Source organism: Oncorhynchus keta, chromosome 18, assembly GCF_023373465.1.
Source record: "Oncorhynchus keta strain PuntledgeMale-10-30-2019 chromosome 18, Oket_V2, whole genome shotgun sequence".
NCBI lineage: Eukaryota > Metazoa > Chordata > Actinopteri > Salmoniformes > Salmonidae > Oncorhynchus > Oncorhynchus keta.
The window spans coordinates 29,952,567-30,095,268 of NC_068438.1; the positions used below are offsets into that span (position 1 = coordinate 29,952,567).

The 142,702-nt window shown below is 45.2% G+C and overlaps 4 protein-coding genes, 1 long non-coding RNA gene and 1 pseudogene across 10 annotated transcripts; 3 read left to right on the forward strand and 3 right to left on the reverse strand.

The window, feature by feature from the left end:
* Positions 1-7,047: 7,047 nt before the first annotated feature.
* LOC118397547 (uncharacterized) lies at positions 7,048-12,664 on the reverse strand. The gene is made up of 5 exons (XR_008068183.1): positions 12,323-12,664; positions 11,923-11,993; positions 10,343-10,417; positions 9,454-9,570; positions 7,048-8,987 (listed from the first exon to the last, which is right to left on the reverse strand). It is a non-coding gene; the product is annotated as an uncharacterized LOC118397547 (long non-coding RNA).
* Positions 12,665-12,905: 241 nt separating this feature from the next.
* Positions 12,906-26,829, forward strand: LOC118397548 (V-set and transmembrane domain-containing protein 5). Its single transcript, XM_035792433.2, has 4 exons — positions 12,906-13,312; positions 25,646-25,972; positions 26,253-26,396; positions 26,515-26,829. Exons 1-4 carry the CDS (start codon positions 13,246-13,248, stop codon positions 26,544-26,546), a joined length of 570 nt encoding a protein of 189 aa, XP_035648326.1. The 5' UTR covers positions 12,906-13,245; the 3' UTR covers positions 26,547-26,829.
* On the reverse strand, positions 26,722-31,568 carry LOC118396989 (mediator of RNA polymerase II transcription subunit 17-like; annotated as a pseudogene).
* A 1,135-nt stretch (positions 31,569-32,703) lies between these two features.
* On the forward strand, positions 32,704-46,867 carry cep295 (centrosomal protein 295). Of its 2 annotated transcripts, none has more exons than XM_052467878.1 (28): positions 32,704-33,134; positions 33,230-33,430; positions 33,614-33,738; positions 33,854-33,947; positions 34,192-34,305; positions 34,398-34,538; positions 34,743-34,926; positions 35,205-35,351; positions 35,520-35,774; positions 35,896-35,996; positions 36,168-36,374; positions 37,328-37,407; positions 37,699-38,515; positions 38,751-39,057; positions 39,182-39,394; positions 39,564-39,643; positions 41,222-41,582; positions 41,686-41,901; positions 42,012-42,157; positions 42,279-42,660; positions 42,798-42,989; positions 43,191-43,738; positions 43,904-44,011; positions 44,170-44,242; positions 44,382-44,723; positions 44,898-44,985; positions 45,101-45,200; positions 46,489-46,867. In XM_052467878.1, exons 1-28 carry the CDS (start codon positions 33,036-33,038, stop codon positions 46,528-46,530), a joined length of 5,763 nt encoding a protein of 1,920 aa, XP_052323838.1. In that variant the 5' UTR covers positions 32,704-33,035; the 3' UTR covers positions 46,531-46,867. The 2 variants fall into 2 exon arrangements, with proteins under 2 accessions (XP_052323838.1, XP_052323839.1); XM_052467879.1 differs by having other exon boundaries at positions 32,705-33,134; positions 41,294-41,582.
* Positions 46,868-47,040: 173 nt separating this feature from the next.
* ccdc150 (coiled-coil domain containing 150) lies at positions 47,041-69,224 on the forward strand. Of its 3 annotated transcripts, none has more exons than XM_035792436.1 (26): positions 47,041-47,182; positions 47,595-47,957; positions 48,124-48,302; positions 48,443-48,511; positions 48,662-48,778; positions 48,852-48,981; positions 49,115-49,158; positions 49,265-49,357; positions 51,713-51,820; positions 51,940-52,064; positions 52,197-52,374; positions 53,141-53,209; positions 53,367-53,459; positions 60,606-60,689; positions 61,403-61,510; positions 61,600-61,791; positions 61,909-62,078; positions 62,155-62,248; positions 62,351-62,499; positions 62,623-62,749; positions 62,879-63,070; positions 63,422-63,490; positions 63,576-63,707; positions 63,873-63,959; positions 64,182-64,358; positions 68,786-69,224. In XM_035792436.1, exons 2-26 carry the CDS (start codon positions 47,597-47,599, stop codon positions 68,936-68,938), a joined length of 3,300 nt encoding a protein of 1,099 aa, XP_035648329.1. In that variant the 5' UTR covers positions 47,041-47,182; positions 47,595-47,596; the 3' UTR covers positions 68,939-69,224. The 3 variants fall into 3 exon arrangements, with proteins under 3 accessions (XP_035648329.1, XP_035648330.1, XP_035648331.1); XM_035792437.1 differs by having other exon boundaries at positions 62,879-62,989; XM_035792438.1 differs by lacking the exon at positions 49,265-49,357.
* Positions 68,957-110,010, reverse strand: LOC118396881 (endothelin-converting enzyme-like 1). 3 transcript variants are annotated; one of them, XM_052467881.1, is made up of 18 exons: positions 109,809-110,010; positions 102,696-103,900; positions 102,473-102,541; positions 102,174-102,284; positions 101,858-101,950; positions 99,341-99,465; positions 76,004-76,226; positions 74,763-74,861; positions 74,349-74,423; positions 74,160-74,263; positions 73,433-73,491; positions 72,997-73,048; positions 72,035-72,102; positions 71,570-71,694; positions 71,408-71,473; positions 70,993-71,088; positions 70,820-70,896; positions 68,957-70,711 (listed from the first exon to the last, which is right to left on the reverse strand). In XM_052467881.1, exons 2-18 carry the CDS (start codon positions 103,554-103,556, stop codon positions 70,612-70,614), a joined length of 2,403 nt encoding a protein of 800 aa, XP_052323841.1. In that variant the 5' UTR covers positions 103,557-103,900; positions 109,809-110,010; the 3' UTR covers positions 68,957-70,611. The 3 variants fall into 3 exon arrangements, with proteins under 3 accessions (XP_052323841.1, XP_052323840.1, XP_052323842.1); XM_052467880.1 differs by having other exon boundaries at positions 102,696-103,904; XM_052467882.1 differs by lacking the exon at positions 109,809-110,010 and having other exon boundaries at positions 102,696-104,921.
* Between the last annotated feature and the right edge of the window lie 32,692 nt (positions 110,011-142,702).

The window sequence follows — 142,702 nt, forward strand, 5'->3', positions numbered from 1 at the left end:
TACCTCCACATCACCCGCGGAACAGAGGAGGAGTAGTATGAGGGTGCGGCTAAAGGCTATCAAAACTGGTCCCCTAGAGCGTTGGGGACCAAGAATAAAAGGAGCAGATTTCTGGGCATGGTAGAATATATTCAGGGCATAATGCGCAGACAGGGGTATGGTGGGGTGCGGGTACAGTGGAGGTAAGCCCAGGCACTGGGTGATGACAAGAGAGGTTGTATCTCTGGACATGCTGGTTGTAATGGGTGAGGTCACCGCATGTGTGGGAGGTGGGACAAAGGAGGTATCAGAGGTATGAAGAGTGGAACTAGGGGCTCCATTGTAAAATAAAACAATGATAACTAACCTGAACAACAGACAAGGCATGCTGACATTTGAAAGAGACATACAGCGAGGCATACAGTAATCACAGGTGTTGATTGGGAGAGCAAGCTAAAACAGCAGGTGAGACAACAACAGCTAATCAGATAGCACAACAACAGCAGGTAAAATGGCGTTGACTAGGCAGAGAGGGTTGGATAACTACACACAGAGCCTGAGTGCGGCTGGGGCCGACAGATAAAAACATAAACAAACAGAATGGAGTACCGTGATTAATGGACAGTCCAGCAGGCATCAGCTATGTAGCCAAGTGATCACAGTGTCCAGCAGGCATCAGCTATGTAGCCAAGTGATCACAGTGTCCAGGGGGCAGCAGTAGATGGGACAGGGAAGCTGCCACTACGCTAGCGACACAGCGTTTAAAGTTAGTAGCCCAGGGGGTGGTAGGGGGGGTTGGCAGGGAGATGTGCCTGCTGGCAGGGAGATGTGCCTGGCTCACAGCAAACTGGTGCTAGCTTCGTGGCAGTGGCGTTAGCCAAGGTCCAGAGTTTACAGCAAGGATCCGGTGGAGTATTGGGCTCTAGCCGTGTCTGAGTGTGGTTCGGGTGAACAGCTGATTAGGCCGGGAAGTGGGCCTCAGGGAGAGCTTCGGTACTGCGTGCAAGCTGGATGTGAAGATCAGAAGTAGTGGTCCAGGGATTACAGCAGGAAACCGGCGTTGTTGTGGAGAGACAGTTTGATACTGGTAGACTGGCGAGTATTATCCAGGCAAAAAAACCCTGGCTGGCTGTGCAGAAGGTAAAAGCCGCTAACAATGACTAAATAGCTTGTAGCTAGTTAGTTGGTTAGCTTCTGGAGGTTCTTGAATGTGTTCTAAAAATAAAAAATAATAGCGATTCCGTATCACATTAGGTCAGGCAGGTTACCGGAAGGTATAATAGAAATAAAAATCGAAAAGAGATTGAAAATAAATATGGGTCCAGTGAGTGGTTGGACTGGCTGGGGACACGGCGATTCAGACAGTTAGCAGGCCTGTGCTAACAAGCTAACAGTTAGTAGGCCGGGGCTAAACAAGCTAGCAGTTAGCAGACTGGGGCTAAACAAGCTAGCAGTTAGTAGACTGGGGCAGGCTAGCAGTTAGCAGGCCGAATTAGCAAGCAAGCAGATAGCAAGGGCTAGAAAGTTAGCCTTTGGGGGACGTCGCGATGGGTTAATTCTGTTTATGCCTCTTCATGCGGTGACATCGATATACTGGTCGTGGGTCCGGATATTGTAGCCCAGGAATATGCTTCGGTGGTTGCACAGGAGCTCTGGCCGGGCTAGCTTCAAGCTAAGTGGATGGAAACGCTAGCCAGGAGTAGTCATCCGGGGTTGCGGTTAGCTAGTTGTGAAGATCCAGATGAAAATGTTCCGTTTGCGGTGGGAACCCGGGGATAAAAATAATAGGTCCGTTATGCTCTGGTTAGAGTCGCGTTGTTCAAACTGGTGAGAGCTTTCCGAGCTAAAGGTTAGCTGATGACCGCTAGCAATGGTTTGCTGACTGATAGCTGGTAGTTAGCTGGCAAGCTTCAGTTGCGGGTTTCCAGATCCGAAGTAAATAGAAATACTTTAGGAAAAAAAGCAGATCCACGCTACATTGGGTGAGGCGGGTTGCAGGAGAGTATTTAGATGTTGAGGTTTAGCAAAATATTTTAAAAGATATGCAAAGAAAAATATGTAAAAAATGATATTTACAAGGGACACGACAGGACAAGACGTCTGACTGCTACGCCATCTTGGATTCGATGAGAGGGGTCAGAGGCGGCAGCACTGAACTAGCCTGCAACGTCACTTCCTGAATGAGTTCAAACTGCGCATGTTGTCTCCATGAGACACCATCGTTAACACTAGTTGTGGATAGGCGGGACGCAAATGTCTCAACTGGCCAATTGCCAGGGAGCGCCAGATTCAAATAAAATACTATAAAATTCAAACTTTCATTAAATCACACATGTAAGATACTCAATTAAAGCTACACTCGTTGTGAATCCAGCCAACATGTCAGATTTTTTAAATGATTTTCGGCGAAAGCATAAGAAGCTATTATCTGATGATAGCACCAGCAGTAAACAAAGGGGTTAGCATATTTCAACCCTGCGGGCGCTACACAAAACGCTGAAATGAAATATAAAACATGCATTACCGTTGACGAGCTTCTTTTGTTGGCACTCCAATATGTCCCATAAACATCACAATTTGTCCTTTTGTTCGATTAATTCCGTCCATATATATCCAAAATGTCCATTTATAAAGCGCGTTTGATCCAGAAAAAAATAGCTTACAAAAAACGCAACATCACTACAAAATATTTCAAAAGTTGCCTATAAACGTTGCCAAAATATTTCAAACTACTTTTGTAATACAACTTTAGGTATTTTTAAACGTTAATAATAGATCAAATTGTAGACGAGGCAATCTGTGCTCAATACAGGAATGAAAACAAACCAGCGCCACTATTCGTGTCTTGCGCAACTCTCAACAGTGTACCCAGTTCCTAGTTGGCCTACTTCTTCATTGCACAAAGGAATAACCTCAACCAAATTCCAAAGACTGGTGACATCCAGTGGAAGCGGTAGGAACTGAAAACAGGTTCCGAAGAAATAGCCCTTGGCAATGACACGTCAGGGAACAGAGAGAGGCAAAAAATAATAATAATTCTGAACAGTTAGTCCTCGGGGTTTTGCCTGCGACATAAGTTCTGTTATACTCACAGACATGATTCAAGCAGTTTTAGAAACTTCAGAGTGTTTTCTATCCAAATCTATGAATAATATGCCAATCTTATATTCTTGGCATGAGTAGCAGGAAGTTGAAATTGGGCACGCTATTTATCCAAAAGTGAAAATTCTGCCCCCCAGCCCCAAGCGGTTTTAATAATTATTTTAACCGACATAGATTCAAAGCGCTATAGAGAGAAATATTAATGCCGTCTTTTTGTAGGCACCATCTGCCATGGTTTGTTGGACAAAGCTTATGAGGAAATTAATGGCATTTTAAGGGGGGATAAAAACTGAAAATAAGGTACAGTGGGACGAAAATGTGTTTAGTCAGCCACCAATTGTGCAAGTTCTCCCACTTAAAAAGCTGAGTGAGTCCTGTAATTTTCATCATAGGTACACTTCAACTATGACAAACAAAATGAGAAGAAAAATTTCAGAAAATCACATTGTAAGATTTGGTTTCCAAATTATGGTAGAAAATAAGTATTTGGTAATCTACAATCAAGCAAGATTTCTGACTCTCACAGACCTGTAACTTCTTCTTTAAATGGCTCCTCTGTCCTCCACTCGTTACCTGTATTAATGGTACCTGTTTGAACTTGTTATCAGTATAAAAGACACCTGTCCACAACCTCAGCAGTCACACTCCAAACTCTACTATGTCCAAGACCAAAGAGCTGTCAAAGGACACCAGAAACAAAATTGTAGAACTGCACCAGGCTGGGAAGACTGAATCTGCATTAGGTAAGCAGCTTGGTTTGAAGAAATCAACTGTGGGAGCAATTATTAGGAAATGGAAGACATACAAGACCACTGATAATCTCCCTCGATATGGGGCTCCACGCAAGATCTCACCCCGTGGGGTCAAAATTATCACAAGAACGGTGAGCAAAAATCCCAGAACCACACGTGGGGACCTCGTGAATGACCTGCAGAGAGCTGGGACCAAAGTAACAAAGCCTACCATCAGTAACACACTACGCCACCAGGGAATCAAATCCTGCAGTGCCAGACGTGTCCCCCTGCTTAAGGCAGTACATGTCCAGGCCCGTCTGAAGTTTGCTAGAGAGCATTTGGATGATCCAGAAGAAGATTGGGAGAATGTCATATGGTCAGATGAAACCAAAATATAAGTTTTTGGTAAAAACTCAGCTCGTCGTGTTTGGAGGACAAAGAATGCTGAGTTGCATCCAAAGAACACCATACCTACTGTGAAGCATGGGGGTGGAAACATCATGCTTTGGGGCTGTTTTTCTGCAAAGGGACCAGGACGACTGATCCGTGTAAAGTAAATAATGAATGGGGCCATGTATCGTGAGATTTTGAGTGAAAACCTCCTTCCATCAGCAAGGGCATTGAAGGTGAAACGTGGCTGGGTCTTTCAGCATGACAATGATCCCAAACACACTGCCCGGGCAACGAAGGAGTGGCTTCGTAAGAAGCATTTCAAGGTCCTGGAGTGGCCTAGCAAGGCTCCAGATCTCAACTCCATAGAAAATCATTGGAGGGAGTTGAAAGTCTGTGTTGCCCAGCAACAGCCCCAAAACATCACTGCTCTAGAGGAGATCTGCATGGAGGAATAAGCCAAAATACCAGCAACAGTGTGAAAACCTTGTGAAGACTCACAGAAAATGTTTGACCTCTGTCAATGCCAACAAAGGGTATATAACAAAGTATTGAGATAAACTTTGTTATTGACCAAATACTTATTTTCCACCATAATTTGCAAATAAATTCATTAAAAATCCTACAATGTGATTTTCAGGATTTGTTTTCTAATTTTGTCTGTCATAGTTGAGGTGTACCTATGATGGAATTTACAGTCCTCTCTCATCTTTCTAAGTGGGAGAACTTGCACAATTGGTGGCTGACTAAATACCTTTTTGCCCCACTGTATGTGGTAAACATAGGCTTTGAATATCTTATAGGTTTTGTTCTATGAGATAATCTTAATCAGCTAATGTTACTTTTTGTGAATTTTGAAAGATTTATGTCATTTAAAAAAGCACATAAGGGCTTCATAATTCATAAGTATCATATTATCTCAGAGCAAAATGTATAAGATCTCCTAAGCCTGTGTTTATCACATACCTTTTCAATGGTTATCTCGAAACCCTATTATTTCCCCATAGGATGGTTGAACGAATAAGAGGTAACTCCTTTCTGGGTTTTAGGACTACAAACTGGCGATCTCTATTAAATCTTCACATAGGAACAAATGGTGGCTTTGATGGCTTTGTCCATTCATATACAGCCATTGGTCCTCACCCCAAAAGTAGTCTACAGTTATAGGATCTTAATTTGACCAGTTTCACACAGCAAGAAAATAATCCTGCAGCAACAAGAAATGGGAATTATTGTGTGGTTTATAATTAATTAAAATATGTGTTACTATATTTTTTGTTAGGGTAAATCAAGTATGACATTTTAATGTGGAAATTATGAACTTAAGAAGCCTTTTTAAACTTTGAATACACTTCAAGTTTGCATGCAACAACAGGGTGGTCAAATTAAGATCCTACTTCTGTACTTTGATTGGGAGTGGTTGAATAAGTGACAAAAACACGACTCATTTAATCCAATTCATACATAATATAGTGTTACACCAAAACCCTTTAGATAGGATAAAGGCTGACTGCAGACTGAAACAGAAGGATCACAGTTCTTACATTTATCCTTGACTAAACAAAACACATTTAGGGGAAAGAAATTACTTTGTTTTCTTCCACTTTAGTTTTAGAAGTGGGGGAGGGGGAATAACCTGGCGGGGGGGTCTCTGGATCCTCCCCCAGAATTCTTTTAGGCATCTAAAGCTCATTTCTTGCATTTTTACACGATCCAATATGCCGTCTTTATTTAGAACAAAAATAAAGCAAAAATGCCCACAATCATCAAGGTACGTAAGATATCTTTATTACATTTGTTTGTGATTAATAAATAAGACTGAACTATATCCTAGGAAATTCAATAATACATATTGTGTTAACCAATAGACTTTGATTGTCTTTATTAAGACATCCTCTATATCAAATTTCAGCCAGACCAACCAGCCAGACCAACCAGCCAGACCAACCAGCCAGACCAACCAGCCAGACCAACCAGCCAGACCAACCAGCCAGACCAACCAGCCAGACCAACCAGCCAGACCAACCAGCCAGACCGACCAGCCAGACCAACCAGCCAGACCAACCAGCCAGACCAACCAGCCAGACCGACCAGCCAGACCAACCAGCCAGACCAACCAGCCAGACCAACCAGCCAGACCGACCAGCCAGCCTAAGCCTCCTGCACTGCCGACCCACACCAGTCTAGTCTATAAGTCTGCTCACTCCCAACACAATTTCCTTCCCAGTTCACACCTAATTTGTTTAATTACCAAGGGAAAGGTTTGGAAACAAATAAATCCAACAACAAAAAACACAAACACCACAAATATACATTAACACACAGAAACAGCAAATCCTAGGCCAATGTCAGAGTGACAACACACAGGATGGACCATGACTGAGTAGCCCAGTAGCTAGGGATTTCCTAAATAAGTATCTCCCCTGATGTGGACATGTTTTCAATACAGACTCCTTTAGTTGTACTGTATTCCATATAAGGCATCCAGAACTTATGAAGGTTGCCCAGTATACCCTTAATCTGATAATAAATCAAATCTAGAGATGCATAACTTGCCATTGGCAATTGTAGGATAAACCAACCTTTCAATTAATGGCAATGCATTTCTTAGTGGCTATAAATGCTTGGTTACACAGTTTCTCCTGATAACAGTCTCCAGTTTCAACATTTCCAAGCAAACAAAAACAGGGAGAAGGGAGAATTTGTAGACATGCTGAGATAAAGAACATATAGAACATTACATTTCTGAGTGCATGTACAGTGCCTTCGGAAAGTATTCAGACCCCTTGACTTTTTCCACATTTCGTTATGTTACAGCCTTATTCTAAAATTGATTAAATATTATTTTTTTTATCTCAGCAATCTACACACAATACCCATAATGGCAAAGCAAAAACATGTTTTTAGAACAAATAAATAACAGAAATACCTTATTTACATAAGTATTCAGACCCTTTGCTATGAGACTCGAAATTAAACTCAGGTGCATCCTGTTTCCATTGATCATCCTTGAGATGTTTCTACAACTTGATTGAGGTCCAACTGTGGTAATTGATTGGACATGATTTGGAAAGGCACACTCCTGTCCATATAAGGTCCCACAGTTGGCAGTGCATGTCAGAGCAAAAACCAAGCCATGAGATTGTATGAATTGTCCGTTGAGCCATGAGACAGGATTGTGTCGAGGCACAGATTTGGGGAAGGGTACCAAAACATTTCTGCACCGTTGAAGGTCCCCAAGAACACTGTGGCCATCCATGAATCTGAAATGGAAGAAGTTTGACCACCAAGACTCTTTCTAGAGCAGGCCTCCTGGCCAATCTGAGCAATCAGTGGGAGAAGGCCTTGGTCAGGGAGGTGACCAAGAACCCGATGGTCACTCTGACAGAGCTCCAGAGTTCCTCTGTGGAGATGGGAGAACCTTCCAGAAGGACAACCATCTCTGCAGTACTCCACCAATCAGGACTTTATGGTAGAGTGGCCAGACTGAAGCCACTCCTCAGTAAAAGGCACATGACAGCCCGGTTGGAGTTCGCCAGGAGGCACCTAAAGACTCTCAGTCCATGAGAAACCAGATTCTCTGGTTTGATGAAACCAAGACTGACCTCTTTGGCCTGAATGTCAAGCGTCATGTATGGAGTAAACCTGGCACCATCCCTACCGTGAAGCATGAAGGTGGCAGCATCATGCCGTGGGGATGTTTTTCAGCGGCAGGGACTGGGAGACCAGTCAGGATCGAGGCAAAATGAACGAAGCAAAGTACAGAAAGATCCCTAATGAAAACCAGCTCTAAAGCTCTCAGGATCTCAGACTGGGGCGACGCTTCACTTTCCAACATTCTTTGTCATGTCTCATTTTAGGAGGATTAGATGGTGACTTACCAACATGACAACGACCCTAAGCACACAGCCAAGACAATGCAGGAGTGGCTTCAGTACAAGTCTCTGAATGTCCTTGAGTGGCCCGGCCATAGCCTGGGCTTGAACCCAATTTAGCATCTCTGGAGAGACCTGAAAATAGCTGTGCAGCAACGCTGGCCTGACAGAGCTTGAGAGGATCTGCAGAGAAGAATGGGAGAAACTCCCGAAAATATAGGTGTGCCAAGCTTGTAGAAGAATACTTGATTCTGTAATCGCTGCCAAAGATGCTTCAACAAATTACTGAGTAGAGGGTCTGAATATTTATGTCAATGTCATATTTCATTTATTTACTTTTTTCAAATTTTCAAAAAAGTCTACAAACCTGTTTTTGCTTTCTCATTATGTGTGTAGATTGATGAGGGGGAAAAAAAGATTGAATCCATTTTAGAATAATGCTGTAACGTAACAAAATGTGGAAAACGTCAAGGGGTCTGAATACTTTCCGAAGGCGCTGTAATTCAGTTTCACTGGCATGTAGTATGTTCTATGGATGGTCTTAGAGCGTAATTTAAAAAGTAATTTATGTCTGAGATTATATGAACATGATGGAGCATTCAAACCTCTGACTCCATTCATCATCATCAATAGCTTCTACCATTTTTGTGTCATAAGGAAAAGCCTCTATCAACCATTGATACAGTTTGTAAATCGACTTTGGAGGTTTGTCATACTGTCTTAAAATAGCATCTGGCTTGTTCAGTGTTTGCTGCTAAGAAAGAATAAAGTGTTGTATCTTCAAAAATTCACCTCACCTCTGTCATAGACTGGTCTTCCCTGTTTCACATCTGGTCCTGCAACGCCCTCTACTGTTCATCCTGTGTCTCCTTGACCTGCTGCCGCTCCTCCAGTACTCTCTCTCTCTCTGTGAGCATGATTGTGTGGGTGGGGACAGATGTGCTGAAGTCAGAGCAGATCCCCACCAGCTGCAACCTGTTCCATAATCAAGACCTCTACAAACACTCAGCCCTGCCACTTTCCCGCTGCCAGATCATAATCTCTGCTCAGTCAGTCTACGTTTCTAGCCGTTTGTTAGTATTCAGATCCTGTTATCCTGTTGTGCCTGTTTTCCTTGCCTGACGCTGTTTTCCCCTCCGCTACAGTTCTGCCCACTCTGACTCTGGTCCTGTCTCCAGTCCCACGTCTTGTCATCCTGCTATTCTTTCCTGGATTCCCCACTCTACTACTGCTCCCTTTGATTCCCCTCCGGACCTGCTTACCCTGTCTCAACCCCTCTCGCTCCAGCCTCAGCCTCCGCACCTGGTTTCCAGCAACCCGCCCGAGCTTCCCCTGACCTGCACTCTATCTCCCCCCTGTGTTTCAATAAATACCTTGGTTTCTTCATCCCAGTCTCCTTGTCTGAGTCTGCTCTTGAGTTCCCCTGTTCCACTCCGCGTAACACCCTGGCTGCCTGAACCTGCTGAGACCCCTATCACCATCTGATCCTCCTAAAATGAGGCATGACAAAGAATGACCTTTATGTACATTTATACATTATATTATCCAAGAATATAATATATGGTTCAATAATTGAAATGACCATTATTCCCAGATCCCAGACTGTAGATTTAAGCTGCTGTCCTGTAGCTACTGTAGGTCTACCCATCATTTCAAAATGGAGCTTTGTATCAGTGTTAGAGGAATTCTACATTTCTATATGTTTTGTAGCCAAAACCAAACTCTTATCTATTTCATAATAAGTTGTAAGTTTATCATTTTGCATGAAATAGCAAGAGACCAGTCTTAAAAACAAGTTCAGCATTTATTCTTGATGAGTACTGACCCAAAATACAAAGAACATTACATTTTAAAGAGAGAACATAAAATGACATCATCAGTTTCTCACACCCTCTCCGATCCACACAATAGCGCAGTGTCTTCAGGTCTGGAAATTGTCTTCTACTCCCCTCATAAAACAAACATTCCAATCTGTCTAAAAGATATACTTTTCTCCACTAATGGAACATCAAACAAACGTTTTTATCTGTCTGAAAAGATATATGCCCTCCTTTCTCCCTTAAACCCGCAAGATACAGACAATTAATTTGTTTTACCTACATTTTCGGTCCGAGTTTAACCAAGAACCCATACATTTCATACCATAACATAATAGTATTAAAATAAATGGTTCTAATTTAAATGTATACATAATTAATCATTTCAACCATAATCTCCTCCAACAATCAGTCACTGATATTGTTAATATACTGCAAAATTCACCTGAGCTCCGTAGACTGGTCTTCCCTGGCTGTCTGACCCTGCAGGGACATCATCTGATCCTGTCACCATCTAATCCTAAAACATGATGAGCATAGTGTTATGTACTGAATGCACTAAAGGGCTGCGGGTCCCGACAGAGATCATTGCAGCGAGGTAGTCCTTTTTCATGCTGTGGGCGGGTGCTGTCGGTCAGACAGAAGACTTTGGGATGATTTTTTGTTACCCTATAGGTTATTTGGAGACAGTCCTCTTTCTGCTTTGTATGCATTAGCCTACCTATTGTATTAAAAGCACAGATTTTTCACATTATTCACACACTCAGAATTCACTGCTTCATCTTCAGTACCTCTCCTAGTTTGGCGGCGACTTCAAGTGCGCCTAGTATGTGTGGTCCCATTGAAATAGAGTAGGCTGCCTACATGGGTGGTGAATCACGTGGCAGTTAACTTGAATATGAAATTAACTTAAATATGATTAGACTGTAGTTTACTACAGTGTCTGTAAATAAATATTGACAATGGAAAGAAGTGGAGGGCATCCAACCAAAGCGAATCGAAGTCAAAATATGTAATCATCAATAAAAAAGAAAATGGCACAATGCGCACATAGCTTAGGCTACTAACATTTTCAATAAGTATTGATTCATCTCTGCCTGCAAATCGTCCTCCTAAAAGGTAGGCTATATCCTATAGGCCTATGCAAAACGTAGCAAGTGTTGCGGTCAACATTCTTGCTGCTTCCAGTTCAGCAGCCATACCTGCCAGATCAGGTGCACATGTGGTCTCAATTAAATAGAGTAGACTATAGCCTATGCACAGGAGGTTGGTGGCATCTTAATTGGGGAGGACAGGCTTGTGGTAATGACTGAAGCAAAATAAGTGGAATGGTATCAAATACATTAAAACACATGGTTTCTATTTGTTTTGATGGTTTCTATTTGCTCTAATTGCATCGTTCCAGCCATTATTATGAGCAATCCTCCCTTCAGCATACTCCACTGAGCCTATGCATGGGCGGAGAAGCACGTGGCCATTATCTTTCCAAGGAAATGTACTTCCTAAATAGGCCTATGATTAGGCTATAGTTTACTACATTGCCTAGAAACAGGCCTAAATATTGATCACCCATATTTCTCCGTCTGAAAATCTTCCCACTCCTAAATGGTAGGCTATAAGAAGTCTCTCCAGCTCTGCTCTCTTCAAACTACATCTAGAATATTGGCTGATATAGCCCAGTAATACAATGTAAGGGCCATGTGAGAATCTCTGGTAAGCTAACCTATTTCTTAAGTTATTTTTGCACATTTGATGTTGCCTATTTGCTGGCACCATGGCTGGCAAATGAGTTGCGTCACATACACCTAAAACAACTGCAGTTGGGTTTGGGAACCGTTCTTGCGGTAGCTTGCGGGTGGGAGAGGGATGAAGAAATTGGTATACAGAAGTCTACTGTGCACCATGACAGTGAAGCTTGTAATGTTAGAGCTGTTTATTACTGTGTCAGTGTGAAAAGTAAGAAATTAGCTAGGGAAACTAACAGGTCAATAACCTTACATAACCATACTGACTAATACAACTCACATTTCACTGAAGAATCATCAGAATATCAATCTTCAATCATTTGGCCAATGGTTTCATCATCTGATTCAGATCTAGTGTGATTGAGGCAAAAATAATAGCTAACGTTAGTCAACATTTGGCCAGGTCTCTCTCGAATGATAAATCAACTGGCGAAAGCTAGCCAAGTTGATTTACTTCTGAAACAGGACAAAACAAAGGCTACAAAACATGTCCATACAAACAACATAGTAATAATAGCCAGCTCACTAGAGGCTAGAGCTGACCTGGCTGTGGTAGCTACTAGCTAGAGTAGCTTATTCATTCACCTCAGTCAAGAGGGGATGAAACATTAACTAACGTTACATGTCAGTAAAAATAATAGCTCAGCACTGCAAATAAAGTTAAGTTAAACAGCAGTTACCTTGCCAACGACATCAGTCAACTAAATAGTATCCACTTTCTGCTTGGTTTGGTTTTACAACTCTGTAAAAGAGCGCAACACATACACACTGAACTATGCTCAACTCTCCCGTGCAGGTCCAGCCAGCCTAGTCCTAAAGCACACCGTTGTCGCTTTCTGTATCACATTACAATGATGAAACTGGGGGGGACAAAAATGCAATTTCAGAATGTGGGTGGGACATGACACCCCTGTCCCCAGGGAAAGTCGCGCCCCTGATTATCTGCCTCAAAAATAAGCTATTGCAACAGTGACCAGGCAGCAAATAGACAAAGTGGATCTGCGATATACTATATTGTAACTTCTGTTAATGTGGCCATTGTAAAGAAGTGCAGTCATCTCAGAATAGACACTCCTCCCTGTCTGACCTGCTCAGCAAGGTTTGGCCAATACCACTTATTCATCCCACGTGGTGCATTTGTGGGAGGCAGTACAGGGAGGCCATACAGGCGTGTCTCTCTGTGTGTTTCTGCATGAGTATTTACTATGTTATTGGCTCCCTCTCTCTCTCTCTCTCTCTCTCTCTCTCTCTCTCTCTCTCTCTCTCTCTCTCTCTCTCTCTCTCTCTCTCTCTCAGTGCTTGTTTCTTAGTATGAATGTTTGCACAGTAATCTCCTGCTGATCCTGTCTGATGGGTGAGGTGCCGTTGCACAGGCAGAGCAGCTTAGGTAGCCAGAGAACACAGAGCTGAGAAGGACAGAAGAGAACATCACCAACAAGAGATATACTCTTTTCCACCAGATTAAGACATTAACAATAATAAAAAGGAAGGAGGAACACAGGAAATAATGGATTTTGAGAGAAGAGCAAAGCGAATGCTCCAGAATGTGGAATGACCCAGTAGACACTTCGTACTGGTGAGAATAGATGGACCTGGGGTTCTAATGTGGCTCTGGGACACACAGGAAGTCGCTCTTTTCTTCAGCATCACATTGTATGTGTGCCACCTAGGTATGTATCCCATCCATACATGGAAACACTTCTGTGAGCATGTATCCATATATGGACATACTGATTTGTATGTATTTAAATGTGAGTGCTTGTGTGTTTAAGGGCATGCCTATGTTTGCCTCAGAAGGTATGGTGTATGTCAAGCAATTTCAGATGAAACTTTCTTCTAGTATCGGTTGACTAACTTTGAGTATTTCCCAACTTTTGCTCTGATGTGGTTTGTACCGGTGAAACAGAATGATAGTCCACTTAGACAGACAGTGATTTGTTAATTCCCCAAAACCTGGATAGGGCGTGATGGTTTCAAGGCATACCTCTGGCAGCCATAATGTTTCCCTGTCATTCTTTGCATGCTTTAACAAAATTCTTTGTGCATGCTTCATCTTGTGTGCACACACCTTTAGTTGGACTGGTGTGTCTGAGTCAGTAATTCACATTGATTGAAACACATCTTACATGAGAAAACAACTGTAAGCAGGTGGCTATGAGGGCAATTCAAAACCAATCAATCAATCAAATGTATTTATAAATCCTTTTTTATATCAGCACATGTCACAAAGTGCTTATAGTGAAACCCAGCCTAAAACCCCAAAGAGTAAACAATGCAGATTTAGAAGCACGGTGGCAAGGAAAAACTATAAAGGCAGTTACCTAGGAAGAAACCTAGAAAGGAACCAGGCTCTGAGGGGTGGCCTGTCCTCTTCTGGTTGTGCCCGGTGGAGATTATAAGAGTACATAGCCATTTAGGCCAGATCATTCTTCAAGATTTTCAAACGTTCATAGATGACCAGAAGGGTCAAATAACAATCACAGTGGTTATAGAGGGTGCAACAGATCAGCACCTCAGGAGTCAATATCATTTAGCTTTTTATAGCCGAGCATTCAAAGTTCGAGACAGCAGATCGGGGGGGGGGGCAGAGAGAGAACGAGAGAGACAGCAAGTCCGGGACAAGGTAGCACATCAGGTAAACAGGTCTTGGGACCGACGAATTGCCACAATCATACCCTGGATCTAGTTTTGTGTAATAAATATTGTGGATCTAAATGTTTTTCCTGATAATTCTGGACTATCGGACCACCATTTTATTACATTTGCCCACATTTGCAATCGCAACAAATAATTTGCTAAGACCCCAACCAAGGATTATCAAAACACGTGCTATAAATTCTCGGACAACCCAAAGATTCCTAGATGCCCTTCCAGACTGCCCACACCTACCTAAGGACTCCGGAGTACAACATTCAAAATGCACCTAACCAAGGATCTAAACATAACCTTGCGTAATACCCCAGATGCAGTCGCACCGTTAAAAACAAAAACATTTGTCACAAGAAACTAGCTCCCTGGTTTACAGAAAATACCCAAGCCCTGAAGCAAGCTTCCAGAAAATTGGAACGGAAATGGCGCTCCACCAAATTGGAAGTTTTCCGACGAGCTACACGGACAAGTTCCTGCCTGGTTTAGATCTTATCTGTAGGAAAGATATCAGTTTGTCTCTGTGGATGGTTTTAGGACCACTATTCTTTTCACAGTGTGTAAAACATTAGGAACACCTTCCTAATATTGAGTTTTACCTGAAAGAACAGCTTAAATTCTTCGGTGCCTGAACTCTAAAAGATGTCAAAAGCGTTCCACAGTGATGCTGGCCCATGTTGACACCAATGCTTCCCACAGTTGTGTCAAGTTGGATGGATGTCCTTTGGGTGATGGACCATTCTTGCGTTGCAGTTCTTGACACAAACTGGTGCGCCTGGCACCTACTACCATACCCTGTTCAAAGGCAATTAAATATTTTGTCTTGCCCATTCCTCCTCTGAATGGCGCACATACATAATGCCTCAATTGTCTCAAGGCTTAAAAGTCCTTCTTTAATCTCCTCCCCTTCATCTACGCTGATTGAAGTGGATTTAACAAGTGACAACAGTAAGGGATCATAGCCTTCACCTGGATTCACCTGGTAAGTTTATGTCATGGAAAGAGCAGGTGTTGCTAATGTTTTGTACACTCAATGTATACTCTACCTCTTGGGTATGTCATTCGGAAACTCAATGTAAACTTTCACTGCTATGCAGACGAAACACAGCTGTACATTTCGATGAAACTTGGTGAAGCCCCAAAATTGCCTAGCCTCGAAGCCTGTGTTTCAGACATAAGGAAGTGGATGGCAGCAAATGTTTTACTTTTAAACTTGGACAAAACAAAATGCTAGTTCAAGGAAACAAAGAAATCTTCTGTTTGATCTGACAATGTATCTTGATGGCTATACAATCGCCTCAAATAAAACTTTGAAGGACCTCAACGTTACTCTGGACCTTATATTTAAAGAGCAGCTTTTTTCCTGGAGTGATGAACCACCCTTGCTGTGTCTGCCTGGCTGGCTCCCCTCTCTCCACTGGGATTATCTGCCTCTGACCATATTACGGGGGCTTAGTCACTGGCTTGATTAATGCTCTCCCATGCCGTCCCGAAGAGGGGTGAATCATTTTTTCTCTCTCGATAAACTCGACTTGAATGGGTTGAGTCACTGGCATGATCTTCCTGTCCGGCTTTACACCCCCTTCGGGCCTGTGATGGGTGTGATCAGAAATGCCTTATTTACATAAGTATTCAGACCCTTTGCTATGAGACTCGAAATTGAGCTCAGGTGCATCCTGTTTCCATTGATCATCCTTGAGATGTTTCTACAACTTGATTGGAGTCCACCTATGAAAAATTAAATTGATTGGACATTATTTGGAAAGGCACACACCTGTCCATATAAGGTCCCACAGTTGACAGTGCATGTCAGAGCAAAAACCAAGCCATGAGGTTGAAGGAATTGTTCGTAGAGTTCTGGGGAAGGGTACCAAAAATGTCTGCACCATTGAAGGTCCCCAAGAACACATTCATCATTCCTAAACGGAAGAAGTTTGGAATCACCCGGCCAAACTGAGCAATCGGGGAGAAGGATCTTGGTCAGGGAGGTGACGAAGAACCCAATGGTCACTCTGACAGAGCTCCAGAGTTCCTCTGTGGAGATGGGAGAAACTTCCAGAAGGACAACCATCTCTGCAGCACTTCACCAATCAGACCATTACTGTAGAGTGACAATACGGAAGCCACACCTCAGTAAAAGGCACATGATAGCCCACTTAGAGTTTGCCAAAAGGCACCTAAAGACTCTCAGACCATGAGAAACAAGATTCTATGGTCTGATGAAACCAAGATTGAACTCTTTGGTCTGAATGCCAAGCGTCACGTCTGGAGGAAACCTGGCACCATCCCTACAGTGAAGCATGGTGGTGGCAGCATCATGCTCTGGGGATGTTTTTCAGTGCGAGGGACTGGTAGGCTAGTCAGGATCGAGGTAAAGATGAACGGAGCAAAGTACAGAGAGATCCTTGACGAAAACCTGCTCCAGAGTACTCAGGACCTCAGAATGTGCTAAGGTTCACTTTCCAACAGGACAACAACCCTAAGCACAGTGGCTTAGGGACAAGTCTCTAAATGTCCTTGAGTGGGCCAACCAGTGCCCGGACTTGAACCCGATCGAACATCTCTGAAGAGACCTGAAAATAGCTGTGCAGCAATGCTCCCCATCCAACCAGACCGAGCTTGAGAGGATCTGCAGATAAGAATGGGATAAACTTCCCAAATACAGGTGTGCCAAGCTTGTGGTGTCATACCCATGAACACTCGAGGCTGCATTCAAATAAAATAAAATAAAATTGTATTTGTCACATGTGCCGAATACAACAGATGTAGACCTTACAGTTAAATGCTTACTTACAAGCCCCTAACCAACAATGCAGTTTAAAAAAAATATGGATAAGAATAAGAGATAAAAGTAAAAAGTAATTAAAGAGCAGCTTTAAAATAACAATAGTGAGACTATATACACGGGGTACCGATACAGAGCCAATGTGTGGGGGCACCGGTTAGTTCAGGTAGTATGTACATGAAGGTAGAGTTATTAGTGACTATGCATATATGACAACAGAGAGTAGCAGTGGTGGAAAGAGGGACAGAGGGAGGGGGGAGGCACTGCAAATAGTCTGGGTAGCCATTTGACTAGATGTTCAGGAGTCTTATGGCTTTGGGGTAGAAGTTGTTTAGAAGCCTCTTGGACATAGACTTGGTACTCCGGTACCGCTTGCCATAAGGTAGCTGCCCAATGTGCTTTAACAAAGTACTGAGTAAATGAAGGGTCTGAATACTTATGTAAATCTGATATTTCAGTTTTTTATTTGGAGTAAATTTGGCAAAACGTATAAAAACCTGTTTTTGCATTGTGTGTAGATTGATGAGGGAAAAAACAATTTGATGAGTTTTAGAATAAGGCTGTAACCTAATAAAATGTGGAACAAGTCAAGGGGTCTGAATAGTCTCCAAAGGCACTGTTTACTGTCCGTACCACCTATACACACCCTGTATATATATATATACAGGGTGTGTGACTTGTCCCTAAGCCACATTCAGACCCCTTGACTTGTTTCCACACATATATACTGTGTATATATATATATATATATATATATATATACAGTTATATAGTACCAGTCAGCTGTATATATACAGTTGAAGTCGGAAGTTTACATACACTTAGGTTGGAGTCATTGAAACTCGTTTTTCAACCACTCCACAAATTTCTTGTTAACTTTGGGATAGGGGGCAGCATTTTCACTTTTGGATAAATAACATGCCCAATTTCAACTTCCTGCTACTCATGCCAAGAATATAAGATAAGCATATTATTAGTATATTTGGAGAGAAAACACTCTGATGTTTCTAAAACGGTTTGAATCATGTCTGTGAGTATAACAGAACTTATGTAGCAGGCAAAACCCTGAGGACTAACCATTCAGAATTATTTATTTTTGAGGTCGCTGTATGTTCAATGGGTACTCATGGGGAAATTATATTTCTTAAGCACTTGTTTGCAGTTCCTACCGCTTCCACTGGATGTCACCAGACTTTGGAATTTGGTTGAGGTTATTCCTTTGTGCAATGAAGCAGTACGGCCATCCTGGAAAAGGGTAACACTGTTGAGAGTTGGCCAAGACTTGAAAAGTAGCGTTAGTTTCCTCTCGTCCTCTATTGAAAACAGATAGACTTCAATTTGATCGATTATTAACATTTAAAAATACCTAAAGTTGTATTACAAAAGTATTTTGAAATGTTTTGGCAAAGTTTACAGGTAACTTTTGAGATATTTTGTAGTGACTTTGCGCAAATTGGAAGCTGTTTTTTTTCTGGATCAAACGCGCCAACTAAATGTACATTTTGGATATATATTGATGGAATTAATCGAACAAAAGGACCATTTGTGATGTTTATGGGACATATTGGAGTGCCAACAAAAGAAGCTCGTCAAAGGTAAGGCATGTTTTATATTTTATTTCTGAGTTTTGTGTGGCGCCTGCAGGGTTGAAATATGCTACTCTCTTTGTTTACTGCTGTGCTATCATCAGATAATAGCTTTTTGAAATCTGACATGTTGGCTGGATTCACAATGAGTGTATGTCACGCCTTGGTCATTGTATTTTGTGTTTTCGTTATATTATTTGGTCAGGCCAGGGTGTGACATGGGTTTATGTTATTGTATTTTCGTATTGGGGTTTGTAGTATTTGGGATTGCGGCTGATTAGGGGTGTTGTATAGGCTTGGCTGCCTGAGGCGGTTCTCAATCAGAGTCAGGTGATTTTCGTTGTCTCTGATTGGGAACCGTATTTAGGTAGCCTGAGTTTCGCTTTGTATTTCGTGGGTGATTGTTCCGGTCTCTGTGTAGTTTCACCAGATAGGCTGTAATTAGGTTTCACGTTCCGTTTGTTGTTTTTGTATTTGTATAGTTATTTCATGTGTCACTTTTTTCATTAAAGTCATGAGTAACCACCACGCTGCATTTCGGTCCGACTCTCTTTCTACAAACGAAGAACGACGTTACAGTGTAGCTTTAATTTGCTGTCTTGCATGTGTGATTTAATGAAAGTTTGAATTTTAGAGTATTTTATTTTAATCTGGCGCTCTGCATTTTCCCTGGCAATTGGCCAAGTGGGACATTTGCGTCCCCCTATCCAAGAGAGGTTAACAAACTGTATTTTTGGCAAGTCGGCTAGGACATCTACTTTGTGCATGACACAAGTAATTTTTCTAACAATTGTTTACAGACAGATTATTTCACTTTTTTCAGTTGTATCACAATTCCAGTGGGTCAGAAGTTTACATATACTAAAATGATGTCATGGCTTTAGATGCTTCTGATGGGCTAATTTACATAATTTGAGTCAATTGGAGGTGTACCTGTGGATGTATTTCAAGGCCTACCTTCACCCAATTCACCCAATTTATTGTGGGAAGCTTGTGGAAGGCTACTCGAAATGTTTGACCCAAGTTAAACAATTTAAAAGCAATGCTACCAAATACTAATTGAGTATATGTAAACTTCTGACCCACTGGGAATGTGATGAAAGAAATAAAAGCTGAAATAAATCATTCTCTCTACTATTATTCTTACATTTCACATTCTTAAAATACAGTGGTGATCCTCACTGACCTGAAACAGGGAATTTTTACTAGGATTAAATGTCAGGAATTGTGAAAAATTGAGATTAAATGTATTTGGCTAAGATGTATGTAAACTTCCGATATATATATATATATTCTGGACTCTGACATTAATCGTTCTGATATTTCTTAATTTATTTCTTTTGTAATGCTCCGCGTGTCGTGGGTGTGAAGTCAAATGCAGGAGACAGAGTTCAATGCTGTGCGTCTTTTAATAGCACCAACGCACCACAGGGTGCTCACAAAAGTTACTTTCCCAAAACACAGGGAATCAAAAAATACAATGGAAAAATACACGACCAGGCACTAACACGTACCTTTACAACAGAGCCGAAGGTTACAATGAAATAATCCCGCACAACAACCAGGCGGGCCGGCTGACTAATAAAGACAAACTAATTAACATAAACAGGTGCTACCACTAAACATACAAGGAGGGGGAGGAAAAACAATCAGTGGCAGCTAATAGGCCGGTCCGGGAAGGGGAAACACCCTCGGTCGAACTCGTGACAGTACCCCCCCCCCCTGACGCGCGGCTCCCGCAGCGCGCCGACACCGGCCTCGAGGTCGCCCCGGAGGACGAGGCGCAGGGCGATCCGGATGGAGGCGATGGAAATCCCTCAACATGGATGGATCCAAGATGTCCCTCACCGGTACCCAGCACCTCTCCTCCGGACCGTACCCCTCCCAGTCCACGAGGTACTGCAGGCCCCTCACGCGGCGTCTCGAGTCCAGAATGGCCCGGATCGTGTACGCCGGGGACCCCTCGATGACCAGAGGGGGGGGACCTCCGGCACCTCACTGTCCTGCAGGGGACCAGCTACCACCGGCCTGAGGAGAGACACATGAAACGAGGGGTTAATACGATAATAGGAAGGGAGTTGTAATCGATAACACACCTCGTTTATTCTCCTCAGGACTTTAAAGGGCCCTACACACTGCGGACCCAGCTTCCGGCAGGGCAAGCGGAGAGGTAGGTTTCGGGTCGAGAGCCAGACCCTGTCCCCCGGTACAAACACGGGGGCCTCACTGCGGTGGAGGTCAGCACTCCTCTTCTGCCGTCCACTCGCTTGTCGTAGAGAATCCTGGACGGCCCTCCAGGTCTCCTTGGAGCGCTGTACCCATTCCTCCACCGCAGGAGCCTCGGTCTGGCTCGGATGCCATGGTGCCAGGACCGGCTGGTACCCCAACACACACTGAAAAGGGGACACGTTAGTAGAGGAGTGGCGTAATGAGTTCTGAGCCATCTCAGCCCAGGGAATGTATCGTGCCCACTCCCCTGGCCGATCCTGGCAATACGACCCCAGAAACCTACCCACCTCCTGGTTCATTCTCTCCACCTGCCCATTACTCTCGGGGTGATAACCGGAGGTCAGGCTGACAGAGACCCCCAAACGTTCCATAAACGCTCTCCATACCCGAGACGTGAATTGGGGGCCCCGATCAGAAACGATGTCCTCCGGCACCCCGTAGTGCCGAAAGGCATGGGTGAATAATGCCTCCGCAGTCTGTAGGGCTGTAGGGATACCGGGCAAAGGGAGGAGATGGCAGGACTTAGAGAACCGATCCACAATCACTAGCACCGTGGTGTTCCCCTGAGACGGCGGAAGATCGGTCAGGAAATCTATGGACAGATGTGACCATGGCCGCTGTGGAACGGGGAGGGGTTGTAGCTTCCCTCTAGGAAGGTGCCTAGGAGCCTTACTCTGAGCGCACACTGAACAGGAGGAGACATAACCCTTAACGTCCTTAGCCAACGTACGCCACCAATACCTCCCCTGAAGGCTCCCCACTGTCCTCGTCAGCCCAGGGTGACCCGAGGAGGGTAGGACATGAGCCCACCGAATCAGTTTGTCCCGAACACCAAGCGGCACGTACCTTCGCCCCGCTGGACACTGGGGAGGCGCGGGTTCAGACCGTGACGCCCGCTCGATGTCCGAGTCCACCTCCCATACCACTGGGGCTACCAGCTTTGAGGCGGGAAGGATGGGAGTAGGTTCGGTGGACCCATCCTCCGTTTCGTAAAGGCGGGACAGTGCGTCAGCCTTCACGTTCTGGGAGCCCGGTCTATAAGACAAAGTAAACCGGAAACGGGTGAAGAACATGGCCCACATTGCCTGACGTGGGTTAAGTCTCCTAGCTGCCCGAATATACTCCAGATTCTGGTGGTCAGTCCAGATGAGAAAAGGGTGCTTAGCCCCCTCAAGCCAGTGTCTCCACACCTTGAGAGCTCTAACCACCGCTAGCAACTCCGGGTCCCCCACATCATAGTTACGCTCCGCTGGGCTGAGCTTCCTTGAGAAGAAAGCGCAGGGGCGGAGTTTTGGTGGCGTACCCGAGCGCTGTGATAGCACGGCATCCACCCCAGCCTCGGACGCGTCCACCTCCACTATGAATGCTAGAGAGGGGTCCGGATGCGCCAACACGGGCGCATCAGTGGACAGCACCCTCAACTTGTTGAATGCTCCGTCCGCCTAGGCTGACCACTGCAACCGCACCAACACCCCTTCAGCAGTGAGGTAATGGGAGCCGCTATCTGGCCAAAACCCCGGATAAACCTCCGGTAGTAGTTGGCAAAACCCCAAAACCGCTGCACCTCCTTTACCGTGGTCGGAGTCGGCCAATTACGCACGGCCCTAATGCGGTCACCCTCCATCACTACCCCCGAGGTGGAAATGCGATATCCCAGAAAAGAGATGGCTCGTTTAGAGAACACGCATTTCTCAGCCTTGACGTATAGGTCATGCTCCAGCAGTCTACCAAGCACCTTGCGCACCAAAGACACATGTGCGGTGTAAGTGGCCGAGTAGATCAGAATGTCATCGATATAAACAACCAATCCCTGCCCGCACATGTCCCTGAGAATCTCGTCTACAAAAGATTGAAAAACGGCTGGAGCATTTTTTTAACCCATACGGCATGACGAGGTACTCATAGTGGCCGGATGTAGTACTAAATGCGGTTTTCCACTCGTCTCCCTTCCGAATACGCACCAGACTATACGCGCTCCTGAGATCCAGTTTTGTGAAGAACTGCGCTCCGTGGAACGATTCCACCGCCGTAGCGATGAGAGGTAGAGGGTAACTATACCCCACTGTGATGGCGTTTAGACCTCTATAATCGATACACGGACGCAAACCTCCCTCCTTTTTCCTCACAAAAAAGAAACTCGAGGAGACGCGTGAATTGGAGGGCCGAATGTACCCCTGTCCCAGCGACTCCGTGACATATGTCTCCATTGCCAACGTCTCCTCCTGGGACAGCGGGTACACGTGACTCTTGGGAAGCGCAGCGTCTACCTGGAGATCTATCTTACAATCCCTTCCCGGTCGATAAGGTGGTAATTTAGACACTTTCACTTTACTGAAAGCGATTGCCAAATCGGCATACTCGGGGGGAATGCACACCGTGGAACCCTGGTCTGGACTCTCCACCGACGTTGCACCGATGGAAACTCCCAAACACCTTCCAGAACACTCCTCTGACCACCCCTGGAGAACCCCCTGTTTCCACAAACTTTTAGGATTGTGCCGGGCCAGCCAGGGAGTCCCCAGCACCACTGGAAACGCAGGCGAATCAATAATAAAGAAACTGATACGCTCCCTATGATTCCCCTGCGTCACCATGTCCAGTGGGACCGTGGTCTCCCTGACCATCCCTGACCCTAATGGCCGGCTATCTAGGGAGTGCACGGGGAAAGGAGAATCTATCGGCACCAGCGGAACCCCTAACTTAAGGGCGAGTCCGCGATCCATAAAGTTCCCAGCTGCGCCTGAATCGACTAGCGCCCTATGCTGGGAAGAGGGGAAAAAGTGAAGGAAAAAGGTTAAGACAAACATGTGGCCAACAAGGGGTTCTGGGTGAGTTTGATGCTGACTCACCTGGGGTGACCGAGAAGCGTTCCGCCTGCCATCTCTACTCCCAGACGGATCCCCCCAGCACCGATCAGACGTGTGTCCTCTCCGACCACAGTTGGTGCAGGGAAGGCCTCCTCCTCCGGTACCCCTCGGCGCAGCCCCTCCCAACTCCATTGGAATGGGAGCGGAGGGGCTGGGTGGTGGAACGCACAGAACCCTCTCTGAACGCCCGCGGGCAGCCAGCAGATTATCCAGTCGAATGGACATGTCAATCAGTTGATCCAGTGACAGAGTGGTGCCCCGACACGCTAGCTCCCGGCGGATGTCCTCTCGGAGACTACACCTGTAATGGTCCATAAGGGCCCTGTCGTTCCACCCAGATCCGGCTGCCAAGGTCCGGAACTCCAGCGAGTAATCCTGGGCGCTCCTCTTCTCCTGCCTGAGATGAAATAGTCGTTCTCCCACCGCTCGGCCGTCTAGAGGGTGATCAAACACGGCACAGAAGCGGCAGGAAAACTCTGTGTAGTGCTCCCGCGCTGTGTCTGGGCCATTCCAGACTGCGTTCGCTCACTCCAGAGCACGACCCGTGAGGCAGGAGATGAGGACACTCACCCTCTCTGCTCCTGAGGGAGTGGGTCTAATGGTGGCCAGGTATAGCTCCAGCTGAAGCAAAAACCCCTGGCAACCCGCCGCCGCTCCATCATAAGCCCTCGGTAGCGTCAAACGGAGGGTGCTGGAGTCGGGAGATGGGGAGTCCGGAACCGTGGGTGCCGAAGGTGGAGAGAGGAGACCCTTCCTCTCCCATCTGTCCATTCTCTCCATCACTTGATCCATCGCGGATCTGATCCGATGGAGGACGGTGGTGTGGTGGAGAACCCGTTCCTCCATCGATGGGAGAGGGTTGGCTGCTGCTCCTGCTGACTCCATTCGATTTTTTGGTGCGGGATTCTGTAATGCTCCGGGTGTTGTGGGTGTGAAGTCAAATGCAGGAGACAGAGTTCAATGCTGTGCGTCTTTTAATAACACCAACGCACCACAGGGTGCTCACAAAAGTTACTTTCCCAAAACACAGGGAATCAAAAAATACAATGGAAAAATACACGACCAGGCACTAACACGTACCTTTACAACAGAGCCGAAGGTTACAATGAAATAATCCCACACAACAACCAGGCTGACTAATAAAGACAAACTAATTAACATAAACAGGTGCTACCACTAAACATACAAGGAGGGGGAGGAAAAACAATCAGTGGCAGCTAATAGGCCGGTGACGACGACCGCCGAGCTCCACCCGCCCGTGAAGGGAAACACCCTCGGTCAAACTCGTGACAATGTTTTGGATTATGTATGTATTGTTTTGTATTGCTAGATATTACTGCACTGCTGGAGCTTGAAACACAAGCATTTCGCTGCACCTGCAATAACATCTTCAAATCTATGTACGTGACCAATAACCTTTGATTTGAGATGAAGCAACGTGGTAGAATCACATGCCAATGTGTCATCTCAAAGTCATTTGATGGGAGCAAACCCATCATACAGTATAACAATATGTTATGTAATGTCTGTGGACTGAAAACATTGTCTTTTGTGGAGAGGTTGAATATTAACTGGTGGTTATGTAAGGGAGTAGGGTAAAGGGGGGTATTTCTTCTGTCAGAACTGAGTGGCCAATTGGGCTCTAAAAAATAAAAAACTGAAGGTAGTTGATCCATTGCTCATAAAAAAAGGCAAGTGGGAAGTCAGAAAATTACTATGGTGATAACATGTCAATAACACATCAGTGTGTGGGTAATAATATGTTGACTTACTGTATCTGATTCTAAAATACAAATCAGATATATCAACTTCTCTTTATCTGTCATACATTAAAAAACACTGTTCCTCTTTCTTTCCCTTCCTCCCTCCACTATGTACGTCCTTCGGCAGCCGGAGCCATCTCAATACGGTCTCCTCAGCAGAGTCTGACCAGGCCTGTCCAACAGGATGTATTGTTCTCTGTGGACATCTCCTGTGTTGGGATTCCCACAGTACAGTGGACCTTTATGTCTGGCAGGGTGAGCAGAGACATTGGGGTGTGGCAACCTGGGGGGTTTACCAATGTATCAGAGGACTACATGGACAGAATCCTCACGTACACTAATGGATCTATGGGACTGTCGGACCTACGTATTCAGGACACTGGCTTCTACGTGATCACTGTGACTGAACTGTCCGGGAGCAGCAAAGATGCAGGATTTGTCTTGAATGTGGAAGGTGAGTGAATGGTGGGTGAAGGCCTATATCACAATGTGGCATTTTGCTTTAAGTTACAGTGTTAGTGTTTAATCATAGTTGACATTTACAAGAACCCCTTTATGGAACTGTTTTCCTCTCAGTCCTGGAGACGGTTTCTGTAGCGGCCTTATGGTGTTATTGAACAATATCTTTACGAGTAGTTCAGTACAAGTGACCTTCATTGAACTCTACCATTATGAGTAAGCTAGTTAGTGGAAGTGAGAATGAACATGGTGTGTTCTCCCTCCCTGTGTTGTAGAGGTTCTGTATGAAGACCTCCAGTACCTGGCAGTGTTTGCTGTAGTGCTGGCCTCCCTGGCTGGCTTTCTCATGGTCTCCATGTGGCTCATGGACAAAGCCTACAGACAGATCAATGCATGGAGACAGAGGAGGCAGATGCCAGGTAAATACCTTTAGAATGATTTTGATCATTTCAATAATTAGTAATTCAATGACTCAAGTTTGATTGTTCTTGTGTGTACGTGGTTAATTTAATTTATCATTTTTTGTATTATCTCCAGAGAATGATGTAACTGAGCTGCAACCTCTCTGATATGAAGAACTGAGAAAGCCAGATGGGACTGCCCAACAACCAATATGAGCTAAAATGAAAGACTCATTTTATAAATCAATGAAAGCATCCACAGGGTGTAAATGTCACCAAGTTACTGATTCCAGGAACAGATGAAGGATTATCAACCTACGTGCCTCAAGACGAGCTGCATGTATTATTTTACTGTACATGAAAACTGTATACACAACTGATATTAGTCCACCAGATTTTATGTAAGGAAACACACTGACAAGTGGAAACAAAATATATTTTTATTTTCACAGCTATTTTCAGTTTCTTTTACTGTAACATTTAAAATATACAATGGAGGTCGGAAGTTTACATACACTTAGGTTGGAGTCATTAAACCTTGTTTTTCAACCACTCCACAAATTTCTTGTTAACAAACTATAGTTTTGGCAAGTCGGTTAGGACATCTACCTTGTGCATGACACAATTTTTCAAAAAATTGTTTACAGACAAATTATTTCACTGTATCGCAATTCCAGTGGGTCAGAAGTTTACATACACTAAGTTGACTGTGCCTTTAAACAGCTTGGAAAATTCCAGAAAATTATGTCATGGCTTTAGAAGCTTCTGATAAATGAAGTAAATTGGAGGTGTCCCTGTGGATGTATTTCAAGGTCTACCTTCAAACTCAGCGACTCTTTGCTTGACATCATGGGAAAATCAAATGAAATCAGCGAAGAACTCAGAAAAAAATTGTAGACCTCTACAAGTCTAGTATATATTAATATGAATAATAATACATTGGCACAGGTAAGTCAAATGTCCAAGCAAATCAACAGACATCAATGCATGATTTCCACAAAAGTGGGTCAAGTTAGGATTCAGCCCATAGAACAAAATCAGAGATAGCGAGAGAGTGTGATAGTGGCCGGACCTAAGGACAGGGAGTGAGGGCTGCCATCAGAAGCTCCATCTTGTAAACAAAGTTGCTTCCCTCCATCTAGCTCCAGCGGACCTCTTTGTAGGGCCCTCGCAGGTGGTTCCACTTCCCATCCTGGATGACGTCAGACTTGGGCAGCTCCTTGTTCTGGCTGCGTGGGAAACTGGACAAGGAGCTTACAGCCACTCTCTGGACCACTACGCACTGGAAAAGATACAACACATTAATTTGGACAAATATTAGCATTATCTTAAGTTTCAGTCATTCAGATCATCACATTAGTTTTCAGACTAAATGAGCTGTTTAAGGTGCATGACGGCCAATATGCCAGTGATTGATTGAAGGACGGTACCTGAGATTGCATATTCCCTGTTGGAGGAGGCAATGGTGATGTCCCAGGCGCTTTCGATGCTCTCCACAGAGCCGAGGAATAAATGGTTACTGAAGCTCAGAACATGCCAACTCATCACTTTAGCCAGCTGCTGTACCACATGGACCTGCTGCTGAGACATCTGCAGTACAAGGGGACAGGGAGGCACTGTTACTCACTAGTTCAGACAGGAAGCTACAAAAAGGCTACATCAATACTTTGAAATAGATTTGAATAAAAGTTTCCCTGGAGCATTAGGCCGTGAAGAACTACAGCAGGTCTAGCAACACACACAGAAGGTCATGGTACATTCTTTCTCCATGGTCAAAGTTTTATCTAGACAAGACCTTTACCGAACATTGACAAAGCAGAATAATTGCAGAATTAAATTGTTGGTAATTCATTAAGGTGAAACCTCTTCTTCTATTGTTCGAACATGGAACCAACCTTTTTCCTTTTAATTAATTCTCTACTCTCACCAAATGTTCTAATCTAGAGGATATGTCACCAATTCCTGGCCAGTCCTCCTGGCTTTAACAGTACTCTGCCTCTGTTACTCTGGCTTAGCCAGTCCTCCTGGCTCCTGCTCCACTTACTTGCAGATCTGCTCGTAACCCTGTGAGGTGATGAGGACTTTGACACTGGACTCGTACACGTCGTTGATGTTGGACCAGTGGGCCTGGATCTGGGGGTCTTCTATACAGCTGGCCAGGTTGTCGATGGTCCGCTCCGTCCTGAAACAGACATGAGGGGTAGACTTTCAGTCAATGTTGAGTTGCTGTCCTTTAAAATTCTAATTCAGTATCAAACGGTTTCATTGTGCCAACATTTTCCTGATTTGTGATTTTTCAACAAAGATAGGAGGTGCTTTGACTGAAACAACAAGCCTGACAGGAGAAAATACTTTTGAATAAAAAAAATAAAAAAAAACAGTATAACAGTATTAGTTTGTCATTGATGTGTGATGTGGTGTGTGTTTGTGCCTACCTGCTGCGTAAGAAGATGTGTTTGGCCTGTTTGATGATCTTCTCCAGTAGGCCCTCATTCTGCTGCAGGTTGGAGATCTCAGCCTTGTCGTAGGCCATGGGCCCTGCGATACGCTGCCTCTTGTGGCCAAAGGGGGCGCTAGCTGGATGGGGCATCACTATCGAACTCAGGGTCTGGTTGTGGAACTGTGGGTGGGAAGGAGGGGCATTTATATTGATCAATATGTATCACAGTTCACACAATCAGCAATGAACCACATGCATATGTATAAGATATATATATTTTTTAACACAGGGACTTCGTTTGGTCAGTATCTGTCTGAGTAAGTCTTTGGTCAACAATATAATTACTAGATGGTCAGGTTCAATTTAGTTCCATGCAGATAGACAGGCAGACCCAAATCTATCATGAGCTTGTGCAGGTTGTGTTCTAAAACGTAGAGGTGGTCGTCAGGTTTGGGTTTCTCTGGAGACGCCCTCTGGTTCTTCTTCTCTCCAATGGAGTGACACTGAGAAACAAACAACTGGAGACCTGCAGGGAGGATAGACAACCTTAACGGTGGTGTAATACAGAAATCTCCAAGAGTAGGACTCTGCACACCTGACGAGGGGTGAATAACAGCAAAAGCTTCTCCGGACACTTAGAACATACTACTCAAGGTAACACAGACAAAAAAAACATTTAAATGCATTACTTTTGCATGGTTTCATGGAGTATGAATTTTCCATAGGCTACAATAACCCTCCTAAAAGCATTGTAAAGAGTCCTCACCTGGAAAGGGTTGGGAGATGATCTGGTTCTTGACTACGATGTGGGACTTGATCTGAACCGCCTCCTGGGACAGCAGAGTGAAGATCTCCTTACAGAGCAGCACGTTCTGAGCAGCTTCCAGCTTCACATGCCACGGCTGAGTGCCTGCTTTAGCTTTAGGCTGCCTGAACAGGCTCACAGTGCCTAGGTCACCTATGTCAGGGGCTTGTTTCTGGATTGAAACCTTGAAGACAGCGCACAACAATATTTAAGAGGCCAGGCCGAACATTGACATCACAAGGACGTATGTTCTCTGAGCTGAGAAAAGTTCAAGAGGGCCAGCAGTCTTTATTCACTTTGATGTAAGCTGATCCCTCCAGATCACTGGGGATCTGGACGTTCAGTGGACAGTAATCCTCCAGGAGCTTCTTGTCAAGGTCGAAGTCCATGTTCTTTATCACCTTAAAGGTGCCGGTAAGAGGAAAAAAGGATCCTGCAGAGAAAGACATGGCATTAGAAATGAGCTATAATGAAATTAACTATAATGTCAGAAAACACTGAATGTGCAGAAGGTTGTAAATACTGCAATGACACGAAATGAGACATTTGAGCAGAGTTAAAGCATCCATACCTGCGCTCCTGTAGCTGAGGTCTCCCGGGATCTTGTCTCCTACTTTGCGTAGTTTCCACTCCGAGCGGAGCCGCTCTGAGTTGAAGTCCCTCTGTCTTCTGTTCTCCTGGTTCTCTGCCACTGACTTGGTTAGTTTCTCTGCCCCCTTCAGGAGCAGCTGAGCTGCTGTGGAAATCTTCTTACAGATGAGCTGGAACACCAGGGGTGTCTATAGTAGGGTATGAGGTAGGGATTGGGGAGGTCAGGGGAGAAAGATTGAGGTCATAGGTACATGTCAAATAGTCCAAAGTGGCCTCCTCTCCTTCATCTGCAGTGACCTCAAAACACAGGATAGGTCAAAATAAGCAATATGTTGGATGTATATTGTGTACCAGGAATTTGCTTTCATTGCCATTCTAGTTCTTCCATATCAGTGCAAATGAAGAATGAACCACTTGAGACTACAGAGATCCATTGAAAAGATTGAAGTCATGAGTAAAGCCACTTATCGAGGCCAACCTTTCTGCCTGAGGGGTCCTGGGACACTGGGTCAAGGGCCATGTACTTCTTCTCCTTGACTACGCTGAGGACGTAGTATAGCACACACATCTCTGTCAGGGAGATGCACAGGTTGTTACGCACCACAAGGATGGCTGGAACTTCATTGTGGCTGGAAGGAGGAGGAGCAAGTATCAATCAACCATTCTGCTCAGACCAACTCCCTACAGAGCGCTTAATAGAAACATTAATGTTGCTACAGATTAGAGCCAGGACTATACCTGTAGCATGGCAAAGGAAGGAAAACACGAAGCAGATTTAACTTATTTAGGAAAACAGCCCTAATGTTGGAAACAAATGTTATGTTGTCATTCAGAGTCACATTTTTCCCGAAGTTATAGCACACAATATTTTACAAACAGCTTGTTTTTAAAGGACCAAAAAGTGAGTTCTGCTTTGTGTTTTCATTTTTGCCATGGAACAAATATTACGATGTTGGTATCGTCACAGCCCTGCTACAGATGTCTATCAGATGGTCTCAGGAACATGTGTGGTGGTTTTTCCATAATAACTCTCCAAGGCAGAAAGAATCACTTTACAGTCAACTAATGAAGCTGGTGTAGACAAACACTGAATGTGTCCATGGGGTGAGATACATTCATCCTCCTCTGGCTTTTGCTTCCCCCACTCCTGGGGATCCCTGGGCTCTGCTTCCATCCCCTCTTCATCGGAGTCTGATACCTGGCCAAAGTCTATCCTCTGGACTAGCTAGGCCAGGTTTTGGGACATGCACAAGGGAGGGACATATGTCTTCATGGCATCTTGAGACACCTCCTGGGCCTGCTTCTCGCAGGACAACTCGATGCCGACACGCACTGCTGGACCACCACCCGACATGATGATGGCGAAGAGTAGTCACACCTAGAACTTCACACACAAAACCATTCGATTCACTACATTTTACCCACCATGACTATGGTCACAGACCAGGGCAAGTCTAGACAAATAAGTAGTTTGCTAAACAGACTACAGCTAGCTATGTAGCAAATATATACTGACCAAAAATATAAAAACACAACATGCAGCAATTTCAAAGATTTGACTGGGTTACAGTTCATATAAGGAAATCAGTCAATTCAAATAAATTAATTAGGCCCTAATCTATAGATTTCACATGACTGGGCAGGGGTGTAGCCATGGATGGGCCTTGGGGTGCATAGGCCCACCCACTGGGGAGCCAGGCCCAGCCAATCAGAATGAGTTTTCCCCCACAAAAGGGCCCTATAACAGAGAGAAATACTCCTCAGCACACCCCCTCCCCATTTTATTTATGGAACCTTTATTGAACTAGGCAAGTCAGTTAAGAACAAATTATTATTTACAATGACGGCCTACATGTAACCCCCCCGGCCAATCCCTCCCCTAATCAGCATGCTTCCTGAGGCTCCGCAACTTCGGAGCCTCAGGTTCAGAATATCAGAATTGGACTCCATGTCGAAACGCAGCCATAATCGGCCACCTTCAGAGTTAGAGTAGTGGAGAAGTTGTCATATGCTGAGGCAGTGAAGAAAGCAGAGGAAGATGGGTCGGGGGGGATGGTTTTGAGAGGAGTGGTGTGAGTAGTAGATGGATAGTGAGGGATAGTGATATGTTTCAGTAAGATTGTATTTTTAACATTTATAGCAATGGTTATCAACAGTAGGGATGGAACGTAAGTCGTTGAAAATTGAGGTTGTGGTGGCATTTGCAGAGAGGTACTTGGGTGTGCGAGACTTGACATCAGAAGAGTTACAGGGTATTTAGTGGTCCCACCCTTTCAGTTTGTTGGCATGAGGTAGGACTAAATATATATAAATAGTGGAGTAGGGTGGTGTTATTTTTTGTGAGTGTGGTGTTAAATGGTAGGGTATTTATTTATTTTTTCAAGCAAAGTATAAGGGAGTTGTACTCCAGTGTAGTAGGTGGCGGTAATGCAAAATCGGCCACCTTTTGGGCATGGTGGAAAGCATCCAATCACATGATTTAGCGCGGTTTAAAATACAGGAAGTGACGTTGAACAACGAAATAACGCTTTCACTCGTTGGCATGGATTTCGGCTAATAAACAATTTGGAGGGGGATTTTGTAACGCATTTGAACGTTAGCTACTTCAAATTAGCATAGTGTTTTGTTTAGCTAATCCATCAATATTTAAACAATCTAGATTGCGAAAACCGGAATATTTTTCCTACTCTGAAGTTTCTGGTGCTAGCCAGCTAGTTTAGCACAACTGGCTGGCCTTTGTTTGTCATGGGTGTTTTTCACATAGTGCCGTTGATCGGATAACTAATATTTTCGCCTTTCAATATCCCTGAATTTTATAAAGATGAAGAGAAATGTGTCTCGATTACGGTTAAGTCCAAATGAAGAAGCTCAACTCATTCGAGAGGAACACGAGAGGAGAAGGAAGCTGCGAATACAACAGGTATATAGTACCTAACACTCGCTCTCTGTGACGATGCTTACATCCTGTCAATGCATACACTACCAAATGGTAGCTAATGATCAGCACTCTCACAGGTGCGGGAACAGGAGCGGTATATCGCTCTACAAATCCGCACGGAGGTGCAACTGCGAAGGGAGCGCGAACTACAAAACCTGGCAGAGGAGTTGAAGGGGGAGTGGGAGCAACAGCAGAGTGAGAAACTGAAGACCCTGCAAAAGTTATACCAGGACAATCTCCGAGTTTTGGGAGAGGGACATAGAAGTGCCAAAGAAAATGTAAACACTCAACTCTCAACCTGTGTCTTAGCAATGTGTGATACATTACAGGCTGCCAGTGTAACTTGACTGGGTTTTGTAAGGTTTTTTAAGCAACTTGGGTCATGTCCCAGATCACAAAATACCTGTGTCTTTACTTCACTATACAACTGGTTGATCAATGCACACTTCTTGTTTCCCCAGGAGCCTGACTGGGAGGCAATTGCACAGAAAAATGAGGAGAATCATGTTCGGGCAGATGAGCGCTATCGAGTAGCCCTCAAAGAGCTCAAATCACAGAGACAGAAAGATCAGGAGGAACAAAATCGGTGAGGCTATCAACGGGATTTTATTTGGTCAAACAAACATGGGCTTGTTACATTGTTTGATATTAAATCTGGAATGTTTGATATTAAATCTGGAGTGTTTTTCTTCTCCCTCAAGTTTTATCGAGGCTAGGAAGAAGTCCATACAGGTGGAGAAGCAGAGGGCAGCAAAAGTGGCCAACTTCCCATCCCTTCCACCCAATCCAATTGAGGTACAATTTAATGTTAGGAATCGGGCACATTGTGAACTATGGTCATTGCGATGGAAAGTTCTTAATCAAAGGCACTGTAACAATGGAATATAGAGCTCTCCTTCCAAACCCACATACCATTCTTAAAGCACACATTTAATTAACAATATTCTATTGTAGTATGAGCAAACAGCAGTCTCAGTAGATCTTACAATTCCAGCAAATATATTCTCAAATTTTGTGCATTTCTTTTTACTGTTAACAGAGTATTGAGTCAAGGAAGCTGCATGCAGTGAAGAAATCAGACGTGGATGCCTTCTCTGTGACTCACTATCATATGCCAGAGACTGCAGTGGACAGGGAAGTCTACACAGCACAGGTAATCTATCTTTAAAAGTTAAAAAAGATGCAATGGCCCAGTGTGATATATTGTCCTCTTTCTATTGTAACCGGTGTGTTTTGTTCCCCCAGCCAAACGCACAGGTGGCGGCATTGGAGGAGATGCAGCGCCTGCAGGAGCTAGGACAGGAGGAGCAGAGAGAGAGACGGGAGCAGTTGGAGAAGGCTCGTCTCAGGGGTAACCACGCGCTGAGGAGGGAACAGCTCACACAGGTACATACTGCTACACAAACACACTCGCCTTGTTCAAGGCGATTCAAGTGATAACATGAAAGAAATGTCCATGTACAACTTTCTGCGCAACGAGGCTAAACCTGTCCTGAGATGTTAAATGAATTTCTGAAATCCTTTGAATGCATATTGTATGCGTCAAGGCCAAAACAACAGCAATACCTATGTTTGTTTTGGCTGTATCAGGACCGAGAGCGCCTCCTGGTGGAGCTTGAACACATGCATCAAACAGACCTTTTGAGGCGCAGGCAGGTGATGGCTCAGATGCCTGCCCAGATCTTCCAGCCGCTCCACAAGAGACAGGAGATGAGGGAGGACTGGCAGAGGGATATGGAGTTCGCCTTCGAGGACATGTACACTGGAGAGAGGAGTAAGGAGGGGTGATCCACATCATAATACATTTTTCATAGTTTTCTCTGCAACAATGTTTTTCTACTCTGGCCGCGAGGACAACATTTGTTGGTATTGTCATGGTGCGTAGATAAGTTTTACTTGATGATTGAAATGGAGATATTGACTCTGTCCCAGACAGAGTAGTGTGGACACACATTATTATTATTATGGCACCTAATTAGTAATTATCATTAGTATGTTGGACTGGAGTTTCTCTTTCATCTAATTAAACCTGTACTGATCTCTTGCCTGCAGGAGTGAAAGGTGACCTGGTGCTGCAGCTGGTCCCAGAGCCTCTCCTAGCTGTGTCCACTGGCAGCCAGGATGAAGACCTAGACCTGACCCAGGAGGCCACCACTGACCTTACACCCTTGGCTGGGGCAGAGGAACAACAGGATGAAGGTGAAGAGATGGATTCATTTCTGCCGTTGGACTCCGGCTTTGGTTAATGTTTGATTTACTGACTATCAGAGTATTACCATAGTTGTCAAGAAAGGTTATGTGGAAACTGTAATAAATGGAGTTGGATCGTGTGCGCGAAATAAACTATTGTTTTGTCTGTCATTGTAGAACCATCCAGGCCTCTAGGTGGCGCTCCCAGACAGGCCTTGAAGAAACTATTGACCCGCATCAGGTCACAGAGAGACCAGTGGAGCTACCGGAGGCTGGTTGATCCCCCAGGTGACTGCCAAACTACTCCGACAGCAGAGTGCGACACGTCCGCAGGCATTACGACCATTGAGACTGGTTCTCTGGCCAGTGAGGAGAGGGGCCGTCCTTTGACCACTATTTCCAGACTCCCAGACGCCTCTCAGTCAGACCCAGGTTAGTGAGCCCTTTGTAGACCTTCTTGATTTGCTGCTATAAGGTTGAAGGTTCAAGAAAAGCATTTTTTTCTGTAGTGTTTTTTTCTTAATGATCCATTTCATGTATTTTATCTGATTAGCTATAGAGACAACAGAAGAGTCCATAGTGGCTGGTACCCTGCTCCATCCTGATAAACAAGACATCAACATCCACACATTTGAAACCGAGAGGAAGAGGAGGGTGTGTGTCTTTGTATCTATGTATTGATGCATGTCCATAACATGTCTGCATAATAGATCTGTCTTGAGTGGGAGGGGGTGTAAAAATAAAGTGAATGTATTAACCTTTCTGGGAAAGTATCTCTAAAGCTGAAAGCTCATAGTTTGCCCTGTGGTTGCCTCTGTTGTCCAGGAGGAGGAGCTGGAGAGGCAAAAGCAGGAGCAGATAGCCCTGCTACAGGAGTTGGAGGAGAAGAAGAGCAGGCTGGAGCTGCTGCTGCAGGAGGCCCAGCAAGAGAGAGAGCAGCTGCAGACGGCCCTGAACCAGGACACACCTGCTGCATCTGGAACACAGAAAACACCAGCCCAAGACGTCAGCCCTGCTGCTCCAACTCCCGAGGTGGGTGGGATTGTGTGTGAAGAGATGTGGTTGTGGTGGGATTGTGTGTGAAGAGATGTGGTTGTGGTGGGATTGTGTGTGAAGAGATGTGGTTGTGGTGGGATTGTGTGTGAAGAGATGTGGTTGTGGTGGGATTGTGTGTGAAGAGATGTGGTTGTGGTGGGATTGTGTGTGAAGAGATGTGGTTGTGGTGGGATTGTGTGTGAAGAGATGTGGTTGTGGTGGGATTGTGTGTGAAGAGATGTGGTTGTGGTGGGATTGTGTGTGAAGAGATGTGGTTGTGGTGGGATTGGGTGTGAAGAGATGTGGTTGTGGTGGGATTGGGTGTGAAGAGATGTGGTTGTGGTGAAGAGATGTGGTTGTGGTGGGATTGGGTGTGAAGAGATGTGGTGTGTGGGATTTGAAGAGATGTGGTTGTCTGGGAGAAGAGATGTGGTTGTGGTGGGATTGGGTGTGAAGAGATGTGGTTGTGGTGGGATTGGGTGTGAAGAGATGTGGTTGTGGTGGGACCCTGAAGAGATTATATGTGGTTGTGGTGGGATTTTTGAAGAATATGAAGAGATTTGGGATTGGGTGTGAAGAGATGTGGTTGTGGTGGGATTGGGTGTGTGTATTTATCTGAGCCATGATGTGAATCAATAATACCCTGAATTATATTTTTTAATATATTTCATGATGGTTTCTACACTTGAACTGAGCTCTGTGTGTGTGTGTGTGTGTGTGTGTGTGTGTGTGTGTGTGTGTGTGTGTGTGTGTGTGTGTGTGTGTGTGTGTGTGTGTGTGTGTGTGTGTGTGAGCCATGATGTAAATCAATATTACCCTGAACTGAAGTATGTTTTCAATATATTTCATGATGGTTTCTACACTTGAACTGAGCTCCGTGTGTTTGACTGTGTGTTTCCACATATGCAACACATGCAACACTGACTTGTTCTGTGTTTGTCCCTGTGCAGTCTACTATACACTCAGCTGCTGAGGATGACCACTCCAGGAGAATCCGAGAGTATCAGCAGCGTCTCTTTGACCAGAACAGGTGTGTTTCTTGGCTGATTCATATGATGAAATTAAAACAGCTGCCTATTGCTGATTTGTGTCTCATGTGGCAGGTAGCCTAGCGGGTTAAGAGCATTGGGCCAGTAACTGAAAGGTCACTGGTTCAAACCTTGAGCGAGGCACTAAATGCTCATTTGCTGTGGCTGACCCTATCTGCCGTATTTGACTCATAGATAGATCTATCTATCAACACCTAACTTATGTCTACTTTTATGGATGTTTTGGTCATTTATCTAAAAATATATATATTTTCAATGTTTCAATCTCTTAGACTTCATAAGCAGTCCGTGGAGGAGGCTCGCCGGCGTCTTGAAGGGTACCAACGCACGCTAAGAAACCGCTACTCTGGTCAAACTAGCTCAACATGTCTCCCTCCTGGTACCACAGCCCGTCTTCTACCACACTTTAAAGGAGGAATCAATCCCCCGGCAGTGCCCCTAGAACTCCCCTCTGGTTCTGCCCTGCTCCCCTGTCTCCCTGTAGCACTTAGTCCCCACTCTAGAGCTCACACCCCTTTGGACCTCCCCACACAGGAGCCCTCCATCTTGGCTCAAACTCTCTTCCTCCCTGGCACTACAGTTGGCTCGCATATTAACTCCAGAACCTCACCAGTGCAGCTAGAACCCACCTTTGAAAGCCTAAGGGACCAAAGAGCAGGTGTATGGCTGGCGGAAAATGTGTTTAGTAGAGTCACAGAGGATGTCCCTGAGAAGCTACCTCCACCCTCTACCTCGTTACACCCCCAGTCCTACAGACCACATCCTGTTTCCCTCCACCCTACTCCACACATCCCACTCCCATCAAGAACTGACCCCATCCCACCCATCAGCCCAACCCTTTCAGAAGTGGGGGCCCCGGTAAATCCTGGGGAGGCCCCGGTAAATCCTGGGTCTGTCCTGCGGGCCCCGGACAAGTTTGGGGAGGAGGTGGAGAGGCAGAGGCAGGAGCTACGGGAGGCCCAGCGGCGGGTGGAGGCCCAGAGGGAGGTGCTCTTCATGCAGCAGAGGGAACTGGAGGAGGAACAGAGGGAGCAGAGGAGGAGACAGAGGGAGGTGTTACAGGCACTGCTCACTGCTGATGACACACAGGTAAGGAAACAAACGACACCTTAAGGGTTTTACCTGCTGTTACTAAGGCAGGTCTGCTATTGGTTTAAAGTGATTCAAAAAGCAAGAGTAACACTAACATGTAGAACTAATAGTTAGCCCAAACATGTACATTATGTGAATGAAATTGCATGGATACACTCTGCCTACTGACTATAAAGTAGCTTACCAGCCATATCTGTCTGTGTCTGTCTCGATCTCTGTGTGGCTCCACCAGCCTGGTCCAGAGACCACTGATGGTTTGGGGTCAGAACGTCTCCGTCTGATGGCAGCTCTGCTTCGGGCCATCGAGGAGTCCAATGGGCAAACCTCAACATCTGTAGAAACCAGTCAGAGCCAAGATGACACACTCTACGTCCAGAGTTCACACTCAGACAGACCCGCCCCTCACCCACTCCCCCACCCCCGGGCAGCCAAACCCCCGGTGGCCCGTGCCAGGCTGGCCGTCATGGAGATGACAGAGCAGCACGAGCTCAGTGCCATCCAGGAGGTGGAGACGCCAGCCAATGCCAGCCTGATCACAGGTCAGCCAGCCACACCCACAGGGGGCACCATACACCACACGGCAGTGGTCAACTCTAGTAACCACTTGTATACATCCTTCATAAACAAGCGTGTATCTCTAACCAGCTTCTGTGTATTGTGCAGAGGAGAGTGTGGCAGTATCTATTGAAAGGGCAATCGCAGAAGAACAGGACCACTTGGGCCACTCTGAAAGAGGTCACTCCAGCACCTCTGTGTCCAGTGCATGGGAACACACAGCTGGGACTGGGAGTGAGACATTAACCGGGTCTGGTAGATCCAGCAAGCTGTCCTGGAGAGAGAGACTACAGCTAGAGGCTGGTGCCTCTCCTGGACCTGGTAAGGAAAGGAGGAATGGATGAAGGGGAATAGAGATATCTTATGTCAGGGTGGTTACCACAGGAGTATAACATAAGGACCCTTTCACTTTTATAAGCTTTAGACTGATGGTCATGGAGTCCTCTCAGACATTTTCAATTTACTCTAATCCAACTGTCCTATATCCTAGATCCCACCACAGCACTCCCAGAACGGTCTTATCACTCCTGTCAGTTTGGGAGAGGTGTCCTTGGTAAATCTCCTACAGCGGTAAGGGTTTTTACTGGTTCTATTTCCCCCTCAGAGGTCCACCATATTGTGGATAAATGATAAGTTGCCAAATCTGAGGGTTTGTGGTCTGTCCTACAATACCATGATATTGCATGAGAAGCAGTTTTGTGTTTGTCTTGTGTTCGTAGGACTGTTTGGGTTTCTGTTTCCTTTCTGAGCATGATGTCAATCAATATTACCCTGAACTAAAGTATATTTAATTATGGTTCCTACACTTGAACTGCGCTGTGTGTGTGTTCTTTCTGAGCCATGATGTAAATCAATTGTTCCTGAAGTATTTGTGAAAACATATTTCATGAAGGTTTCTACACTTGAACTGAGCTCTTTCCAGTGTATCATTATTTGTGTGTGTGTCCGTGTGTGTGTGTGTGTTCTTTCTGAGCCATGATGTAAATCAATTGTTCCTGAAGTATTTGTGAAAACATATTTCATGAAGGTTTCTACACTTGAACTGAGCTCTTTCCAGTGTTACTTATATACCGTCGCTATGTTATTATACCCTTCCTGTCTAACCCTGGTGTCTTCCTGTGTTGTGTCCCTGTCATCTGTGTTGTCCAGTTGGAGAGCCTGTCCTTCCTGTCTAACCCTGGTATCTTCCTGTGTTGTGTCCCTGTCATCTGTGTTGTCCAGTTGGAGAGCCTGTCCTTCCTGTCTAACCCTGGTATCTTCCTGTGTTGTGTCCCTGTCATCTGTGTTGTCCAGTTGGAGAGCCTGTCCTTCCTGTCTAACCCTGGTGTCTTCCTGTGTTGTGTCCCTGTCATCTGTGTTGTCCAGTTGGAGAGCCTGTCCTTTCTGTCTAACCCTGGTGTCTTCCTGTGTTGTGTCCCTGTCATCTGTGTTGTCCAGTTGGAGAGCCTGTCCTTCCTGTCTAACCCTGGTATCTTCCTGTGTTGTGTCCCTGTCATCTGTGTTGTCCAGTTGGAGAGCCTGTCCTTTCTGTCTAACCCTGGTGTCTTCCTGTGTTGTGTCCCTGTCATCTGTGTTGTCCAGTTGGAGAGCCTGTCCTTCCTGTCTAACCCTGGTGTCTTCCTGTGTTGTGTCCCTGTCATCTGTGTTGTCCAGTTGGAGAGCCTGTCCTTCCTGTCTAACCCTGGTATCTTCCTGTGTTGTGTCCCTGTCATCTGTGTTGTCCAGTTGGAGAGCCTGTCCTTCCTGTCTAACCCTGGTATCTTCCTGTGTTGTGTCCCTGTCATCTGTGTTGTCCAGTTGGAGAGCCTGTCCTTCCTGTCTAACCCTGGTGTCTTCCTGTGTTGTGTCCCTGTCATCTGTGTTGTCCAGTTGGAGAGCCTGTCCTTCCTGTCTAACCCTGGTGTCTTCCTGTGTTGTGTCCCTGTCATCTGTGTTGTCCAGTTGGAGAGCCTGTCCTTCCTGTCTAACCCTGGTATCTTCCTGTGTTGTGTCCCTGTCATCTGTGTTGTCCAGTTGGAGAGCCTGTCCTTCCTGTCTAACCCTGGTGTCTTCCTGTGTTGTGTCCCTGTCATCTGTGTTGTCCAGTTGGAGAGCCTGTCTAACCCTGGTGTCTTCCTGTGTTGTGTCCCTGTCATCTGTGTTGTCCAGTTGGAGAGCCTGTCCTTCCTGTCTAACCCTGGTGTCTTCCTGTGTTGTGTCCCTGTCATCTGTGTTGTCCAGTTGGAGAGCCTGTCCTTCCAGTCAGCCTGTAGACCCTCAGAACCTGACTACCTGTCCTCTACCACCATCTCTTCTGGAAGCTATGCCACCACGGACCCTGAACACACCTCCACGGACCCTGAACACACCTCCACGGACCCTGAACACACCTCCACGGACCCTGAACACACCTCCACGGACCCTGAACACACCTCCACGGACCCTGAACACACCTCCACGGACCCTGAACACACCTCCACGGACCCTGAACACACCTCCACGGACCCTGAACACACCTCCACCCAAATAGGTGTGTGTGACTTGTCTGTAGGCCTGATCAATTGAGTATATACCAATTCGGTCTTGTCAGAAATGATATCTTCTATCCTCTTCTCTTTTTTTCCCCCCATAAGACTCTTCCCTGCTCATGGCTGGGTTTGGAATGGGAGGAGGAGGAACAAATAAAAAGATATCGGTCAATGGCTCCTCTTCATCCAGACACAGTTCCTGTAGGGGTGTATCTGATACCATTTTAGACTCACTCATACACAGCAGCAGTATCCAGCGCATCATAGACAAATACACCAGGGAGCTCAACTTTTCTCTTAGTACTGCTGGGAACCAGACGGGTACACACACAATTTTCATCTCTTTTTGATTATAGTATCCTATAGTAGTGCATTTCCTAATGGCAGCCTCTTACAATTCCCCTTTTCTTACTCTTCCTCCTCCCATCCAGGTCAAGCTGCAGTACTAGAGGGGTCAGTGTGTGAGGAGCCAAGCTCCTCTGTGTTGCAGCAGAAGCCCTGGTCTAAGTTACTGCAGGAGAATGAGGGACCAGACAGGTCACCTGTTTGGGAATCAGGAGCTCAGGGGCAGGACCAGGTGGGTCCATCAACACCCTCGTACTCCATTCAATGGCATTATGGGTTCAGAGTAAATATTCCAATTTTTAGTATCAACATGAACTAATTCAAGGCATCTCTTTTTAAAATGTTTTGTTAAGGAATGGGACAACACTGTCAACCGGATCATGGATCGCCTCTCAGACAAGTCCTCCTCATTGGTTCTGGACCAGGGACGGGACTACACTTTCAGCCCAATGACTGGCCAGCCCTCGGATAAGTCATCCTCGCCGGGCCAAGGTTGGGACTCTACTTTGAGCCGAATGATTGGCCAGCTCTCAGGTCAATCAACCTCACTGGACCATGGGTGGGATTCGACTTTGAGCAGAATGATTGGCGGGCTCTCCAATCAGTCAATCTCTGTCAGCCAGCGACTGGACCAGTCATCCCAGTGGCTAGATGAAGTCCAGGATGAGAGCCGGGTGATGAGGCCTCTGGCTGGAGAGCTGGATGAGTCTGCTGCCCAATGGAGTGGAAGCTCAGGTAACTGAGTCAATGAATATGGATGAAATATTACTGTGTGTTGGCTTGTGTTATTGCATGTCTTATTTCAGTGTGTAAGAGCACATTTCTTGCTAATGCTATACTGAAACCTGAGATTTTATTTTTTTCTACATTAGAAGCTGGTGGTTCTAACTCCCTAGGCTGGGTGGATCTGAGGGTCTCGGGCCAGACAGGAGTGTTTTCTGATCCAGAGGGAGCCCCTGAATCCCAGTTACTGAGCAGCTCTTCTCTCCCTGTACGGGAGCCTCCACACTACCAGAGCCTGCAGCACTCTGGGGCCTGCTCCCAGGAAGCAGACAGGACTGGGGGTGAGTCTATTAGAGTCGTTTTCTAATGATGAATCGGAATTCCCTGATTCTTTTTTCATCCTCCATTTCCTGCGGCATTCACACTAACCCACCAGCTAACTAGTATTCCCCAATCCCTCATTTGTTGTGATGATATGGCTTAGGTACTAGGTTCTGACTGTTAATATTTTTTACCTCTGTTCTGTCTCTCGGTGGATCCAGCCTCCGACTCCTTCCACCCCCTCCTGGCTGAGGTCACGCATAACGAGACAGCCGAAACCTTCATGACCTTTCACCTTCCAGAAGAGGAAGTGGAGGGGCTATGTTCCCACGACGAAGATGGTGACCATGAAGCACCTGCAGGGGACCTTGAGCTCTCTGCATGCTCAGAGGAGTTTGAGGATGACACAGACCCCTCAGTCACCTCTGCACCGTCTCCTGAGCGCCTGAGAGGAGCGGAGGGACCACCTCAGTCCTCGCCCGCCCTGCACGACTCCTTGTACCAGCTGACCATATCCCAGTGCCTCCCCCATGACTCTGCCCTGCAGGTATCCCCTAGAGCGGAGGAGGTTGGTCTAGCAGCCTGTGAAGATGTCTCCACTTTGGACATGCCACTTGAAGGAGGGGACACTGATATGGAGAGTACACCAACACCTCAGAGACTTGACAAAAGAGGTGCTATTAAAATTGAGGACCTAGATGCAGGAGAGCCAGATGACCAGCTATGTTCAGAGTCAAAGATCAGCCCTCCCATCTGGGAGAGAATAATGGTATGTATTTCATGACATTTTTTTCACTATTAAAATGTTTCCCAGACTTTGGGTTCAGTGAAGGGGTTGTGTTAATGGATGTCACTCGAGAGGTGGGCTTTGAGAAAGGAGTCTTGTGTGCTGCTATTGGTTGATCTGTGTGATGTCTTTCTCCTCCTCTCTTAGGAGGTGGGCAATGTGAAGGGGATTATGGATGAGTCCATGCTGACCCTGGTGAGCCTGACAGACACCACACTACAGGGCCAGGAACTCACTGAGGAAGGAGAGATAGAGGTATAAGAAGAAGACGCTGAGAAACAATACATTGTGGAAAAGTTGATTGCCCACTGGCCAGAGGAGTCTGAAGACTGAGTAACTGAGTCTCGTCTGTAACCTCCTCCGCTGCATGCATTTTGTTGGGTAGTCCCTGAACTTGGTGTGATGTTTCCTAGGAATCAAAGTCGACGATGTTGCCAGAGGAGGACGCCAGTCTACAGGAGAAAGAGACAACCTCCTCTCATGCAGGTGAGAATCAGAAGACCTGAAACTTCTCTGGTTCCTACTCTTCTCTTTCATTCTCTGAATCTTTTCTTGGTCTTTACAAGGTCTTTAAATGCATACATGAATCCTTGGTTACACTTGTTTTGTTTTTTTCTATGGCAAGTGATGCTACTGGAGTTCCAGTCGTGTCCCAGCGTGAATCTACAGGAGGCCTTCCAGCAGAAACGCAGAGCCCTGATCCAGAGGTCTGCCCGCAGGGTGGAGGAGATTCAAGCCAAGAGGGATGAAGCCAGAGCCAATACAATCACCAGGGCCCAGTGTGACATCAGTGAGAGTAGGGCCAACACAACCACCAGGGCCCAGTCTGACCCAACCACTGTTCAGTCAACCACTTCTAAACCCAGGAAAGAGGGGAGGAGTGCAGAGTCAACCCATGCAGGAGGGTATGCCAAGCAGAAAAAGCAACAGCCAAAGCCCCAAACTACCTTGCAGCCTCCCATGCTAGGTAACAATAGAATAGACTAAAATAAGTATAATATTGTGTTAACAACCAACCAACCAACACATGGAAACTCTTGGGGAAGGAAAGTGGGGTTAGTAATGGGTCAAAGACTTGGTCTTATGTGTTGTAGAGTGTTACTGAACCGAGTCCTCCTCTCTTTGTCCTCGGTGAGTGAAGCCAAGCTGAAGAAGGTTGGGGAGGTGAGGATCAGCACTCCTGAGATAAGGAAACAGGACGTGGCTGAGATGCATAAGAGAACAGAGAGGTAACAGGTTATTTCTGTTTTCTGCTCGAACAAGACCCAACCACACATCACATTAACATGATCTGATATCCGACATGTTTCTCTCATGACCTCCCTCTTGGTTGTCTCTCTGCAGGTTGTACAGCCGACTAGATGAGGTGAAGCTTCAGAAGGAGGTCAGGAGCAGACAGGTGGCATATGCCAACAACAGGGAGAAGGCCAAAGAGTTTCATACGGTAACATTTAAAATACCCCAATGTTTAAATAAATGAAATGTGATATTGGTAGAGCATGGCGCCAGGGTTGTGGGTTCGATTCCAACGGGGGACCTGTATGAAAAAAAGTATTATAACTTTTGACAACATCCGGTGAAATGGCAGAGCTCCAAATTCAAATTAAATTATTAGAAATATTTAACTTTCATACAATCACAATACACCAAAATAAAACTTAACTTTAAGCTTGTTAATCCAGCCACCGTGTCAGATTTCAAAAAATGCTTTACGGCGAAAGCAAACCATGCTATTATCTGAGGACAGCACCCCATCATACAAACACATGACAATCATATTTCAACCCGCCAGGCTCGACACAAAACTCAGAAATAACTATATAATTCATGCCTTACCTTTGAAGATCTTCTTCTGTTGGCACTGCAATATGTCCCATAAACATCACAAATGGTCCTTTATTTTGATTAATTCTGTCGTTATATCCCCAAAATGTCAATTTATTTGAGGAGTTTGATTCAGGAAAACCACTGGTTCCAACTCGACCCACATTACTACAAATGATCTAATAAGTTACCTGTAATCTTGGTCCAAACATTTCAAACAACTTTCCTAATCCAACTTTAGGTATTTTAAAAGGTAAATAATCAATCAAATTTAAGATGGGATAAACTGTTCAATAGCGGATAAAATCAAAGTGGAGCGAGCTTCAGGTCACGCGCCCCAAACAAAACAGTCCACTTGGCTCGACTCTCAGAAAGGAAAGGGCTACTTCTTCATTACTCAAAGGAAAAACATCAACCAATTTCTAAAGACTGTTGACAGTAGTGGAAGCCATAGGAACTGCAAGTATATTTCTATTAAAACGGCTTGCCATAGAAAACTAATGGAAAACAGATTGACCTAAAAAAAATTATTCCCTGGATGGATTGTGCTCGGGGTTTCGGCCTGCCAAATAATTTCTGTTATAATCACAGACATTATTTAAACAGTTTTACAAACTTCAGAGTGTTTTCTATCCAAATCTACTAATAATATGCGTATCCTAGCTTCTGGGCTTGAGTAGCAGGCAATTTACTTTGGGCACGCTTTTCATCCGGATGTGGAAATACTGCCCCCTAACCCAGAGAGGTTTTAAAATGTATGAACTCATTAATGTAAGTCTCTCTGGATAAGAGCGTCTGCTAAATGACTAAAACGTCAATGTAAAATGATATTGAGTTTTAAAGTTGGTTGATGCACATCAACATTAGTCCGTTTGAATTTATATGAATTCTGTTTTCTCTCTTTACAGAAAACCTTACAGAAGCTACGCGCCAAGCAGTCTTCGCAATGATTTTGAAGATCGATTGCTGTTGTCATGTGTGTTTGCACGTATTTTGTACTTGCGTGTATACATGTATTTTTGTGCAATTTGTAATCAGTAATTTAAAAGATAATATTTGTAATAAAGTGTATATACATAAATTAGTGTTCAGTCTATTCATCACTACTTATTACTGTGTTCACGCAACAAAAGCAACCAGTGCAATATTACACACTATATGCTTTAGGTACCTGTAAAATAATTTGTTGTTTTAGTCTTTATATGATTTTTTTTTTTCTGCTGTGTTTGCAAATCCTTATACGTGTAATGATGGCAGGCCCCTTGAATAAACTGAAATTAAAGGATTCGTCTGTCAAATAAAGGCCTCCCACCATTTTAACCAGTGATAAACTGGGGCATATTCATTACGCCGGTTCTGTTGCAAAACGTTAATTGAACGAAATGGTGAGGGACCTACATGAGTTTGTCCAATAAATCTCGTTTCGCTGTGTTTCCGTAATGGAATACGCCCCAGCTCGAGGCAGTTGCAACTTGCGCTGGTCCTCCAGCGGTGGCCTTTGTGATTTATGAGGCAGTTTCCGAGCGCTGTCGGTTTAAGGGGAAGCTGTGAAGACGCGTCGCTATAGAAACAAGTGCAGGAAGTTGCTGCGGGCGATTTCTGGTAAGCAGTATTTTCTGTGATCAGGAGTGTTGTGATACGTATTTTAGGCATTTATATTAACGTTACTGAATTATGGTGCATGTATTGGTTTTCACATTAGGAAGTTGTGCGGTTGCTTGGCTCATGTTTAGACACAAGCTAATGTTAACTTTAGCCAAAACTGATTTTAGCTAGTACTAGTACTATCGTTCGTCGGTTCAAATGTTGCACGGGCGGGACTATTGATTCTGGCTTGATACTGACGACTTGATGGTGTTCGTAAGCACACTAACTACGTTAGTTCGTTAACTTAACAAGCCAGCATATTTGTACTTGTCAAACCAGCTAGGTTTATTGCAACCGATGCTTTTTACTAAAGTAAAGATGTTCGTCTTGATGCTGTGCCCCTTCTCTACCCCCTCCCGCTCACCAGTAATGTCCCGCCCAGTGATCCAGCCCCTGAGTGCAGGGGCCACTGCCCCAGAGGCGTTGTCCCTGCTACACCAGCGTCTCTTGGTGGCGGAGGAGCAGGCAGAGTCTCTCATCAGAGAAATGGGCAGTCTGGGAGTGTCTAGAGAGCAGCTCCTGGAGCCTGTGGAGAGGGACCCCATTCAGCGTCCCATTAGCCCCGTGAAGATGCACCATGCCCTAAGAGAGCCCGGAGGAGAAGGGCTACTGTGGCGCCAGTGTGATGGGCTAGTGAGCAGGGTATGTCGCATGGAGAGCCTCCTGCAGACCCTCAAGCTCACAACTTTTCGCTTGGAGACTGAGAGAGACCTGGATCCCTCACACTCAGGTAATGGCTTTGACAACCAGAATCAAAACAATGTCACAAACACATTAGGGAAGTCAGTCATTTTATATTTTGCTAATGATGTGTCAACACCATTCTGTTCCTTTTTGGCTCAATCAGTCTTTCTCTTACTTCCTATCCATATCTGTCCCTCTGTCTGCCTGTGCAGCCCGTCTGAAGGAGCAGCTGTCTGCGCTGCAGCAGGAGAGTGATGAGGAGCAGCGGGTCTCCAGAAGGGAGGTGATGCGGCTGAGGGACCTGCTCCGCGATGCCTGTTTGGACAGGGACAAGTCCCGGGGGGAGGTGCAGAGACTTGGGGAGGCCCTGGAGGTTGCCACCACCTCCAAGGTACCCAGACCAACCACATTCCATCTCTCAGCAACACACACCTTTTGTTTACTAATACAGCCAAGATGAGTATATGGAAAATATAGGCATTTTCTGATATTTAGATAATAACCCTATACGTTCTGGTACTGTTGTTGCAGATGGATGTGGCTCTGGCTGCAGAGGAGCTGAAGATGGTCAAAGTCCAGATGAGTGAGAAGCTGCTGCAGGTGCGGTCACTAGGGGCATCATGGGACAAGGTGGTGGAGTAGGGGATGTCACATTGGCCATCTGACAGAGAAGGGAATGCATGACTTGTGATTTACCTGTGTACTTTAACAAAAAAAAATTAAACTCTAATGATCCCTAACCTTTTTTAGCTGAAGGAGCAGATGTCCCAGGAGTCTGCTCGGTCTTTTGAGAATGAGAAATCCCACAGTGCACTACTTCAGAGGGTGGAGGAGATGGAGAGAGTGGTGGAGATGGAGAGAAGACAGGTACGGTAGGTGTGAAGCAATACAAGTTGAGAAAGAAAACAACCATTGATATCCTGTCCCTCTCTGACCCCAGGCCCACACAGTGCAGGCAGACTGCCATGCCCTGCGTTCTGATGGACAGGCCACTAGACAGAGACTACAAGAGGAGAAGGACAGAGGCCACAGGCTGCAGGAGCAGTGTGAGCAGCTCAAAGGGCAGGCAGGTTAGCAACACTGCATTGTGGATGTTTTCATATTCTGCTTTACAGTGTGGTCCCATCAGTTGATGTGCTAGTGTTCCTGAATGACAGATTTCATATGGACAATTAAATGGTTGATCTCTTCATCTATTTACAGAGGTAAAAGATTCCCTTGTTTTGGAGTTGACAGGTGAACTAAAAGTAAGTGCCAGCACTTGAGTGATATCAATCAACTGTGTTGAGTGTGTCTACCTGAGTGTGTGTTGTGTATGCAGTGTGTGTTATTTAGTGTGTATTGTGTATGCAGAGTGCACGGCTAGCCCTGCAGAAGCAGCAGCAAGAGAACAGCAGGTTACTGAGAGATGGGGGAGATCTGAGGACTGCAGCTGACAAAGTCCAAGTCAGTGGCCCAGAATATACATACTATACATTAAAGGCCATTATAAACCAGGTGGTTTGAGTTCTGAAAAAAAGCTGTGGTATACCAGACCGTATACCACAGGCTTGACAAAAAATAACTTTTTACTGTTCTAATTTTGTTGGTAACTAGTTTATAATAGCAAAAAGGAACCTCAGGGGTTTGTGGTATATGGCCAATATACCACAGCTAAAGCCTGTATCCAGGCATTCCGCGTTATGTCGCGCTTAAGAACAGACGGCAGGGTAGCCTAGTGGTTAGAGCGTTGGACTAGTAACCGGAAGGTTGCAAGTTCAAACCCCCGAGCTGACAAGGTACAAATCTGTCGTTCTGCCCCTGAACAGGCAGTTAACCCGCTGTTCCTAGGCCGTCATTGAAAATAAGAATTTGTTCTTAACTGACTTGCCTGGTTAAATAAAGGTAAAATACATTTTTTTAAAAAGACCTTAGCCGGGGTATATTGGTTATATACCACACCTCCTTGGGCCTTATTGCTTAATTATACCATGGCATTGTTGAATACTTATTTCTTATTGGCTTGAAGGTCATTCTAGAGCGTTCATTATTTCCCTATAACGCACAGTATATTTGCACGGTATAATTCAATGGCTATAGTTCATTCTTACATGTTCTACAGTTGAAGTCGGAGGTTTACCTTAGCCAAATACATTTAAACTCAGTTTTTCACAATTCCTGACACTTAATCATAGTAAAAATTCCCTGTCTTAGGTCAGTTAGGATCACCACTTTATTTTAAGAATGTGAAATGTCAGAATAATTGTAGAGAATTATTTATTTCAGCTTTTATTTCTTTCATATTTTTGTTTCATCAGACCAGAGGACATTTCTCTAAAAAGTATGATCTTTGTCCCCATGTGCATTTGCAAACCGTAGTCTGGCTTTTTTATGGCGGTTTTGGAGCAGTGGCTTCTTCCTTGCTGAGCGGCCTTTCAGGTTATGTTGGTATCAGACTCGTTTTACTGTGGATATAGATAGTTTTGTACCTGTTTCCTCCAGCATCTTCACAAGGTCCTTTGCTGTTGTTCTGGAATTGATTTGCACTTTTCGGACCAAAGTACGTTCATCTCTAGGAGACAGAACACGTCTCCTTCCTGATCTTGGTGGTATCACGGCTGCGTGGTCCCATGGTGTATATACGTGCGTACTATTGTTTGTACAGATGAACGTGGTACCTTCCGGCATTTATAAAAATATTCACAAAAGCTCTGACGAAGGCTGTGAGGTCGATACATCAGCTTATTACAGATCAGTGATACTATCAAGAGCAGTGTGCAGTTTCCTTTTTCCTTCATCTTGTTCAACTGTTGCCATGCACCTGCAAAAAAGTGTGCCTTTTGAATTTTGACCTTCAGGCATTTGAAAATTGCTCCCAAGGATGAACCAGACTTGTGGAGGTCTACAATTTATTTTCTGAGGACTTGGCTGATTTTCTTTTGATTTTCCCATGATTTCAAGCAAAAAGCCATTGATTTTGAAGGTAGGCCTTGAAATGCATCCACAGGTACACCTCTAATTGACTCAAATTATGTCAATTAGCCTATCTATCAGAGCTTCTAAAGCCATGATTTTCTGGAATTTTCCAAGCTGTTTAAAGGCACAGTCAACTTAGTGTATGTAAACTTCTGACCCACTGGAAATGTGATACAGTGAATTATAAGTGAAATAATCTGTAAACAATTGTTGGAAAAATTACTTGTGTCATGCACAGAGTAGATGTCCTAACCGACTTGCCAAAACTATAGTTTGTTAACAAGAAATTTGTGGAGTGGTTGAAAAACTAGTTTTAATGACTTCAACCTAAGTGTATGTAAACTTCTGACTTCAACTGTATGTTTGAGCTGCTTTTGAAAACAAAAGTCAAATTGGAAACATTATTGGCTTTGTTGAATGCCATTATGAAAATCGAAATCTAAGACTGATGGTTTGGTTAACTAGCAAAACTAGCAAGTCTTGGTTTGGTTATCATGGCAACTACTGTGGCTATCTAGTAAACCCCCTAGCAACTTCATTGGATGTTGAACACATTTCTACTGGCAAATGTGGTAAATTATGGCCATGGTATTAAAGGGGTAATCACCTTGGGACTTTATGCATCTCTCTGGAAAAGAATGTAACTCTGTGGAAGGTCAGTTCCACTCCGCTGGCACGTCGTAGAACACACCTTCCACGTCATTCATTCTTTTCCATAGAATGCATATCCCATCGTTGGCTATCCCTTATTTTTCGTATATTTCTAAGACCATGTGTACATTACCATTTAATCATGAAAAATCTCAGGAATAAATGGTGACATTTTGCTCTCATTTCCTCTCACAGGCATTTAACAACCAGTTGGAGAGTCAGTGCTCTGAGTTGAGTTCAGCCCTACATTCTCTTACTGTGGAGAAATCCAAGCTACTGACTGAACACCAGGCTAGCATTAAGGTACTGCCTCCAGCCACTCACTCACTCACTCACTCACTCACTCACTCACTCACTCACTCACTCACTCACTCACACTCTAGTACAGGCTACATGTTATTCTGTTCCTTTGTCTCTCTCAGGCAGAGAGAAGTCGTGTGACCAAGCAGTTGCAGGAGCAAGACCTCCTGCTGGATGCAGCCAGACGCAACATTCAGGCAGAACTGCAGGGGGCGCTATCAGCTAAAGTTAAATTGCAGATGGAACTGTGGGTGATAAAGCTAACTGCAAATACTCATAGGAATGAATAATCTCTATGAATGAGGAATGAATAGGCTCTCAATGATGATGCTAGCCACACACATCCACTAATAACAGCCCCTGTCTTTCTGCTCCACAGGGAGACTCTGAAGGTTGACCACACCCAACTACTTCAGAGTTCCATGGTTGCCCAAGAGACAGTTGCCACTCAGCGGGAGCTGTTGGAGCGTACCATTGAGAGGCTGCGGGGGAATCTGAACTCGGCTGTAAAGGAAGGGGAGGTCATGAGGACAGACCGGGACTGTGCGAAGACTGAGGTGCAGCTGCCTTGTCGCTTAGAAAATACATAGCCTAAGAGTACAAGGTTGTGTGATAGAAAAATTACAAGATTATGTTTAATACTGTTTATGCATCGAATGGTTGTTTTATGCAATAGAATAGCACTCTTAGTACTCTCATCTGTGTTTGTGTGAACTGAGAGATTCCTCTGAGGCTTAACGCTGACAATTGATTTATGAATGGTTTAGTTTCATAGAATACATTTCATAGAATGAGTTGGTGTTTGTTTAATATAAGGTACCAGGGAGAGATGGCTCAGGTATGGATAATGATGAGAGGAACCTTGTCTTAGGGGCCACACTCTGGTTTCTATACAATAACAACAGTCTTCACAGCAAATGCTATCTGTCTGGGGGATACTCCTCTTTCATATGTCAAGTCTCACCCTTTGACCCATTCCACACATCTGCTGTTTGTCATGTAGACTAAGAGGGTGTATCTTTGCTATAAAATATATTTGTATTCTTTCTATGTCAGAGCTCTCAGCATAACACTCAAGAGTGTTGGGTTGACCAGTCTCATTATTGACCTTAATCTATGCTCCCTATATTAATACGTTTTGAAGAAATTAATATCCTGATTGTTGATTGACCTTGTCTCTCTTCGTTATTGAGAATTTCCATGACTATTTTAGAATTTCCACAACTATTTTTAAAGCTTAACTTAGCTTTACATTGTCTCTTTATAGTTTCTGTGGATGTCCTTAAATGTTATGCCCCTATCTCCTCTGTTTTTGGGTCACAGATGTGCATTGTGGTCACCAAGCTAGAGGGTGAGAGGAGTGCTCTGGAAACACAACTCGCTAATGTCAAGGTACTGTACTGCCAATGATCTCTGACAATGATTCAGACTGATCTCAGACCTGTATGAAAAGGCCTTCCTCATTCACAGTGAACACACTTCTTGTCTGAATCGGACCATAGCTTTCTTAACTGTCCTCTGTCCACTTTGCATCCTGTGTAATTGACAGCTGGAGGCAGGATCTCTGAACTCCACCTTGCAGAAGCAGGAGGAAGAGAATAGGAGGCTCATGGGAAAACTGGCTGTCATGGAGCATCAGCAGGTGAGAGATCCATTCAGTATCTAGAGACTGAGGTCACACTAAAATTCATACCAAGATGGCATAGCAGTCAGACGTCCTTTGTGTGTGTGTGTGTAATATATATATATATATATCTTTCTTCGCATATCTTTTAAATATTTTCTTTTCCAAAAACTCAACTTAAAAACACTCTCCTGCAATCCGCCTCACCAATAAAAAAAAGTTTTATTTACCTCATCTGAAATCCACAATAGAAGCTAGCCAGAAGCTATCCAGTGTATGTACTGGCTAACGTTTGTATTCAGCTAACCACTGTTTGTGGTCATCAGCTATCCTTTAGCTCGAAAGCTATCGCCAGTTTTGTACAACGCGACTTGGACCAGAACATACCGGACCTATTTTTCTCTCCATATCCCCGGATTTCAACCCCAAGCTCTCTGGACATTTACACCTGGATCTTGCAGCTAGCTAGCTGCTATCCGTGTGACTATTGGCTTACGTTGATCCCGGAGCAAACATAAATTATTCCGGAGCTAGTCCTGGGCTACAATCACCTATCCGGACCCGTTTTACTGCTGATGCAGAGCCCCACCGGGCCTTCACGACTGGACTACCGACGTTATCTGCCGGAGGGAGTTATCCAACTGGCCCCTCCGTCGTGACGTTACCTGAACGCCCATCTGTGGCCCGCTAATCGTTAGCTGTCTTATCGGCTGCTATCTGAATAGGTCTATCAGACAATTTTTCTTGGTTCACTATAACTATATCTATTTTGCCAATTGGATTGATCCCCTCTACCACACAGAACCCCATTAATCTACCGACAGAAACGCACAAGGTGGCTAAAAACAGACCTCCATCCTATGCTAGCATGCTACCGATGGCCTGGCTAGCTGTCTAAATCGCTGTGACCCCAACCAACCTCACTACTCACTGGACCCTTATGATCACTCGACGAAGCATGCCTCTCCTTAATGTCAATATGCCTTGTCCATTGCTGTTCTGGTTAGTGTTTATTGTCTTATTTCACTGTAGAGCCTCTAGCCCTGCTCATTATATCTTATCCAACCTCTCAGGTCCACCACCCACACATGCGATGACATCACCTGGTTTCAATTATGTTTCTAGAGACAATATCTCTCTCATCATCACTCAATACCTAGGTCTACCTCCACTGTATTCACACCCTACCATACCTTTGTCTGTACATTATACCTTGAAGCTATTTTATCGCCCCCAGAAACCTCCCTTTACTCTCTGTTCCAGATGTTCTAGACGACCAATTCCCATAGCTTTTAGCCGTACCCTTATCCTACTCCTCCTCTGTTCCTCTGGCGATGTAGAGGTGAATCCAGGACCTGCAGTACCTAGCTCCACTCCTATTCCCCAGGCGCTCTCTTTTGATGCCCTTTGTAACCATAATAGCCTTGGTTTCATGCATGTTAACATTAGAAGCCTCCTCCCTAAGTTTGTTTTATTCACTGCTTTAGCACACTCTGCCAGCCCGGACGTTCTAGCCGTGTCTGAATCTTGGCTTAGGAAGACCACCAAAAATTCTGAAATCTCCATCCCTCACTACAACATTTTAAGACGAGATAGATCGACCAAAGGGGGCGGTGTTGCAATCTACTGCAAAGATAGCCTGCAGAGTTCTGTCCTACTATCCAGGTCTGTATCCAAACAATTTGAACTTCTACTTTTAAAAATCCACCTCTCTAAAAACAAGTATCTCACCGTTGCCGCCTGCTATAGACCACCCAGCTGTGCTCTGGACACCATATGTGAACTGATTGCCCCCCATCTATATTCAGAGCTCGTGCTGCTAGGCGACCTAAACTGGAACATGCTTAACACCCCAGCCATCCTACAATCTAAGCTTGATGCTCCGGGTCCGGGCAGCCGAGCGGAAATGGAGGAAAACTCGCCTCCCTGCGGACCTGGCATCCTTTCACTCCCTCCTCTCTACATTTTCCTCCTCTGTCTCTGCTGCTAAAGCCACTTTCTACCACTCTAAATTCCAAGCATCTGCCTCTAACCCTAGGAAGCTCTTTGCCACCTTCTCCTCCCCCCCCCCCCCCCCTCCTCCCTCTCTGCAGATGACTTCGTCAACCATTTTGAAAAGAAGGTCGACGACATCCGATCCTCGTTTGCTAAGTCAAACGACACCGCTGGTTCTGCTCACACTGCCCTACCCTGTGCTCTGACCTCTTTCTCCCCTCTCTCCAGATGAAATCTCGCGTCTTGTGACGGCCGGCCGCCCAACAACCTGCCCGCTTGACCCTATCCCCTCCTCTCTTCTCCAGACCATTTCCGGAGACCTTCTCCCTTACCTCACCTCGCTCATCAACTCATCCCTGACCGCTGGCTTACGTCCCTTCCGTCTTCAAGAGAGCGAGAGTTGCACCCCTTCTGAAAAAACCTACACTCGATCCCTCCGATGTCAACAACTACAGACCAGTATCCCTTCTTTCTTTTCTCTCCAAAACTCTTGAACGTGCCGTCCTTGGCCAGCTCTCCCGCTATCTCTCTCAGAATGACCTTCTTGATCCAAATCAGTCAGGTTTCAAGACTAGTCATTCAACTGAGACTGCTCTTCTCTGTATCACAGAGGCGCTCCGCACCGCTAAAGCTAACTCTCTCTCCTCTGCTCTCATCCTTCTAGACCTATCGGCTGCCTTCGATACTGTGAACCATCAGATCCTCCTCTCCACCCTCTCCGAGTTGGGCATCTCCGGCGCGGCCCACGCTTGGATTGCGTCCTACCTGACAGGTCGCTCCTACCAGGTGGCGTGGCGAGAATCTGTCTCCTCACCACGCGCTCTCACCACTGGTGTCCCCAGGGCTCTGTTCTAGGCCCTCTCCTATTCTCTCTATACACCAAGTCACTTGGCTCTGTCATAACCTCACATGGTCTCTCCTATCATTGCTATGCAGACGACACACAATTAATCTTCTCCTTTCCCCCTTCTGATGACCAGGTGGCGAATCGCATCTCTGCGTGTCTGGCAGACATATCAGTGTGGATGACGGATCACCACCTCAAGCTGAACCTCGGCAAGACGGAGCTGCTCTTCCTCCCGGGGAAGGACTGCCCGTTCCATGATCTCGCCATCACGGTTGACAACTCCATTGTGTCCTCCTCCCAGAGCGCTAAGAACCTTGGCGTGATCCTGGACAACACCCTGTCGTTCTCAACTAACATCAAGGCGGTGGCCCGTTCCTGTAGGTTCATGCTCTACAACAGCCGCAGAGTACGACCCTGCCTCACACAGGAAGCGGCGCAGGTCCTAATCCAGGCACTTGTCATCTCCCGTCTGGATTACTGCAACTCGCTGTTGGCTGGGCTCCCTGCCTGTGCCATTAAACCCCTACAACTCATCCAGAACGCCGCAGCCCGTCTGGTGTTCAACCTTCCCAAGTTCTCTCACGTCACCCCGCTCCTCCGCTCTCTCCACTGGCTTCCAGTTGAAGCTCGCATCCGCTACAAGACCATGGTGCTTGCCTACGGAGCTGTGAGGGGAACGGCACCTCAGTACCTCCAGGCTCTGATCAGGCCCTACACCCAAACAAGGGCACTGCGTTCATCCACCTCTGGCCTGCTCGCCTCCCTACCACTGAGGAAGTACAGTTCCCGCTCAGCCCAGTCAAAACTGTTCGCTGCTCTGGCCCCCAATGGTGGAACAAACTCCCTCACGACGCCAGGACAGCGGAGTCAATCACCACCTTCCGGAGACACCTGAAACCCCACCTCTTTAAGGAATACCTAGGATAGGATAAAGTAATCCTTTTTTAAATGCCTTCCTCTCACCATCTTAAATAAGCATGCCCCTTTCAAGAAATTTAGAAACAGGAACCGATATAGCCCTTGGTTCTCTCCAGACCTGACTGCCCTTAACCAACACAAAAACATCCTATGGCGTTCTACATTAGCATCGAACAGCCCCCGTGATATGCAACTTTTCAGGGAAGCTAGAAACCAATATACACAGGCAGTTAGAAAAGCCAAGGCTAGCTTTTTCGAGCAGATATTTGCTTCCTGCAAAGTTCTGGGACACTGTAAAGTCCATGGAGAATAAGAACACCTCCCAGCTGCGCACTGCACTGAGGATAGGAAACACTGTCACCACCGATAAATCCGCTATAATTGAGAATTTCAATAAGCATTTTTCTATGGCTGGCCATGCTTTCCACCTGGCTACCCCTACTACCCCTGCACCCCCCACAGCAACTCGCCCAAGCCTTCCCCATTTCTCCTTCACCCAAATCCAGTCAGCTGATGTTTTGAAAGAGCTGCAAAATCTGGACCCCTACACATCAGCCGGGCTAGACAATCTAGACCCTTTCTTTCTAAAATTATCTGCCGAAATTGTAGCCACCACTATTACTAGCCTGTTCTACCTCTCTTTTGTGTCGTCTGAGTTTCCCAAAGATTTGAAAGCAGCTGCAGTCATCCCCCTCTTCAAAGGGGGGGGCACTTTTTTTTTTTTTTGTACTTTTTTTTTTGTAGGAACACAAAGTACAAATAAAGTTACAGTGCACTTCATACCTTCATCATCATATCATTGAATTAGTCCTTTTCCAAGTACGAAACCCATTTTTCCCAGTATTCTTGATCGCTCTCCTATTGAGTTCTTAAGGCAAAGGTCATGTGGTGTATTTCTTCTACAATGTCTATCCATTGTGTCACTGTGGGAGGGTCTTTTTGTAGCCATTTCCTAGTGATAGCCTTTTTACTGGCTGCCAGTAGGACCTTTAAGAGGTACTTTTGTCTATTGTGTAAGTTATCAGGTATTTCACCCATGTACAAAGAAATGAATGTTTGTTCTATGTCAAATCCCATTATTTTTCCAATGTTAGATCTTATTTCTCCCCAGTAAGTTTCGATTGCGGGGCAAGTCCAAAAGATATGAGAGTGGTGAAGGGGGGGACCTTCTTGCCTCAAACTGCTACAGACTTATATCTATCCTACCCTGCCTTTCTAAGGTCTTTGAAAGCTAAGTCAACAAACAGATTTGAAGCTTGTCTGGAGGGTTGTTAACACAGTGTACAAAGAAGGGCCAGAAGTATACAGAATGTTGTCGTCTGCGTAGAGGTGGATCAGAGACTCACCAGCAGCAAGAGCGACATCATTGATGTATACAGAGAAGAGAGTCAGTCCAAGAATTGAACCTTGTGGCACCCCCATAGAGACTGCCAGAGGCCCGGACAACAGGCCCTCCGATTTGACACACTGAACTCTATCAGAGAAGTAGTTGGTGAACCAGGCGAGGCACTCATTTGAGAAACCAAGGCTATCGAGTCTGATGATGAGGATATCCTTGATGAGGATGTAGTGATTGACAGAGTCGAAAGCCTTGGCCAGGTCAATGAATAAGGCTGCACAGTATTGTTTCTTATCGATTCGAATCACACCATATCTTCTCTGCTATGCAATCTGGTTTCAGAGCTGGTCATGGGTGCACCTCAGACACGCTCAAGGTCCCAAACGATATCTTAACCGCCGTCGATAAGAAACAATACTGTGCAGCCTTATTCATTGACCTGGCCAAGGCTTTCGACTCTGTCAATCACTACATCCTCATCAAGGATATCCTCATCATCAGACTCGATAGCCTTGGTTTCTCAAATGAGTGCCTCGCCTGATTCACCAACTACTTCTCTGATAGAGTTCAGTGTGTCAAATCGGAGGGCCTGTTGTCCGGGCCTCTGGCAGTCTCTATGGGGGTGCCACAAGGTTCAATTCTTGGACTGACTCTCTTCTCTGTATACATCAATGATGTCGCTCTTACTGCTGGTGAGTCTCTGATCCACCTCTACGCAGACGACAACATTCTGTATACTTCTGGCCCTTCTTTGTACACTGTGTTAACAACCCTCCAGACAAGCTTCAATGCCATACAACTCTCCTTCCGTGGCCTCCAATTGCTCTTAAATACAAGTGAAACTAAATGCATGCTCTTCAACCGATTGCTGCCTGCACCTGCCTGCCCGTCCAACATCACTACTCTGGACGGTTCTGACTTAGAATATGTGGACAACTACAAATACCTAGGTGTCTGGTTAGACTGTAAACTCTCCTTCCAGACTCACATCAAACATCTCCAATCCAAAGTTAAATCTAGAATTGGCTTCCTATTTCGCAACAAAGCATCCTTCACTCATGTTGCCAAACATACCCTTGTAAAACTGACCATCCTACCGATCCTCGACTTCGGTGATGTCATTTACAAAATCACCTCCAATACCCTACTCAATAAATTGGATGCAGTCTATCACAGTGCCATCCGTTTTGTCACCAAAGCCCCATACACTACCCACCACTGCGACCTGTACGCTCTCGTTGGCTGGCCCTCGCTTCATACTCGTCGCTAAACCCACTGGCTCCAGGTCATCTACAAGACCCTGCTAGGTAAAGTCCCCCCTTATCTCGGCTCGCTGGTCACCATAGCAGCACCCACCTGTAGCACGTGCTCCAGCAGGTATATCTCTCTGGTCACCCCCAAAACCAATTCTTCCTTTGGCTACCTCTCCTTCCAGTTCTCTGCTCCCAATGACTGTAACGAACTACAAAAATCTCTGAAACTGGAAACACTTATCTCCCTCACTAGCTTTAAGCACCAGCTGTCGGAGCAGCTCACAGATTACTGCACCTGTACATAGCCCATCTATAATTTAGCCCAACAACTACCTCTACCCCTACTGTATTTAGTTATTTATTTAGCTCCTTTGCACACCATTATTTCTCTCTACTTTGCACATTTTTCCACAGCAAATCTACCATTCCAGTGTTTTACTTGCTATATTGTATTGACTTTGCCACCATGGCCTTTTTTTGCCTTTACCTCCCTTATCTCACCTCATTTGCTCACATTGTATATTGACTTATTTTTCTACTGTATTATTGACTGTATGTTTGTTTTATTCCGTGTAACTCTGTGTTGTTGTATGTGTCAAACTGCTTTGCTTTATCTTGGCCAGTTCACAATTGTAAATGACAACTTGTCTCCCTGGTTAAATAAAGGTGAAATAAAAAAATAAAAATAACATCACTTTAAATCTGGCCATTCATAGTGAGTGTGTGTTTGTATGTTACATGCGCTCTCTATTTTCTTTCTCCATCCTGACTGTTTCCTCTTTCCCCTCAACTCTCAACTCCTCTTTACCCAGAATGCTCAGCAGCAGGTGGAGCAGATGCTTAAGGAGCTGACGGATAGTAAGAACAACCTGGCCTATGAGAAAGGGAAGCTACAGGTAAGGAGTTTACACTAAAACCATTGGTGGAACAGGTACCTGATTTATCATACTTGAGTAAAGGTAATGATACCTTTTATAGAAAATGACTCGCATAAAAGTGAATGTCACCCAGTAAAATACTATTGGAGTAAAAGTCTAAAAGTATTTGGTTTTAAATGTACTTAAGTATCAATAGTAAATGTAATTGCTAAAATATACATGCGTATCAAAAGTAAAAGCATCAATCATTTCAAATTGCTTACAAACATTTTCTTGTTTTTGAATTTTATTTATGGATAGTCAGGGGCACACTTCAACACCCAGACATGATTGACAAATGAAGCGTGTGTGTTTAGTGAGTCCATGAGATCAGATGCAGTAGTGAGGACCAGCAATGTTCTCTTAATAAGTGTGCGAATTGGACAATTTTCCTGTCCTGCTAAGCATTCAAAATGTAATGCTTAGCAGGAGTACTTTGGCATGTCAGGGAAAATGTATGGAGTAAATGGTAAATTATTTTCTTTAGGAATGTAGAGGAGTAAAAGTACTCAAAAATATAAATTGTAAAGTACAGATACCCTTCAAAACTGCTTTAGTACTTTAAAAGTATTTTTTACTTAAGTATTTTATACCACTGACTAAAACACACTGGCCATACCTCTGAATGTGTGTGTGTTCATGTATCCTCATGTTGAAGTGTGTTTCCTCCTAATGCTCTTCCTCTCAACCAGACCAGGGTAGATCAACTCCAGGAGGAGCTGCAAGCTTTAAGGGACACCCATGTAGAAAGTGTCCAACAATGCAAGCTGAGCTCTGTGTTAGAGAACAAGTACACGCAGGTACACACACTCATGGTAGTAATGTGGTAATGTAGTAAAGTGTCAAAAACAAAGGTGACTCCCTAACATACACCTGTACTCCCTTACAGGTCAGCTCTGAAATTAGCACCCTGAAGACAACCTGTCATAAACTGGAGGCTCAGCTCAGACAGGCCCAGGCTGAAGTCCAGGTGAAGGAGGGGGAGGCGATGTCTGTGGTGGCAGCCAGAGACGAAGCTCTGCGGGACAGCCAGGCCCTGCGGGGACAACTGGACAAACTGCAGAAGCAGCACAGGGACAAGGTCAGAGGGCTAGTAAAATGGTTCCCCAACCTGGGTCCTGGACAGCTACAGGGTGTGTGCAGGCTTTTGCTCCAGACCAGCACTAACCCACCTGATTTTGCTCTGTTTGTCCTGTAGCTGTGTGAGCTGGAGGGCTGGCTGGGTGTGTCTCGTCAGGGTGGGGGCAGTGTGGCTCAGACCCTGGAGAACGTTTTGGTCTCCCACTCCCGTCTGCAACACAACACTGAGACAGTACAGAAGGAGCTGGGGAGACGAGAGCAGGAGCTGGCCTCACTCAGGAGAGACAGGTCTGTGTGTCTGTGTGTCTGTGTGTCTATTGTGCATGTATATGGGTGTATGTTTGAACATTCATGTATTTTTCAGACTGCAGGGTCAGCGAGAGATTCAGAAGCTACAGGCAGAGGTGGAAAAGCTCCAAGACATCATGGCAACAAGTAACTCCAAGAAAAACAAAATGGTAACTACATCATTAATGAGTCATATACACACATACCCACAAACAGCTCTTAGCTTTCAGTAGTAATAATGGTAGTTTACAAAGATATGTTTGATTGTCTAGCTGGAGCCCTCGCGTAAGGCCCTGGATGTGGCAAGGCTAGATAACAAGAAACTAGCCCAAAGTTTAGAGCAGGCTGTGTTGGCCAACAGCACTCTGCAGGCCAACCTGGACCGAGCCAGAGACCAACACCAGAGCACCATCACACAGAGGTAACTAACAGGGACTAATGTGGATAGTAGGAGTTTATTTAAGTGTGGTTTAAATATGTGAAAGCGTACATGGTTACTTTGCATGAATGTGACATTCATGTCTATATTTTGCGTGTATGTCAGAGAGGTGGAGCTGGCTGAGGCCAGGGCAGAGATTGGTCGATGGTCAAAGCATCTGGAATCGATGAAGCTTCGGATGAGGAAAGAGAGGGACTCCATGAAGAGGTTGTCACAGAGAGAAATCTCAGAGGTACTGCACACTCTCTCATACATCATCGTTTCTGTCCATCAGTCAGAACTCTAAATATCATCCTTCCTCTTTCCTCACCCCTCTTTATTTCTCTTTCCCTTCTGTTTGTGTGTGTCTCTCTCTCTTCAGTTGAGAAAGGCTCTTGAGGACTTGTCATCTAGGTCAGGTGACCTCTCCAGGGCAAATCGGGAGCTGCGGGAGAAGACCTCTGAGTTGGAGAAAGTGGTGTCCAATCAGAAAGTCCGTCTCAGAGATCAGAAGACACAGCTCAAGCAACACCTAGATAATAGAGCCACTCTGGGCAACTCTCAGAAAATAAAAGTATCTACAGTACTCTCTACTATATCAAATCAAAGTGTATTGGTCGCGTACACATTTTAGGAGATGTTATAGCGGTGCAGCAAAATGCTTAAGTTTCTAACTCCTAACAATGCAGTCAAATGTCAAACAAGTTCATATAATCATAGTAATAATACAATACATCTTAATGTCTGACTAGAAACGTTCTGTGCAAATAATGTAAGAATTAACACACAAAATACAAAAAAATACTTCAAAGTTAGCTAGGAGTCAGAAACAGGGAGGTTGGGTCTGTTGGTGCCATCTTGTAGACTAGCACCTGCTAAACCAGATGTCCTATTTTTGTGACTCGTGTTCTCCCTCTGCACTCAGGACATGGAAGGTGAACTAAAGAGCCTCAAGACCTTGAAGGATCAGTATCAGAAGAAGAACTATGAGCAGGTAGGACACCTTACTCACACTTTCTACACCGGTGGATGTTTACAGTATGGTATTCATCAGTCACCATTGTCCTGTCTGTTTTCAGAGTGAGTTGATCCAGCAGTTCCGGTCCGAGACATTATCCCTCCAGCGGGAGCTACGGCGCCTGTCCTCCAGCCAGGAGGGGGAGCTAGAGGCTGAGAGGGAGCTGAGACACGTCATGCAAGACAAGTGTCAGGTTAGCAGGGGTTACGTATCTCTGTCATAAGCTAGCCTCGCTTAACTCAATGTTTTTAAATGGCTTAATTTAATCTCCTTTACTTCTTGACTTTGATGGCATATTGAGAGACAGCCATGTCTGTTTATAGTCTGCATATGTGTGTTTCTGTGTTTGTCCGAGCAGAGGCTGGAGGAGAGCATCAAGAAGCTGCAGGAGGCCAAAGACCAGGCAGAGCAGAAAATGAAAGAGGTCAGCCTGGAGTCACAGCAGGTAATCTCTCCCTCAACCACCCAGAGTCATTTGTCCTTCTCCCTCAACCACCCAGAGTCATTTGTCCTGTTCCCTCATCTTCATCACCTCCTTGCTTGGTCATTAATTCTCTTACTCTGTATCTTTGTCTGTTAAGCGTGTACACCCAAATAGCCCCTGACGGGTGAGTGAAGTTGAACTGAATTGGAATTCTCCTGACATCATGCTTGTCCCCACACTCAGATATCAGAGAACCTAGAGGAAGCTCACAGTTGGTTCCGGTCCAAGTTTGACAGCCTGAAGAGTGATGGAGAGCCAAACAGATCCATGGGGGACGAGGAACCACAAGAAAATGGAGACCACACCCCGGGAAGCAGTAAAGGGGGTGCACACAGTTCATCATGCAAACGTAACAGAAAGGTGCTTTTCTCTCATATCACTTCATCAACTCTCACTAATAATGAGTCTGCAGTCCTCTCAGCTTTTATGCCTTCTTTGTTTGGTGTTTCAATAGTACCTCTTTACCACAGTTCTCCCAAAGTGACTCCATTAAACTCAATGAAAGAGACTCTAGGGAGTGCTAAAATCCCTGAGTGAAAAGTATGTCTTAACTGGCTGAGAAATTCAGAGAATTGTCCAATCTGTAGGAGTAAGAATTACAGCTATTCATTCACTTCTAAATAGTCCTCTTAGCTCTATTGGGTAAATGTTTGGGTCTCTTGGGGGGGAGGTTTAAAGAGCTGAGAACTTTCTCGGTTGCAGGCACAGACTATTCACATTTTTCAGGGAAGGAAATTTCTAGTAAAAAGGAGGTACTGAGTAAATTTACTGTTGAAAAATATGTCATTGTAGTGCTGATTTTAAAGCCCTCCACCAAAGTTAACAAAGACGACGTGCAGAACTATAGCTGGAAAAACATATCAGGGTTTGAACCATCCAATATTTTTGAATTACGGCCATGACTTTGCCCTGAGCATTTTTTATGCACACACCTTATTGAAAGCCCTTGGTGGGAATTTTAACACCAGTTGTGTGATCCAAATAAATGTATCAGACACTTTATGAAAATGGCCTGAAAAGGTGTTTGTCTCAATGGCTTTATTCTGTGTCTTGTCAAAGAGAGTGGTGTTGTCCTACAGACAGTTACACATCCCCATAGCCACTGGGTATCTGAACAGGATGAGAGTGGTGTTGTCCTACAGACAGTTACCCAGTGGCTATGGAGATGTGTATCTGAACAGGATGAGAGTGGTTCCGGACAGACAGTTACCCAGTGGCTATGGGGATGTGTATCTGAACAGGATGAGAGTGGTGTTGTCCTACAGACAGTTACCCAGTGGCTATGGGGATGTGTATCTGAACAGGATGAGAGTGGTGTTGTCCTACAGACAGTTACACATCCCCATAGCCACTGGGTATCTGAACAGGATGAGAGTGGTGTTGTCCTACAGACAGTTACCCAGTGGCTATGAGGATGTGTATCTGAACAGGATGAGAGTGGTGTTGTCCTACAGACAGTTACCCAGTGGCTATGGGGATGTGTATCTGAACAGGATGAGAGTGGTGTTGTCCTACAGACAGTTACCCAGTGGCTATGGGGATGTGTATCTGAACAGGATGAGAGTGGTGTTGTCCTACAGACAGTTACCCAGTGGCTATGGGGATGTGTATCTGAACAGGATGAGAGTGGTGTTGTCTTACAGACAGTTACCCAGTGGCTATGGGGATGTGTATCTGAACAGGATGAGAGTGGTGTTGTCCTACAGACAGTTACCCAGTGGCTATGGGGATGTGTATCTGAACAGGATGAGAGTGGTGTTGTCCTACAGACAGTTACCCAGTGGCTATGGGGATGTGTATCTGAACAGGATGAGAGTGGTGTTGTCTTACAGACAGTTAGTTACCCAGTGGCTATGGGGATGTGTATCTGAACAGGATACCCAGAGTGGGGTTGTCCTGAACAGGATGACAGTTCCTACAGACAGTTACCCAGTGGCTATGGGGATGTGTTAGTGGTGTTGTCCTACAGACAGTTACCCAGTGGCTATGGGGATGTGTATCTGAACAGGATGAGAGTGGTTCCGGACAGACAGTGGTGTTGTCCTACAGACAGTTACCCAGTGGCTATGGGGATGTGTATCTGAACAGGATGAGAGTGGTGTTGTCCTACAGACAGTTACCCAGTGGCTATGGGGATGTGTATCTGAACAGGATGAGAGTGGTGTTGTCTTACAGACAGTTATCTGAAGTTACCCAGTGGCCATGGGGTGTATCTGAACAGGGGATGTGTTATCTGAACAGGATGAGAGTGGTGTTGTCCTACAGACAGTTACCCAGTGGCTATGGGGATGTGTATCTGAACAGGATGAGAGTGGTGTTGTCCTACAGACAGTTTACCCAGTGGCTATGGGGATGTGTATCTGAACAGGATGAGAGTGGTGTTGTCCTCCGGACAGACAGTTACCCAGTGGCTATGGGGATGTGTATCTGAACAGGATGAGAGTGGTGTTGTCCTACAGACAGTTACCCAGTGGCTATGGGGATGTGTATCTGAACAGGATGAGAGTGGTGTTGTCAGGATGAGAGTGGTGTTGTACAGACAGTTACCCAGTGGCTATGGGGATGTGTATCTGAACAGGATGAGAGTGGTGTTGTCTTACAGACAGGATGAGGTGGTGTTGAACAGGATGAGAGTGGTGTTGTCCTACAGACAGTTACCCAGTGGCTATGGGGATGTGTATCTGAACAGGATGAGAGTGGTTCCGGACAGACAGTTACCCAGTGGCTATGGGGATGTGTATCTGAACAGGATGAGAGTGGTTCCGGACAGACAGTTACCCAGTGGCTATGGGGATGTGTATCTGAACAGGATGAGAGTGGTGTTGTCCTACAGACAGTTACCCAGTGGCTATGGGGATGTGTATCTGAACAGGATGAGAGTGGTTCCGGACAGACAGTTACCCAGTGGCTATGGGGATGTGTATCTGAACAGGATGAGAGTGGTGTTGTCCTACAGACAGTTACCCAGTGGCTATGGGGATGTGTATCTGAAAATGACAGGATAAGAGTTACCCAGTCTGCTAAATGACTTAAATGTAAATGTAAAACAGGATGAGAGTGGTTCCGGACAGACAGTTACCCAGTGGCTATGGGGATGTGTATCTGAACAGGATGAGAGTGGTGTTGTCCTACAGACAGTTACCCAGTGGCTATGGGGATGTGTATCTGAACAGGATGAGAGTGGTTCCGGACAGACAGTTACCCAGTGGCTATGGGGATGTGTATCTGAACAGGATGAGAGTGGTGTTGTCCTACAGACAGTTACCCAGTGGCTATGGGGATGTGTATCTGAACAGGATGAGAGTGGTGTTGTCAGTGGCTATGGGGATGTGTATCTGAACAGGATGAGTGGTTACAGACAGTTACCCAGTGGCTATGGGGATGTGTATCTGAACAGGATGAGAGTGGTGTTGTCCTACAGACAGTTACCCAGTGGCTATGGGGATGTGTATCTGAACAGGATGAGTGGTTCCGGACAGACAGTTACCCAGTGGCTATGGGGATGTGTATCTGAACAGGATGAGAGTGGTTCCGGACAGACAGTTACCCAGTGGCTATGGGGATGTGTATCTGAACAGGATGAGAGTGGTGTTGTCCTACAGACAGTTACCCAGTGGCTATGGGGATGTGTATCTGAACAGGATGAGAGTGGTGTTGTCTTACAGACAGTTACCCAGTGGCTATGGGGATGTGTATCTGAACAGGATGAGAGTGGTGTTGTCCTACAGACAGTTACCCAGTGGCTATGGGGATGTGTATCTGAACAGGATGAGAGTGGTTCCGGACAGACAGTTACCCAGTGGCTATGGGGATGTGTATCTGAACAGGATGAGAGTGGTTCCGGACAGACAGTTACCCAGTGGCTATGGGGATGTGTATCTGAACAGGATGAGAGTGGTGTTGTCCTACAGACAGTTACCCAGTGGCTATGGGGATGTGTATCTGAACAGGATGAGAGTGGTTCCGGACAGACAGTTACCCAGTGGCTATGGGGATGTGTATCTGAACAGGATGAGAGTGGTGTTGTCCTACAGACAGTTACCCAGTGGCTATGGGGATGTGTATCTGAAAAGACAGGATAAGAGCGTCTGCTAAATGACTTAAATGTAAATGTAAAACAGGATGAGAGTGGTTCCGGACAGACAGTTACCCAGTAGCTATGGGGATGTGTATCTGAACAGGATGAAAGTGGTGTTGTCCTACAGACAGTTACCCAGTGGCTATGGGGATGTGTATCTGAACAGGATGAGAGTGGTGTTGTCTTACAGACAGTTACCCAGTGGCTATGGGGATGTGTATCTGAACAGGATGAAGTGGTGTTGTCCTACAGACAGTTACCCAGTGGCTATGGGGGATGTGTATCTGAACAGGATGAGAGTGGTGTTGTCTTACAGACAGAGTGGCTATGGGGAGTATCTTACCCAGTGGCTATGGGGATGTGTATCTGAACAGGATGAGAGTGGTGTTGTCCTACAGACAGTTACCCAGTGGCTATGGGGATGTGAACAGGATGAGATCTGAACAGGATGATCTGAACAGGATGAGAGTGGTGTTGTCCGGACAGACAGTTACCCAGTGGCTATGGGGATGTGTATCTGAACAGGATGAGAGTGGTTCCGGACAGACAGTTACCCAGTGGCTATGGGGATGTGTATCTGAACAGGATGAGAGTGGTGTTGTCCTACAGACAGTTACCCAGTGGCTATGGGGATGTGTATCTGAACAGGATGAGAGTTGTTCCGGACATAGACTCATAAATTCTCTATTTTATTCTTGTCATGTTCCAGACTCTGTGTGATAGCAGGCCTCCAGAACCTCCAGAGTGGGAGAGATGGAGATCCACCATGCAACGCTGGGAGACCAAGAGAGAGCTGGCTCGCATTGCAAATGGATACAAACCTGGTGGAATACATGCACTGACACACTCACACACACAATAAGACACGCAGACTGTATAGTACACGCACTGGACCAAGGCACATGGAGAAACCAACCCCTCACACAATGATCCCTTTTATTTATCCAAAACATTGAACACCAAGAAATATGAGCGAGATTGCAGCTGAGAACTGTGATGTCATCCTTTTATCTCAGTCTGCACTGTGTAAAGCTGGTTTTGAACATGCTGTTTTCAGAATAAGAACTGTACAATTATAACTTATACAAAGATTGTTCTTATTTTTAGATTCTTCATACAAAATTATAATATTACTGTGTACAAATGTTTTTTTGACTGGATTCACAGTTTTGTATGTACAGAAGATAGATGATTTGTTATGACATTGATCCTTCCTTTGAAAGCTTCTTGGCTGTGCAGGCCAGGGGCATTCAAGAGTGAGTATGTGCTGTATCAAGGAAGGCCCTAGCGTTAACATAAACCAATAGGAAGGGCTCAGAGTCCATAATGTCCAATAGGATGGATGATGTTGGTCAACAGGTTCATGCTTCTATCTTAAACACAATCGTCATGCTAAAGAATCCATAGTCTGGGATGTGACAGTGAGACATTGGGAGATTGGAGTCTCCGGTGGATTGAGAAGCATAGTTCACCTTGATGTACACTAAGGTGTGAGGGGTTAATGGTTCAGACAGACTAGTCCATGATGTTCCATCACTATTATTTGCCACTGGGGACGTACTTAGCTACAAATCCTGAGCAAAAGGTCACTATGGATTGAAAACCGTACAAACGCACAGTAACACCATTCCAATGGCGTCCACAAGGCCAGACGGGTAACAACAGTCAAGACGAACAAGGTCTCCACATCGGAGACCACTTCTCTGTTCAGCCACTGGACAGCAGCACAGTGTCCACTATTAACCTCATAGAAAAGACTACCAAAAACATTGGCAGGCAAAACACTGATCTGAGTGAATTATTTTTATATTTTTTAAATTTTACCTTTATTTAACCAGGCAAGTCAGTTAAGAACATATTCTTATTTTCAATGACGGCCTGGGAGCAGTTAACTGCCTGTTCAGGGGCAGAACGACAGATTTGTACCTTGTCAGCTCGGGGGTTTGAACTCGCAACCTTTCGGTTACTAGTCCAACGCTCTAACCACTAGGCTACGCTGCCGTAGTCCATACTGGCAGTACAATCCCCATCCCTTCAATATGATTTAATAACGCTCTTTACTTCTGTCAACATCTGATGTTTAAGTGATTCAAATAATTAATGAATTGACATGCCAATTCAAAACCAAAAAGGTAATCCCATGACACAAAAAGTAAATATAAATAAATGTGCTAGACTTAGATTGAAATAGGTGCCGGTACTCATTTTCGGTACAGGAGCTCCACAATACTTTGAGCTAATACTATTCTATAAGAGGAACAGGAGCTCAAGCGGTAGAACATTTGAGGTGCCAGTACTCCGTACCAGTGACCTCCTGCCCAAGTCAAGCACTGGATATGTACATGAGTAGACAGTGAAGTGATCATGGTTTTGCCTGGTGGTGATGACATTATTTGCAAATTCTGTGATAAGAGAAAAAGGTAGTCCCATGATTGAGATGGAAGTGAATCTGAACAGAACACCTCAGACAGATTGGTGAGGAGAGTTGAGGTCACAGGTAAGTTCTAGTTGTTGGTGGGTGGAGGAGTTCAGAGGTCACCATACAGAACACTTGTTGACAGGATGCATGGGGGAACCCTTTGGACAGTGAAACACTCGGGCAAACTCATCAAACTGGGACACGCTGCCAATCACCCTGCAGGGGTGGAGGGGAGAGATAATAGTCCAATCAGAGAGGCGATTCATATTATGTACGGCCTGTGATAGGCTGATACACTTCCTCACTTTTCTGATGTGCATGTACCTGTAATGCTCTGGTGCGTGCTTGTCAGTCAGTAGCTGCAGGTATATGGACTGAGACCGTCTCTTCATACACCAGTTCTAATAGGAGACAGTTTGCAGTAAAAAATATCATCTTTACTCCCACTGCAACAACAAAAACATTCCCAGGCCGAAACAACACTACATAGTTTGTACCTGTGCGAAGGCGATGAAGAGTAATTGTTCATGTGTGTATTTGAGTCCAGGGAGAGGTCTTTCTGGACCATGTTCTCTGATCCACTTCTGATATGCCTGGAGAGAGTGAAACAGAAATGGATAGAGGTAGAGAGATGAGATTTGAGTTCTGGGTTTACAGACAGCTTGTCATTAGTCCATAGAGACTGTGACTGAGGGCTCTATTCAATGCGATAGAAACGTAAAGATCATTTCCGATTGAGCCCACATACAGTGTTTACCATGAATGCATTCTCCTCTAAAGCAGGAACATTTATTTTAAATGTCAATGACCCGTTAAAGCTGAACGTCCGTAATGCGGATTGAATAGATCCCTGACAGAGAGTAATCAGTCATGATTGACAGCTAGCACAGTCTATTTGAAGATTTCACTCACAAAATAAGACAGTTTAAGGCCTCCCATGTCTGCTATATTCTCCCCCAGAGTCAGACGACCATTTACCTGCAGACACACAGGGGAAAGATACCATTACAACTCCCATTACAGGTGTGTGTGAGTGTCCAGTAAGCAGTGTAACAAGGTATGCTATGCACCCACTTTCTGGTTATAGACGGTGAAGTTGTCGTAGAGTTTGACGATGCACTCTGCTTTCTTCTGAAACTTCTTGTATGACTCCTCCGTCCACCACTGCTTCAGGTTGCCGTGGCGATCATACTGTCCCCCTAAGAGTAAGGTGACATCACTTAGCATGGGGGTCACTATTTGGCCACGCTGCAAGGTACAGTTGGCTATAGCCTTTTACTCTGTCTGAAGTCATTTGACTGATTTCATTGGTTGGGATAGGGGGAGGCGGAACTTCCGTACCTTGCAGCATGGCCTGATAGTGACAACTTAGATGGGGGGGCAAGAGACTTAAGTTAGGATGACCAATGTGGACAAAGACATGAACCCCTTATTCAGAACTGATATTATACTGACATTACAGTTTTACTACTGTTAGGCTACAACTGTTCATACCCTATTGGATTTGAGGCTTTTTAAGACAAGGGGAAGTTCTCTCACCCCAGTCATCATATCCATGTGTCAGCTCATGACCGATGATGGCTCCTATTCCTCCATAGTTCAGAGATCTAGAGGGGGATAGGGGAGGGATGAGTTACTAATCACTTAACATTTGAGGACATGAACATAATGTATATTTATAATAACACAGTATAACACAAACTGATAAACTTCTGTTCAGCCTAAAGTTCTAACCCCAGTCCTGAAGGGGACAGTAGAGTATTACATACATCATAATCTGACCTGTTGACATCATATCTAACTGTTATTAATAACTGAAGAGCGTGAGAGTCCTGGCCACCTCTCCTTGACCCGGGTGGGTGAGGAGTGTTTAGTGTAGTCTGGCAGATCATGCAGATGGAGACTGATACGATGCAGGGACGGCCAGAGGCCCGGGGCTATCCACATGGCTAAGTCTGAAAATGACTTGCTGACAGGATGTCGATACCCTGCTGAGAGTTGCCCTCCAAACCTGTATAAAATAACTGGCTGAGTGAGGCTTCATTACCTGGGGCCTGATAGCAGCACTGGGCAAGCCTCCGTCTATATGGCAGGTTAGGGATACTGTAGTAATAACTGCAGGGAACGGGACCACGCACACACATATAAAATCATATTCCATTCATCAGTATGCACGGGTGGATGCAGCGGTCGTTTATGTGGAGTGGTGGTGATCACGTCTAATGGAATAAGTATGTGAATAAATAATACCGTGCTGTGAGAGTTGAGGGTTGCAGTATAACTGTGACCATTAACGGAAAGCGGAATGGTTTGGAGGTAGAATACGAGGGGTAATGTAGGAGGAAAGCATTGGTAATGCTGTAGAAGGGTTGTCCTGGAGTGCTACAGTACAGCGGGTGCAGGCTTTCGTTTCAGTCTAGTAGGCCATTAACTAACTCACTTGATACAACTAATCAGTGTCTTAATTAGCAGTTGATTAAAATATTCAGAGTTGTACTCACTGTGGAAAGTCGGGGTCGTACAGCGTGGGCTGAAGGATTCCAGCGGGAAATACTACAAGTAAAGGTGAGAGCAGAAGATAAAGAGAGGGGTAGGGATGCAGTATAAGAGGAGTAGATAGAGGTAGGGTAACCATTAGCTCTTGTGGCTGATGGCTGTGTTTGTCTGGCCCTCTCTGTCCTCTGCTGCCTCCTCTGTAACTCACCATTGATTTTTCTGTGAAGTAAATCCTCGAGGCAGATACAGACACCACTAGAGGCCAAGACTGAGGGGAGATGACAGTGTGTGTGGGGGGCTGGTGTCAGTAAGTGAATGCAGAATAAGTGTGTTAGGGCATGTGGGTGCCTCATCACATGGATTGACCAGAAAGAAGAAGGAGTGTGTTATCATGTATATACTAAGAGCGTTGATGTGCTATGGGATCACACACTGACTCACCCATTTGGTTCTTGTTTGGGAGATGGTAGGCATTGAGGGCCTGAGGGGGAAGGAGCCACCTGAGAGGGAAACAGCCAATCAGAGATGTATTAATCCTACATTCACTAAACATCTTCAAACAACAAGAGACACAAAGACACTTAAGTGTCACAGACAATTTGTTTCAAAACTTTTGAGTTTTTTTTAAGGTGAAAATATTCTATAATTAGTCCAATATTGATCATTCCTGTCTGCATAAGAAAACACTCCCTTCGTCATGATCTTTAAATCCAGGAGAATCGATTTAAGGACATTTCCCAAATTAATAACTTTGAAATTCAGAGATGCCCTTGTTCTGGTGGGAAAGACGGATGGCCCTACAGACAGCGGAGAGATGGGTGGAGGGATGAGGACATGTTTTCTCTGCAGAGGGAGAGATTAATGATGAAAGGAGTATATTTGTGATAGAGGAAGTCATGATTTGGCAGTACTGGGTGGAGGGCTTCAGCTTGTTCGGACACAAGCTCAGTTTTGAGTTCAGTCCTAGGAGCACATTTTAAACAGTTACACAAAAGACGAGCTTATGGTGTCGTCAATTTGTAGGTACATCGCTTGTATAATCTTCACTTCAGTTACTCTTGTCATAAAATGTACGGTTTTGTGTCAAGAGGTGCATAGAACTTTGAATCTGTGTGTAGTTGTGTTATTGTGAGACTGAACATCTGGAGCAGTTGAAAGCATCACTTACGCGGTCTTGTCCACCTGCTTGTGGATCTTCTTTACAGACATCTTGATGTTAAAATTAATACTGTTGAGGATGTTTTTGAAATAGGTATTTTCATCCACATCAAACTGGAGAACAAATAACAGAGATGGAGAGAGTCAATGAGAGCGAGAGAAAGAGAGAGAGTACGTCTGTGAGTAAAAGTGGTCTCACCCCATACTCCTGGTCTATGAGCTCTGGTTTGAGTAGGAAGTCTGGATAGCCTGTCATCACCATCATATGCTGCAGCTGAGAGAGGGAAGGGAGGAAAGGGTCAGAGAAAAGAGGGGAAGAGAGGGTGAAAAGAGACTTTGCACATATTGAGCCGACATATCCTTCATAGACCACACACACACACACACACGACCAGCTAATCAAGCAGACTGTTATAATGGGATTACACTGGAGCACTTTTGTTTCAGCAAGTGCTCTAAAAGGATTAAGACTTTACATTCTGAACGTATCAGACAACATACTGAGATAGGGATTTAATAAACCAGTATTAAACTGATCCAGAATAAGACAACCCCTGCTTTCATCCTACGTTGTACTACAGTAGGCCTATTTGAGATAGTGTGGTATCCTGACCTTGGCCCTGGCTGCCTCCTTGGTCACCTCATCCATCCAGTCCAGCTCTTGCAGCCGGAGGTTCAGTGAGTGCTTTATGTCCTCTACCAGCTCCTGTACCTGAGGGAAGATAACAGGGGTTAGAGGTCAGTTGTTTTTAAGGATTCTATTGGGAATGGGCCAGAGAGATAGCTGTATCAGGTAAGCCCAAAGTCAGATAGACCCTTCCTCCTATTCCCAGGGACTTTTCATAGATCTGAAACTGAAAGGATGGGTTAGCTGTAATATGAAGGAAATTCCTACATACAATGGCTAGGGTTTAGGGGTTGAGGCTATGTTGGCATTGAACACAAGTGAGGGAAAGAGGGGGGAGAAAGGAAGGGAGGAGTGAGAGATGATGAAGAGCTTAAATAAAGATAAGGGTCAGAGGGGTTAGGAAAGCCATTGGAAACCACATTCCCTAGAATGAACAAGCTACTATATACAAGCAGAGTAGGATAGAGAGGGATAAGGTGTGATGATGGAAGGCTTAGGGTGGGATGGAGATAGAGAGGCATTTTCAGTTCTACTTCATATAGAATCACCAGACCATTAAAGAAAGAAACAAAGCAAGAGGGACAGAGACAGAAGCTACCCCACCTTGGCCCTGCTGTGAGGCAGTGGTGGAAAAAGTACCCATTTATCATACTTGAGTGAAAGTTGATACCTTAATAGAAAATGACTCCGGTGAAAGTCACCCAGTAAAATACTACTTGAGTAAAAGTCTCAAATAATTTGGTTTTAAATGTACTTAGGTATCAAAAGTACATGTAATTGCTAAATACTTATGTTTTACTTTTATATTATATAATATAAAAGTCAAAGTAATTCCTTATATTAAGCAAACCAGGCATCACACTTTTTAAAATGTAATTATTATTTTTTACAGATTGCTAGTTGCACACTCATAATTTACAAACAAAGCATTTGTGTATAGTGAGTCTGCCAGATCAGCGGCAGAAGGGATAACCAGGGATGTTCTCCCGATAAGTGTGAATCAGACCATTTTCCTGTCCTGCTAAGCATTCAAAATGTAATGACTACTTTTTGGGTGTTGGAAAATGTATAGAGTAAAAAGTACATTATTTTCTTAAGAATGTAGTGAAGAAAAAGTAAAAAACATCTAAAATAGAAAAAGTAAAAAGTGCAGATACCCCCAAAACGACTTAATAAGTACTTTACAACACTGCTGTGAGGAGAGACAGAGATAGAAACTGCCCCACCTTGGCCCTGCTGTGAGAGGAGAAGTGCTGCTGGACAAAGAGTGCTCCCAGGGCCATGCCGAAGTGTTTGTTGGCCTGGGTGAAACACAGCCTCCCCAGCTCCAGTTGACGCTCTGTACCGTCAATCTCCCGGGAAAACTCATGGATGGTGCTCCGGAACGCCGTGGACAGGTGTTCACTGAGAGCTGCTACAATCCGCCACAGCATGTAGTTATGGAGAACCCTGGCAAGAGAGATCGAGAGAGGAGGGGGGAACGATGACTTTTCGTTTTTAATAAGGCTTTATTGTATAATTAAGGAGTGCCCCTTCAAAGATTCAATGTGGAAACTTACGGAAAAAGATGAATGCAAAAAATATAGGAGAAGGGTAAAGACAGAAAAGGTGGGCAAAGAGAGAGGGGGAGTACAGCAAAGGAGATACAAGCAGGTTAGAGGAGAGAGACAGAGTATGGGCGGGGGGGAAGAGAGGAGTGTTGGATAGAAAGGGGGGCATAAAGGAGATACAAGCAGGTTAGAGGAGAGAGACAGAGTATGGGCTGGGGGAAGAGAGGAGTGATGGATAGGAAATAAAGAGAAAGGAGATACAAGCAGGTTAGAGGAGAGAGACAGAGTATGGGCTGGGGGAAGAGAGGAGTGATGGATAGAAAGGGGGGCATAAAGGAGATACATGCAGGTTAGAGGAGAGAGACAGAGTATGGGCGGGGGGGAAGAGAGGAGTGATGGATAGAAAATAAAAAGAAAGGAGATTACAAGCAGGTTAGAGGAGAGAGACAGAGTATGGGCGGGGGGAAGAGAGGAGTGATGGATAGAAAATGAAGAGAAAGGAGATACAAGCAGGTTAGAGGAGAGAGACAGAGTATGGGCGGGGGGGAAGAGAGGAGTGATGGATAGAAAGGGGGGCATAAAGGAGATACAAGCAGGTTAGAGGAGAGATACAGAGTATGGGGGGGGAAGAGAGGAGATGATGGATAGAAAATAAAGAGAAAGGAGATAAAGATAAAGGAGATACAAGCAGGTTAGAGGAGAGAGACAGAGTATGGGAGAGGGAGGGGGAAGAGAGGAGTGATGGATAGAAAATGAAGAGAAAGGAGATACAATGGCAGGTTAGAGGAGAGAGACAGAGTATGGGGGGAAAGAGGGGGGAAGAAAATAAAGAGGAGTGATGGATAGAAAATGAAGAGAAAGGAGATACAAGCAGGTTAGAGGAGAGAGACAGAGTATGGGCGGGGGAAGAGAGGAGTGATGGATAGAAATAAAGCATAAAGGAGATACAAGCAGGTTAGAGGAGAGAGACAGAGTATGGGCGGGGAAGAGGGGGAAGAGAAGGAGTGATGGATAGAAAGGGGGCATAAAGGAGATACAAGCAGGTTAGAGGAGAGACAGAGACAGATGGATATGAAGGGCAGGTTAGAGGGGAAGATGGGCGGGGGAAGAGAGGAGTGATGGATAGAAAATAGAAAATAAAGCAGGAGAAAGGAGATGGGCGGGGGGAAGCAGGTTATGGAGGGAGAGAGACAGAGTATGGGCGGGGGGAAGAGAGGAGTGATGGATAGAAAGGGGGGCATAAAGGAGATACAAGCAGGTTAGAGGAGAGAGACAGAGTATGGGCGGGGGGGAAGAGAGGAGTGATGGATAGAAAATGAAGCATAAAGGAGATACAAGCAGGTTAGAGGAGAGAGACAGAGTATGGGCGGGGGGAAGAGAGGAGTGATGGATAGAAAATGAAGAGAAAGAAGATACAAGCAGGTTAGAGGAGAGAGACAGAGTATGGGCGGGGGGAAGAGAGGAGTGATGGATAGAAAATGAAGAGAAAGAAGATACAAGCAGGTTAGAGGAGAGAGACAGAGTATGGGCGGGGGGGAGAGAGGAGTGATGGATAGAAAATGAAGAGAAAGGAGATACAAGCAGGTTAGAGGAGAGAGACAGAGTATGGGGGAAGAGAGGAGTGATGGATAGAAAATAAAGAGAAAGGAGATACAAGCAGGTTAGAGGAGAGAGACAGAGTATGGGCGGGGGGAAGAGAGGAGTGATGGATAGAAAATAAAGAGAAAGGAGATACAAGCAGGTTAGAGGAGAGAGACAGAGTATGGGTGGGGGGGAAGAGAGGGTGAAGAAAATAAAGCAGGAAAGGAGATACAAGTGATGGTAGAAAATAAAGAGAAAGGAGAGGGAGAGAGACAGAGTATGGGCGGGGGGGAAGAGAGGAGTGATGGATAGAAAGGGGGGCATAAAGGAGATACAAGCAGGTTAGAGGAGAGAGACAGAGTATGGGCGGGGGGAAGAGAGGAGTGATGGATAGAAAATAAAGAGAAAGGAGATACAAGCAGGTTAGAGGAGAGAGACAGAGTATGGGCGGGGGGGAAGAGAGGAGTGATGGATAGAAAATAAAGAGAAAGGAGATACAAGCAGGTTAGAGGAGAGAGACAGAGTATGGGCGGGGGGGAAGAGAGGAGTGATGGATAGAAAATAAAGAGAAAGGAGATACAAGCAGGTTAGAGGAGAGAGACAGAGTATGGGCGGGGGGGGGGGGAAGAGAGGAGTGATGGATAGAAAATGAAGAGCATAAAGGAGATACAAGCAGGTTAGAGGAGAGAGACAGAGTATGGGGGGGACAGAGAGAGGAGTGATGGATAGAAAATGAAGAGAAAGGAGATACAAGCAGGTTAGATGGGGGAGACAGTTAGTATGGGAGAGACAGGGGGAAGAGAGGAGTGATGGATAGAAAGGGAGGCATAAAGGAGATACAAGCAGGTTAGAGAGAGAGACAGAGTATGGGCGGGGGAAAGAGAGGAGTGATGGATAGAAAATAAAGAGAAAGGAGATACAAGCAGGTTAGAGGAGAGAGACAGAGTATGGGCGGGGGAAGAGAGGAGTGATGGATAGAAAATGAAGCAGGTTAGAGGAGAGAGACAGATACAAGCAGGTTAGAGGTTAGAGGAGAGAGACAGAGTATGGGCGGGGGAAGAGATGGATAGTGATACAAACATGGATGGGTGGGGGGAAGAGAAAATAGAAAATAAAGAGAAAGGAGATACAAGCAGGTTAGAGGAGAGAGACGGGGGAAGAGAGGAGTGTGGATGCAGAAAGGCAGGTTAGAGGAGAGAGACAGGTATGGGCGGGGGGAAGAGAGGAGTGATGGATAGAAAATAAAGATAAAGGAGATACAAGCAGGTTAGAGGAGAGAGACAGAGTATGGGCGGGGGAAGAGAGGGGGGAAGAGAGGAGTGATGGATAGAAAGAGTGGGGCAGAAAGGAGATACAAGCAGGTTAGAGGAGAGAGACAGAGTATGGGGGGGGGAAGATGGATAGAGGGGGTGATGGATAGAAAATAGAAAGAGATACAGAGCAAAGGAGAGGGGGACAGGAGTGATGGATAGAAAATAAAGAGAAAGGAGATTACAAGCAGGTTAGAGGAGAGAGGTATGGGCGGGGGAAGAGAGGAGGATGGATGATGGATAGAAAAGAAGAGAAAGAGATACAAGCAGGTTAGGGGGAGAGAGAGTGATGGATAGAAAAGAAAGGAGATACAAGCAGGTTAGAGGAGAGAGACAGAGTATGGGCGGGGGGGAAGAGAGGAGTGATGGATAGAAAGGAAGAGAAAGGAGATACAAGCAGGTTAGGAGGAGAGAGACAGAGTATGGGCGGGGGAAGAGAGGAGTGATGGATAGAAAATAAAGAGAAAGAGATACAAGCAGGTTAGAGGAGAGAGACAGAGTATGGGATACAAGCAGGTTAGGGGGAAGAGGGGAGTGATGGATAGAAAATAAAGAGAAAGGAGATAAAGGAGATACAAGCATGGATTAGAGGAGAGAGACAGAGATATGGGCAGGGGGGGAAGAGAGGAGGATGGATAGAAAATGAAGAGAAAGGAGATACAAGCAGGTTAGAGGAGAGAGACAGAGTATGGGGACGGGGGGGGGAAGAGAGGAGTTAGAGGAGAGACAGAGATGGATAGAAAATGGAAGAGAAAGGAGATACAAGCAGGTTAGAGGAGAGAGACAGAGTATGGGCATAAAGGGGGGAAGAGAGGAGTGATGGATAGAAATGGATAAAGAGAAAGGAGATACAAGCAGGTTAGAGGAGAGAGACAGAGTATGGGGGGGGAAGAGAGGAGTGATGGATAGATAAAGAGAAAAATGAAGGAGAAGGAGAGAGATACGGGGGAAGAGAGGAGTGATGGATAGAAAAATAAAGAGAAAAGCAGGTTAGAGGAGAGAGACAGAGTATGGGGGGGGGGAAGAGAGGAGAGGAGTGATGGATAGAAAGGGGGGCATGATATGGGCGGGGAGAGAGGAGTGATGGATAGAAAATGAAGAGAAAGAAGATACAAGCAGGTTAGAGGAGAGAGACAGATGGATAGAAAATGAATGGGCAGGTTAGGGGGAAGAGAGAGAGAGGAGTGATGGATAGAAAAATAGATACAAGCAGGTTAGAGGAGAGAGAAGAAAAAGGAGATACAAGCAGGTTAGAGGAGAGAGACAGAGTATGGGCTGGGGGGAAGGAGGGGATAGAAAATAAAGAGAAAGAGGAGTACAAGCATGGATAGAAAATAGAAAATGAAGAGAAAGGAGATACAAGCAGGTTAGAGGAGAGAGACAGAGTATGGGCGGGGGAAGAGAGGAGTGATGGATAGAAAAGGGGGAAGAGAGAAAGGAGATACAAGCAGGTTAGAGGAGAGAGACAGAGTATGGGGCGGGGGGAAGAGAGGAGTGATGGATAGAAAATAAAGAGAAAGGAGATACAAGCAGGTTAGAGGAGAGAGACAGAGTATGGGTGGGGAGAAGATGGATAGGAGATGATGGATGGGCGGGGGAAGAAAATAGAAAAGAGAAAGGAGATACAAGCAGGTTAGAGGAGAGAGACAGAGTATGGGCGGGGGGAAGAGATGGAGTGATGGATAAAAAGAAGAGAGAAATAAAGAGAAAGGAGATACAAGCAGGTTAGAGGAGAGAGACAGAGTATGGGCGGGGGAAGAGGAGGATGGATAGAAAATGAAGAGAAAGGAGATACAAGCAGGTTAGAGGAGAGAGACAGAGTATGGGCGGGGGAAGAAGGAGTGATGGATAGAAAATGAAGAGAAAGGAGATACAAGAGGTTAGAGGAGAGAGACAGAGTATGGGCGGGGGAAGAGAGGAGTGATGGATAGAAAAGAAGAGAAAGGAGATACAAGCAGGTTAGAGGAGACAGAGACAGATGGTATAAAGGGCGGGGGACAGAGAGAGGAGTGATGGATAGAAAATAAAGAGAAAGGAGATACAAGCAGGTTAGAGGAGAGAGACAGAGTATGGGCGGGGGAAGAGAGGAGTGATGGATAGAAAATAAAGAGAAAGGAGATACAAGCAGGTTAGAGGAGAGAGACAGAGTATGGGCGGGGGGGAAGAGAGGAGTGATGGATAGAAAATGAAGAGAAAGAAGATACAAGCAGGTTGGGCGGGGGAGGAGAGAGACAGAGTATGGGCGTGGGGGAAGAAGAGAGGAGTGATGGATAGAAAATAAAGAGAAAGGAGATACAAGCAGGTTAGAGGAGAGAGACAGAGTATGGGCGGGGGGGGAAGAGTGATGGATAGAAAATAAAGAGAAAGGAGATACAAGCAGGTTAGAGGAAGAGAGACAGAGTATATGGGGGGAGAAGGAGTGATGGATAGAAAATAAAGAGAAAGGAGATACAAGCAGGTTAGAGAGAGAGAGACAGAGATATGATAGGAGGAGGGGACAGAGAAGGGGGTAAGAGAGTGATGGATAGAAAATAAGGAGATACAAGCAGGAGAAAGAGAGATACAAGCAGGTTGGAGGAGAGAGACAGAGATAGGTTGGGACAGAGGGGGAAGAGAGGAGTGATGGATAGAAAAGATACAAGCAAGAGAAAGACAGATACAAGTGATGGATAGAAATGAAGAGAAAGGAGATACAAGCAGGTTAGAGGAGAGAGACAGAGAGTGATGGATAGAAAATGAAGAGAAAGAGATACAAGCAGGTTAGAGGAGAGAGACAGCGGGGGGAAGAGAGGAGGATGGGGGGGAGAGACAGAGGAGTGATGGATAGAAGGAGTGATGGATAGAAAATAAAGATAAAGGAGATACAAACAGGTTAGAGGAGAGAGACAGAGTATGGCGGGGGGGAAGAGAGGAGATACAAGATAAAGGAGATACAAGCAGGTTAGAGGAGAGAGACAGAGTAGGGGGAAGAGAGGAGTGATGGATAGAAACAAAGAAAAGGAGATACAAGCAGGTTAGAGGGAGAGAGACAGAGATGGGTGGGAAGAGAAGATAGAAAGGAGGCATAAAGGAGATACAAGCAGGTTAGAGGAGAGAGACAGAGATGGAGGGGGAAGAAAGTGATGGATAGAAAATGAAGAGAAAGGAGATACAAGCAGGTTAGAGGAGAGAGACAGAGTATGGGCGGGGGGGAAGAGAGGAGTGATGGATAGAAAAGGGAAGAGAAAGGAGATACAAGCAGGTTAGAGGAGAGAGACAGAGTATGGGCGGGGGGGAAGAGAGGAGTGATGGATAGAAAATGAAGAGAAAGGAGATACAAGCAGGTTAGAGGAGAGAGACAGAGTATGGGCGGGGGGGAAGAGAGGAGTGATGGATAGAAAATAAAGAGAAAGGAGATTACAAGCAGGTTAGAGGAAGAGACAGAGATACAAGCAGTGTGGATAGAGGAGATACAAGCAGGTTAGAGGAGAGAGACAGAGTATGGGCGGGGGGAAGAGAGGAGTGATGGATAGAAATAGGGGCATAAAGGAGATACAAGCAGGTTAGAGGGAGAGAGAGAGACAGAGATACAGGTTAGGAGGGGGAAAGAAGGAGGATGGATTAGAGGAGAGAGGAGATGGGGGAAGAGAGGAGTGATGGATAGAAAATGAAGAGAAAGAAGATACAAGCAGGTTAGAGGAGAGAGACAGAGTATGGGCGGGGGGAAGAGAGGAGTGATGGATAGAAAATGAAGAGTTGGATAGAAAATGGAAGAAAATAAAGAAAGGAGATACAAGCAGGTTAGAGGAGAGAGACAGAGACAGAGGTGTGGATAGAAAGGGGGCATAAAGGAGGGTTAGAGGAGAGAGAGTGATGGATAGAAAATGGATAGAAAATGAAGAAAGGAGATACAAGCAGGTTAGAGGAGAGAGACAGAGTATGGGCGGGGGGGAAGAGAGGAGTGATGGATAGAAAATGAAGAGAAAGGAGATACAAGCAGGTTAGAGGAGAGAGACAGAGTATGGGCGGGGGAGAGAGAGTGATGGATAGATAAAGAGAAAGGAGATACAAGCAGGTTAGAGAGGAGATAGAAAAAAGAGATACAAGCAGGTTAGAGGAGAGACAGAGCAGGAGTGATGGCATGGGATACAAGCAGGTTAGAGGGGGAATGGGCGGGGGGAAGAGGAGATGATGGAAAGGAGAAAGGGAGGAGAGAGACATAAAGGAGATACAAGCAGGTTAGAGGAGAGAGACAGAGTATGGGCGGGGGAAGAGAGGAGTGATGGATAGAAAATGAAGAGAAAGGAGATACAAGCAGGTTAGAGGAGAGAGAGACGGGGGGGAAGTATGGGATAGAAATGGGGGAAAGAGAGCAGGTTAGAGGATAGGAGTATGTGATGGATGGATAGAAAAGGAGAGACTTACAGGGAGATACAGAGCAGGTTAGAGGAGAGAGGTTAGAAAAAGAGAGACAGAGTATGGGCTGGGGGGAATAGAGGAGTGATGGATAGAAAATGAAGAGAAAGGAGATACAAGCAGGTTAGAGGAGAGAGACAGAGTATGGGCGGGGGGAAGAGAGGAGTGATGGATAGAAAATGAAGAGAAAGGAGATACAAGCAGGTTAGAGGAGAGAGACAGAGTATGTCATTCATGTATTCAAACATTATTTTCCCTTCACAGTAATGTAAAGTTGTGCTTAATGAGTTGACGGGTCCCACAGAGTGAACATATCCATTCTGCCCTCAGGACAAGTGGCCCTGTCTCCAACTGCGAGACTCCGTTCCATGTTGTTTTCTGTTTTGATTTTTGATGCGTGCACTGCATATTAAATCAAAGTCAAAGTGTCTTGCCAACAAAGCGCTTCTGAAGTTAAATTAATTGAGAAGAGAGGGAGTGCGAGAGAAAGGAGGAAGAGGAAGACTGAGACGATGTCTGTTCTTTTATACCTCTAATAATCAGTACAGATCAATGTGTTGTAGTTGTTGCAGCTTCGCTTGGTTTTGTGTTTGAGTTGGTTTACTCTGTTGAATAAAACACCTGTTTTATTAATTTGTTGTAGATGTGTGTGAAAATCTAATCCCATATGGAGTTGGTGTGTGCGGTGGTGGTAGGTAGCTTTAGGAGACCTGGGAGATTTGACAGAAATGAAAAGGCTTTAGTTAAATGTATTCTAATGATAAAACAATAGCCCTGAATCATCATGGGATGGGAATAAAAAAACACTAGAAGACTGGATTGTAATGCTCATTGTTAAGATAAAATACATTGTCCCTCCAGAATACTGGCAGATATTACCCTCTGTAATAATGGTCCTACAGCTCCTACCCACAGTCTAAACACACACACACACTCTTCCCCTTGAGACGAGCGTGAGTGATAGTGACAGATGGATGAGCAGAGAGGAAGGTGGGAATAAGAGGGAGAGGAGGAGAGGTTGTAAAGAGACACTGGTGTTGTCATTACTGTTTCAGCCTCATTGGACACCAGCTCATCTGGTTAATGGGATTGGATGCAGTTGTCTGGGTCTTGTCAATAGAACCCAGCAACATGGGCCTTACACACACTGCCAGAGGGAGGGTGGGAGAGAAAGAGGGAGGGAGGGAGGGAGGGAGGGTGGGGGAGAAGTAGGGTGGGGGAGAATGAGGGTGGGTGGGTGGGTGGGGGATAAGGAGGGAGGGTGTTTGGGTAGGGGCAGAAGGAGGAAGGGAGGGAGGGAGGGAGGGTGGGGGAGAAGGAGGAAGGAGGGTGGGGAGAAGGAGGGAGGGAGGGTGGGGGAGAAGTAGGGTGGGGGAGAATGAGGGTGGGTGGGGGTTAGGGAGGGAGGGTGTTTGGGGAGGGGCAGAAGGAGGAAGGGAGGGAGGGAGGGTGGGGGAGAAGGAGGGAGGGAGGGTGGGGGAGAAGGAGGGAGGGAGGGTGGGGGAGAAGGAGGGAGGGAGGGTGGGGAGAAGGAGGGAGGGAGGGTGGGGGAGAAAGAGGGAGGGAAGGTGGGTAGGGGAGAAGTAGGAGGGAAGGTGGGTGGGGGAGAAGTAGGGGGGGAGAAGGAGGGAGGGAAGGTGGGTGGGGGAGAAGTAGGGTGGGGGGAGAATGAGGGAGGGAGGGTGTGTGGGGAGGGGGAGAATGAGGGAGGGAGGGTGGGTGGGGAGAAGTAGGGTGGGTGGGTGGGGAGAAGAAAGGAGGGAGGGTGGGGAGAAAGAGGGAGGGAAGGTGGGTAGGGGAGAAGTAGGGGAGGGAAGGTGGGTGGGGGAGAAGTAGGGTGGGGAGAAGGAGGGAGGGAGGGTGTGTGGGGAGGGGGAGAATGAGGAGGGAGGGTGGGTGGGGAGAAGGAATGAGGGAGGGAGGGTGGGTGGGGGAGAAGGAAGGAGGGAGGGAGGGTGGGTGGGGGAGAAGTAGGGTGGGTGGGTGGGTGGGGGGGAGAAGAAAGGAGGGAGGGTGGGTGGGGGAGAAGGAGGGTGGGGAGAAGGAGGGTGGGTGGGTCGGGAGAAGGAGGGTGGGTGGGGGGAGAAGGAGGGAGGGTGTGTGGGGGGGGGAGAAGGAGGGGAGGGAGGGTGGGTGGGGGAGAAGGAGGGAGGGAGGGTGGGGAGAAGGGTGGGGGAGAAGGAGGGAGGGAGGGTGGGGGAGAAGGAGGGAGGGAGGGTGGGGAAGAAGGAGGGAGGGAGGGAGAGAGGGTGGGGGAGAAGGAGGAGGGAGGGTGGGGAAGAAGGAGGGGAGGGAGGGTGGGGAAGAAGGAGGGGAGGGAGGGTGGGGAAGAAGGAGGGGAGGGAGGGTGGGGGAGACGGAGGAGGGAGGGTGGGGGAGACGGAGGGAGGGAGGGTGGGGGAGAAGGAGGGAGGGTGGGTGGGGGAGAGGGTCGGGGGGACTGGGTGGGATGAAGTGGGGAAAGAGATGGGACGGCACAGGGTTTGCAAACAATTAGAGAAATTAATTGAGGGTGACAGAAAGACGAGACCCACACAAAGGTCTTGTAAAAAGTGTGTGTAGTTTTTCTTCTCTCTCTGACTACGACACACAGGGGCCAGAGCGCCACATAAATCTGGACTGTCTGAATGACAGGAGGGGAACACAAGAGGGGCACACGTACTGTTCTGGAACACAGTAGATGTGTGTTTTTGTTTCTTTCTCTGTCTGACACCATTTTGCCTCTCAACAGGTAGAGAAGCTCAGTGAGTGCCCACTGCGAGAACAGACTGACTGACACCCCTTTGCCTATAAGCAGGTACAGAAACTCAGTGAGAGCCCACTGTGAGAACAGACTTTGTGTGTATCTATGAGTGAGTGTATATTTTACTTATTTATTTAATTTATTTAACCATTATTTAACTAGGCAAGTCAGTTAAGAACAAATTCTTATTTACAATGACAGACTACCAAAAGGCAAAAGGCTTCCTGCTGGAACAGGGGTTTAAAAATAATAATACAAAATATTTATACACTACCGTTCAAAAGATTGGGGTCACATAGAAATGTCCATGTTTTTGAAAGAAAAGCACATTTTTTTGCCCATTAAAATAACATCAAATTGATCAGAAATGTTTCATTTATTTATTTTTATTTCACCTTTATTTAACCAGGTAGGCTAGTTGAGAACAGGTTCTCATTTACAACTGCGACTTGGCCAAGATAAAGCAAAGCAGTGACACAGACAACAACACAGAGTTACACATGGAGTAAACAATAAACAAGCCAATGACACAGTAGAAAAAAGAAAGTCTATATACAGTATGTGTAAAAGGCATGAGGAGGTAGGCAATAAATAGGCATTAGGAGCGAATAATTACAATTTAGCAGATTAACACTGGAGTTATAAATGACCAGATGATGATGTGCAAGTAGAGATTCTGGTGTGCAAAAGAGCAGAAAAGTAAATAAAATAAAAACAGTATGGGGATGAGGTAGGTAGCTTGGGTGGGCTATTTACAGATGGACTATATACAGCTGCAGTGATCGGTTAGCTGCTCAGATAGTTGATGTTTACAGTTGGTGAGGAAAATAAAAGTCTACAACTTCAGCGATTTTTGCAATTCGTTCCAGTCACTGGCAGCAGAGAACTGGAAGGAAAGGCGGCCAAACGAGGTGTTGGCTTTGGGGATGATGAGTGAGATATACCTGCTGGAACGTGTACTACGGGTGGGTGTTGTTATCGTGACCAGTGAACTGAGATACAGTGCCTTGCAAAAGTATTCGGCCCCCTTGAACTTTGCGACCTTTTGCCACATTTCAGGCTTCAAACATAAAGATATAAAACTGTATTTTTTTGTGAAGAATCAACAACAAGTGGGACACAATCATGAAGTGGAACAACATTTATTGGATATTTCAAACTTTTTTAACAAATCAAAAACTGAAAAATTGGGCGTGCGAAATTATTCAGCCCCTTTACTTTCAGTGCAGCAAACTCTCTCCAGAAGTTCAGTGAGGATCTCTGAAAGATCCAATGTTGACCTAAATGACTAATGATGATAAATACAATCCACCTGTGTGTAATCAAGTCTCCGTATAAATGCACCTGCAATGTGATAGTCTCAGAGGTCCGTTAAAAGCGCAGAGAGCATCATGAAGAACAAGGAACACACCAGGCAGGTCCGAGATACTGTTGTGAAGAAGTTTAAAGCCGGATTTGGATACAAAAAGATTTCCCAAGCTTTAAACATCCCAAGGAGCACTGTGCAAGCGATAATATTGAAATGGAATGAGTATCAGACCACTGCAAATCTACCAAGACCTTGCCGTCCCTCTAAACTTTCAGCTCATACAAGGAGAAGACTGATCAGAGATGCAGCCAAGAGGCCCATGATCACTCTGGATGAACTGCAGAGATCTACAGCTGAGGTGGGAGACTCTGTCCATAGAACAACAATCAGTCGTATATTGCACAAATCTGGCCTTTATGGAAGAGTGGCAAGAAGAAATCAATTTCTTAAAGATATCCATAAAAAGTGTCGTTTAAAGTTTGCCACAAGCCACCTGGGAGACACACCAAACATGTGGAAGAAGGTGCTCTGGTCAGATGAAACCAAAATTGAACTTTTTTGCAACAATGCAAAACGTTATGTTTGGCGTAAAAGCAACACCCTGAACACACCATCCCCACTGTCAAACATGGTGGTGGCAGCATCATGGTTTGGGCCTGCTTTTCTTCAGCAGGGACAGGGAAGATGGTTAAAATTGATGGGAAGATGGATGGAGCCAAATACAGGACCATTCTGGAAGAAAACCTGATGGAGTCTGCAAAAGACCTGAGACTGGGACGGAGATTTGTCTTCCAACAAGACAATGATCCAAAACATAAAGCAAAATCTACAATGGAATGGTTCAAAAATAAACATATCCAGGTGTTAGAATGGCCAAGTCAAAGTCCAGACCTGAATCCAATCGAGAATCAACTGCCAACTGCTTTCTTCTGGAAAATGTGAAGTCCAAGATGGACAAAGGGGGTGCTGTTGGGGCTGTGTTTCTGGACCTAAGGAAGGCTTTTGATACTGTTAACCATGAGATTCTCATCACAAAATTGTCCAAGTTCAACTTTTCCCCTGATGCCTTGAGATGGATGAAATCATACCTTGAAGGCAGAACTCAGTGTGTCAGAGTGAGCAATGAGCTGTCGCCGACTCGTAGCTATGATGTGGGCGTGCCCCAAGGGTCAATACTGGGGCCCCTCCTGTTCAGCCTGTACATTAATGATCTGCCTTCTGTCTGTACTGGGTCTGAGGTTCAAATGTATGCAGATGATACAGTGATATATGTGCGTGCAAAGAGCAAACAACAAGCTGCACAAGAACTCACTACTGTAATGGTCCGGGTTACAAAGTGGCTCAGTGACTCGTGTTTGCATCTCAATGTGAAAAAAACTGTTTGCATGTTCTTCACAAAGAGGGCAACAGATGCTACTGAGCCAGATGTTTATGTGTCAGGGGAGAAGATTCAGGTGGTATCCGATTTTAAGTACCTTGGCATCATACTTGATTCCAACCTCTCTTTTAAAAAGCATGTGAAAAAGGTAATTCAAATAACTAAATTCAATCTAGCTAATTTCCGATTTATACGAAATTGTTTGACTACAGAGGTAGCAAAACTGTACTTCAAATCTATGATACTCACCCACTTAACATACTGCCTGACTAGTTGGGCCCAAGCTTGCTGTACAACATTAAAACCTATTCAGTCTGTCTACAAACAGGCTCTCAAAGTGCTTGATAGGAAGCCCAATAGCCATCATCATTGTCACATCCTTAGAAAGCATGAGCTCTTGAGTTGGGAAAATCTTGTGCAATACACCGACACATGTCTTGTATTCAAGATCCTTAATGGCCTGGCTCGCCCTCCACTCAATATTTTTGTTAAACAGAAAACCCAGACATATGGCAGCAGATCCACTAACATCAAGGCGGTGGCCCGTTCCTGTAGGTTCATGCTCTACAACATCCGCAGAGTACGACCCTGCCTCACACAGGAATTGGCGCAGGTCCTAATCCAGGCACTTGTCATCTCCCATCTGGATTACAGCAACTCGCTGTTGGCTGGGCTCCCTGCCTGTGCCATTAAACCCCTACAACTCATCCAGAACGCCGCAGCCCGTCTGGTGTTCAACCTTCCCAAGTTCTCTCACGTCACCCCGCTCCTCCGCTCTCTCCACTGGCTTCCAGTTGAAGCTCGCATCCGCTACAAGACCATGGTGCTTGCCTACGGAGCTGTGAGGGGAACGGCACCTCAGTACCTCCAGGCTCTGATCAGGCCCTACACCCAAACAAGGGCACTGCGTTCATCCACCTCTGGCCTGCTCGCCTCCCTACCACTGAGGAAGTACAGTTCCCGCTCAGCCCAGTCAAAACTGTTCGCTGCTCTGGCCCCCAATGGTGGAACAAACTCCCTCACGACGCCAGGACAGCGGAGTCAATCACCACCTTCCGGAGACACCTGAAACCCCACCTCTTTAAGGAATACCTAGGATAGGATAAGTAATCCTTCTCACCCCCCCCCCTTTTAAGATTTAGATGCACTATTGTAAAGTGACTGTTCCACTGGATCTCATAAGGTGAATGCACCAATTTGTAAGTCGCTCTGGATAAGAGCGATGAGAGGTGACTGTATAGTTCCCCTAAGGAAAAGCACCTTTAGTAAATCTGCATTCTCTGTGAGAGCTTCCCATGTCTGGAATACACTGCCATCAGACACACATAACTGCACCACATATCACACTTTCACAAAATGCTTGAAGACATGGCTAAAGGTCAATCAGATTTGTGAACATGGTCCCTAGCTGTGTGTTGCCGCTTTCCATGTTGTCTGTTGTCTGTAGCTTGTGAGGTGTGGAAACACTTTGTTGCTTTTATGAATTTTGTCTTGCTGCTTTTTGTCCTATGTTGCTCTGTCTGTATGCTGTGTCTTGCTTGTCCTGTGTTGCTGTGTCTTGCTTGTTCTATGGTGCTATTGTCTATATTGTAATTGTTTTTAATAACCTGCCCAGGGACTGCGGTTGAAAATTAGCTGGCTGGCTAAAACCGGCACTTTTACTGAAACGTTGATTAATGTGCACTGTCCCTGTAAAAATAAAATAAAATAAAAATAAAAAATAAAAAAAAATCTGTGGAAAGAACTGAAAACTGCTGTTCACAAATGCTCTCCATTACATTTACATTTACATTTAAGTCATTTAGCAGACGCTCGAGCTGTTTTGCAAGGAGGAATGGGAAAAAAGTTCAGTCTCTCGATGTGAAAAACTGATAGAGACATACCCCAAGCGACTTACAGCTGTAATCGCAGCAAAAGGTGGCGCTACAAAGTATTAGCTTAAGGGGGCTGAATAATTTTGCACGCCCAATTTGTCAGTTTTTGATTTGTTAAAAAAGTTTGAAATATCCAATAAATGTCTTTCCACTTCATGATTGTGTCCCACTTGTTGTTGATTCTTCACAAAAATATACAGTTTTATATCTTTATGTTTGAAGCCTGAAATGTGGCAAAAGGTCACAAAGTTCAAGGGGGCCGAATACTTTTGCAAGGCACTGTAAGTCTGGCGACGAATAAGCAGCAAGGGCCAGCCGACTAGAGCATACAGGTCGCAGCGGTGGGTGTTTTAAGGGGATTTGGTAACAGAACGGATGGCACTGTGATAGACTGCATCCAGTTTGCTGAGTAAAGTATTGGAAGGTATTTTGTAGATGACATCGCCGAAGTCGAGGATCGGTAGGATAGTCAGTTTTACGAGGGTAAGTTTGGCGGCATGAGTGAAGGAGGCTTTGTTGCAAAATAGAAAGCCGATTCTTGATTTGATTTTGGATTGGAGATATTTAATATGAGTCTGGAAGGAGAGTTCACAGTCTAGCCAGCCACCTAGGTACTTACAGTTGTCCACATATTCTAGGTCAGAACCGTCCAGGGTGGTGATGCTAGTCGGGCGGGCGGGTGCGGGCAGCGAATGGTTGAAAAGCATGCATTTGGTTTTATTAGTGTTTAAGAGCAGTTGGAGGCCACAGAAGGAGTGATGTATGGCATTGAAGCTCGTTTGGAGGTTAGTTAGCACAATGTCCAAGGAAGGGCCAGAAGTATACAGAATGGTGTTGTCTGCGTAGAGGTGGATCAGGGAATCGCCCGCAGCAAGAGCGACATCATTGATACATACTGTTGGCCGGGGTAGGAGTAGCCAGGAAGAAGGCATGGCCTGCTGTTGAGAAATTTGATTATCATGGATTTATCAGTGGTGACCGTGTTACCTAGCCTCAGTGCAGTGGGCAGCAGGGAGGAGGTGCTCTTGTTCTCCATGGACTTTACAGTGTCCCAAAACTTTTTGGAGTTAGAGCTACAGGTTGCGAATTTCTGCTTGAAAAAGCTAGCCTTTGCTTTCCTGACTGACTGCGTGTATTGGTTCCTGACTTCCATGAACAGTTGCACATCGCGGGGACTATTCAATGCTATTGCAGTCCGCCACAGGATGTTTTTGTGCTGGTCTAGGGCAGTCAGGTCTGGAGTGAACCAAGGGCTGTATCTGTTCTTAGTTCTGCATTTTTTGAACGGGGCATGCTTATCTAAGATGGTGAGGAAATTACTTTTAAAGAATGACCAGGCATCCTCGACTGACAGAATGAGGTCAATATCCTTTCAGAATACCCGGGCCAGGTCGATTAGAAAGGCCTGGTCGCAGAAGTGTTTTAGGGAGCGTTTTACAGTGATGAGGGGTGGTCGTTTGACCACGGACCCATAGCAGAGACAGCCAATGAAGCAGTGATCGCTGAGATCCTGAATGAAAACAGCAGAGGTATGTTTGGAGGGCAAGTTGGTCAGGATAATGTCTATGAGATTGCCCATGTTTACAGATTTAGGGTTGTACCTGTTGGGTTCCTTGATGATTTGTGTGAGATTGAGGGCATCTAGCTTAGATTGTAGGACTGCCGGGATGTTAAGCATATCCCAGTTTAGGTCACCTAACAGAACGAACTCTGAAACTAGATGGGGGGCGATCAATTCACAAATGGTGTCCAGGGCACCGCTGGGAGCGGAGGGGGGTCGATAGCAGGCGGCAACAGTGAGAGACTTATTTCTGGAGAGGTTCATTTTTAAAATGAGAAGTTCAAACTGTTTGGGTATAGACTTGGAACGTATGACAGAACTTTGCAGGCTCTCTCTGCAGTAGATTGCAACTCCTCCCCCTTTGGCAGTTCTATCTTGACGGAAAATGTTGTAGTTGGGTATGGAAATCTCAGAATTGTTGGAGGCCTTCCTAAGCCAGGATTCAGACACGGCAAGGACATCAGGGTTGGTGGAGTGTGCTAAAGCAGTGACTAAAACAAACTTAGGGGGGAGGCTTCTGATGTTGACATGCATGAAACCAAGGCTTTTTTGATCACAGAAGTCAACAAATGAGGGTGCCTGGGGACACGCAGGGCCTCGGTTTATCTCCACATCACCCGCGGATCAGAGAAGGAGTAGGATGAGGGTACAGCTAAAGGCTATCAAAACTGGCCGCCTAGAGCGTTGGGGACAAGAATAAAAGGAGCAGATTTCTGGGCGTGGTAGAATAGATTCAGGGCATAATAGGCAGACGGGTATGGTGGGGTGCAGGTACAACAGAGGTAAGCCCAGGCACTGAGTGATGATAAGAGAGGTTGTATCTCTGGATAAGCTGGTTGTAATGGGTGAGGTCACTGCATGTGTGGGACGTGGGACAAAGAAGGTATCAGAGGTATAATGAGTGGAACTAGGGGCTCCATTGTAAACTAAAACAATGATAACTAACCTAAACTACAGTATACAAGGCATATTGACATATGAGAGAGACATACAGCGAGGCATAAAGTAATCACAGGTGTTGATTTGCGAGATAGCTAAGACAACAACGGGTGAGACAACAACAGCTAATCAGCTTAAACAACAACAGGTAAAATAGCGATGAATGGGCAGAGAGGGTCGGTTAACTACACACAGGGCCTGAGTTCGTAATGGCTGGGGCCGACAGATAAACAAAAAAATAAACAGAATGGAGTACTGTGATTAATGGACAGTCCAGCAGGCATCAGCTATGTAGCCAAGTGATCATAGGGTCCAATGAACAGCAATAGATGGAACAGGGAAGCCGCGGGGTAGTTGTTACTACGCTAGCACGCGGGAGACACAGCGTTTAAAGTTAGTAGCCCGGGGCTATCAGAAGCATCTGCTCCGACGTCCGACGGAGGCCGGTTGAAGACACAGCGGATGGAGTATTTGTCGGCAGACCAGTCGTTGTGGTGTGGCGGAGCGCCATGTCGACTAAGGATCCAAGCCAGATGGCGAAAGAGGTATTGTAGTTGTAGTAATTTAGTTTTCTAGCCGAAAAATGTAAAATAATAGCAGTTCCGTATCGCATAGGGTGAGGCAGGTTACCTGAAAGTAAAATTGAACTAAAATGGATAAATTGAAATATACACAAAAAAGACAAAAGTACACAAGAGGACGAACAAAACACGTCTGCACTGCTACGCCATCTTGAAAATCTGACATTGTAGACATTGTTAATGTTGTGAATGACTATGGTAGCTGGAAACGGCAGATTTTTAATGGAATATCTACATAGGCATACAGAGGCCCATTATCAGAAACCATCACTCCTGTGTTCCAATGGCACGTTGTGTTAGCTAATCCAAGTTTATAATTTTAAAAGGCTAATTGATCATTACAAAACCCTTTTGCAATTATGTTTGCACAGCTGAAGACTGGCCTTCTTTAGACTAGTTGAGTGTCTGGAGATTAGCATTTGTGTGTTCGATTACAGGCTCAAAATGGGGGCGGCAGGGTAGCCTAGTGGTTAGAGCGTTGGACTAGTAAACCGGAAGGTTGCAAGTTCAAATCCCCGAGCTGACAAGGTACAAATCTGTCATTCTGCCCCTGAACAGGCAGTTAACCCACTGTTCCTAGGCCATCATTGAAAATAAGAATTTGTTCTTAACTGACTTGCCTAGTTAAATAAAGGTAAAAAATGTCCAGAAACAAAAAACTTTCTTCTGAAACTCATCAGTCTATTCTTGTTCTGAGAAATGAAGGTTATTCCATGCGAGAAATTGCCAAGAAACGGAAGATATCGTATGTGTACTACTCCCTTCACAGAACAGCGCAAACTGGCTTTAACCAGAATATAAAGATGAGGCCCCGGTGCACAACTGAGCAAGAGGACAAATACATTAGAGTGCCTAGTTTGAGAAACAGATGCATCACAAGTCAGTCTCAACGTCAACAGTGAAGAGGCGACTTCAGGATGCTGGCCTTCTAGGCAGAGGTCCTCTGTCCAGTGTCTGCATTCTTTTTGCCCATCTTTTATTTTTATTGGCCAGTCTGAGATATGGCTTTTTCTTTGTAACTCTGCCTAGAAGGCCAGCATCCCGGAGTCATCTCTTCATCCAGGGATGTGTGTGCTTTGTGGACCTTTAACAGAATGTGACTGGCCGAACGGGTGTTGTATGTGGAGGATGAGGGCTGCAGTAAATATCTCAGATAGGGGGGAGTGAGGCCTAAGAGTAAAACAAAAAAAAAAGCATTAACCAGGGGGTCTTGCAACAGGTATACAGAGATTACCAGTTTACAGAGGAGTATGGAGTGCAGTGATGTGTCCTATAAGGAGCATTGGTGGCAAATCTGATGGCCGAATGGTAAAGAACATCTAGCCGCCCGAGAGCACCCTTACCTGCCAATCTATAAATTACATCTCCATAATCTAGCATGGGTAGGATGGTCATCTGAATCAGGGTTAGTTTGTCAGCTGGGGTGAAAGAGGAGCGATTACGATAGAGGAGACCAAGTCTAGATTTAACTTTAGCCTGCAGCTTTGATATGTTCTGAGAGAAGGACAGTGTACTGTCTAGCCATACTCCCAAGTACTTGTATGAGGTAACTACCTCAAGCTCTAAACCCTCAGAGGTAGAGAAAGCTTGTTGGACACTAAGAAAGCTTTGTTGTAGAGCGTTTAACACAAAATCCGGGGAGTGGACAGCTGAGTATAAGACTGTATCATCTGCATATAAATGGATGTGAGAGCTTCCTACTGCCTGAGCTATGTTGTTGATGTAAATTGAGAAGAGCATGGGGCCTAGGATCGAGCCTTGGGGCACTCCCTTGGTGACAGGCAGTGGCTGAGACAGCAGATGTTCTGACTTTATACATGTGTGTGTCTGCCCGCCCACTCTCTCCAGGCAGTTTGTGGTGGTGTGTTAGTGGCAGTAACCCATGGGGAGGCCCCACCCCGGTGTGTTTAGAGTCCAGATGAAGGCCTGTTTCTGGGCTGCATTATTGACCTCCCAGGGCCTCAGCTCTGCTGCTCCATAAAGCAGGCAGACATATGGTTGGCCTTTGTCAAACCCCTCTGTCACTGCCTCACCCCCTGTTGGGCCCAAATGGGACTGTTTGTGTCCCAAATAGGTGTGTGTGCCCCTCTGTGTGTGTGTGTGTGTGTGTGTGTGTGTGTGTGTGTGTGTGTGTGTGTGTGTGTGTGTGTGTGTGTGTGTGTGTGTGTGTGTGTGTGTGTGTGTGTGTGTGTGTGTGTGTGTGTGTGTGTGTGTGTGTGTGTGTGTGTGTGTGTGTGTGTGTTTATATCGATGGGATTGCTCTCATGTAGGTGTGAATGTCAATTTACCTACCTCATCCCCATACTGTTTATATTTATTTACTTTTCTGCTCTTTTGCACACCAGTATCTCTACCTGTACATGACCATCTGATCATTTATCACTCCAGTGTTAATCTGCAAAATTGTAGTTATTTGCCTACCTCCTCATGCCTTTTGCACACAATGTATATACTCTCTTTTTTTTCTTTTTTTTCTCTACTGTGTTATTGACTTGTTAATTGCTTACTCCATGTGTAACTCTGTGTTGTCTGTTCACACTGCTATGCTTTATCTTGGCCAGGTCGCAGTTGTAAATGAGAACTTGTTTTCAACTAGCCTACCTGGTTAAATAAAGGTGAAATAAAATAAATGAATAAAAATGTTCGGTTGTGTGTGTGTGTTGTGGGGGGTTGAGATCCCATACTGAGAAGCACAGGGGCATTTCACGACAGTTATGCAAATGAACAAGTGGTGCACAGTGGGTGGCGGTAGGAACAGAGTCTGCCACACCCAGTGGTGTGTGTGTGTTGTGTGTGTGTGAGGGAGGGGGGGAGAGAGGAAACAGCGACCCTAACCTTTGATTAAACACAGATAATGGACTCAGCAGGAGTGATTCAGAGAGGCAGAGAAACAGAGAGAACAGGGGAGAGAGAGAGGTAGGGAAAAAGAGAACAGGGGAAAGGGAGAGAGAGAACTGAGAACAGTCATGGGATGATAGAGAGGTATGAAAGCTAAATGATAGATAAATGAGATAGCGATGAGAGAGAAGCAGCAAGAGAGACCATAGGAAAGATGACGAGGGAAGAGAGATGCAGCAAGAGAGACCATAGGAAAGATGACGAGGGAAGAGAGATGCAGCAAGAGAGACCATAGGAAAGATGACGAGGGAAGAGAGATGCAGCAAGAGAGACCATAGGAAAGATGACGAGGGAAGAGAGATGCAGCAAGAGAGACCATAGGAAAGATGACGAGGGAAGAGAGATGCAGCAAGAGAGACCATAGGAAAGATGACGAGGGAAGAGAGATGCAGCAACGGAGGGAAAAACAGAGTGGAGGAGCGAGACTGGAAAAAGAGAGAGAGAGGACAGATTGAAAAAGAACAGACAGTAAAAAGAGGGAAGCAGAAGAAGGAGAGAACAGAGAGAGGAGGGAACATGACTGACTGTTTATTACTGAAATTACCAGGAGGGAGAGAGAGATGGTGAAAGAAAGAGAAGTAGAGAAAAGAAGGGAAAAACAACAAAAGAAAAGACACAGAAAATCTCCGGAGCCTCCAGGGGATTGGCTGTAATGCTGGTTGTCACCATGGCGATGATAATAAGGGTGATTACAGCAAAGAGCATTATGATAAGATTATTATTACATTATCTGATATTAGATAACATGCCATTTTATGAGAGCACTCACCCCATTGTGTGTCTCTTTTCTCATTTCAAAGAACATCTCACTCAAGAACTGATATATCAGAAAGAAGGAGAAAAGGAGATAAGAGCGGGTGAGCTGGAGGGAGAGAAAGAGGGAAGGGGTATGAAGGATGAGGGAGGGAGGGAGGAAGTTGAGGTGTAGAGTATTGAAAAAGAAGAGAAAAAAGCTAAACAGACAGACATCAATTGAAATGAATTGTAATTATATGAACTGAGAGCGAGTCAGCTACAGACTGGCAGACAGACAGGTGTGAACTGTAGAGTATAACACCAGTCAGTATTGGAGAGCAGCACCCTGACTCCAACTAGCCTCCACAGCCACCTCTGGAGTCTGTCAACAGCTGTCCTTGACAGCACAACACTATGTGTGTGTCGAGGTAGGGGGTCCAGATCGATACTAATCATCCACAGTAGAGTTCACCCACCAGTGATACACTCAAAAACAAATGTATACACACTATGAGACTTCAATATGACACAATGTATAGAAACAGCCCTAGTAAAGGCCACACAAAGGAATTTAGCAACTCTTACAAAAATGCTTACACATACTAAACTCAAGCATCTTGATTTTTCATTCAACTCTCTAACCTTTACATGATTCCTCTGTCTCTCATCCACCCTCCTCCCTCCTCTCATTCACCCTCCTCCCTCCTCTCATTCACCCTCCTTCTTCCTCTCATTCACCCTGCTCCCTCCTTTCATTCACCCTGCTCCCTCCACTCATCCACCCTGCTCCCTCCTCTCATTCACCCTGCTCCCTCCTCTCATTCACCCTGCTCCCTCCTCTCATTCACCCTGCTCCCTCCTCTCATTCACCCTGCTCCCTCCTCTCATTCACCCTGCTCCCTCCTCTCATTCACCCTGCTCCCTCCACTCATCCACCCTGCTCCCTCCACTCATCCACCCTGCTCCCTCCTCTCATTCACCCTGCTCCCTCCTCTCATTCACCCTGCTCCCTCCTCTCATTCACCCTGCTCCCTCCTCTCATTCACCCTGCTCCCTCCTCTCATTCACCCTGCTCCCTCCTCTCATCCACCCTCCTCCCTCCTCTCATCCACCCTCCTCCCTCCTCTCATCCACCCTCCTCCCTCTTCTCATCCACCCTCCTCCCTCCTCTCATTCACGATCCTCACTCCTCTCATTCACCCTCCTCTCATCCACCCTCCCCCTCCTCTCATTCACCCTCCTCCCTCCTCTCATCCACCCTCCTCCCTCCTCTCATCCACCCTCCTCCCTCCTCTCATTCACTCTCCTCCCTCTTCTCATTAACTCTCCTCCCTCCTCTCATCCTCCCTCCTCTCATTCACCCTCCTCCCTCCTCTCATCCACCCTCCTCCCTCCACTCATTCACCCTCCTCCCTCGTCTCATTCACCCTCCTCCCTCCTCTCATTCACCCTCCTCCCTCCTCTCATCCACCCTCCTCCACCCTCCCTCCTCTCATCCACCCTCCCTCCTCTCATCCACCCTCCTCCCTCCTCTCATCCACCCTCCTCTCATTCACCCTCCTCTCATTCACCCTCCTCCTCCTCTCATCCACCCTCCTCCCTCCTCTCATCCACCCTCCTCCTCCTCCCTCCTCTCATCCACCCTTCTCCTCCTCCCTCCTCTCATCCACCCACCCCCCCATCTCCTCCTCCCACCCTCCCTTTCTCACCTTTTGGAGGTGGTCTTGATGATCTCAGAGACTTTCTCCATGTAGTCAGTAGCCAACACCACGATCTCTTCATCCTCAGAGAAGTTATCATGGAAAATTCTGTCCAACAAACGTTTCCAATGCAGCTGAAGAGGAGAGGAAGAGGGAGAGGAGAGGAAGAGGGAGAGGGCAGGAAGGGGGAGAGGAGAGGAAGGGGGAGAGGAGAGGAAGAGGAGAGGGCAGGAAGAGGAGAGGAAGGGGGAGAGGAGAGGAAGAGGAGAGGGCAGGAAGGGGGAGAGTTGAGGAAGAGGAGAGGGCAGGAAGAGGAGAGGAGAGGAAGAAGAGAGGAAGAGGAGAGGGCAGGAAGAGGAGAGCAGAGGAAGGGGGAGAGGAGAGGAAGAGGAGAGGGCAGGAAGAGGAGAGGAGAGGAAGGGGGAGAGGAGTGGAGGGATAGGAGAGTAGAGGTTTTAGGTTTTAACAAGTGTGAGAGAAAATTTAGTTTGTGCTTTTCTAATAACCAATTCAATTGTGTTCATGCAAGTGACCGATTGATTGTGTCTGCGAGGAATCCTCACTATCAGTATAAGCAATTTGGCAGTAAGCCCAGAACATTGCTTTGAGGACCAAAAAGAGTGTCTCAGTTTCAAGGTCTCAGCTTGGAAATAAGAAGCCTTGTGAGGTATTGGTTGGCTACATGCAGGAACCAAACGTTAATGATAAATGAATTATGAATAATGAATCATGTAAATCATGCAAATATAATTTGTCTGTGTAAGCAGTATATAAGAGAACTAACAGGACTGCCCCGGCGGATCTCCTGACCGACGTGTACTACTTGGTTTCATTAAGTTTGTTTGAACCTCTCCAGCTTGCTGATAAAAAATTATTGTATTGAATTTTTTATTGAACCTTTATTTTACTAGGCAAGTCAGTTAGGAATAAATTCTTATTTACAACAACAGCCTACCAAAAGGCAAAAGGCCTCCTGCGGGGATGGGGGCTGGGATTAAACATTTAAATATAGAACAAAATACACATCACAACAAGAGAAACACCACAACACTACATAAAGAGAGACCAAAGACAACAACATAGCATGGCAGCAACACATGAAAATGCACCATGGTAGCAACACAACATGACAAAACATGGTACAGTAGCAACACGTGACAGCACAAAACATCGTACACACATTATTTGGCACAGACAACAACACAAAGGGCAAGAAGTTAGAGACAACAATACATCACGAAAAGCAGCAACAACTGTCAGTAAGAGTGCCTATGACTGAGTCTTTGAATGACGAGATGGAGATGGTAAATTTAATATTGACTTTGAGTCCCTGGTGGGAATTTCCACAACACAAGATAAGAAAACAGGATTGTTGTCACCCTGCTCTGATGAAAGGGGGATTCCAACAAACCTTTATTGTACCAGTAAGGAAAGTGCAAATACTGCCTCCACAATATCAAAGATATATAGAGGATAACAAGAAGGTAAAGCCATATAAGAAACCCTGCTCATAATTTAGGTCATCCACAACACAAAGTTCCTCTTTAACTACTGACCATACAGCATCCCTGTAATCCCAAATTGTCTCATAATCTCCCACTATTATTAACAGGCAATAGTGGGATAGCAGAAAAGAGAGAGTGAAAGAGGGAGAGGGATAAATCAGTATGAACGTAATTGACATCCCCCTATTTGACCATGTCTGTCTGTCTGAATGTGTTCTGATGTAGGATCTTAATTTAAACCAGTTTGCTACAGCAGGAAAATAATCTCTCACTCTCCATTTGCACCTTTTTAGGAATCTCTTTCGCATTTCTTTCATTAATTCTTTCTTTCTTTTTCTCTCATGTTTCTTTCTCTCGTTTTATCAGTGATGCTAGTGAAGCTCACTTCATTTATCTCTCTCTCTGTCCATGTCCATTCCCCCATTCACTCCCCTCCCTTCTTCTCCAATCAGAAGTGATGGAGCAGCTCTGAATTCTCCATCAGTTTCCTGCTGCTGTCCAAGTCATCTTACGGCTCTCCCCTCCTGACTTCCCCCCTCTCCTCCCTCTTTCTCTACCCCCTCAGTCCCTCTTTCCCCCAGATTCATCCCATATGCCCCCCCATCAGTCCCCCCCATCCTCCTTCTGAAGTCCCCCGTCGACCCCTATTTATCCCGTCCTCTCCCTTCCTCTACCCTCTTTCTCCTTCCTTCCGTAGCCCCCCGTTGGTCTCCCTCTATCCCCGGAAGGCGGACAGCTTCGCTGAGCCACGGAGGCGTGGGTATGAGAGGTTCACGGGGCCTAGAATGGCCCCCCGCCTTACACACACACTTCACACACTTCACAATGCTCTGCTGGAGATCAGCTCTTAATCCATCACACTTCTGCCCACACACACACACACACACACACACACACACACACACACACACAACACAGATTTGTGTGTGTGTGTGTGTGTGTGTGTGTGTGTGTGTGTGTGTGTGTGTGTGTGTGTGTGTGTGTGTGTGTGTGTGTGTGTGTGTGTGTGTGTGGTACTCACACTAGGAGCGATGCGCTGTAGTTGTCTCAGGGTGATGCGGTTGTACATAGTGTTGATGTCCTTTCTCTGTTCATCATACTCAGACACAGTAATCTGAAACAGAGGGGAAAAACATTACAACTGAACACACGCATATAGACATGCACACACACACACGCACAAACACACACACATATAGACATGCACACACACACACACACACACGCACAAACACACACACATATAGACATGCACACACACACACACGCACAAACACACACACATATAGACATGCACACACACAAATACACACCAACACACACACACACACACTTACGTTGGCTAGGAGTGTTTCCAGCTGTAGGATCTCTTTGGACTTCTGAGTGGCATTGTGAGCCCCCAGCATGCTTAGCAGACGCTCCATCAGGGCCTTGTAAGCCGCCAGGATCTGTCCATGACATCATCATTAATGGTCAATGGACAGCAGTGTGACATGTGGCAGAGCAGACAGGATAACAAAGGGAACAGAGATGACAGGAACAAACAGGTGGATGGATGGAGAAGAAAGGAGTGGGTCGATAAGTGAACAGATGGAGAGGAGTGGTGGATAGAAAGAGGGAGGGGGTAATCCTTTACCTTCACACTGTCCTCATCCTGCCCCAGGTACAGAGTCCTCTCAGGCAGTGTGAGCCCCTCCTGATCAATCTACAAATACACACATACGATCACAGTCAAGGGAACACATATGGACATGTGTAATCAACACAGACATGTAAGTAAACAGATGGTATTTCAGTCAGATGATAAACAGTAAGGTGTTCACACACGCAGAGAGACACTCTGACAGAGACACTCTTACCCTGATAGCGTTGCGTGAGGAGTTCTTATCGTCCACGTTGACAGTCAGAGAGAAGAAGACCGCAGTGCTGTACACCCCCTGGGTCCTATAGAGCAACTCGTTAAAGTCTGGTCTGGCTGGTGCAGTACTGCTCTCCCACCCCGCACCACCAGAGGGCACTCCAACCAGGTCCCACCCACCACAGCTGTCAATCACCTCCGTCATGGGTCCCGACCCCAGCTTGTCAATCTCCTGGATGTTCACACAGGAGCGGTAGAACTCTTTCACCTTGCGTTCCGCCGAGTCCACGGTGTGCCGGTGCACTGGCTCCAGCAGGAGACGTTGTAGCTTCTCCTCGTTGTGCTCTCCGATGGCGGTGATGATGCCATAGCTCAGCTTGTCCTCTGGGATGCCATGGCGCTGTAGCCAGCCGCCACAGGCAAAGCTGTAGAAATCCTGGCAGGGCTGGATGGTGGGGTCGATGTTGGCCTGGATGAAGCGTGCGGCGCGGACTAACGAGCGTTTCTTCTGGCAGTCCTGTCTGCAGTGCGCCTCTTGCTGGAAGTCCAGGGAGATGTATTTGAGTGCCAGCATGCTGCCCAGGATGACACACATCCCCACAGCAAACACCAGAGCAGAGAGCAGGCAGATCTCCCTGCGGCTCCAACGAGGAAGTCCCTGTCCTCTGTTGATGCCACTCAGGTCCCGACTCCGATCACTGGCCCCGCCCCCTTTGCCTCGGCCACGCCCAATATTTCGGTCTAGGCTCCCGCCCAAGTGCAGGCTCATGCCGTTGCTAAGGGTGCCGCTGCTATAGCGACCACCATACTTGACCTCCTGGAACTCATCGTAGTGGGCTGTGAGGGAGTATGTCTTCTCCATGGCAACGAGAGTTGATTAGAGTTACGTTGTTGAAAAAAAGAGACTGATAGAGGGAGTGGTGGAAGGTGGTAGAGAGAAGAGTCTTTCAGATGGCCATGTCCCTTCAGGCCTGATATGGGCGAGGGCACCCACTAGAGGGCTAAAGGGGTAACGCAGCCCAAATGCCCTGGGCTCTCCTAAACACACTGCCTCTTGTATGTCTCCTCTGCTATCCTTACCTTTACAGAGTTAGGGAACACTGAGGCTCTCTCTCTGTTTCTCTGTCAGTGTATCTCTGGGTCTTGGTCTCTCTTTCCCTTTTGCCCTGTCTTCCTCTCTTCCTTTTCACCCAGTGGAGCCTCAGCCTGTCTGGCAATAGAAAAGGAGGAGAGGAAGAGGGAGGGAGTGGATGAGACAGAAGATGGAATCCATGATTACAGCACTGAGATAAGACAAAGGGTTCTGTCTCTTTTGAGATGCTCTTCTTTCAGTCTGTCGTTCTTTCCTAAAGTTCTTTGGATTGATTTCTGACACCCATCCATCAGGGATATGATTTCGCTCTGTGACTCATGACTTTGGATGGATCGATAAGGAGTAGGGGAGGCGAAAGGGAGGGAGAGGTAGGAAGATGGAAAGAGAGGATGAGGAGAGGAGAGAGGGAGGGAGAGAGAGAGGATGGGGGGAGTGTGTAAAGGGAGGGGAGAGGGGTAGATAAAGATGCAGAAAAAGGGGGAGAAGGAAGAAAGAGGGATGGAAATGGCATGGAAGAGTTATTTAGACAGGCAGGAATAGACATTCTGCAGGACTGGTTGTGAGGACACACATACCAGCCAGGTCACCCGTGGTACAAGTCAGTATTCAACATCAGGAGATGATGTGGAAGCTGGTCACTAGGGGTAACAGTGAATTCTGTTACCTTCAAGTAGGTTTCAGATTTGCTAGGGCGATGGGGATGGTGGATAGACGTAAGCATCTGCCTCTGATTCCAAAGGTTGCAAGTTTGAATTTATAGGTAGAAAGTGTTTTTTGATATTTTTGTTTTAAGTCTATCCCAAACCTTAACCATTCTGAGTTAATGTCAATCCTTAATAATGCTGAGTTAATATCCTAAACTTAACCTTAAACACTTTGAATGCTGACGTTTGGAACAACTTCAAAATTTGACGTGTGGAAGATGGATGGACGTCCAATTCTGACGTGAGACAGTGAGAGCTGGGAGCACACACACACGCACAGGCACAGGCACAGGCACAGGCACAGGCACACGCACAGGCACAGGCACAGGCACACGCACAGGCACAGGCACAGGCACAGGCACAGGCACAGGCACAGGCACAGGCACAGGCACAGGCACAGGCACAGGCACAGGCACAGGCACAGGCACAGGCACACGCACACGCACACGCACACGCACACGCACACGCACACGCACAGACACAGACACAGACACAGACACACACACACAGACACACACAGACACAGACACAGACACACACAGACACACACACAGACACACAGTATGTGATAAATTCACAAGCACGTAAAAAACACTTAGCAATAGAAGAAAAGGCTGTTAAAGACATCAGAGCCAAAGTTTTAAACTCTCAGAGGAGATATTGAGTATCAATTCACAAAGATCGCTATCCCAGCTTTCAGAAGTTCGATCAGTCTGAGACTGGCTTTTCACTACAGTGGAGTGAGACAACACACACACAGACACACTCTTTCTTTGTTTTGCCTCAGGAAAGTGAGCAGAGAGGTCAAAGATTTGGAAAGAGGGCAGCCAGGGTGCGTGTTGAGGCCAGGGTACGTGTTGAGGCCAGGGTGCGTGTTGAGGCCAGGGTGCGTGTTGAGGCCAGGGTGCGTGTTGAGGCCAGGGTACGTGTTGAGGCCAGGGTGCGTGTTGAGGCCAGGGTGCGTGTTGAGGCCAGGGTGCGTGTTGAGGCCAGGGTGCGTGATGAGGCCAGGGTGCGTGTTGAGGCCAGGGTACGTGTTGAGTCCAGGGTGCGTGTTGAGGCCAGGGTGCGTGTTGAGTCCAGGGTGCGTGTTGAGGCCAGGGTGCGTGTTGAGTCCAGGGTGGTGTTGAGGCCAGGGTGCATGTTGAGGCCAGGGTACGTGTTGAGGCCAGGGTACGTGTTGAGGCCAGGGTGCATGTTGAGGCCAGGGTGCATGAGCATCTTGCTCTGTGTTTGTTTGGCTGTTAGTTGTCTACCAAATGAACCCAGTGACTTGTGGGTCCTTTGAAGTTAGACTTGGCAGCCATCAGTAACTTGATACTTGTGATGGTCTTACCTTCTCTACAGTTCAGCATTAAAGTTTATTTCTAAAATGATATATCCACACTTTTTCCACAATGTGTTTTTTAATCAGAAATTATTGCTTACCTTCATGTGTGTGTAAATTATTATTGTTCTCAGATTTTTCATTCACAGATTTTAGATGTGTATGAAATTTTTTTTTGGGGGGGGGACAAACACTATACTGTATATCCATTGTTTAGCTGGAATAGAATGTTAGTATCCTGTATATTTGATTGTGATATGTGGTGGTCTCACCTAGCTACAGTATCTTATGAACCCACTTACTGTAAGTCACTCTGGATAAGAGCATCTACTAAATGACAAATGTAAAATGCAAATGTTTTACATACAGATCTCATATTACTCAATTTAATTAGAATTTTAAATTATAATTTTTAAATATTGATAATAGAAATGTATAATTTGTACATCTCTTATTGAAAGTGTAGTTATTTGTTACATTTGTCTGGGTAAAACCTAGCAGTACTACTTATTTATCTGAGAGTGAGGAGCTTTTAAAAAAAATATATATTATCATTATTTGTCTCTCTGAAATGAAACCATCAAGTGATATATTTTAAACAAATACAGTTATATGCCTGTCATTGAACAACCCCATGCCATGATTAGATCATGTTAAAAACACACCTTTCATTATTTATTTCAACAATAAAAGCTAATTTTCCAACATTTCTGAAAATGGATACATAGCGTTTGGAACGAAACTTTTCAATATGTACTCTGTCGTCCACTATGGTCCAGTACACCAAATATTGTTTTTCAGTGTAAAAATAAAACAAAACCCTGTGCACAGAAGTGGATCTAGGTCCAGTGCTGGTTTTGACAGGAGCAACTATATATATAGTATTCATAAACAAAACCCTGTGCACAGAAGTGGATCTAGGTCCAGTGCTGGTTTTGACAGGAACAACTATATATATATATAGTATTCATAAACAAAACCCTGTGCACAGAAGTGGATCGAGGTCCAGTGCTGGTTTTGACAGGAACAACTATATATATATAGTATTCATAAACAAAAGGAAAAAAATAAGAAATACACACCAAAGTCATTGTTTTTGAGTGTGAGAAAGAACGACACACAGTCTGCATTATATCAGCGTATGTGTGTGTGGAATCTGAATTTGAGCATGTCTGTATATAAATGAATCTAACTATAATTGTGGTTCACGTCATCTGGAACAAGAGAGGAGGAAGATTTTTGTGCGGAGGGAGAGACAGTAGGGACACAGACACAATCACATTGATGACCTGCCTCCCACTGATGAGATACCAGACTGCAAATCAACATTGCTATTCACACCTGCTCAACTTTAGCCAGTACAGGAACTATAGAGAGGGAGAGCAGAAGAGGAGGAGAGGAGAGGGGGAGTAAGAGTGGTAGAGGCAGAGTTGTTTCTCAGTGTGTGAGGAGAGAACACACTGGGCACAGATGTCAGTTCAACTTCTAGTTTTGATTTACATTTGATAGAGTTGTCAACTATCGTAAATGCAATGTGAAATTAACCAAAAATGTCAGCATGTCATTGGATTTAGGTTCAAAGTTAAAAACCTAAATGCCCTTACGTTGATGACATTTTGCAAATCCAATGAGTTTTCTAAATAGATTCAACATCATAACATTGATTTTTGGGGTCGAAATGATGGGGAAACCACTTTGACTCAACCAGTTTTTGGCCAATGGGAAAGGGGGAAGAGAGAAGGTGTAATTGAGGGAGAGAGGTAGTGAGGAAGAACATATTTGTTGCTCTTTTTGTGGAAGGGTAAAAGAGGAAGAGAAAGGGTTGACTATAAAGGGGAGTGGGAAGAGGGTGGGGGGAGGGGCTGGGATGAAAGATGAAGTGAAGGGGGAGGAAAAGTGAGAATTGTGTTTCTTCACAAGATGCCATTATCTACCCTCTCCATCATCCATCCCAAGTCACGACTCTCCCCCTCTGTCGCACACACACACACATGAATGTATTATAAACACTGATATTCACTCTTGATGGACCATACATACATTACATTACATTACATTTAAGTCATTTAGCAGACGCTCTTATCCAGAGCGACTCACCGAATGCTGTATCTCATATCAACATACACACATAGGCACAAATTGGTAGGATAGCCTCGTGCATGGAGAGGGACACACACACTAATATCCAATTTATCCTGAAAACAATTACAGAATCATAACACACACACTAATGGAGTCCTCTTGCAGTGGACAGACATAAAATGGTATTGCCCACACTGTGCGGCTAATGGATTGGTTCTGATTGGCATCAATATGAGAGGAGAAGCTGATGAATGGCTGTTTACCAGACATGATAGGTCTAATGTCTGAGAGTGAAATGAATGCTGCTCTGTCCTGCACAGTCCATACACACACATTCTCATACACATATTGCACTTGCGCACACACACAGACTAAATGCATCATGAATACACTCAGGATGATGCATAGTACCCCACCAGTTGTCAAGCTCTTCTCATATATCACCTCTCAAACAGAGAACATAGATAGCATTTAGGACACAGTTCAGTTCAAACAACTCTAGGCACACACACACACACACACACAAATAAAACAAACGTTGCACACAAGAAAACCTCTTATGCACACAGGCCCACTACACCCATCTTGTCCAGAGCATGTCCTGGGTCGCTAGCCACCCTTCATAAATCCTAAATACGATCAATGGACCGAAGAGCACGACGCCGGAGGGGTCAGGTTAAGATCAATGGACCGAAGAGCACGACGCCGGAGGGGTCAGGTTAAGATCAATGCTATTATGATCCAATTAATTTCAGTGCACAATAGGTTATCGTATAGAATGGGGAGCAGGGGGAGAATCTCGCGTCTCTGGCTTACCCGCCGCCTGCCATGTACACGCATCCATCCGGGCTTGGAGACCCAGGACAGCGCCATACTGTAAATTGGTTTATTTCCCTCTAATCAAAGTGGTCACGGACCCTGACGGATCACATTCAGTAGTACTGGAGTTTCTGAGCAGGCTGGTTCCCACCAACTCTTATCACCGCCTGCCAGAGGCTGCGCACACAGCAGAGAGCCGTAGTGATGGTGTAGGGCTACAGACACGCTATAGTGTGAAATAGTTTTAGAGAACACTGTTGCATAAGGACCAAAATGAACCTGAAACAGAAATATTTCTGACATGAATTTACACTTTTCGTGTCTCTCTTACACACAGCCACTGGCCCTTTTGTGTGACATAAACACACGCCCGCGTTTCCGAGGGATCGTTTAACCACTAGCTGGAACGCTGTTACACAAACGATTGTGCGCCCCAGACCCTCGAGGGCATCCCGGGTCTCTTCCTTTCACCCTTGTCACGCAGCCACCAGGATGCTAATTCAATTAACCCGGCTTGGGTGACCACATCGAGGCTCTACACACTCAGTCAACTCGCTCGCCATGGCCACTCGATATCATCAGAGCCACTGAAATGGATACAGTGATACGCGGCGGAGCTTCAATTTGTAAAACGAACCGACGAAAGTCTTATTTAAAATCCAACTTTGTCTGTGGAAAATTCATGGCGCGTGAAATCCCATGTAATAGCCTCCTAATCTTATTCGGACATAACTTCGGACATAACTTTGACAACTGAAGGCAAAATGATCTATGTTCATCTTCATAACTTTCATACTAAACGTAAACATAAACTAAACACATAAACTAATTTGGGATGTAGTGATTGCGTTGGTCCTACTGGAGAAACCAGAACACTGCTCCACGGTTTGCATACAGGGGCTATAGAACACATTCATCAAACAGAGCATCCTGAAATAACACATTTCAATTCTACTCTCTGCTAGTGGCTATAAAAGCGATGCAAAACAATATTAATTTAACGCCAGTACTGTTGCAAACACATTTAACTGCTTGGAATTAGACAGGCATGCCACGATATACACTTAGAATGAGTACACACACACTTACCGGAACGAAGTCAGTGTTCAGAGTCTGTCCATGCGCTTCAGATGTAAGTCTGGTCTGCGACAGTAGTTCTGATCGTGTCCTGTCCATGCATGTACATACGGCAGCTGGTCAGAGGGCTAGACGCTGGAACAAGCCACTCACTGCTGCTCGGCTGCAGCAGCTGACCACCCAGCATGAAACGCAAATCCAAAAATGCGAGACTTCGTGTGTGAGTGTGAGAGAGAGCGTATGTTGACAGACAGAGAGAGAGAGAGGAGTTAGGAAAGAGAGAGGGAGAGACTGAGATGGAAGATTTAGCCTACCGCAACCACGGTTGCAAATAAGTGAATAGCCTGTCTTCAATTCTGCCATTTGATTATTCTCATCAAATATAACATACGCACAAGGCTATAGCCTAAACATAATGAAATAGTCTACATTATTATCAAAAGTCAGTTTAAGAGGTTATTAAACTGTTGAGAAACCTAATCCAAGCCCATAGAGCCACACATAATGCAAACATTCAATTTAAAGTTACTATGCAAATCAGTTAAATAACTGCCCATTTCATTACACCTTATCTCATAGGACGTTTGCCAGAATAAGAGGCTGGGGGAAACCATGCTGTTGCGCCCGATCTTGGGACACTAGACTGACCAAAAATGTTGTAAAGATGTCAACAGATGGACAAAATAAACCAAACACAGTTTCGTTGCTCTCAATGCCTCCCGGTGACTGGATATACTAACAATTTGCTGACCATGAGCCCTCACCCAAAGAAAAGGAAAACATTTCAGATGACGTCTGTGGGTCTGTGTCAAATTACTTGATTCCAGATGATCTATAGCCGTATCGACAGTTATCACTTTGAACACACCGTCAGTGTGGAGAGATCATTAGCGTTATGTGTTACTAAGCTACTGCCAGTAGCCTAACCTAGCTCTGAGGGGAAACGGAAAGGTAAACACAAACAATTTGTAAGTCGCTCTGGATAAGAGCGTCTGCTAAATGACTTAAATGTAAATGTAAATGTAAACACGGATGAGAAGCAGCAGACAGACACTGAGCCGATTCACCATAGGCCTGTCTGGTCTGCTCGCTCAGGTGTAACGTCCAAGGGGACTGAGCACTCCGCGAAATTACACTGCGACACCACGCCTACAGTCATTATCATTATAAAGGGGGGCACGGAGGGTGAAAACAGATGAGCAACGATCGATTAGTGTATTTGACTACGGGCTTTCGGATGAGTGGTGCGCGCGGGTATCCTGGGACTTTTATTCATCCGAGTTTAATTACGGTGCACCTGCCGCCAGTGCCACGAAGGAGGAAACCCACACCGTGTTAACCTCACCCGTACAACCATTTCAGGACAAAAATCGAAGAGTTTTTGAGTCTTAACTTTGAGTCTGTGTTTGAGCTTCTAAAAATATTAATTAAGTAGGCTACTGGTTCATTCAGGTCCAGGGCACCTTGCAAATCTTGCCATACATGTAAATAGAACAGCATGTAATTCAAACTAATTCAAATGGAAAATTACATCCAACGTGAAGAGTATCGATATTTCAAAGCTAAAGTCTGTTTCCAGTTTAGAATGATGTGAATAATTAGAAACAACATATCTATAGTTTGGGGAGAGGGGTGATAGTGGGATTAAAGGCAGGTGATTTAACATGAGAAAGAGGGCCAAAGGTTGAGGACAAAACAGAAAGAATGTGTTTTCTGTGTCTGTTCACTCAGCACCACCTGCCCCATGCTCCTCCTGACTCAGCCTATGCCCTGCTGCCCCATGCTCCTCCTGACTCAGCCTATGCCCTGCTGCCCCATGCTCCTCCTGACTCAGCCTATGCCCTGCTGCCCCATGCTCCTCCTGACTCAGCCTATGCCCTGCTGCCCCATGCTCCTCCTGACTCAGCCTATGCCCTGCTGCCCCATGCTCCTCCTGACTCAGCCTATGCCCTGCTGCCCCATGCTCCTCCTGCCCCTGCCTATGTCCTGTTGCCCCATGCTCCTCCTGACTCAGCCTATATATCCTGCTGCCCCATGCGCCTCCTGACTCAGCCTATATATCCTGCTGCCCCATGCTCCTCCTGACTCAGCCTATGCCCTGCTGCCCCATGCTCCTCCTGACTCAGCCTATGTCCTGCTGCCCCATGCTCCTCCTGCCCCTGCCTATGTCCTGCTGCCCCATGATCCTCCTGACTCAGCCTATATATCCTGCTGCCCCATGCTCCTCCTGACTCAGCGTATGCCCTGCTGCCCCATGCTCCTCCTGACTCAGCCTATGCCCTGCTGCCCCATGCTCCTCCTGACTCAGCCTATGTCCTGCTGCCCCATGCTCCTCCTGACTCAGCCTATGCCCTGCTGCCCCTCCTGACTCAGCCTATGCTCTGCTGCCCCATGCTCCTCCCGACTCAGCCTATGCCCTGCTGCCCCATGCTCCTCCTGACTCAGCCTATGCCCTGCTGCCCCATGCTCCTCCTGACTCAGCCTATGCCCTGCTGCCCCATGCTCCTCCTGACTCAGCCTATGCCCTGCTGCCCCATGCTCCTCCTGACTCAGCCTATGCCCTGCTGCCCCATGCTGCCCCTGCCCCTGCTCCTCCTGACTCAGCCTATGCCCTGCTGCCCCATGCTCCTCCTGACTCAGCCTATATGCCCTGCTGCCCCATGCTCCTCCTGACTCAGCCTATATGCCCTGCTGCCCCATGCTCCTCCTGACTCAGCCTATATGCCCTGCTGCCCCATGCTCCTCCTGACTCAGCCTATATGCCCTGCTGCCCCATGCTCCTCCTGACTCAGCCTATATGCCCTGCTGCCCCATGCTCCTCCTGACTCAGCCTATGCCCTGCTGCCCCATGCTCCTCCTGACTCAGCCAGACTGATAGGAGGTGAAGTAGGTAGCCAGCACGTAGCCTAGTGGTTGGAGCGTTGGAGCGTTGGGCCAGTGGCCAAATGGTTGCTGTATCGAATCCCCGAGCTGACAAAGTATAAATATGTCGTTCTGCCCCTGAACAAGGCAGTTAACCCACTGTTCCTAGGCCGTCTTTGTAAATAAGAATTTGTTATTAACTGACTCTCCTTAAAAAATTTAAAAAAATATATTCCTGACCTCCCACCAACCAACAGGATCTGCCTCTCAGCTGGAGGCTGTAGGAAAGGCATCCCCTGTGTGTGTGTGAGGAGGTATCAGGGCTGAGGGGGAGTTTGGAGTTTAGCCAGAGTGAAATTCTCTCGCTCCAAAGAGAAAACAAGGCACTCACAGCCAACCTAGCTAGCACAGTGGATTTGGGCCGATTCCAGCTGAGAGTCAGACTCAGCCGATGTCATGTGGCCCGAGTCTAGGCTGCCTTCGGCAGTGTGGCTAGGATGCGGGAATTGAGCTCCGGCCGATTCCGGTGTGAGTTATCTGGCCCAAATGTATTACTTGGGGCTCGGGCCGATTGTGGCTACTCTCAGGCAGATGATTACACGGGCTGCTTTATATAAATAACATTTCATTATTTATTTTTCCATATTTTATCATTGTTTCTGTGATAAAACAAATACAATGAACATTCAAATTAAATCGTTTAAGGGTCCTGTGTAGTATTTTAGTATTTTGATACTTTATGCAAGGCAATAGCTAAGAATTCAAACTTTGTGGCTGGAGCCTCCTGAGTGGCGCAAACAGACAACGGAATAAAACAAATATTACTAGGTCTTGTTTCTCGAATTCTAAATTTCAGACATTTGAAATCTCAAATTTTGACTGTCATTATACCTCTTATGGTAGTAACTTTACAAGCTTTAATTTAGACTGAGAATAGCATCTAGTTATGGGAAGGGGTGAAATAAGTATAGCCAGTAATAATTGTAACGGTTTAGCAGATTATGAACAAAGAAGATCAGTCTTTACATGGCTAAAATATAAGGAATGTAACATATACTGTTTACAGGAAACTCACTACATCCTTAGATGAAGTTGCGTGGAAAAAGGAATGGGGTGGTGAAATAATTTTCTGTCATGGACAAAGGAACTCAAAAGGTGTGATGATATTAATAAACAAACATTTTGAACTGAATGTGCAAATAGTCAAGAATTATTCGCAAGGAAGGTGGATCTTTTTGAATATGAAAATGGATGAAAAAGAGATATGGCTCATTAACCTATAGTTGAAGTCGGAAGTTTACATACACCATAGCCAAATACGTTTAAACTCAGTTTCTCACAATTCCTGACATTTAATCCTAGTAAAAATTCCCTGTCTCAGGTCAGTTAGGATAACCACTTTATTTTAAGAATGTGAAATGTCAGAATAATAGTAGAAATAATTATTTCTTTCAGCTTTTATTTCTTTCATCACATTCCCAGTGGACCAGAAGTTTACATACACTCAATTAGTATTTGGTAGCATTGCCTTTAAATGGTTTAACTTGGGTCAAATGTTTCAGGTAGCCTTCCACAAGCTTCCCACAATAAGTTGGGTGAATTTTGTCCCATTCCTCCTGACAGAGCTGGTGTTACTGAGTCAGGTTTGAAGGCCTCCTTGCTCACACACGCTTTTTCAGTTCTGCCCACACATTTTCTATGGGATTGAGGTCAGGGCATTGTGATGGCCACTCCATTACCTTGACTTTGTTGTCATTAAGCCATTTTGCCACAACTTTGGGGGTATGCTTGGGGTCATTGTCCATTTGGAAGACCATTTGCGACCAAGCTTTAACTTCCTGACTTATGCCTTGAGATGTTGCTTCAATATATCCAAATAATTTTCCATTCTCATGATGCTATCTATTTTGTGAAGTGCCCCAGTCCCCCCTGCAGCAAAGCACCCCCACAACATGATGCTGCCTCCCCCGTGCTTCATGGTTGGCATTTGTTCTTTAGCTTGCAAGCCTCCCCCTTTTTCCTCGAATCATAACGATAGTAATTGTGGCCAAACAGTTCTATTTTTGTTTCATCAGACCAGAGGATATTTCTCTATCTTTGTCCCCATGTACCATAGTCTGGCTTTATTATGGAGGTTTTGGAGCAGTGGCTTCCTCCTTGCGTATACATCCACAGGTACACCTCAAATTGACTCAAATGATGTCAATTAGCCTATCAGATGCTTCTAAAGCCATGGCATCATTTCTGGAATTTTCCAAGCTGAGTATGTAAACTTCTGACCCACTGGAATCGTGATACAGTGAATTATAAGTGAAATAATATGTCTGTAAACAATTGTTGGAAAAATGACTTGTGTCATGTGCAAAGTAGATGTCCTAACCGACTTGCCAAAACAATAGTTTGTTCATAAGACATTTGTGGAGTGGTTGAAAAACAAGTTTTAATGACTCCAACAAGTGTATGTAAACTTCCGACTTCAACTGTAAGACTCCAGCTTCAGTGATTTTTGCAATCCGTTCCCATCATTGGCAGCAGAGAACTGGAAGGAAAGTTTGCCAATTAAGGAGTTGGCTTTAGGGATGACCAGTGAAATATACCTGCTGGAGCACGTGCTATGGGTGGGTGCTGCTATGGTGACCAGTGAGATGAGATATGGCGGGGCTTTACCTAGAAAAGACATATAGATGACCTGGAGCCAGTGCGTTTAGTGACGAATATGAAGCGAGTTAATGCCAACGAGAGCATACAGGTCGCAGTGGTGGGTAGTATATTGGGTTTTGGTGCAAAAATTGATGGCACTGCTATTTTGTAAATGACATTGCCGAAGTCAAGGATCGGTAGGATAGTCAGTTTTACGAGGGTATGTTTATCAGCATGAGTGAAGGATGCATTGTTGCGAAATAGGAAGCCGATTCTAGATTTAGTTTTGGATTGGAGATGCTTAATGTGAGTCTAGAAAGAGAGTTTACAGTCTAACCAGACACCTATGTATTTGTAGTTGTCCACATATTCTAAGTCAGAACCGTCCAGAGTAGTGATGCTAGACAGGCGGGCGGGTGTGGGCAGCGATCGGTTGAAGAGCATGCATTTAGTTTTACGTGCATTTAAGATCAGTTGGAGGCTAGGGAAGGAGTGTTGTATGGCATTGAACCTCGTTTGGAGGTTACTTAACACAGTGTCCAAAGAAAGGCCAGAAGTATACAGAATGGTGTCGTCTGCATAGAGGTGGATCAGAGAATCATCAGCAGCAAGAGTGATATCATTGATGTATACGTGAGAAAGAGTCGGCCCGAGAATTGAACCCTGTGGCACCCCCATAGAGACTGCCAGAGGTCCGGACAGCAGGCCCTCCAATTTGACACACTAAATAAGAATTTGTTCTTAACTGACTTGCCTAACCTAAAAGTTAAATAAAAATAAAATAAAGAGAGGGAGAGAACAGGAGAGAGGGAAAACAGGAGAGAGGGAAGACAGGAGAGAGGGAGAACAGGAGAGAGGGAAAACAGGAGAGAGGGAGAACAAGAGAGAAGGAAAACAGGAGAGAGGGAAAACAGGAGAGAGGGAAAACAGGAGAGAGGGAGAACAGGAGAGAGGGAAAACAGGAGAGAGGGAAAACAGGAGAGAGGGAAAACAGGAGAGAGGGAAAACAGGAGAGAGGGAAAACAGGAGAGAGGGAGAACAGGAGAGAGGGAAAACAGGAGAGAGGGAGAACAGGAGAGAGGGAAAACAGGAGAGAGGGAGAACAGGAGAGAGGGAAAACAGGAGAGAGGGAGAACAGGAGAGAGGGAAAACAGGAGAGAGGGAAAACAGGAGAGAGGGAAAACAGGAGAGAGGGAAAACAGGAGAGAGGGAGAACAGGAGAGAGGGAGAACAGGAGAGAGGGAGAACAGGAGAGAGGGAGAACAGGAGAGAGGGAGAACAGGAGAGAGGGACAACAGAAGAGAGGGAAGACAGGAGAGAGGGAAACCAGGAGAGAGGGACAACAGGAGAGAGGGAAGACAGGAGAGAGGGAAACCAGGAGAGAGGGAGACCAGGAGAGAGGGAGACCAGGAGAGAGGGAGAACAGGAGAGAGGAGAACAGGAGAGAGGGAGAGGAGAGGGACAACAGAGAGGGAAAACAGGAGAGAGGGAAACAGGAGAGAGGGAGACAGGAGAGAGGGAAGACAGGAGAGAGGGAAAACAGGAGAGAGGGAAAACAGGAGAGAGGGAAGACAGGAGAGAGGGAGAACAGGAGAGAGGGAAAACAGGAGAGAGGGAAAACAGGAGAGGAGGGAAGACAGGAGAGAGGGAGAACAGGAGAGAGGGAAAACAGGAGAGAGGGAAAACAGGAGAGAGGGAAAACAGGAGAGAGGGAAAACAGGAGAGAGGGAAAACAGGAGAGAGGGAAAACAGGAGAGAGGGAGAACAGGAGAGAGGGAGAACAGGAGAGAGGGAAAACAGGAGAGAGGGAGAACAGGAGAGAGGGAAAACAGGAGAGAGGGAAAACAGGAGAGAGGGAGAACAGGAGAGAGGGAAAACAGGAGAGAGGGAAAACAGGAGAGAGGGAAAACAGGAGAGAGGGAAAACAGGAGAGAGGGAAAACAGGAGAGAGGGAAAACAGGAGAGAGGGAAAACAGGAGAGAGGGAGAACAGGAGAGAGGGAGAACAGGAGAGAGGGAGAACAGGAGAGAGGGAAGACAGGAGAGAGGGAAACCAGGAGAGAGGGAGACAGGAGAGAGGGAAACCAGGAGAGAGGGAGACCAGGAGAGAGGGAGAACAGGAGAGAGGGAGAACAGGAGAGAGGGAAAACAGGAGAGAGGGAAGACAGGAGAGAGGGAAGACAGGAGAGAGGGAGAACAGGAGAGAGGGAGAACAGGAGAGAGGGAAAACAGGAGAGAGGGAAAACAGGAGAGAGGGAAAACAGGAGAGAGGGAAAACAGGAGAGAGGGAAAACAGGAGAGAGGGAAAACAGGAGAGAGGGAGAACAGGAGAGAGGGAGAACAGGAGAGAGGGAGAACAGGAGAGAGGGAAGACAGGAGAGAGGGAGACCAGGAGAGAGGGAGAACAGGAGAGAGGGAGAACAGGAGAGAGGGAAAACAGGAGAGAGGGAAGACAGGAGAGAGGGAAGACAGGAGAGAGGGATAACAGGAGAGAGGGAAAACAGGAGAGAGGGAAAACAGGAGAGAGGGAAAACAGGAGAGAGGGAAGACAGGAGAGAGGGAGAACAAGAGAGAGGCAAAACAGGAGAGAGGGAGAACAGGAGAGAGGGAAAACAGGAGAGAGGGAACACAGGAGAGAGGGAAAACAGGAGAGAGGGAAGACAGGAGAGAGGGAGAACAGGAGAGAGGGAAAACAGGAGAGAGGGAAAACAGGAGAGAGGGAAAACAGGAGAGAGGGAAAACAGGAGAGAGGGAAGACAGGAGAGAGGGAGAACAGGAGAGAGGGAAAACAGGAGAGAGGGAGGACAGGAGAGAGGGAAAACAGGAGAGAGGGAAAACAGGAGAGAGTGAGAACAGGAGAGAGGTAAAACAGGAGAGAGGGAAAACAGGAGAGAGGACAGGAGTCAGGGCTGATGATAAAAGCCAGCGAGGGAAGGAGTTATAGATAGGGAGAGAGGGAGAGTAGGAGGGGCAGGGAGAAGACTGGGAGAGAGACGGGTGAGATTCAGTGCCTGCGAGTTAGTGATGTCCTCTCATTGATATTCTGAGCCCAGGCCTCGCTGACAACCGCACTCCTCCCCACTCTCTCAAACACGCCCTAACAGTGTGATGTCATCCTATATGAAGCACTTGATCAGATGCCACTGTCAGTTACAGTTCTGTCACTGTCTGTATCACTGCACCTCCACACCACTTACCCTCACTCCAACCCTGATCCATATTTACCATTTAGCGCAAAGGACATGAATACATATACACCATTAGTGGAGAGAGGAAGAGTGGCCTCAACAATGGATGTGGTTTGGTTTGTAATATAGGTTCAGATAGATTGTAACCAAAGAATCGCCAACCATCAGAGTGTGGGTAGTGTTTGTATTTACAGTAATGGCATTCAGTCTTGTTTGGATGATGGTAACAATCCAGTGCTGTTATTTTGGCATCTCATCCTCCTCTCCCAGCAGTCTAGATTTGAAAGTGGGCAGCAGCAGGGCCTCCATTTTAATATCTCTGAGTGTTTACTGTGGTAACCCTGGCTGTGGGAGGGTCTATTAATCATACTCATTATAAGCTGACAAGGTACAAAATCTGTTGTTCTGCCCCCTGAACAGGCAGTTAACCCACTGTTCCTAGGCCGTCATTGAAAATAAGAATTTGTTCTTAACTGACTTGCCTGGTTAAATAAAGGTCAAATTAAGTTAAATAAGAAAGGCACAGAGGGAAGCGGGAGAGAGGGAGGGTGGGGGTGTGTCTTCTCTTTTTCTGCCTCTTTAATAGACAGACAGGTCAAAGGGCACTTGGTTGTCCCCTAGCTAGCTTTCTGTTTTATTACACTCTGTACCAGAGACTGACATATGCCAATAAGCAAATGTTATAATGACTTATGTTAAGAAGCAACAACAGCCAAGAGCTGTATCTAGGACTCTCACCCTATAAGGGTTTTGTAGCTAGGCTTAGGGAACAGATTGATTTACTAATACTAGGAATTCCACACCCAATCTTCCATTGTCATATTCTAAGCATCAACAACATCCATGGTGTACACAAACAGAGTTTGGTGAACATTTCTGAGATGGGAAGAGGGATGGAGACAGGGATGGGATGGGTGGAATGGAGGAGGTGTGTGCAGGAGGGATGAAAAACGCAATTTACTTCACGCTACTGGCTGTCGATTGATTAAGGAGGTCATCTGAAAGTCACACTTTCTCTCTCTCCCTCCCTCCCCTCCCCTCTCATCCTACTCTTCCTCTGTCTCTCCCTCCCCTCTCATCCCTCTCTTCGTCGCTCCCTCTCTCACTCTCTCTTATGAAACTCCCTCCTCTGACTGGAATTAAAACACAAGGCAATTAAAGCCAACCTGCTTGCGACTTGGTGTTCCGGCTCGTAATTTTTATTTAGTGTAATTAAAGTGTTATGGTGGCAGCAGGATTGGGGGGGGTTGAAGGGTATGGATGATTGACTGACGGTGAGAGCAAGAGTGAGGGGGAGGGGGAAGGGATATAATCAGAAAGAGTGAGGGTGAGGGAGAGGGGAAATATACAGAAAGAGTGAGGGGGAGGGAGAGGGGATTTATAAAGAAAGAGTGAGGGGGAGGGAGAGGGGATATATACAGAATGAGTGAGGGGAGGGAGAAGGGAGAGGTGATATATACAGAAAGAGTGAGGGGTAGGGAGAGGGGATATATACAGAAAGAGTGAGCTAGAGGGGATATATACAGAAAGATTGAGGGGAGGGAGAGGGGATATACAGTGGGGCAAAAAAGTATTTAGTCAGCCACCAATTGTGCAAGTTATCCCACTTAGAAAGATGAGAGAGGCCTGTAATTTTCATCATAGGTACACTTCAACTATGACAGACAAAATGAGAAAAGAAAATCCAGAAAATCACATAGTAGGATTTTTAATTAATTTATTTGCAAATTATGGTGGAAAATAAGTATTTGGTCATTGACAAAAGTTTATCTCAATACTTTGTTATATACCCTTTGTTGGCAATGACAGAGGTCATATGTTTTCTGTAAGTCTTCACAAGGCTTTCACACACTGTTGCTGGAATTTGGGCCCATTCCTCCATGCAGATCTCCTCTAGAGCAGTGATGTTTTGGGGCTGTTGCTGGGCAACACAGACTTTCAACTCCCTCCAAAGATTTTCTATGGGTTTGAGATCTGGAGACTGGCTAGGCCACTCCAGGACCTTGAAATGCTTCTTACGAAGCCACTCCTTTGTTGCCCGGGCGGTGTGTTTGGGATCATTGTCATGCTGAAATACCCAGCCACATTTAATCTTCAATGCCCTTGCTGATGGAAGGAGGTTTTCACTAAAAATCTCACGATACATGGCCCCATTCATTCTTTCCTTTACACGGATCAGTCAACCTGGTCCCTTTGCAGAAAAACAGCCCCAAAGCATGATGTTTCCACCCCCATGCTTCACAGTAGGTATGGTGTTCTTTGGATGCAACTCAGCATTCTTTGTCCTCCAAACACGACGAGTTGAGTTTTTACCAAAAAGTTATATTTTGGTTTCATCTGACCATATGACATTCTCCCAATCTTCTTCTGGATCATCCAAATGCTCTCTAGCAAACTTCAGACGGGCCTGGACATGTACTGGCTTAAGCAGGGGACACGTCTGGCACTGCAGGATTTGAGTCCCTGGCGGCGTAGTGTGTTATTGATGGTATGCTTTGTTACTTTGGTCCCAGCTCTCTGCAGGTCTTCAGTAGGTTCCCCCGTGTGGTTCTGGGATTTTTGCTCACCGTTCTTGTGATAATTTTGACCCCAAGGGGTGAGATCTTGGGTGGAGCCCCAGATCGAGGGAGATTATCAGTGGTCTTGTATGTCTTCCATTTCCTAATAATTGCTCCCACAGTTGATTTCTTCAAAAACCAAGCTGCTTACCTATTGCAGATTCAGTCTTCCCAGCCTGGTGCAGGTCTACAATTTTGTTTCTGGTGTCCTTTGACGGTTCTTTGGTCTTGGACATAGTGGAGTTTGGAGTGTGACTGTTTAAGGTTGTGGACAGGTGTCTTTTATACTGATAACAAGTTCAAACAGGTGCCATTAATACAGGTAACGAGTGGAGTACAGAGGAGCCTCTTAAAGAAGAAGTTACAGGTCTGTGAGAGCCAGAAACCTTGCTTGTTTGTAGGTGACCAAATACTTATTTACCACCATAATTTGCAAATAAATTCATTAAAAATCCTACAATGTGATTTTCTGGATTTTTTCTTCTAATTTTGTCTGTCATAGTTGACGTGTACGTATGATGAAAATTACAGGCCTCTCTCATCTTTTTAAGTCAGAGAACTTGCACAATTGGTGGCTGACTAAATACTTTTTTGCCCCACTGTATACAGAAAGATTGAGGGGAGGGAGAGGGGATATATACAGAAAGATTGAGGGGAGGGAAATGGGATATATACAGAAAGAGTGAGGGGGAGGGAGAGGGGATATATACAGAAAGAGTGAGGGAGAGGGGATATATACAGAAAGAGTGAGGGAGAGGGGATATATACAGAAAGATTGAGGGGAGGGAGAGGGGATATTTACAGAAAGAGTGAGGGAGAGGGGATAATATATGCCATTTAGCTGACGCTTTTATCCAAAGCGACTTACAGTCATGTGTGCATACATTCTACGTATGGGTGGTCCCGGGAATCGAACCCACTACCCTGGCGTTACAAGCGCCATGCTCTACCAACTGAGCCACAGAAGGACCGACGGGATATATACAGAAAGAGTGAGGGGGAGGGAGAGGGGATATATACAGAAAGGGTGAGGGGGAGGGAGAGGGGATATATACAGAAAGAGTGAGGGGGAGGGAGAGGGGATATATACAGAAAGAGTGAGGGGAGGGAGAGGGGATATATACAGAAAGAGTGAGGGGAGGGGGAGGGGATATATACAGAAAGAGTGAGGGGGAGGGGATATATACAGAAAGAGTGAGGGGAGGGAGAGGGGATATATACAGAAAGAGTGAGGGGAGGGAGAGGGGATATATACAGAAAGAGTGAGGGGAGGGAGAGGGGATATATACAGAAAGAGTGAGGGGAGGGAGAAGGGAGAAGGGATATATACAGAAAGAGTGAGGGGAGGGAGAAGGGAGAAGGGATATATACAGAAAGAGTGAGGGGAGGGAGAGGGGATATATACAGAAAGAGTGAGGGGGGGAGGGATATATACAGAAAGAGTGAGGGGAGGGAGAGGGGATATATACAGAAAGAGTGAGGGGAGGGAGAAGGGAGAAGGGATATATACAGAAAGTTTGAGGGGAGGGAGAAAGGAGAAGGGATATATACAGAAAGAGTGAGGGGAGGGAGAGGGGATATATACAGAAAGAGTGAGGGGAGGGAGAGGGGATATATACAGAAAGAGTGAGGGGGAGGGGATATATACAGAAAGAGTGAGGGGGGGAGAGGGGATATATACAGAAAGAGTGAGGGGAGGGAGAAGGAGAAGGGATATATACAGAAAGAGTGAGGGGAGGGAGAGGGGATATATACAGAAAGAGTGAGGGGAGGAGAAGGAGAAGGATATATACAGAAAGAGTGAGGGGAGGGAGAAGGAGAAGGGATATATACAGAAAGAGTGAGGGGGGAGGGAGAGGGATATATACAGAAAGAGTGAGGGGAGGGAGAAGGGATATATACAGAAAGAGTGAGGGGAGGGATATATACAGAAAGAGTGAGGGGAGGAGAGGGGATATATACAGAAAGAGTGAGGGGAGGGGAGGGGATATATACAGAAAGAGTGAGGGGAGGGAGAAGGGATATATACAGAAAGAGTGAGGGGAGGGAGAAGGGAGAAGGGATATATACAGAAAGAGTGAGGGGAGGGAGAAGGAGAAGGGATATATACAGAAAGAGTGAGGGGAGGGAGAGGGGATATATACAGAAAGAGTGAGGGGAGGGAGAAGGGAGAAGGGATATATACAGAAAGAGTGAGGGGAGGGAGAAGGGAGAAGGGATATATACAGAAAGAGTGAGGGGAGGGAGAGGGGATATATACAGAAAGAGTGAGGGGAGGGAGAAGGGATATATACAGAAAGAGTGAGGGGGAGGGGATATATACAGAAAGAGTGAGGGGAGGGAGAGGGGATATATACAGAAAGAGTGAGGGGGAGGGAGAGGGGATATATACAGAAAGAGTGAGGGGAGGGAGAAGGGATATATACAGAAAGAGTGAGGGGAGGGAGAAGGGAGAAGGGATATATACAGAAAGAGTGAGGGGAGGGAGAGGGGATATATACAGAAAGAGTGAGGGCAGGGATAAGGGATATATACAGAAAGAGTGAGGGGAGGGAGAAGGGAGAAGGGATATATACAGAAAGAGTGAGGGGAGGGAGAAGGGAGAAGGGATATATACAGAAAGAGTGAGGGGAGGGAGAGGGGATATATACAGAAATAGTGAGGGGAGGGAGAGAGGATATATACAGAAAGAGTGAGGGGAGGGAGAAGGGAGAAGGGATATATACAGAAAGAGTGAGGGGAGGGAGAGGGGATATATACAGAAATAGTGAGGGGAGGGAGAGAGGATATATACAGAAAGAGTGAGGGGAGGGAGAGGGGATATATACAGAAAGAGTGAGGGGAGGGAGAGGGGATATATACAGAAAGGGTGAGGGGAGGGAGAGGGGATATATACAGAAAGAGTGAGGGGGAGGGGATATATACAGAAAGAGTGAGGGGAGGGAGAGGGGATATATACAGAAAGAGTGAGGGGAGGGAGAAGGGAGAAGGGATATATACAGAAAGAGTGAGAAGGGAGAGGGGATATATACAGAAAGAGTGAGGGGAGGGAGAAGGGAGAAGGGATATATACAGAAAGAGTGAGGGGAGGGAGAAGGGAGAAGGGATATATACAGAAAGAGTGAGGGGAGGGAGAAGGGAGAAGGGATATATACAGAAAGAGTGAGGGGAGGGAGAAGGGAGAAGGGATATATACAGAAAGAGTGAGGGGAGGGAGAAGGGAGAAGGGATATATACAGAAAGAGTGAGGGGAGGGAGAAGGGAGAAGGGATATATACAGAAAGAGTGAGGGGAGGGAGAGGGGATATATACAGAAAGAGTGAGGGGAGGGAGAAGGGATATATACAGAAAGAGTGAGGGGAGGGAGAAGGGAGAAGGGATATATACAGAAAGAGTGAGGGGAGGGAGAGGGGATATATACAGAAAGAGTGAGGGGAGGGAGAAGGGATATATACAGAAAGAGTGAGGGGTGGGAGAAGGGATATATACAGAAAGAGTGAGGGGGAGGGGATATATACAGAAAGAGTGAGGGGAGGGAGAGGGGATATATACAGAAAGAGTGAGGGGAGGGAGAGAGGATATATACAGAAAGAGTGAGGGGAGGGAGAAGGGATATATACAGAAAGAGTGAGGGGAGGGAGAAGGGAGAAGGGATATATACAGAAAGAGTGAGGGGAGGGAGAGGGGATATATACAGAAAGAGTGAGGGCAGGGAGAAGGGATATATAAAGAAAGAGTGAGGGGAGGGAGAAGGGATATATACAGAAAGAGTGCGGGGAGGGAGAAGGGAGAAGGGATATATACAGAAAGAGTGAGGGGAGGGAGAAGGGAGAAGGGATATATACAGAAAGAGTGAGGGGAGGGAGAGGGGATACAGAAATAGTGAGGGGAGGGAGAGAGGATATATACAGAAAGAGTGAGGGGAGGGAGAGGGGATATATACAGAAAGAGTGAGGGGAGGGAGAGGGGATATATACAGAAAGAGTGAGGGGAGGGAGAGGGGATATATACAGAAAGAGTGAGGGGGAGGGGATATATACAGAAAGAGTGAGGGGAGGGAGAGGGGATATATACAGAAAGAGTGAGGGGAGGGAGAAGGGAGAAGGGATATATACAGAAAGAGTGAGAAGGGAGAGGGGATATATACAGAAAGAGTGAGGGGAGGGAGAAGGGAGAAGGGATATATACAGAAAGAGTGAGGGGAGGGAGAAGGGAGAAGGGATATATACAGAAAGAGTGAGGGGAGGGAGAAGGGAGAAGGGATATATACAGAAAGAGTGAGGGGAGTTGATTCAGTTACACCAGCTCTGTCAGGAGGAATGGGTAATAATTCACCCAGCTTATTGTGGAAAGTTTGTGGAAGGATACCTGAAATGTTTGACCCAAATTAAACAATTTAACTTAACATAAACTTCTGACCCACTAGGAATATGATGAAAGAAATAAAAGCTGAATCATTCTCTCTACTATTATTCTGTCATTTCACATTCTTAAAATAAAGTGGTGATCCTAACTGACCTGAGACAGGGAATTTTTTACTTTGATTAAATCTCAAGAATTGTGAAAAATGAAGTTTAAATGTATTTGGCGAAGCTGTATGTAAACTTCTGACTTGAACTGTAATTGCTTCTGTTGTTTCCTCATGTCCAATCACTCAATCAGCCCTTAGTGCCCCCGAGGGCCACAAGTATAATTGTGTGTGTGTGTGTGTACGTGTGTGTGTGTGTGTGTGTATACGTATGCGTGTGTGTGTGTGTGTGTGTGCATGCGTGCGTGCGGGTGCGTGCGTGCGAGCATGTGTGTTTTAGGCATGTATGAATTTCTGAATGTGCTTGTAGGTCAGTTTCTATGACTAGATGTTATTTAATCAGGCGTGAGCGCGTACTCACTGTCTGGACGTTTGTTATTTTATGTCTTCACTATCTTTATAAGAATCTGTAAGAGTACATGATGAGTGAGTGAGTGAGTGAGAGAGAGAGAGAGAGAGAGCCTGAGAGTGAGAGTAAGTGTGAGTGAGAGAGAGAGTGATAGAGTGAGAGAGATAGTGGGTGAGTGAGAGAGTGATAGAGTGAGAGAGATAGTGGGTGAGTGAGAGAGAGAGAGAGAGAGAGAGAGAGAGAGAGAGAGAGAGAGAGAGTGGGTGAGTGAGAGAGAGAGAGAGAGAGAGAGAGTAAAAGAAAGGAGGGGGGTTAGAAAGACACCCTCTATCTCCTTCCCTCTGTTCTTCCTAAGCCACTATACAAAATTCTATTATCGGGCCCAATAAAAGAGCGTGAAATGAAAACATAATCGGGTTTTAATTTGGCTGTAAAGCTCCAGCCACCCGCTGACAAAGGGCTGACGAGCGAAGCTTCACTGGTTCATTAAGGGGAAAAGACAGGAGAAAAACGCTCCTGTCAGAATAGGAATTCTCTCAGACAGAACCACCACACTGTGGCGCGTGTGTGTCAGAGAGAGTGACGAGAGAGTGTGTGGTATGCATGAAATTATGGATTCAAGTGCACATGGTATGTCTAAATATGAGCGTGTATACTGTAGGTGTACTAACAAGTGTCCACCCCGCAAATTGGGAACATTCCCAGGACATTAAAGGGGCAATCTGCGGTTGCTACATCCATTTTTGAATTATAAATTAATTATATGTACCCATTGATTATTTTAAATGCTTAGTTCAACTGTAGTATCCCATCAGAACCCCAAATATAAGCTTGTTTTACTCAAATGTTTGTAAACAAAGAACATTTTTAATTTTCACTATATAGCCTCAAAACATGGTTTAAACTATAATTGTCTTATCATGGATGGTCAGTCCTTGCATCCATAGCTCGGTCTATGAATTTGAGAGTGGTTACATTTCTCTAGCCCCATCCCTCATTTTTTTACAGAAAAGGGGCAGGGAAATGCTTTGTTATTGTTTCAACTACAGATTGCAGCTTTAAACAAACTCTTGAACAGGTCACTCTGGAAAAAAAACTATTTATCTCAATGGGAATAACCTGTAAATAATAAGATTACCCGTCTGCACAAGTCTGTTTGTGCCATGTAGACTTGAATGATTGTAGCCTGGGTACCAGTCTGTTTGTGCCGTGTAAACTATTGTATGTTTGTAGCCTGGGTACCAGTCTGTTTGTGCCATCATGAGTGACAATAAGTTGACAGATTTTGGACCAGGCTAGTATGATTGTATATGATTGCAGAATAATCAGTACAATCATTGTATGTGAACCCAGTATCGAAATGTAGATCGTAGTAGTAGTAGGTGTAGTAGTAGTAGTAGCTGTAGTAGTAGTAGGTGTAGAAGGTGTAGAAGTAGTAGGTGTCAAATAATAGTAGTAGGTGTAGCAGTAGTAGTAGTAGTAGGTGAAGTAGGTGTAGTAGGTGTAGTAGTAGTAGCAGGTGTAGTAGTAGGTATAGAAGTAGTAGTAGGTGTAGTAGTAGTAGTAGTAGCAGTATGTGTAGTAGGTGTAGTAGAAGGTGCAGTAGTAGTAGGTGTAGTAGTAGTATAATTAGTAGGTGAGGTAGTAGTAGTAGCACTGCTATTAGTAGGTGAGGTAGTAGTAGTAGCACTGCTATTAGTAGGTGAAGTAGTAGTAGTAGCAGTAGGTGTAGTAGTAGTAGTAGTAGTAGGTGTAGTAGTAGCATTAGTATTAGTAGTAGTAGACATAGTAATAGTAGCTATAGAAGTAGGTGCAGTAGTAGCAGTAGTAGTAAGTGTAGTAGTAGTAGTAGCTGTAGAAGTAGGTGCAGTAGTAGTAGGTGTAGTAGTAGTAGTAGTAGCAGTATGTGTAGTAGGTGTAGTAGAGTGTGTAATAGTAGGTGTAGTAGTACTAGGTGTAGTAGTAGGAGGTGTAGTGGTAGTAGGAGGTGTAGTGGTAGTCGTATATGTAGTAGTAGTAGTAGGTGTAGTATGTGTAGTAGTAGAAGTAGTAATAGTAGTAGTAGTAGTAGGTGTAGTAATAGTAGTAGTAGGTGTAGAAGGAGTAAAAGTAGTAGTAGGTGCAGTAGGTGTAGTAGTAGTATGTAGTAGTAGTAGGTGTAGTAGGTGTAGTAGGTGTTGTAGTAGGAGTAGTATTATGGATTAGTAGTAGGTGGCAGAAGTAGTAGTAGTAGGTTTAGTAGTAGTTGAATTAGTAGGTATAGTAGTAGTAGTAGCAGTAGCTGTAGTAGTAGTAGTAGTAGTAGTAGTAAGTAGTATTATAGGTTAGTAGTAGGTGGCAGAAGTAGGTGTTGAATTAGTAGGTGTAGTAGTAGTAGTAGTAGTAGCAGTCAGTAGGTGTAGTAGTAGTAGTAGTAGTAGCAGTAGGTGTAGTAGGTGTAGTAGTACAAGGTGTAGTAGTAGTAGGCGGTGTAGTGGTAGTCGTATGTGTAGTAGTAGTAGTAGTAGTAGTAGTAGTAGTAGTAGTAGTAGGTGGTGTAGTAGGTGTAGTAGTAGTAGTAGTCGTAGTTGTAGTAGTAGTAGTAGCAGTAGGTGTAGTAGTAGCTGTAGTGGTAGTGGTAGCAGTTGATGTAACAGGTGTAGTAGTAGTAGTAGTTGTAGTAGTAGGTGTAGAAGGGTAGGAGTAGTATAAATAGTAGTAGTAGTAGGTGTAGTAGTAGTAGTAGTAGTAGGTGAGTAGTAGATGTTGTAGTAGTATTAATAGTAGGTGCAGTTATAGTAGTAGTAGTGGTAGTAGTAGTAGGTGTAGTAGTAGTAGTGCAGTAGTAGTAGTAGTAGGTGTAGTAGTAGTAGAACTAGTAGGTGAGGTAGTAGTAGTAGCACTGCTATTAGTAGGTGAAGTAGTAGTAGTAGCAGTAGGTGTAGTAGTAGTAGTAGTAGTAGGTGTAGTAGTAGCATTAGTATTAGTAGTAGTAGTCATAGTAGTAGTATCTGTAGAAGTAGGTGCAGTAGTAGCAGTAGTAGTAAGTGTAGTAGTAGTAGTGGTAGTAGTAGTAGGTGTATTAATAGTAGTAGGTGTAGTAGTAGTAGTAGCAGTAGCAGTAGGTGTAGTCGTAGTAGTAGTAGTAGCAGGTGTAGTAGTAGGTATAGAAGTAGTAGTAGGTGTAGTAGTAGTAGTAGTAGCAGTATGTGTAGTAGGTGTAGTAGAAGGTGCAGTAGTAGTAGGTGTAGTAGTAGTATAATTAGTAGGTGAGGTAGTAGTAGTAGCACTGCTATTAGTAGGTGAGGTAGTAGTAGTAGCACTGCTATTAGTAGGTGAAGTAGTAGTAGTAGCAGTAGGTGTAGTAGTAGTAGTAGTAGTAGGTGTAGTAGTAGCATTAGTATTAGTAGTAGTAGACATAGTAATAGTAGCTATAGAAGTAGGTGCAGTAGTAGCAGTAGTAGTAAGTGTAGTAGTAGTAGTAGCTGTAGAAGTAGGTGCAGTAGTAGTAGGTGTAGTAGTAGTAGTAGTAGCAGTATGTGTAGTAGGTGTAGTAGAGTGTGTAATAGTAGGTGTAGTAGTAGTAGGTGTAGTAGTAGGAGGTGTAGTGGTAGTAGGAGGTGTAGTGGTAGTCGTATATGTAGTAGTAGTAGTAGGTGTAGTATGTGTAGTAGTAGAAGTAGTAATAGTAGTAGTAGTAGTAGGTGTAGTAATAGTAGTAGTAGGTGTAGAAGGAGTAAAAGTAGTAGTAGGTGCAGTAGGTGTAGTAGTAGTATGTAGTAGTAGTAGGTGTAGTAGGTGTAGTAGGTGTTGTAGTAGGAGTAGTATTATGGGTTAGTAGTAGGTGGCAGAAGTAGTAGTAGTAGGTGCAGTAGTAGTAGTAGTAGGTGTAGTAGTAGTAGAATTAGTAGGTGAGGTAGTAGTAGTAGCACTGCTATTAGTAGGTGAAGTAGTAGTAGTAGCAGTAGGTGTAGTAGTAGTAGTAGTAGTAGGTGTAGTAGTATCATTAGTATTAGTAGTAGTAGTCATAGTAGTAGTATCTGTAGAAGTAGGTGCAGTAGTAGCAGTAGTAGTAAGTGTAGTAGTAGTGGTAGTAGTAGTAGTAGGTGTATTAATAGTAGTAGGTGTAGTAGTAGTAGTAGCAGTAGCAGTAGGTGTAGTCGTAGTAGTAGTAGTAGCAGGTGTAGTAGTAGGTATAGAAGTAGTAGTAGGTGTAGTAGTAGTAGTAGTAGCAGTATGTGTAGTAGGTGTAGTAGAAGGTGCAGTAGTAGTAGGTGTAGTAGTAGTATAATTAGTAGGTGAGGTAGTAGTAGTAGCACTGCTATTAGTAGGTGAGGTAGTAGTAGTAGCACTGCTATTAGTAGGTGAAGTAGTAGTAGTAGCAGTAGGTGTAGTAGTAGTAGTAGTAGTAGGTGTAGTAGTAGCATTAGTATTAGTAGTAGTAGACATAGTAATAGTAGCTATAGAAGTAGGTGCAGTAGTAGCAGTAGTAGTAAGTGTAGTAGTAGTAGTAGCTGTAGAAGTAGGTGCAGTAGTAGTAGGTGTAGTAGTAGTAGTAGTAGCAGTATGTGTAGTAGGTGTAGTAGAGTGTGTAATAGTAGGTGTAGTAGTAGTAGGTGTAGTAGTAGGAGGTGTAGTGGTAGTAGGAGGTGTAGTGGTAGTCGTATATGTAGTAGTAGTAGTAGGTGTAGTATGTGTAGTAGTAGAAGTAGTAATAGTAGTAGTAGTAGTAGGTGTAGTAATAGTAGTAGTAGGTGTAGAAGGAGTAAAAGTAGTAGTAGGTGCAGTAGGTGTAGTAGTAGTATGTAGTAGTAGTAGGTGTAGTAGGTGTAGTAGGTGTTGTAGTAGGAGTAGTATTATGGGTTAGTAGTAGGTGGCAGAAGTAGTAGTAGTAGGTTTAGTAGTAGTTGAATTAGTAGGTATAGTAGTAGTAGTAGCAGTAGCTGTAGTAGTAGTAGTAGTAGTAGTAGTAAGTAGTATTATAGGTTAGTAGTAGGTGGCAGAAGTAGGTGTTGAATTAGTAGGTGTAGTAGTAGTAGTAGTAGTAGCAGTCAGTAGGTGTAGTAGTAGTAGTAGTAGTAGCAGTAGGTGTAGTAGGTGTAGTAGTACAAGGTGTAGTAGTAGTAGGCGGTGTAGTGGTAGTCGTATGTGTAGTAGTAGTAGTAGTAGTAGTAGTAGTAGTAGTAGTAGTAGTAGGTGGTGTAGTAGGTGTAGTAGTAGTAGTAGTCGTAGTTGTAGTAGTAGTAGTAGCAGTAGGTGTAGTAGTAGCTGTAGTGGTAGTGGTAGCAGTTGATGTAACAGGTGTAGTAGTAGTAGTAGTTGTAGTAGTAGGTGTAGAAGGGGTAGGAGTAGTATAAATAGTAGTAGTAGTAGGTGTAGTAGTAGTAGTAGTAGTAGGTGTAGTAGATGTTGTAGTAGTATTAATAGTAGGTGCAGTTATAGTAGTAGTAGTGGTAGTAGTAGTAGGTGTAGTAGTAGTAGGTGCAGTAGTAGTAGTAGTAGGTGTAGTAGTAGTAGAATTAGTAGGTGAGGTAGTAGTAGTAGCACTGCTATTAGTAGGTGAAGTAGTAGTAGTAGCAGTAGGTGTAGTAGTAGTAGTAGTAGTAGGTGTAGTAGTAGCATTAGTATTAGTAGTAGTAGTCATAGTAGTAGTATCTGTAGAAGTAGGTGCAGTAGTAGCAGTAGTAGTAAGTGTAGTAGTAGTAGTGGTAGTAGTAGTAGGTGTATTAATAGTAGTAGGTGTAGTAGTAGTAGTAGCAGTAGCAGTAGGTGTAGTCGTAGTAGTAGTAGTAGCAGGTGTAGTAGTAGGTATAGAAGTAGTAGTAGGTGTAGTAGTAGTAGTAGTAGCAGTATGTGTAGTAGGTGTAGTAGAAGGTGCAGTAGTAGTAGGTGTAGTAGTAGTATAATTAGTAGGTGAGGTAGTAGTAGTAGCACTGCTATTAGTAGGTGAGGTAGTAGTAGTAGCACTGCTATTAGTAGGTGAAGTAGTAGTAGTAGCAGTAGGTGTAGTAGTAGTAGTAGTAGTAGGTGTAGTAGTAGCATTAGTATTAGTAGTAGTAGACATAGTAATAGTAGCTATAGAAGTAGGTGCAGTAGTAGCAGTAGTAGTAAGTGTAGTAGTAGTAGTAGCTGTAGAAGTAGGTGCAGTAGTAGTAGGTGTAGTAGTAGTAGTAGTAGCAGTATGTGTAGTAGGTGTAGTAGAGTGTGTAATAGTAGGTGTAGTAGTAGTAGGTGTAGTAGTAGGAGGTGTAGTGGTAGTAGGAGGTGTAGTGGTAGTCGTATATGTAGTAGTAGTAGGTGGTGTAGTAGGTGTAGTAGTAGTAGTAGTAGTATGTGTAGTAGTAGTAGTAGTAGCAGTAGGTGTAGTAAGTGAGGTAGAAGGTGTAATAGTAGGTGTAATAGTAGTAGGTGTAGAGGGTGTAGTAGTAGTAGGTGTAGTAGTAGTAGGCGTGGTAGTAGTAGTAGTAATAGTAGGCGTAGAAGTAGTAGGAGTAGTAGAAATAGTAGTAGTAGTATGTGTAGTAGTAGTAGTAGGTGTAGTAGTAGCAAAATTAGTAGTTGGTGTAGTATGTGTAGTAGTAGCTGTAGTGGTAGTAGTAGCAGTTGGTGTAAAAGGTGTTGTAGTAGTAGTAGTAGTAGTAGTAGGTGTAGTAGTAGTATTAGGAGTAGTATTATGGGTTAGTAGTATGTGCAGAAGTAGTCTTAGTAGTAGGTTTAGAAGTAGTAGAATTAGTAGGTGTAGTGGTAGTAGTAGGAGTTGTAGTAGCAGTAGTAGGTGTAGTAGTAGTAGGTGTAGTAGTAGTAGTAGTTGTAGGTGTAGTAGTAGGCACAGTAGTAGTAGTAGTAGTGGTCGTAGTAGTAATAGCTGCAGTACTAGTAGTAGTAGGTGTAGTAGTAGTAGCAGCAGAAGGTGTAGTAGTAGTATTAGGAGTAGTATTATGGGTTAGTAGTAGGTGCAGAGTAGTCTTAGTAGTAGGTTTAGAAGTAGTATAATTAGTAGGTGTAGTGGTAGTAGTAGGAGTTGTAGGTGTAGTAGTAGTAGGTGTAGTAGGTGTAGTAGTAGATGTAGTAGTAGTAGTTGTAGTAGTAGGCACAGTAGTAGTAGTAGTAGTGGTCGTAGTAGTAATAGCTGCAGTACTAGTAGTAGTAGGTGTAGTAGTAGTAGCAGCAGAAGGTGTAGTAGTAGTAGTATTAGTAGTAGGTGTTGTAGGTATAGAAGTAGTAGTAGGTGAAGTAGTAGTAGTAGCATTATGTGTAGTAAGTGAAGTAGAAGGTGTAGTAGGTGTAGTAGTAGCTGTAGTGGTAGTGGTAGCAGTTGATGTAAAAGGTGTAGTAGTAGAAGGTGTAATAGTAGGTCTAGTAGTAGTAGGTGTAGTAGTAGTAGTAGTAGTAGTAGTAGGTGTAGTAGGTGTAGTAGTAGCTGTAGTGGTAGTGGGAGCAGTTGATGTAAAATAGTACATTTACATTTACATTTAAGTAATTTAGCAGACGCTCTTATCCAGAGCGACTTACAAAGTGGTGCAAACACCTATGACAACCAGTGGAACAGCCACTTGCATCTAAATCTTGTTGGGGGGGTGGGGGGAGGGGGTGAGAAGGATTACTTACCCTTACTTACCCTATCCTAGGTATTCCTTGAAGAGGTGGGGTTTCAGGTGTCTCCGGAAGGTGGTGATTGACTCCGCTGTCCTGGCGTCGTGAGGAGTTTGTTCCACCATTGGGGGCCAGAGCAGCGAACAGTTTAGACTGGGCTGAGCGGGAACTGTACTTCCTCAGTGGTAGGGAGGCGAGCAGGCCAGAGGTGGATGAACGCAGTGCCCTTGTTTGGGTGTAGGGCCTGATCAGAGCCTGGAGGTACTGAGGTGCCGTTCCCCTCACAGCTCCGTAGGCAAGCACCATGGTCTTGTAGCGGATGCGAGCTTCAACTGGAAGCCAGTGGAGAGAGCGGAGGAGCGGGGTGACGTGAGAGAACTTGGGAAGGTTGAACACCAGACGGGCTGCGGCGTTCTGGATGAGTTGTAGGGGTTTAATGGCACAGGCAGGGAGCCCAGCCAACAGCGAGTTGCAGTAATCCAGACGGGAGATGACAAGTGCCTGGATTAGGACCTGCGCCGCTTCCTGTGTGAGGCAGGGTCGTACTCTGCGGATGTTGTAGAGCATGAACCTACAGGAACGGGCCACCGCCTTGATGTTAGTTGAGAACGACAGGGTGTTGTCCAGGATCGCGCCAAGGTTCTTAGCGCTCTGGGAGGTAGTAGTAGTAGGAGTTGTAGTAGTAGTATGTGTAGTAGTAAAAAAATAGGTGTAGTAGTAGTAGGTGTAGTAGTAGTATTAGGTGTATTAGTAGTAGTAATGGTAGTAGTAGGTATGGTAGTAGTAGTAGTAAGATAAGTAGTAGGTGTAGTAGTAGGTGCAGTATAAGTATTGGTAGGTCTAGTAGTAGTTGTCGTAGTAGTAGTCGCTGTAGTAGTAGTAGTAGTAGTAGTAATAGTAGGTGTAGTAGTTGTAGTAGTAGAAGTGGCGGAAGCGTGCATTACTATTAGTAAGATTTTGTAAAATAGAGAAACACAGATTAACTCTGATTTGAACATTGACGGAAAAAGTACTGCATGTCCCAGGTATGTCCCACGTTTGATCAAACAAAATGTTTTTTCTAAGAAAATGTTTAACCTCAGGACCTCAGAAAAAAAATTGTAGACCTCCACAAGTCTGGTTCATCCTTGGGAGAAATGTCCAAATGCCTGAAGGTATCATCTTGTACAAACAATAGTATGCAAGTATAAACACCATGGGACCACGCAGCCGTCCTGCCTCTCAGGAAGGAGACGCGTTCTGTCTCCTCGAGATGAATGTACTTTGGTCCCAGAACATCAGCAAAGGACCTTGTAAAGATGCTGGAGGAAACAGGTACAAAAGTATCTTTATCCACAGTAAAACGATTCCTATATCGACATAACCTGAAAAACCGCTCCGCAAGGAAGAAGCCACTGCTCCAAAACCGCAATAAAAAAAGCCAGACTACGGTTTGCAGCTGCACATGGGGACAAAGATTGTACTTTTTGGAGAAATGTCCTCAGGTCTGATGAAACAAAAAATAGAACTGTTTGGCCATAATGACCATTGTTATGTTTGGAGGAAAAAGGGAGGGGCTTGCAAGCCGAAGAACACCATCCCAACCATGAAGCATGCATCATGTTGTGGGGGTGCTTTGCTGCAGGAGAGACTGGTGCATTTCACAAAATAGATGGCATCATGAGGAAAAAAAAATATTTGGATATATTGAAGCAACATCTCAAGACATCAGTCAAGAAGTTAAAGCTTGGTCGCAAATGGGTCTTTCAAATGGACAATGACCCCAAGCACACCCCCAAAGTTGTGGCAAAATAAGGACAACAAAGGTGTAGTAGGTGTTGTAGTAGTAGTGGTAGTAGTAGTAGGTGTAGTAGTAGTAGTAGGAGGAGGAGTAGTAGTATTATGGGTTAGTAGCAGGTGGCAGAAGTAGTAGTAGTAGTAGTCGGTTTAGTAGTAGTTGAATTTGTAGGTGTAGTAATAGTAGTAGCAGTAGGTGTAGTAGTAGTAGTAGTAGTAGGAGTATTATTATAGGTTAGTAGTAGGTGGCAGAAGTAGTTGTAGTAATTGTAGGTTTAGTAGTAGTTGGATTAGTAGGTGTAGTAGTAGTAGTAGCAGTAGGTGTAGTAGGTGTAGCAGTAGAAGTAATAGGTATAGTAGTAGGTGTAGTAGTAGTAGGTGTAGTGGGTGAAATAGTAGTAGTGGGTGTAGTAGTGGTAGTAGTAGTATAAATAATATGGGTAGTAGTAGGTGAAGTAGTAGTAGTAGTAGTAGTAGGTGTAGTAGTAGTAGTAGTAGTAGGTGAAGTAGTAGTAGTAGTAGGTGTCGTAGGTGTAGTAGAAGTGGTAGTAGTAATAGTAGTAGTAGTAGGAGTAGTATTATGGGTTAGTAGTAGGTGCAGAAGTAGGACAACAAAGTCAAGGTAAAGCCCTGACCACAATCATATAGAACATTTGTGGGCAGAACTGAGTGTGAGCAAGGAGGCCTACAAACCTGACTCAGTTACACCAGCTCTGTCAGGAGGAATTGGCCAAAATTCACCCAAAGTATTGTGGGAAGCTTGTGGAAGGCTACCTGAAATGTTTGACCCAAGTTAAACAATTTAAAGGCAATGCTACCAAATACTAATTGAGTGTATGTAAACTTCTGACCCACTGGGAATGTGATGAAAGAATTAAAAGCTGAAATAAATAATTCTCTCTACTATTATTCTGACATTTCACATTCTTAAAATAAAGTGGTGATCCTAACTGACCTGAAACAGGGAATTTTTACTAGGCTTAAATGTCAGGAATTGTGAAAAACTGAGTTGAAATATATTTGGCTAAGGTGTATGTAAACTTCCGACTTCAAATGTACTTCATCACTTCATCACTTCATCACTTCATCTCTATCTGTTGTGGGTCTGTCACCAGAATCTTCCTTCTCTATGAGGTTTATAGAAGCCTTGAACAACCAGAACACTAAAGGAGGCCTGTAGCGTCTCACCTTAGAGCAAGGCCATTGTCATATTCAGATTGAGATTTAGGGGGCTCCCTAGTGGCGCAGCAGTCTAAGGCACTGTATCTCAGTGCTAGAGATGTCACTACAGACCCTGATTCGATTCCATGCTGTATCACAACCGGCTGTGATATAGAGTCCCATAGGGTGTAGCACAATTGACCCAGTGTTGGCCGGGGTATGCCGTCATTGTAAATAATAATTTCTTCTTAATTGACTTGCCTAGTGAAATAAAAAAAATATTGATCCATCTTACCAACTGTATTCTTAAAGTAGAGAGACATGAAAAATGAAAGCTGGAAACGTTGAACACAAACATCACCATCATAACAGAAAATTGTACAATTCTGACATCCTCTAAAATAATTCATCCTGTGTAGAAACACCTTCAACACAAAATAGTGGCAAATCACCATGTTATCACCATGGAAACATTACATATCTGTTTTTCTGTGCATATTTGCTACATGTGTTTCCTACCAGCAGCACATTATGAAGTGAATCAATATCTTTACAAGGGTAATGAACAGACAATATGATATCTCTACAAGGGTAATGAACAGACAATATGATATCTCTACAAGGGTAATGAACAGACAATATGATATCTCTACAAGGGTAATGAACAGACAATATGATATCTCTACAAGGGTAATGAACAGACAATATGATATCTCTACAAGGGTAATGAACAGACAATATGATATCTCTACAAGGGTAATGAACAGACCATATGATATCTCTACAAGGGTAATGAACAGACAATATGATATCTCTACAAGGGTAATGAACAGACAATATGATATCTCTACAAGGGTAATGAACAGACAATATGATATCGCTACAAGGGTAATGAACAGACAATATGATATCTCTACAAGGGTAATGAACAGACAATATGATATCTCTACAAGGGTAATGAACAGACAATATGATATCGCTACAAGGGTAATGAACAGACAATATGATATCTATACAAGGGTAATGAACAGACAATATGAAAAGGCCACAGGAAACCACACTTCCAATGCCCTTTGTAGCTCAGTTGGTAGAGCATGGCGCTTGTAATGCCAGGGTAGTGGGTTTGATTCCTGGGACCACCCATATGTAAAACGTATGCACACATGATTAACTCGCATTGGATTAAAAACATCTACCAAATGGCATATATTATTATATTAGATAAGAACATGAGCAAAAACGCTGACTGCGTCACTTTTGTCATCCTGCAAAGACATACATCTATTTAATTAAGCTTGGCAGCTTGGGCTGTTAAAAGAAGCCACCGACCACCATACAGACTATTCAGCGTTAATGTGATTTAGTAGGGAATTTTGGAAAATGTTTATTTTGAGCCTTTTACGAGCCGAGGGAAACATGTTAAATTTACAAACCTTTTGATTGAATGATTTGTGAAGAGGTACAGTATCTATACTGTGATTGGATACGTCTCACAGATGCACCTCTTATGATTAAAAAAAAGTATATTTTTTTGCCAATTAGCAGACACATACATCCAGAGTGACTTACATTAGTGCGTTCATTTTAAGATAGCTAGGTGAGACAACAAGTCACAATTTTTATTATTATAAAAATGTGTTCATTATCTACCACTATTACATCTGTGCTGAAGCAAACACACACACACACCATTACACACCTCCTGTCTCAGCCTCCAGTATTTATGCTGCAGTAGTTTATGTGTCGGGGGGCTAGGGTCAGTTTGTTATATCTGGAGTACTTCTCCTGTCCTATTCGGTGTCCTGTGTGAATCTAAGTGTGCGTTCTCTAATTCTCTCCTTCTCTCTTTCTTTCTCTCTCTCGGAGGACCTGAGCCCTAGGACCATGCCCCAGGACTACCTGACATGATGACTCCTTGCTGTCCCCAGTCCACCTGGCCATGCTGCTGCTCCAGTTTCAACTGGCCTGGGCCCTAGGACCATGTCCCAGGACTACCTGACATGATGACTCCTTGCTGTCCCCAGTCCACCTGGCCATGCTGCTGCTCCAGTTTCAACTGTTCTGCCTTACTATTATTCAACCATGCTGGTCATTTATGAACATTTGAACATCTTGGCCACGTTCTGTTATAATCTCCACCCGGCACAGCCAGAAGAGGACTGGCCACCCCACATATGCTCTCTCTAATTCTCTCTTTCTTTCTCTCTCTCGGAGGACCTGAGCCCTAGGACCGTGCCCCAGGACTACCTGACATGATGGCTCCTTGCTGTCCCCAGTCCACCTGACTGTGCTGCTGCTCCAGTTTCAACTGTTCTGCCTTATTATTATTCGACTATGCTGGTCATTTATGAACATTTGAACATCTTGGTCATGTTCTGTTATAATCGCTACCCGGCACAGCCAGAAGAGGACTGGCCACCCCACATAGCCCGGTTCCTCTCTAGGTTTCTTCCTAGGTTTTGGCCTTTCTATGGAGTTTTTCCTAGCCACTGTGCTTTTACACCTGCATTGTTTGCTGTTTGGGGTTTTAGGCTGGGTTTCTGTACAGCACTTTGAGATATCAGCTGATGTACGATATACTGCAGCAGCTACATCAATACCCCATCTGTGTGCTTGAGTATATGCTTTGAGGTCAATGCCTTACCAAAGAATTGAAGAGTCAAGTGTATTTGTGATGAAATTAGGTTTAATACATTTCTTCCTGGCCTGATGTTACGAACAACACACATTTATATAAATACATTTGATTTGATTTGATTATCCCCTCTGCCTATTGAGACGTTATTACACTTCACAGTGGGGAGCTCCACAGTTAATAACCCTCCTGACTGGTAACTATTCAGTCACACCATGTTCACCATAACACCCAATACCTCTCCCTCTGGAAAAGAGGACGATGAAACACAAACCAATCCTTCACTCTCTAATCTGTTTCATCTACACCTCCATCAATCCATATATTCTACCTCTCCTTTATCACCCCCACTCTACCTCTAAATGTCCAATCTCCCCCTCTCTCCTCTTCCCTCTCTCCCTCTCTGCAGATGGAGTCAGTTCAGGGTCCTAACCGTTGTTCTCTCCATTCTATGAATCTTTTTCTCCCTCTTTGTAAAAACATAAATACCAGTTTTCTATTACATCAGCCTGATGAAGCCAGTGGCTGAGGCTATATTACATTCCCACAGAGAACAATAGTGATGGTCCAGAGTGTGAGTGTCAATCAATCCATCAAACTTTATTTGCTGTAGCAAAGGAAACTGGGAGTGTGTATGTGCATTTTGTGAGTATGTGTCTATTAGTAAAAACCAAGGGATTGCTTTAGTGTGTTCTCTCTCCCACACCACACACACACAGCAGCTACAAGCTGAGGTCTGATACCAACAGACTCAGAGAGTTTCTATCTAAAAATCCATCAGACTGCTGAACACTTGAACTGGACTGACCACCTACATTGACTCTCCACACACACAAAGACAAAGACAAAGACAAAGACAAAGACAAAGACAAAGACAAAGACAAAGACAAAGAGAGACAGAGAGACAGAGAGACAGAGAGACAGAGAGAGAGAGAGACAGAGAGACAGAGAGACAGAGAGACAGAGAGACAGAGAGAGAGAGAGACAGACAGACAGACAGACAGACAGACAGACAGACAGACAGACAGACAGACAGAAAGACAGAAAGACAGAAAGACAGACAAAGATGTTTTTTGGTGCGTTAGGGTTAGTTACACTGGCAAACTGAAGACACAAAGCTAATGAACAACTGTTCAGAAAAAAACAACTTTTCCCAGCTACAGAAGGCCATACTCATGGCCATACTCATTATCAAAAATAATAATTTGGTTCTGGGTAATAAGATAAAGCCTAGATTCAATCCGGACCAGAGATGATCCTCGTTATAGCAAGATTAATATTTAAACGTAATTTCCTATTGAGGCGACATTTGCAGTTTTTAGGGAATATGGTGAACACTGCCTATAATGCAGACAAAACGGGATGGGAATCTGCCCCTAACAGAAATGTAATACAAAAACAAGTGGGTTGGCTCCATTAACTATAGGACCTGAATACAGACACAGAAAACAAGTGGGTTGGCTCCATTAACTATAGGACCTGAATACAGACACAGAAAACAAGCGGGTTGGCTCCATTAACTATAGGACCTGAATACAGACACAGAAAACAAGTGGGTTGGCTCAATTAACTATAGGACCTGAATACAGACACAGAAAACAAGCGGGTTGGCTCCATTAACTATAGGACCTGAATACAGACACAGAAAACAAGCGGGTTGGCTCCATTAACTATAGGACCTGAATACAGACACAGAAAACAAGTGGGTTGGCTCCATTAACTATAGGACCTGAATACAGACACAGAAAACAAGTGGGTTGGCTCCATTAACTATAGGACCTGAATACAGACACAGAAAACAAGTGGGTTGGCTCCATTAACTATAGGACCTGAATACAGACACAGAAAACAAGTGGGTTGGCTCCATTAACTATAGGACCTGAATACAGACACAGAAAACAAGTGGGTTGGCTCCATTGACTATAGGACCTGAATACAGACACAGAAAACAAGTTGGTTGGCTCCATTAACTATAGGACCTGAATACAGACACAGAAAACAAGTGGGTTGGCTCCATTAACTATAGGACCTGAATACAGACACAGAAAACAAGCGGGTTGGCTCCATTAACCATAGGACCTGAATACAGACACAGAAAACAAGTGGGTTGGCTCCATTAACTATAGGACCTGAATACAGACACAGAAAACAAGTGGGTTGGCTCCATTAACTATAGGACCTGAATACAGACACAGAAAACAAGTGGGTTGGCTCCATTAACTATAGGACCTGAATACAGACACAGAAAACAAGTGGGTTGGCTCCATTAACTATAGGACCTGAATACAGACACAGAAAACAAGTGGGTTGGCTCCATTAACTATAGGACCTGAATACAGACACAGAAAACAAGCGGGTTGGCTCCATTAACTATAGGACCTGAATACAGACACAGAAAACAAGCGGGTTGGCTCCATTAACTATAGGACCTGAATACAGACACAGAAAACAAGTGGGTTGGCTCCATTAACTATAGGACCTGAATACAGACACAGAAAACAAGTGGGTTGGCTCCATTAACTATAGGACCTGAATACAGACACAGAAAACAAGTGGGTTGGCTCCATTAACTATAGGACCTGAATACAGACACAGAAAACAAGTGGGTTGGCTCCATTAACTATAGGACCTGAATACAGACACAGAAAACAAGCGGGTTGGCTCCATTAACTATAGGACCTGAATACAGACACAGAAAACAAGTGGGTTGGCTCCATTAACTATAGGACCTGAATACAGACACAGAAAACAAGCGGCCTTGATCATATATGGCATGATTCTGAGATATTTTTCCTCATTTCATATGTCATGTGTAACAAACCCCAATACCCCTCAAGCCCCTATACCTCCCCTTCCATCCCTCCATCCCCCCTCAAGCCACCCCCAACCCACCAGCAACAGCCTACAACCCAATGGAAGCGAGAGAAAGGGTGAGGCAAGGAGACGAGGGGGGCAATCACTCTAAATTCAATTGTAATTTTCTTTCTCAAATGGATTCGATAAGCAATCACAGAGACCAGTTGGCATTTGAGAGAGTGACGTTGTGATTAGAATTGTATTATTCCCTGTAATGAGATGACAGTTATTGCATTGTTGTGCTTTAATTAACATTGATTCCAATTGCCTTTTGTAAATGATGAGCCACCTTCAGGACTGGTTTTCAGTGATCTCTTCTTAATTCCCTGTCACATGCCATACCCTCTTCCACTCAAATCATGTATGCAGCTCACACACACACACACACACACACACAACATACATGCTCATTATACAGACACATACACACAACATACATGCTCAATCCACACACACACACTTGTAAGCCAATGTCCTCCTTACCCAAGCACTCCCAGCATGTGCACCTGTGTGCGTGTGAGTGCATGTGCGTGTGTGTGCATATGTGCACTGTGCCCAAACCAAGGATGAGCATACTACCATTTGCATATTTCAGGCCTATTATTTGTGTTTAACTAAATTAAACAATTGAAACAAATCAAAGCTTTAATAAGTTGCTAATGTTTCGTCTGTGGAGTACTTTGATTCTGGAACTCTTCTCTTCCCTCTGAGTGGCAGGGGGGCTGATTTGAGTGCTGTACCAACTGCTTGAAAACCCACCCAGTGACTTTTAATAATGAACC

Excerpts from the sequence above, each read along its gene's own strand:
- LOC118397548 (XM_035792433.2), top strand. The coding sequence starts at position 13,246 with ATGTGGCTCTGGGACACACAGGAAGTCGCTCTTTTCTTCAGCATCACA. Across the intron at positions 13,313-25,645 it reads ATTGTATGTGTGCCACCTAG|CCGGAGCCATCTCAATACGG; the intron begins GTATGTATCCCA and ends GTCCTTCGGCAG. Across the intron at positions 26,397-26,514 it reads ACAGAGGAGGCAGATGCCAG|AGAATGATGTAACTGAGCTG; the intron begins GTAAATACCTTT and ends TATTATCTCCAG.
- LOC118396881 (XM_052467881.1), bottom strand. The coding sequence starts at position 103,556 with ATGGAGAAGACATACTCCCTCACAGCCCACTACGATGAGTTCCAGGAG. Across the intron at positions 102,542-102,695 it reads CCTCACGCAACGCTATCAGG|ATTGATCAGGAGGGGCTCAC; the intron begins GTAAGAGTGTCT and ends GTGTATTTGTAG. Across the intron at positions 74,264-74,348 it reads TCATAGACCAGGAGTATGGG|TTTGATGTGGATGAAAATAC; the intron begins GTGAGACCACTT and ends TTTGTTCTCCAG.
- cep295 (XM_052467878.1), top strand. The coding sequence starts at position 33,036 with ATGAAGAGAAATGTGTCTCGATTACGGTTAAGTCCAAATGAAGAAGCT. Across the intron at positions 39,395-39,563 it reads TGGTGCCTCTCCTGGACCTG|ATCCCACCACAGCACTCCCA; the intron begins GTAAGGAAAGGA and ends CCTATATCCTAG. Across the intron at positions 45,201-46,488 it reads AGGCCAAAGAGTTTCATACG|AAAACCTTACAGAAGCTACG; the intron begins GTAACATTTAAA and ends CTCTCTTTACAG.
- ccdc150 (XM_035792436.1), top strand. The coding sequence starts at position 47,597 with ATGTCCCGCCCAGTGATCCAGCCCCTGAGTGCAGGGGCCACTGCCCCA. Across the intron at positions 49,159-49,264 it reads AGTTGACAGGTGAACTAAAA|AGTGCACGGCTAGCCCTGCA; the intron begins GTAAGTGCCAGC and ends TTGTGTATGCAG. Across the intron at positions 53,210-53,366 it reads CACAACTCGCTAATGTCAAG|CTGGAGGCAGGATCTCTGAA; the intron begins GTACTGTACTGC and ends TGTAATTGACAG.